This window comes from Triticum aestivum, chromosome 3B (assembly GCF_018294505.1).
Source record: "Triticum aestivum cultivar Chinese Spring chromosome 3B, IWGSC CS RefSeq v2.1, whole genome shotgun sequence".
NCBI classification, from domain to species: Eukaryota; Viridiplantae; Streptophyta; class Magnoliopsida; order Poales; family Poaceae; genus Triticum; species Triticum aestivum.
Window position 1 is genome coordinate 377,911,174 of NC_057801.1, and position 144,179 is coordinate 378,055,352.

Genomic DNA, 144,179 nt, shown 5'->3' on the forward strand with positions numbered 1-144,179 from the left:
GCCAACCCTCAGGTATGCTACCTCTTTTCGAACCATACCCTTGTTCTATTGCCCCATCTGGCACGTCGTTGCATGTGGATCTTTTTCCACTCCACCATCTTCCCAATTTGCTATCCTCTGCTCTGCTGGCCACGGAGACGAAAACCATAATTTGCACTATTAAAGGAAACCCTACTTCATGCAGACTAATCCATGTCTGGGTTGAATAAGGAAAGGAAGGAAGACTGTACTGTCCAAGAGAGTAGGCATCAAACCCGCATCTAGGTTGAAAAGGGGAAAATCAGTAGCTAAGGAACGAGTCTCATATCTCTTGGTTGAAGAAGGGTAGAAAGGCATGACAACGCAATAGAGAATGACCAGCTCGATCGGTTTGTTGTCCTCACATAGGAAAAAGGTGGCTAAAGAGAACAAAAATGGGACGTAATCCACATATGCTGCCTGGATATTTGTTGCTCTGGGCAACCATACCTCCCTCGCAACTCTGTGTCCGTGGAGGTACATCGTACTGGTGCGCCCACTGTCCGAGTGGGCCTCCCATGCTCTTATTGCCACTTTTTTTGCTGTTAGTATAACGCCAGCAGTCAAGTCAAGCAATGTTACTGCTAAACTGATGCCAAATTTAACTAATGCCGCTCTCAATCTAATGCCACCGATAAATTTAAGCAATGCCATTTAATGTCACTGAATTATTTCAGGGTTAGCTATTGATTGTGGATGTATTAAAGATTTTTCAGCTAAGGCATTCTAATGCTGTTGCACATCCAGTATACCAACGATGAAACTTGTTACTACCTTCAGATTTTTGCACTGTTAATGCTTATAGATTACATACCTCACTTTCATGAGATAAGTTAATTTTTTTGTACAGTGTCACCAAAATGCCAAGGCGCTAATGTCATTTTATTTTGGTTAAACTGCACAGACAATTATGAAGACAAGAGGAAAGGTCAAGAGTGGGCACCTCCTCCTCTGGCTGTTCTCTTGATTCGTTCGATCAAGTTTTTATGTTTGATCGATTATCAAGATTGGGATAACAATTTTTAAGGTCCCCCCGAGTTCGAAATGATATTTACCTTGGAGGTACATGGTTTGCAAATTTTTTATACTATCATTAGTTAATAATGCTAGTTACTTTCAGACTTATGTATTTGGTTTAATGCTCATGCACAGCTAGTATACCAATGCTGAAACTTGTTACCTTTACATTTTGTATTGTTAATTCTGATAGAAACCTTCCAGTGCTAGAGTTTATTGAAATATGTTCAGTAAAACCATTGTACTGTACCCTGTAATAAACTAACTACTCTACTGTTGCACTAGCCACTGGATTAGTGTATATTTGTAGTATTCGAATGGTGTTGCATTAGCGTATGGACATAAATAAAGTGTGCCAAGCTTTCCTAGATATGTGCTCAAGAAAACTACTACCTGTTTTTCTAAATACTAGATGTTTGGGTACTTTAAATTGAACCGCGAAAATGTCTTATATTAAGGAACAGAGGGTGTAGAGTTCACTCAAATTATCCCGGTAAAGCTAGTCACACCTTTGTTAAAATTAATGTTCATTTATGTAATCGTAGGAGGTCTGTATTTTTGTCTCTGATGCCTGTCGACTACATACCCAACATCATGATGTAATGTTAAGTCATTTCCTTTTGTACAGTGTCACTGAATTGTCAAGGCGGTGATGGCATTTTATTTTAGTAGAACTGCATAAAATTTGCTTAAAAGAAGAGGAAAGGTCAGGGATGGCTTAGTTTTTCAGAAAAAACTATGTATGCCTTCCTGACATCAGCCGTTGTTGCTTTATTTATTCCTTCAAACAAGTGGTTAGAAACAGTCTTGCTACCTTTTCCCATTAAGAAATTGGAATGCTTATATTTGTGAGTCTATGCTTCAACTAGTGCCACTTTTATAGTAATCACACTTTTAATATCTATGCAAACAGGGATGCTTGATTTTAGTGGAACTGCACAAAAAGTCCAACTGGTTCAACATTAGGAGCATGTTTTTTTCAAAACCTTTATATCCAATTGGTGGCACTATGAGCTATTCATTACGAAGGTACATGGTTTGCTACTATCTTGCTACTCTTTTTGTACTGTCATTAGATAGTAATACTAGTGGTTTGCATGTGAATTTATTGGCAGGGTGGACCTACATTGGAGGTGCAGGATAGGATTCAATGATTGGATGCTCAATTTCGGTTGTATCGATTTCACCTCTTCCATCACTGCGAACATGGTGTGGTATATGTTTACTAGCTGCTTGATATTTGTGCAGACAGAGATGTCTGCCCGTTGCTATTTGGCAAGCAAACAAAGTGTCTGCAATTTTGGTTGAACTGCACAAGAGAATAGTATAGTCACTGCATGCAGTGCCATTTGAAAATAGACACAAAGATTGGATAGTCACTTCATGGACTGCAGAAAAGTAGTACTGTACTATTTACTGGCCAACACTAGGTGCTTCATTGCTTTGGTATGATTATATAATGGGCATCATTTTCCCTAAGTTAAAGTTTGTATTCCGAAAATAGTCTCGCGGTGTGATCGAGAGAAGACCAAATCATATTGTAGTGGATGTTCCTCCATCATGTGTGGTTCATTCTCATGATTCCAGCTGTTGGTAAAACCACTTACGTTTGCAAGAGGAATTGTAGACTTCACAAACAAATTTGTATTTCAGTCTGTACTGAATGTTGGCCAAGAGAAGCATCCATGTTTGTAGGAAGAACACTTGTTTTTTCTAGATCTTTGCTTTTGGAGCTACATATTTGTATATGATCTATGAATCATTGAGATGCATTAACATCTTGATCTTATGTATGGGAATCGTACTAGTTAGTTTTAGTTGCGACGCAAGATCCGAAGTGGCTGATCTTTGCTTTTGGAGTTACATATTTGTATATGATCTGTGAATCATTGAGATGCATTAACAGTTACTTATTTCTGTTCGCCCAGTGTTTACAAGTTACTGATCGATCACTAGCTAGCCTATAAATGCGCTCCTGGCAATTTTATTTGCGACCCAAGATGCGAAGTGGTAGTTTTTTGAATAAAAATGCCTACCCCTGAAGAAACTGACAAGCTACACTATCGATCCTACATGGATAAAAATGCCTACCTCTGAAGAAACTAACAATCTACACTATCGATCCTACACGAATAAACAGCAGATCACGCACGTACTACCTCTTTTTCGGTTTGCAGGGCTCAATTCAAGAAATGACCTACTCGATCCTACACGAATAAATAGCGGATCACGCACGTACTAGTACCTCTTTCCTTTTTTTGCGAGGTAATACGTTTCTCATTCATAAAATAAAGATCCGGTTACAAGACGCGTAATCACCAACACTACAGTACTGAAAGGATAGGATAATCCTACACAAAAAACCGACATTACTAGTACCTCCTTTCCGGTTTGCAGGGCTTAATTCAAACCTCTCGCCAACCAAGGTACTCCCTTCGTCCGGGTTTATTAGTCCCATGAGCAAAGCAGCAAGACCAAGGCATGGCCATAATTAACGGCATGCAGAAGTTTAAGCCTAATTAATTCAAGCGATTTAAGTGGCTGCATGCGTGCCCTCGGCTGTGACTCGTTGCATGCTGCTTCACGTACTGCCTGCGAGCGATTCTGAGTGCCTGCATGCAGCCGGCCTTAATTAAGGTAGCTAACTGATGCGAAAAAAGATACGCTTTAATTTTTGCGGGCTTTTTAAATCCGTGGAATCATTATTGACAAGGGGGGAGATGATTCGAGTGCACTTGTTTGACCGCCATGTCGGCGTGCGACCCAGACGGGATAGGACGGCACAATCATAATTTCAGTTTCCCTAGTTTTCCATGGCAAGCTGGGGTGCTAAGCCATTATGCATTGAATTCCGATGACCGTCGCGCTACCTTCCCCCGATAAATACTGTTTCCCGGCGTTCTCCGGTGCCACCGTGACCCAACTCGCCATATCCTCATAAGCCCCCACCGGCCTGACGTCGCTCGCCACGTCCACCATGCCCCCGCCCATCCGCGGTAGGCGACGCCGGAGGCGGTCACCGCTGGAACTAGTGTTCGGTTTTTCACCGGAAGGCAGACGGAGGGAGGAGGCATTCTATCGGTCTTTAGATGGCAATGCGTAGATCGAGGTGTTGTTGGAGCGCGACCGCATGGCGGAGGAGCAGGAGTTGTTGGAGCGCGACCGCCTGGCGGAGGAGTAGCGTATCGCCGATTTGCGCCGCCAGCGGGACATGGAGCAGCAGCGCACCGACGCTCTGAGTCGCGAGCAGAGCGCCCGCAACTGGGCCGACTACGTGGAGGCCGGCGCCCGGCAAATAGCCCTGGAGACTGTCGGGCACGCACGCGTTTGCGACGCCCGATTTTTACTACCGGCTCGTCTAGTGGGTTTCCCGCTTGGAAGCCGAAGCTTCGGTGGACCACGCCGGCATGGAAAGGGCCAACACACGCGAGCAACCCGCCCTATCGCACCTCTGGCAAGTCCGAGGCGAGGCGCGGGACGCCAATGCCGGCGTTTAGCGTGTACCACAAATGGCGGCCGGCATCCTCTAGTTAGCTAAGAGTAAGTTAGTACTTGTACGCTACTAGAGTATTAGTGGGAGTAGATAGTTAACTTGGCTATGATGGTTGTCAACGTGGAAGTTCAGTACTCTATATGTGGATCAGACCTGTTACTTTGCTCTGAATGTTGAACTTTCCATTTGAACATATGGAATGGGCTGTTATTTTTTTAAATGGGTTGTATTTGTCCTCCACGGGTTTAGAGGCTGACTTGTGGGCCTGGCAAGTTGACGCGTACACAATCAGGAGATGATTGTACGTGGAGAAGATGACAACAGGGATCCACCAAGGTCATGGCAGTACGCAAGCAAGTGCCTCCTTATTTCAAGCCAATAAAAAAACGGCTCCTCCTAGTGGATTTCTGACATCTGGGTCCCATGCCATTGTCAACGTAGTCAATAAACAAGAGAATTGCACAACGAGCGGCTGACACCAGGGACCCGGCAGCTCACCCAGTTATTTTTGTTTTGGGTTAATTTGATAAATGCCACTCCAAATCTGGTGTATCCGAGAAATGCCACTGCAATTTCCAAACTTTGAAAATGCCATTTCATGCCATTTCTAGTGGCATTTTTCGAAGTCTGGAGTGGCATTTTTCAAAGTTTGCAAACTGCAGTGGCGTTTTTCAAATTTTGCAAAAATAGCAGTGGCATTTTTCAAAGTTTTGAAATTGCAGTGGCATTTTTATGAATTGCCATAATTGGAGTGGCATTTATCTAATTTGTTTTTGAGATGGGAGCAGGGTGTCAACTGGGCTATGCGGGACACTTTGGCCTGTCTAGACAGTCTTTTCTTTTATGTTTACCACAGACCAGCCTAGTAGTTTTTTTTTCTTTCTGAAAATGGCTAGCCCAATTTTTTTGTGATTTGTCAAGTAAGTCGCTTTATCAGGCCTGTTCGGCTGCAAATCTTTCAAGACGAGGAGAGCTTCCACTACTAGGGAAAAGCCTAGCAGCAGCGCGGGTTTTGGGCCTCTCAGTAGCGCGGGGACCGGTGCTACAGCTAACGTATAGCAGTAGCGCCTGTTGTCTCATGCTACTGCTATACATGAATAGCTGTAGCGCTCTTTAGAAAAGGGCGCTGCTGATATTATCTGCAGCGCTGTTTACAGGGAAGCGCTACTGGTAAGGCGGCGCTACTGCTAAATTTCCCCCACTCGCTACTACTAGTTTTATTAGTTTTTTCCCTACATATTTGTTTTGTATTTGTTTTGTATTTCAATAGGCTTTATACAATAATCTTTAGCATATCATACACATACAAATGTAATCATAGCATATACATACTATTAGTCTCATCAAATCATGTCATCATCATAATCATCATCCAACACAAAGTGGTCTCTCGTCATCAGCTCGAAAATAGCGATACAAGTCTCGATTACTTCAAATACATCGTCATCCATCTAAACAATGATATACATGAGAAGAGCTATCACTTTGAGTACATGAGTTCGTATCCCTCTCTCACATTAGCGAGAACCTAAACTAACTACCGCGTGTCGCTCGGAAACCGGTACACCTAGGCCTGACACTCCGGCCACTTCTCGTATATATACTCCTGGTGTAGCACTTCTTAGCCATCTATGATCTATGCACCTGCATTGTCACATGATTCGATGATATGCAACATATATAGTTGAGCAACAGAAAGAGACAGATTTGGCAAAAATAGAAACAACATATCATAAGCATAAATAACAAAGTTCATCGTACCCAAAATGCCCTAACTAGAGTGATTTTCGCTAGTCGAGGAGGAGGACAGTTTAATTACATCACAGATAAAGTTTCACCGTGCATAACTCAAAGTTTTGTCATACAGAAAGTATGAACTAAACAGACACATTGTCATATATCGATAATCACTCCACCATGTCGTGCCATCCATCCATGTTAGGGAGATAGTCCTCGAGCTTAGTGAAAGGCTTCATGTCGAGACGCTGAGAGGCTATCCATGTTCGGACGTCTTCCCGCGACATTTTTCCTCCGTTGAACATCCCTGTTTTTCTGACGACCTCCTTCATGATTATTTGGGCAAGTTCGCGCTGGATGTTATAGAACTCAGCTCGAAGTCGATGATCCTCGATATCTCCTATGTCCTTTGCCCATTGCAGAATATGGGCATCGCCGGATCTAGGTGACATGTAAAGGTTCTGGTGATCCCGTCTGTACTCCAGCATGTGGTTTAGGACATAGAATCCATCATTAAGAGAATCGTTCAGTTGCTGGATGTAGCAGAAGTCGGTCTTATGGCTGAAGGCGACCCTGCCGCCCCTTCTCTTCTTGTCCCTGACCTCTCCACCCCTTGCTTGGTAGTAAAACATAGCACTGTCGAGAACATCCTTGATGTGGGTGTAATCCTTTTTGTGAATGTTCTTCGACGAGTCCAAGTAAAGAGCGTGGGACAATCGGGGGTAGAGGATGATGAGGACGGTGCGCCCGCCACTGCACAAAATAAGTACACCTCAAATTAATTAGTCTCCACTGTGTAAATGAATGATTGAAATCGAAGGAAGGATAGCAGCGCAGATGACTTACACGGGATGATAAGGCACGAGAATCGCCTCCTTGTCCTTATTGGCGAGCATGAAATTGACGATGTAATCCCTCGCGTATTCACAGTGCTTTGTGCAGACTCCCAAGAAGCCCTCGTGCATGTAGTATGGGTCAGTGACACAGATATGAGATATCTGCTCAACCCCGATGATGTAGTTCATGTGCAAGGCATAAAGGCGGAAAAACGTAAAATCCAGCTTCTTCACGTGAAACATGTCGAATATGTAATCGAATCGGAGGAAGAACTTATCCGCGGGAAGCTGTCAACATACGACATTTGCCGTGGAACATTAACCACGTAGAGTGGGTATCCTGGATCTTTCGAGGCGATGAATCCTTTCTCTACCCGCAGCACATCATCATGAAGTCTCCTTAGATTGCCGAATCTGGCCCGTAGCGCTATTGCAGGTAGGATTGGTTGACCGGGGATATGCCATTTATCCACATCGGGGATATCTATACGGCCCTGAAGCCGAGGCTGCTGAGGCGGCTGGATCATAGAATCAGCTTTTTTGCCTTTCCTCGCTCTCTTCCTAGACTTCTTTACTACCAGAAGGTCGTCTATAATACGTTGAGATGGCAATTCAGGCACCGACTCATGATGCTCAAACCCTGAGGAGGCGCCAGTATAGACATACTATTCAGCACCATCGTCATCCTCATCCTTATCCATGGCTACGTCATCAGCGACTAGTGGAGCCTCCTCCTTACCCCGTCCGCTATCACCCAACCCGGCACCTGATGCTAATTGGGTAGGTGGGGTGTTGATGTTCATACCTTGCTGAGGCTGCGTGCTCGTGGGTGTGCTCCCGGACGCCTCTAGACGAAGCAGACTCTTTGGCCACAATAGGACCCACCCATTGCAACAATCACCAAGACACCGCGGGGTCTTGTCGTCATCCCCCACTAGTATTAGAGGAGGCAAATTCTCGTGGCCCGGTTTGACACTGGCCACGGAAACCTTGAAGATGTTCGGGGGGATCAGCCGGCTGTGGAACAATGGTTCCTTCGGCTCCATTATAATCGCCTTCCCCACATCCACCTTCTGGTCGCCGATGGTGTACAATATGGTGCACGAGGTTTCGTCGGCCTGCATAGAAAAGTCTACGATGTGAGACATCCAAAAGGCAACAAAAACGGGAGATTATACATTTATATTGAAGGGGGCCGGTGTGAGATACCGTGAGGGCGTCGAGCTCAGCCAAAGACGAAGCACCACCGAGCATGTCCGGTGCGGGAGCCGGTGCGGGAGCATGTGCGGGAGCCAGTGCGGGAGCCGGTGCAGGAGCAGGTGCGGGAGGCGGTGCGGGAGCAGGTGCTGGTGCAACGCTAGTCGAGCTGCTCCCCAAGAACTCAGCAAGGGGAAAGTCCTCTGCATTTTTTTCTGGATTTTGCCTTGTCCAAGTGAAAACTCCCGTCACCAAGGAAGTAGACAAATCTGCAACCACCTGTTTTGCAGCAGCTACCGCTGTTGTGACTGTCTGAGATGATTTCTTCTCAACCGCAATCTCAACCTTCTTGTCGATGTTTTCTTCACTTAACCTCCGTCTTTCCTTTCTTTCCTCCGTGGTCTCACGGTAGTACTTCTTCCACGTGGTGCCGTCTCCAACACCGTGCACGCGTCCATACGACAGTCGAGTATCCACCGGTTGTCGTTTCAATATGTTCAACGCTCGGTTGAATGGAGTGTCCCACTTGGGCCTCGCCAATGCCACAGACGGTGAGTCGCTTTCGGCCGCAATCCGGTGCTGCTCTCTCTGCAAAAGGCACAAGGATCGTTTACAAATATAACTAACGTGTGCAGTCGAATTGATCAGAAACTAAAATTACCAGCAGTCTCATGAACTCTGTAATGACCGGTTTTGTCTCGTAAACCTTCTTCACTGGGTCCCAACGGTGGAGGGCCCTGAGGACGTCACGCTCCTGCGGGACGGTGAACTCCACCATGGGGTCTGGGATTCCCAGTCTCGTGGCTTCCGCGTCCTCCTTGGCCCATTTAGACCTCTTTCCGCCGTAACCACGGCTTCCGAGGTGGTGGCTCCCAATGTTCCTTTCTTGAAGCCCGTTCATGTACTTAGACTTTTTTTGGCAGCTTCGGCATCACAAGCCTCCTTGAATATTTGAAACTGCTCTTCCGTGATTGTCGGATTATCCTTTACAATCTCGGAGTAGGGTTCCTTGTCGATGATCTTTGCTTTCACTCGATTTTTCCAGGCGGCCAACGCGTTGCTAAACTTGGTCATGGCGTGTTTGTTTATCTTCTTCATTGTCGGGTCCTCATCTGGATCTTCATAATCCTTCTCATTCCGGCCCGGGAACAAGAATATCTGGTGAAACTTCTTTAGGAGGGAGCTCCTCATATTTTCTATCTTCTGTAGTTTCTCATCGTTGATGGTGGCGGTTGTTCGTACGATGCAACCTATTTGATTGCCGTAGCACGCGCGCGCTTCCTCGGGCGCCTTTGGCTCAAAATTGCCGTCGTCCACCTCCGTGACCACCAGTCTAGTAGTCCTGAGTTTGTTAGGAAGCCGTTGCCTCTTTGCTTTCAGTTCTACACTGGCTCCACTCCCCGAGGCAGCGCCGGTCTCAGTCTCAGCGCCGGTCTCGATGCCGGTCTGAGACTCAGCGCCGGTCTCAGTCTCAGCACCGGTCTGCGTGTCGGTCTCAGTCCCCGATGCCACCGGTGGTCCCAGCAACAACATTGGTTGATCGTCAGCAAGGCTAAAAAATTCGTCTGCCGCCCGGTAGACGTCGTCGCAATCACCAGAACCCTGTCCTTCATCGTTGCTAGCCATGTTTCCTATGATTAAATCTAGTCAATTAATTCTAGACCTAATAAAATGAATAATGACATAAAAAAGGCCTATTTTGCAGGAATGTTGACTCCTTCCTGGTGCGGCAAATCCCGGGCACTCGATATGTCCTAGTTTGTAGCACAAGCCATGCCGAAATTCACGGAAAATTTCGGCATGACCTTTGCTAAAAAGTGGACAAATCGAGAACATGAAATTTGCCAGAACAGAAATGAATCAACATTCCGGCAAAACACAGGCAACTCAACATCATTCCCGAGAAACAACAAAGCCACTTGGGCACAATCGAACAACTTCAATGAAAGGATATAACATGACCACTTCAATGAAAAGATATAATCAACAATAAAAGTCTAGGAAGGGATCATCTTTAAAATAAAATTTGCCTAAATTCTTTTCCTTGAAAAATAGTGGTCTTTTCAAAAATCAAAAACCTTTGCAAAATGACCTCACTAAACACTTCTCTACCTAGGACAGAACCCAAATTATGTTGATCTAGCTATTCCTCTCTCACACACAAAAACACATTATTATCTCTAACCCTTCTCTGCCTAGGACAGAACCCAATTAAATTGCAAAGGAAATCCATTTCTCTAACCCTTCTAACCTAATGCTCTAAAATAAAATTTTCCTCTAACCTAGCCAACCTACTTAACATAGCTTGTTAATCCAACGAACCTAATTAACCTACCTATTTAACCTAGTTAGTTAATCTAGTTTACCTAGATAATTAACCTAATTAAACTAGTTAACGTAGCTAGTTCTCTGTCAAAGCCCTAAATAAATTTTTGCACTAATTAACCTAGATAATTAACCTAATTAAACTAGTTAACCTGACTAGTTCTCTGTCAAAACTCTAACTAAATTTTTGCACTAACCTAGATAATTAACCTAATTAAACTAGGTAACCTAACTACTTCTCTGTCAAAGCCCTAACTAAAATTTTGCCCTAACCTAGATAATTAACCTAATTAAACTAGCTAACCTATGCATGAGAGAGAGGAGGGGTGGGGGCTTACAGAGGATGGCTCCGGTGGTGGCGAGGGAGGCAGGGGCGTCTCCGGTGACGGCGAGGGAGGCAGTTGTGGCGAGGGAGGATCCGGTGGCGTAGACGGCGGCTCCGGTGGCGTTGATGAGGCCGCGCGGCTCCGTGGAATTGGGGGAGGCTCCGGTGGCGTCGACGGCGCATGGCTCTGGTGGCGTCGATGTCGGCAGGAGACGGCGGCGAAGTAGGGCGACGGCGAATCGGGGAGACGGCGGCGGGGTGGGTCGAGGGATTTGGGGGAGAAGTGGTGGCCGGGGGGAAACCGTTTTTGGGTTATGTCAAACTTAGCGGTAGCGCGTTTAGTAAAACGCGCTATAGCAAAGATAGCTATAGCGGTTTTTACAAAACGCGCTGCTGCTATAGCTATGTAATTTTCTTCCATTTTTTAATTTCCTTTTCTGTTTATATAGCGGGGGTCTAGGACACGCGCTGCAGCTACGTTAGCTATAGCGCCTCTTACGAACACACTCTACTGCTATGCCTTCTTCCTTTTTCCGCTTTTTCATTTATTTTGCTTTACATTTTATTTTTTCCTTTCTCCTTTTTCTATTTCTTTCATTTTCGTTTACTTTTCTATTTGTTTTTCATCTTATTTTATTTCCATTAGTAGTAGCGCTCTTCGTAGGAAACGCACTACTACTTTTGCCCTAGTGGTAGCGCGCTTCTTCCAATCCCGCCACTGCTATGCGTAGCCTATCATTCTAGCAATGGGAATATTAGTAGTAGCGCTTTTGCCGCTACACGCACTACTGCTAAGGTTGTATCTGTAGCGCAGTTTTTTTTTCTCAATCGCTACTGCTATCTAGCACGAGCACCCTTTTCTTCTGCGTATAAGGTTTTCCCTAGTAGTGCTCATTCGGCTGACCGAAAAAATGGCCTTTCAGTAATGAGAAATGGGTTGTACATTTTTAAAACACATCAAACCGCAATTAGTTTCAAATATCTTTTTTTTTCATTTCGAGATTTTAAATTGCATTGATTTTTATGCGTGGACAAATTATTGGATTTTATATTGATATACATTTATTTTTAAAATCAGTCTGAATGTGACTCAAAATTTCGGGATTAAAAATAGTTCAGACCGCACCGACATATGCAAAATTTCGTATAATTTTTTAACCGTGGCCCCAATATGGGCTGTAATGCTCACAAAAAGAATATGCGCTCCAAAAAAACCTGTAAGAATTAGCAAATGGGCTGTAAATTATTTGAAATAATGGCAGATGGGCTGTATGCTATTTTCCACAGTTTTGAGGCTTTCCATAGATGGCGTGTATACTGTTGGATGTCCATCCAACGGCCGTCGTGCTTCTTCAATCTCTGTTTTTCCTGCTCCAGCCGCTCAAACAAGCGCCGGCGGGACTGCCTGCTCCCTCCTCCCCGCGGCCGGCTGTGCTGTCGCGTAGGCCTCACCGCCCCACCGTACTCCCATCGCTGGCCTAGCCATCCCTCTACTCACCCACAGTCCCACACCTGCTGTTATTCTCCAGTGACGGCAGACGAACCAGTAAACCCTCATACAGTCGTACTCCCCTCCGCGTGGGAAACAACTGCCGAGTCTTCCCTGCCTCCGTGTCATTCCCTTCCTAGGCCTCGCCGTCGTCCACCACCCTGGTGCTCTCGGCGCGACCTGGTCAACGTGGTCAACGACCGACATGCATCTGAAGTGGACTGTACGTGGAGAGGCCGACAGCTGGGTCCACGGCCGCATGCAAGGAAATGCCTCCTTATTACGCGCAAAATAATGATTCCTCCACCTGACATCTGGGACCCACCGAAAGGGCCTCTGTATTTCGCAAAAAAATGTTACCGCCGCTGATAGCTCGGACCCACCAGCTATATCTTCGCACGCAAGGAAGTGCCTCCTTATTACGCACAAAAAAATGAATACCCCCCTGCTAGCTAGGACCCAGTATAGTGGGCCTACTAAGTTGACGGGGACGAAGGGCTTTGTCAACTTAGTCAATATGCACGATTCTAGCTCGACTGACCGTACGATATCCATCCAGCGGCCATAGTGCTTCTTCAACCTCTGGTCTTTTTGCTACAGCCGCCCAAAGCAGCGCTGGTCGTGCAGCCTGCTCCTGCCTTCCGTGGCCGGCTGTGCTGCCGTGGAGGCCTCACCGCCTCTATACTACTCCCACCGCTGGCCAGGCCATCCCTCCACTCCACTCATCCACACCCCCTGTTATTCTGCGGCGACGGCAGCGCAGCCAAACCAGTGAACCCTTGTACTCCTCTCCGCGTGGCATCCACTGCCGCGTCTTCCCAACTCCGCGTCGTCCCCTTCCTAGGCCTCGCCGTCGTCCACCACCGTGGTGCACTCGGCGTGGCGTGGTTAATGTGGTCAACGACCGAATTCCATCGAAAGAATACTGTACGTGGAGAGGCTGACAGCTGGGCTCACGGCAGCCGCAAGGAAGTGCCTCCTTATTATGCGGAAAAGAATTATTCCTCCACCTGACAGTAGGGACCCACCAAACGGGCCACTAGTATTTCGTTAAAAAAACGTTTGCCCCTGACTGCTGGGACCCACCTGACGGGCCACCGTATTTCACGAAAAAACGTTCCCCCTGCTGTGAGCTCGGACCCACTGGAAGTGCCTCCTTATTACGCACAAAAAATGAATACCCCCCTGCTAGCTGGGACCCACCTTGGTGGGAGGTTGACTTGTGGGCCTACTAAGTTGACGGGGACGGAGGGCTTTGTCAACTTAGTCAATATAAACGATTCTAGCTCCAGTGACCGTATGATGTCCATCCAATGGGCGTAGTGCTTCTTCAACCTCTGGTCTTCTTGCTCCAGCCGCCCAAAGCAGCACCGGTCGTGTCGCATGCTCCTGCCTCCCATGGCCGGATGTGCTGCCGCAGAGGCCTCACCGCCCCCTACTATTCCCACCGCTGGCCAGGCCCTGCGGCGACGGCAGTCTCACACCACAGCCGAACCAGTGAACCCTCGTACTCCTCTCCGCGCCGGCTTCCACTACCGTGCCTTCCCCGGCTCCACGTCGTCCCCTTCCTAGGCCTTGCCGTCGTCCACCGCCCTGGTGCTCTCAGCGCGGCGTGGTCAACATGGTCAAGGAACGACTTCCATCGGACATGGACTGTATGTGGAGAGGCTGACAGCTGGGTCCACGGCCGCAGCAAGGACGTGCCTCCTTATTACGCGGAAAATAATTATTCCTCCACTGACAGCGGGGACCCACCGGACGGGCCACCGTATTTCGCGAAAAAAAACGTTTCCCCCTGACTGCTGGGACCCACTAGCTACATCTTCGCACGCAAGGAAGTGCGTCCGGGCAAAAAAATGATTCGCCCCCCTGACTGCTGGGACCCACCAGCTACACCTTCACACGCTAGGAAGTGCATCCGGGCAAAAAAATGATTCGCCCCCTGACTGCTGGGACCCACCAGCTACATCTTCGCACTCAAGGAAGTGCATCCGGGCAAAAAAAACAAAACGATTCGCCCCCCTGACTGGTGGGACCCACCGCTACATCTTCGCAGTCAAGGAAGTGCCTGACAGTCGGGACCCACCTGGTCAAAGCGTACATAGGGTTGTCATTTTGGTCGCGAATGTGTACGTACATATATACTAGTCGATGTAGAGGCGCGCACGTGTCGTAGTAGAGCGCACACGTAGCATGTACACGTACGTACAGCGGCCAAGGTGCAAGAAAGAAAATACGGCCACATATGTGTACGTATGGCCAGGGCTCGTGTACATGGTTGGGTCGGAACGGAGAAACACCGTCGTTGTCGTGTTCATCGGGAGGCAACGGAATGCGTCGTGTTCATCGGGAGGCAACGGAACGCGTGGGAGCCAACCGACTGGGTCGGAATGGAATGTGTGGTCGTGTTCATCGGGAGGGCTTGGACGGAACAGGCGATGGAAACGAGGCCTGGCGTACCGCACAACGGAGGAAACGGACCTCCTATGTTCGGAACGGGGTCCTGTTGATCGGGAGGGGTGTGGCGTACCGCAAAACAGAGCAAACGGACCTCCTATGGTCGAAACGGGGGTCCTGTTGATCGGGAGAGGTGTGGCGTACCACAAAACGGATGAAACAGACCTCCTACAGTCAAAACGGGGGTCCTGTTCATCGGGAGGAGTGTGGCGTACCACAAAACGGACGAAACGGACCTCCTACGGTCGAACGGGGGTCCTGTTCATCGGGAGGGGTGTGGCGTACAACAAAACGAGACTCCACAGGATACTGTTCATCTCCACCGTCGACCTCCTCCAGCCTCCACGGGCTAGCGTCGACCACCTCCAGCCTCCACGGGCTCCTCTTCATCCAGCCTCCACCGTGCGCTACTCCACCGGCTACTGTTCAACCACCCCTCCACGGGCACCCCTCCACTGTCTACTGTTCATCCAGCCCTCCACACCACGGGGTCCTGTTCAACCACCCCTCCACGGGCACCCCTCCACCGTCTACTGTTCATCCATCCCTCCACACCACGGGGTCCTGTTCATCCAAAGGCAACGCCACCGCTCACTGTTCATCCAACCCCCCTCCCCCCGCAATGCTCACTGTTCATCCAATCGATCGACTTCAGTTAGTAGCAGTAGCGAAGGAATCGCTCGATCCGGTTCAGTTAATAGCCATCGATCGATCGCTCGAGTTCAGTAACGCGTAGCCTGCAGTGCAATCGCTCCCGATCAGTTAGAGCCCAACGCCACGCTCGGGTTCAGTTAGAGCCAACGCCTCGCACACACGCGCGTACATGTACAAGAGAAACGCGCATCGCTCGGCCCCCGACCTCCCACCGCAACTGGCAACTCCCCGAAATTTTCCTCCCCCTCGCTTCTACCATGGTTTTTTCCGTCATGGACAGCCCAAAGAATGTCATGCAGCTGCGTCTCCGGCCCGCCCAGGACGAAAATCCCATTTTCTATCATGATTTTTTGTCGTAGAAGTAGGAGCTCATCACATCTATGATGATAACGGGTTTTGTCATAATTATCATCATAGAAGTGTCATATATATGATAGGAAAAAAATTCATTCGGCCCAAAATGTCACGGATGTGTCTTTTTTTTGTAGTGCCTTGTGCTCCTTGCATCCCCCTCTGCATTTTTGACATGGGGAATGGTTGATCAAATAAGAGGAATCGACCTTGTTGTTGCACCAGAGGACAGATACTTACAAGGTTATACAGGTGTGCAGGATGTGTACCAGATCCCAAGCGCCGTCATGCTTCACTAAAAAATGGTTTTGGTTGCTTTAGATGATATCTCCAGAAGAAATAAGAGTCAAAGTCAGAGTTGCATAGGCTTGTAAGCTAAGAGAGCAGTGAAAGGATATCCAAACATCATCGGAACAGTACACAAGGGAGTGATGTGTGGATACCTAGTTCAGGCCAGCGTTTGGGCATGCTCGCCTAGATAGAGTGCGGGTCACTTTAGAGCCATTGAGGGTCATGCACTGACATTGGCTGGCCGCGCACAGATGCAGATCTTGAGTGGAAGCGGAGTGTTACGATGCGGTGGACGAGACCGTTGGTGAAGCCCCAACGGCCTCGGGGGGCGGAGGTGCGACGATGTGATCGGTGAAGTAGCCCCGGTGAGGTGGGAGACGACGTCGGTGAAGCGCACCTGATGTGGTGGAAGTTGGTGACTGTGAGGCATGTCGGTTGCGGCAGCCAACGTTGTTGGTGGACCACCCGGTGCGGTGGACGAGTGCGTAGATGAGGTAGCTCCGGTGCGGTGGTGAAGCGTGACCGTCGTCTACGTCATCGTCGTCTGGCATAGAGGTGGAGAAAGAGACGAGACGAGGGGCGATTCGAAATTTGCTTGGGTTGGCGGCGAATTAGGGATTTGAGCAATCTTGGCGCCGAAGGGGGCGGTGGAGAAGGGAGATTTTGCAGGGCTAGAATTGGGGCCGTCGGATATTTAAATGTGAAACATGGAAGGACGAACTTATTTTGTCATCATCCTTTTTTGGGGGGGAGGCGGGAGGGAGGGGGGTGGGTGGCTGGGTGCTAAGCGTCCATCCAACACACGCGACCACCACGACACGACCCTGGTCTGCTGGTGCGCCTACATTTGAGAATGCGAACAAATCTTCTTTCATTTGCAAATGAATTTGTATGTATTACCATGCCCGTGTTTCCCTTGAAAATAATTAGTCATTCGAAATGAGATACTATAAATTAATTAATCAGGAGTTATTTGAAAAAAAATCGAAATGGTATCCACGATATCCACGCTAACGTGGATTAGAGTGTGTGTCACATAATTAGTTATTTGAACTAGAGTGTTTGTCACATAGCGATCTCCAATTCTAACATGGATTTCGCATTTCACTATATCCATGCTACTTTTTTAATACAAATTCATATGTATATGATGAACACCATGGTAGTGAGAAAACTTTTGGATGGATTCAAACATATGACCTACAAAATAGCACAACAAATCGAGTCAATGCCAACTTTTTGAAACCTAGTATGGCACGAATTCGGAATAATTACCCATATACATGGTCCTCCGTTCAAATCTTACAATGTACACCGAATTGAAACATCGATATTAAGTCTCATACTATCTACATTCAAATGTTGTTTTTAGGCCCTCCCCCTCGCCACACACGCTACATACTTCCTGTATCGGTCAATCTTCCTCTCCTAACCACCTTAGGAAGCTATCAATTTCCAACACACGTTCATTCTTTCTCTCCATGTTTTGATATCTAACTCTCTCAACTACACAACCCCCTTTTCCACTCTGTTACCAAATGTATTTACCTCACACACCCGCCATTGCACCCCATGCCGAGCTCTCTCTCTCTCTCCCTCTCCCTCCCACCCTCTCGCGCTAGATACATGCATTACCTATCTAGCCCCCAACCTCTTGTGCGCATGCACGCACGTTGTCTATCTAGGTCACTCCCTCGAGACTGTCACACTCTTTCTTCCGCACGGCGGGCCACACTCGCTCAATCTGGCTCTCTTTATCTGAGTCTCGATTAACCTCGTTTTCTTTCACACACAAATGATATATCTCCCTTTGTGGGCTTCGATCGACACACTCTATACTCTCTCATGCAGATTGTCTATCTAGGTCAGTCCATCCAAGCCGCCCCTCCTCTTTCGACCTCATGGCAGGCCATGCTTGCTCAATCTCTCTCTCTCTCTGTGTGTGTGTGTGTGTGTGTGTGTGTGTGTGTGTGTGTGTGTGTGTGTGTTTGTATGTCTCGATTGACCTCGCTCTTTCTCGGACAAAAACGATATATCACCATGTTTGAGCCAATTCGACCTATTCACATTATATACTCTCACGCACATTGTCTATCTAGGTCACTCTCTCCAACCCATCTCAATCTTTCGATCACACGACGACCCACACTCGCTCAATCTCTCTCCCTTTATATATGTAATCGACTGACCTTGCTTCCTCCCATGCACAAAATATATCTACATGTCTGTGAGTGGATCATCTCTCAAGCTCTATATTACAGCCCTCACCCTTGCCAAAAGCTCAATCGGACAATATCTATATATATATATATATATATATATGTTCAATGAATGTCGTACCACACTCACTTTGTCTCTCTATCTATATGTCTCTCGATTGACCTCGCTTTCTCACACCGTATCTTCCACGAATTGAAGCTACCTCTCCATCCCTCACAACGCCGGAACTATTTACATTGCGAGGGGCACTCCAACCTTGGATTAATTTGTGTAGGCATTTATTCCGGTCGGTTTAGATTATATTTTCGTAGCATTCAGCCCACAACTACTCCAAACACCGTTGCAACCCCCGCACCTCCCCCAGTTGATTTCCCTCTAGCTCGGACATCGCTCTCTCGCACGTCCTTTCTCGCCTTCAACATCGCACCATGGTATTATTGCAAAAAACTCTATTCTTCTCTTTAATTATTATAAATAAGCTACAAAACTACACACCAATAGTCCACTTGGAATGGATCAAATTTTGACCCACAAATTAAAGTGCTACAAACTACACACCATGGGGCCCACCTGCCATGAAACAAATTTGGACCCATATACAAATTAAAAAATAAAGGACGAGGGTCGAACATGCGACTAGGGCCTTCAAGCCGCACGTCAATAGGCAACATACGTAGAATAGCAATGTTTGTTGTACCCCCCTTTGTTCATATAATTTTTTTATATTACCACAGCCTATCTAATGGATAATATATAATATTATTTTTAGTACATTAGTGGCACTAGCTCGTTAGCATGTACTATTCGCCTTCACTTACTGGTGGGTTCCATGTGTGCTCTCTCTCTCCTCCCCTTCTGCGTTTAGACGCACGGGCAAACACGAAGAACTCGTGGGCGATGTTGCCCTTGACCATATCTGGACGCGTTCACAAGTTACGATACCAGTTTCACGTACTAGTAGCACTAGTCAGTGTGTACGCGCAATGCATGTTAATTTGGAAGTATATTAAGTGCATGCAGATATTAAGTAGGATATTATTTGCATGTTATTATGTGATTAGCACTATTTTTGGCATGAAATTAACTGCACCCTAAATGTGTTGAGCGCTCGACATTGAAGCAGTCTAGGTCGTTGGATGACAAGGAATACATGTGGCTTGATGACATTTTATATTTAATTTGATATGGCTCTAGTAGAACATTCAATCGATCAAACCATATATTTTGTTCAGTCTGACTCCGACTTTAAATTATATGACGATCGATCTAAAATAAACAGAAATGATAAACGTTCGGATTTTAAGCATGGAAATCCAAACGTTTTCATGGCAAATTTAGATTAAGCGGCGGCGGCGGGGCGTCTTGCGGTGGGAGGCGCCTCCTCTGCCGTGCTCTGTGTGTCGTCGGGCCACTGACCGACGGAGACGGCGGCGTCTTGCGCCGTTGTTGGCGTACTCCTGGACGTTGGCCTAGCTTCAAGGAAGGCCAAAATGTTCTAGACTTCGGAGTGAGTCAACTGGCGGGAGGAGGCGACTGGCTTTGGTGCAAGGAAGAGGTCGACGACGGCCATCCATGCCGCTGAGGGGGGAACTAGCACCCGCATGGGGACATGCGATGGCAACGGCGCGGCAGAGACATTCGTGTGCACTGACACCGGCACGGGCGTGCACATCAGTGCACGCGCAGGCGCATGCGCTAGCAGGTGCACGGGCACCGGCACGGGCGTGTGCGTCAGTGAACACGCAGGCGCATGCGCTGGCAGGTGCACGGGCGCGTTAAAGTCAGTGGGGACCTCATGGAACCCTGTGGCATCAAGCTCGGCGACAATGTGCGGCTCCCAGCCCATCAATGCCACGGAGATGGGCGATGGCGCGGTCGGGGCGACGGGAGCCAGAACGGGGGCGGGGATAGGCGCGATGTCTTCCTGCAAGGACAGTTCAAGCTCGTCCCAAAGCTCCTTATGTTCTTGACTCTGGATGGGTGTCTTCCTCAGGAAACTGGAGGACTAACGGTAGACCATCGTGATGCGGCATGGCGTACGTTTAGGTCAGGCTAGATGGAGGTAGACGATAGGAGAATCAAAGAGGAAGAGAGAAGATTGTAAAGATACCGAGTAGTGCGGGGTTGATTTTAAGCTGTGGCGCCGACGACATTAAAAGTGGGAGCAGTTGGGACGAAGGTGGGCGGCAGAGCCTGGTCAAAGGGCTCGCCTCCCGGTGAGCCTGCACAGCTGTCTGATCGCACGCCTCACTGTCAGCCGGCGCATCAGTCTGCTCTCCCGCCTCCCATCGACTCACACGCTTGCTCGGACGGCACCTGCCGATGAGAAGAGGGACTCGTGGCGGCACGTAAATGCCCACGGTTTCAATAGTGAAAGTGTTCGCCTTAACGTGACAGGTCTTTGTTCCAAAATACCTTGGCTCTTCATTTGTGCAACTTGTCATAAGCAGCTTGTCTCAAATTAAAGAAAACAATTACAAAGGAATATTTGTGCCATATCACGTGACCATGCTCAGTTTCAAGAATTTCTGGTCACTTATGGATTTTCTGAAATTTAAAATCCAGGATTCGAAAAAATATCATAACCTGCATCATGCAATAAATTTTCAAGCCATACATCTGTCCTGTTGTATTTCTTAAGAAAGGATTTGGTCAAACAATTTGCTTAGTTAGACTTCAGACAAGTTATATATGGAGAGTAAAAGGATAATCCCTCCGTACTAGTGCACTGTCTGATATATTAACTCAAGTACTAGGCATGAAAAAACAGGCTCAATTCTATGCTCATCCTCATGTAGTAGTAGTAGTACCAGGCAATGTAGTTGACGGGTGACCTTGGCGAGTGGCGACCGAGGGAATTGAACCGTGCTCAGCATGGTAGGTAACATTGTCTAGTTACTAAAGCATCCCTCCATTGTTCATCGGTAGTCACTATGGACTGGGGACATGAGGGGAATTTCCTAGGGCTGGAATTCTGGCCGCCAGATATTTCGAGTCGAAACGCGGAGGCTCGACTGGTTGGGGTTGCCTAATGTGCGTACCACGCACGCCACCAGAAGGTCACGAGCCCGGTTTTTTTAGGATCAACACGAGCCAAGGTCTGGATGGTACGCCGTTGGTTCCTACCATTCGAGAATACGAAAGGAATGTTTTAAATTGCCGAACGAATCTATGTGTATTACAATGCCCGTACTTTCGTTGCAAATACTAATCTCAACGTGGTAATTGATTTATGATGAGTTCTTGAATTAGAGTGAGTTTGTGATATAGTGATCTCAATGTGGATTTCACATTTCATGGTATCCCTAGTAAGTTTTTCATTGCAAATCCAAATTTAAAAGATGAACAATATGGAGATGAGAAAACTTTGTATGTATCAAGCATATGACCACACACACACACACACGCACACACACACACACCCACGAACACAACAACAATCCAATAAGTATAATGCATCTATTTTTCCAAACCATGCATGTATGACACAAATTCAAAGGTACTCCTTCTATTCCTAAATATTAGTCTTTTAGAGATTTCAACAGGTGACTACATACGGAGCAAATTGAGTGAATCTACACTCTAAAATATGTCTATATACATCTGTATGTGCCAGTCCATTTGAAATCTCTAAAAAGACTAATATTTAGGAATGATTGGAGTAAAATGTAAGACATGCATGGTCCTCAATTCAATATTTAAAATGCAAATGTTGTTTTAGGCGGAGCTATGATTGTCGGGGGTCAACCCCTCGACCTTAGATAAAATTGTGAAGCTCTTTTTAGGGTTGTTTAGATTATATTTGTCCCCACCCTCCCAAACACCAATTGGTTGTGCACCCCCCACCCCTCCTCCCCGGGAGAATATCATGTGCCCCCATACCTTAGATGCTATATGCCGATACGAGTTGCTTGGAGCTTGTAGATCTGAGATATAGCACCTCACGTGATGTCTTAATATTTTTACAGGAAACCTTGATGAGTTTGAGAATTGCACACAATTTGTACAAAAACTACTCAGATGCCCTTGGATCCCATATCCAACGACCTCGAAGCTCGTATCACCGTAGCATCTAAGATGAAGGAGGACATCATATTCTCATGTATGTATGAATATCATGTGCTACCACACCTTAGATGCTTTGGTGATACAAGCTCTTCGGAGCCGTTGGATCTATGACCCAACAACTCCTCAGTGGTTCGAATGGTTTTTTGCAGAAAAGCCCCCAAAGAGTTCGGCCACTGCTTACAAGCACAAAGACCGCTCAGATGCCATTAGATCTCAGATCAAACAACCTCGAAGCTCGTATCATCGTAGCATCCAAGCTGCGAGAGCACCTTATGTTTTCTCGCACAGTAGAATATGGTGATATGAGTTCACGGAGATCTAACGGCCCACAGTAGGAGGTTTGAATGTTTTCGCAATATACGGCTGAGAGAGTTTGGGAATTGCGCAGAAAGTACAAGTATTACGCATGTGCCATCTGATCACTGATCATATGACCTAGATGCTCGTATCATCGTAGCGGGTAATTAAGCTACGGGGAGCACCTAATATCAGCAACGGGGAGCCGTTGGATCCAAGATGCAGCGGCACACACGAGGACTGAATGTTTTATCTGCAAAAAAACCTTTGGAGAGTTATGAAATTGCGCATAATTACAAAGACTACTCCCAAGCCATTGGATCTCACTTCCAGCGATGTAAAAACTCGTATCACAGTAGCATCTAAGCTGCGGGGTGGATGTGATATTCTATGCTGCTATCATTTTTGTTCGTAAACTTGCAAAATACGTGTAACTCATGTCGTTACTTGTCTAACCACGCAAAGTGTTTGTTCAAAAAAACCATCCTACACTGAAATATCGGAACAACACACGGGGGTCCCACTTGTCATTAATCAAATTTGGACCTAAAACTAACAAATCTGAAAGACGAGATTCGAACTGGCAACCTGGACTACAAAGCGTAAGTCGATAGCCTGAAACAACAACAGTTGTTGGCTGTGTCCCATAACTTGATTTTATACAGTATTACATTGAGCAGAGTAGAGGGAGTGCCTCGTCAAAACATGAATGACCGTTGACTCACTTACTGGTGGGTCCCTGGTTTGTGATCTCTCTCTATCTCTCTCCTCTCCATCGTCTAACCTTTGCATGGGCACACACGAAGAGCGGCACTAGCGTGCCGTGGTGTTATTATAACTAAAAAAGCTTGGAAAGTAGAAGAATCGCCTAGAACAACAGACTTTGTGGCTGGTCGAGACGGAGCTAACCACACCTATCCTCCGTGCCACGTTAGCATGATGAAGCTGTGTGGCTAGTGGGGTGTTTTCGACCGACTGGTTGGATCCCGAGGTCAAACCATAGGTACTACGTCTGATACAGTATATTTTTACACGCAAATTTTTCCTTCGTGCCGAGACGTGGCACACCCTACCGCGCGGTTTTGGGGTCCTCCCGGGTGGTGCACGCATATATTCTTCCTGATGTGGGACTCCCTACCGCGCGTTTTTTGGGTCCTCCTCGGTCATAGCGCCGAAGCAAGTAAATGAGTCGTCAAATCATGAAAGACCACCTTTCCCGCCGAGTACATCAGTGAAGCACGGTGGCTAGCTAGTTGGGCTAGTTCAACCGATTAGCTAGGCCGCCGCTAGATTTGTTTTTTCACCCCTTATTTTGTCTCCTTGCCGGCAGGTAAATTTAAATATCCATCGTGGCGTTGCTCTGGTGTTTGGGTGCGGCAGGATTTTTAATTTTTTGATTGACGGGAGCAGGTGCGGCGGGATTTTTAATTATTTGATTGACGGGAGCAAGCGCGGCAGCAATTAGTCACGATGACTCCGCCTATAAAACCCACTGCTCCCTGATGTGAGAAGTCGTCAACTGGTGTTTTACCATGGTGAAAACCAAAAGATACTATACTCCTCGGCTGGCTCCCTCCGCCTTCCCTAGATTGCATTGCCTTTCAGCGGTTTCGGCCCCTTTGCTTCCTCTCCCCATTTCTTCTACCTGGTGCCATGGCGGAGTAGCAGATCACGGAGTCCGAGGTGAGGCGCCTGACACAGGAGCTCTAGGCCAAGGATGCGGAGCTCACAACCAAGGACGTGGAGCTCCGTGAGCTCAAGGAGGAGAGGAGTGACATGCTCCTCCGTTACGTGCGGGAGTTCACAGAGCTTCAAAAGCGGCAGGCGTCCACCACAAAGATGCTCGAGGTGTCGGTGGCATTGCTGCAGAAAGTGGGAGATACGATAGGCCGTAAGGGGAGCCGGTTGGAGCATGAGCGGTCCGATCGTGACGAGGTCCAGGATTGCCTTAGCCACTTGGTGAACCAAGTTTCCACGCATGTGTTGCGGCTGCGCAATGCCTACCGTCCTACCAGCGCAACCATGCCGGTCGTCGGGCTAAACCCGTTCGACCACCCAGTCGACTTCAACGAGCTGCGGCTTCCTGACCTAGTCTCCTTCTTCACCTATATCTCCAAGGAGCTGAGCCGTCTCCACGTGATGTGGGGGCAGAGCTAGACAAGGAGGGGTTGCGGGCTGCCGTCACCGTTGTCGGGCGAATTCTTTCAAGGCTCCGTCACTGGAATCCATTCGTGTCGTTGGACACCGTCTTTGACGAGCTGGCTCCCGTCGACCGGGAGCGGGCTCTGCTGGCGGTTGCACCCTGCATCACCAACGTCGTGTGCCTCGAGAAGCAGAGGGACTTCGGTGGTGTTCAGGCGCCCTCAGCATGGGCATGTCCATGTCTTGGCACAACATGACTGTTGGATCAAACTCAGACGGTGCAGATCAGTCACTGTAGCACAAATCGTGTGGGTGTGTTTGGTTGCATTATCATCTCAATATAGTTGTTCCCTCTTTGTGTATTTGTGTTAACCTACTAGTGTGGACTCATGCACCCTTCATGTAGTCTGCCAAACACCCAAAAGTAGGTCGAGAAGGGAACTTTTGCTCCCATCCCGTGCACCCTTCATAGACCCTGCCTAACACTGATTCGTTCTTCATATGGTTCATGTTTCATGGAGTACTGTAGCACCATACTCTTCGTGCGCTGTAGACCTAGTTCTGTTAACATTGATCTCACCGTTCATTCTCGACCAGACAGTCGAAAAAGCGATACTATGCTACTACATTACTGTTCATATAGTTGACATGCGCACAACATCATTCGTTATCGTCATATCTTACTACACTAGCAACGAGATTATGTAGTACTGACGTATGAACCACTGCACATGCCTAGTAGTAGGAGCACTATGTATGTTCAAGTGGCTGCTGTGTTTTGCACTCCTCCGTCATAAGAGTGGAAACACCTTGCTGTAATCATTTTTTTTCTTCGGAAAAATAGTGGACACACTCTACCGTGCGGATCGTCCTCTAGCCATGCACTAAATTACTCACTTTCGCCGACGTGTGGGACAGCCAGCATCGGGGTCCATCAGCCATGCACTAAATTACTCCGTAGTAGAGTCATGGTGGACTACCCCGATCGAAGCGCCGCAGTAATGCCCAATGAGCCGTCAAATCACAAAACTCCCTCCTTTCCAGCAGTAAGTTGGACGGATGAAGCAACCATCATTTCACTCTTCTTTCTCAACTTCCTCTCTTGAAGAAAACCCCCCACTCGCTTCACTTCTCCCTCATCTCGTTCCTCATTTCACTCTTCTCTCTCAGCTTCCTCTCTTGAAGAAAACCCCCACTCGCTTCACTTCTCCCTCATCTCGTTCCTCATTTCACTCTTCTCTCTCAGCTTCCTCTCTTGGATGGACGTTGGAGCACCGGCCGACGTGATGTCTATGGCTCTGGCCTAAACCGTCGAGGCTCATGGTATGAAGAAGTGCAAGCACCCCGCTGAGACTACGGTAGACAAGCTCAAAGCCATCACCCTGTCCAAGCCCCCCTCTCCAGGATCCCTCATTAAGCAAGTCCAGGTAATATCTCTTCTTGACGATCTTTTTCTTGATCTTGATTGAAGTTTTTCATTTAACACGCAGTACTAGTACTAGTAGTACAACTTTTCTGGGTGATCTTGCATGTGATTTTTGTGTGCCAAATGATGGTTCTAAATTCCTCTTTTGACCAAAACATGTGAGAGGTTGACACTGATTTCTTATAGATTACTTTCAACTACTCCCTCTGTCCAAAAATTCTTGTCTTAGATTTGTCTAGATACGGATGTATCTAATGCTAAAATGTGACTTGATACATCCGTATATAGACAAATCTAAGACAAGAATTTTGGGACGGAGGGAGTACTTTATGAACATCAATGCTACCTTTGAAGAGGGTATATTTGCCTCAGTAACTTGTATTATGGATATTGCAAGTAATCCCTCTGCTCTCATGCCTTTGAATACATGTTCTAGTGTCTTTGTTCACTCATTTCTGTGCATATTTGTAGTCATATATGGAGTATAATATCGAAAATCATCTTATATTTCTGAACGGAGGTAGTAATAAAATATGGTTTCTGTTTGAATAAGAACTAGGTCCGCGGTGGAGATGAAGTTCTCAAAGTCATGTCGTGTGAACTGGAAGACCTGTGGATGAGTTCTACTGCTAAACTATCCAGCTGTTGTGTCCTTGTCGCCATGTGTCCTGAACTAGTGTTTTCCTGTAGCATTGTTGTCAGGCGTGTTCTCGAGGTTGTACTTGACCACAACAATTTCCTGGTTGTGCCTTAGATCAAGAAGGGTGTGGTTCTTGTAAAGCTTCCCAACAAATCTGATGCGGCATGTCTTCATCATCATGTTTACGAGTGGAAAGACCACTCTGTTAGGTTCTCCAAGGTTGACGAGATGGTGATGGTGCAGGTAGACATCTCTCATGAAGTCCATGGCCTAGTCAGTTATGCGGGGTTCATCTCGTAGGTCAGTGGCAAGAAATAGTCTGCAGAGTTTAATTAGTGCAACTTTGCTTGTCTGTAATAAGTACTATTGTTCAGTACTTGATTTGTGTTTGTGAACCCTGTGTTGTTTAGTACTGCCGCTTTTGGTGTGTGGTCAGTCCTGAGAACAGTCTATGTTAATGTCTGTCCACTCAATTCAGTCTGTATATTTTGAAGTATCCATATCATCTTTTTTGTGAGGACGGTTTATCAATTATGGTTACAATCCAATATCTGTATGCATTGCAGGGTTTATCGCACCCACCAGGATTTCCAGTCCCATTGATGTTCGGTCCATATGATTTGTCACGACCTTTGGACTGTCCTTCTTGTGGGAGTAGGTGGGGGCCCTGCATGCCACCCGTAGTTGGACGATCAATCTTCTGTTTAGTACTTCAACATAGTGATTTCCTGGTAAGGATTCACTCGTGTCACATCAAGTAAATCTTATTGATTTACTGTCTAAATCTTATTGATTTAATGTCATGTTTTCTTTATTTTCCTGCAATTTTACGATGCAGGTTTTGCCATGTGACATTCATCACAGAATTGGGCACCGACCGCGTCAGCGGATCAGGCTCATCTACTGGAGGATCGGGCATCGACACCGGCACCTGCTCCGATGCCGACACCAGCACTACAAGGAGCACCATCTCCGGTAGCAGAAGCGGCACTACCAGTCGCACCGGCACGGGCACCCGCAATGGCTTCGGCACCTGCACCAACACTTGCACTTGCATCTGCTCTGGCCCGTGCAGCGGAAACCGAATGAGCAGTTGCACCGGCAACAGACTAGGCTGCAGTTCGCACCTCATATACCAAAGTCCTTACAAAAACCGACATGTCCACCTTCATGGTAAGCATTGGCCGCCCAAGTGCTTCGTTTTTTTTCTTTCCATGTTGTTTCACATGATTCACTGTGTTGATCTAAATGTTTGGGTATGTCTTCTTGTCCGCAAACAGAGAATTCCTAGAGCAACGAGGGAGTCGTTCAACAATCCAGGCGACCGCGGCCAAGTTTCTCTTACCATGCGCAGCCTTGGTGTGAATGAAACCTGTTCAATATACCGTAGGTACAAAGGATGGTCGCATGATGATTGATGCTAAAGGATGGTCAAGGTTCAAATCTAAATCATATCTTGCGGTAGGGGGTGATGTCAAAATCGAACTTTCTCGGCAAGGAGAGTTGGTCCAAATCAACTTTGAAATTCTTCAGTAGTAGGACGCAACTGCCGAAATGATCTATCCTCTGAGAGATTTTGATGTAATAATCTGGCATGGTGAAACAAGTGTCATGTTTGTATAAGTAGTACGACAATATTATTTATCACATGGTATATCGTTGATAGAATTCCAACTCTCATTGCTGGTTAGGAACTGTCGTTGGATTTCATTCCAACAGCTACCGTGCTTTATTCAATTTTGTGTATTCGCCTTGCGACAGCATCTAAAACCAGCGCCGTACCGATCGTTTGCAATATGAAAATCTCTGAGGTAGAACACATGGGCCCCCAAACATGCAGGGTGGGCCTGCGGCCAAAAGTCTAGAATCGTGCGCCTGTCTGAGTATTATATTCTCAGCTAAACACCCATAATGCCCGTGCGTTGCACGTAACATCAAGATGCATTTGTATGAGTATTTTATCTTGTGAGAGAAAAGGATGAATGAGGGAAGGTCTTATTTGCAAATGTGGAGAGGTGTGTGGGTACCTTTTTGCAAAATTGCCGTAGTTTCCTTCCTATCCATCAGATATAAATCGGACGACCTATATTGCAGGATGGCAGGCACACCATCATCACCAACTCGTCTATACTGTGTTAAAAACAACTCTGTTTTTTATAATTATATATGTATATATATTCCCCTTGATTTTTCTTATGTGCTCCCTCCGTCCGATAATATAAGACATTTTTTGACACTACACTAGTGTAAAAAAGCGTCTTACATTATGGGACGGAGGGAGTATAAAGTTGTGATATAAAAGATTTGTATATTTCTTTACAGAGGGAGTATCTCTCTGTCAAAAATATATTTATGTGTAACTAGTTACTCATGTCTTTCTACTTCCTTTCGCTGATATGTGGGGCATCCGACAACGGGATCCACGTGCCATATGCACCAAATTAGAGTGCACAACTGCACGGTATACACACCCCGATCATAGCGCGGCAGTAATGCGTAATGAGCCGTCAAATCACAACCCCCCCTTTCCAGCTTTAGCAGTAAGATGGACGGACGAAGCAGCAATATTTCACCAGGCCTAAATCCCATTCTCCCTCGTCTGCTTGTTCAGAGAAAACCCCCTCTCGGCGATTGCATAGGTTTTCTCATGGAGAACCAGGTATGAATTCTTCATCCATCCCCGATAAATCCAATTCCCTTGGTCGCGGGTAATCCTAGGATGGTAGCCGCCGCCGTTGATGCATTTTTCTTCCTACTAAATCTAGTTTGTTTCATTTGCAGTGCCCAAAGTGCAAGGACCCTACATGTTTCTGCACCCTCGGCGAGACGTCACACTTGTTCCTTCTCATCCTAACACAGGATTTTAAAACATGCACAATATGTTCCTAGAATCCTCTTTTCTATCTGGGAGGGTGGGGTCTTTTGAACATGCTTTCGACTAATTTGTTAATTTGGATTGCTATATTTGGATAAAAGGTACTACTAGTACGATGGTCAACACTGACGTGAAGGAGGAAATTATTTATAGATTTGGATAGGGAATACATTGTGTTCTCATATTATTTTTCCTGCAGTGCATTATTTGCTCTGCCAGAACACATGTACTCAAGATGCTTGGCCTTGCCATCACTGAATACACCAGTTTAATGGTCACAGTGAAGACAACCCATGGATATAAGTTCTGAGTTGGGTTCATGAACCAAGAAGATTGTTGCTGTTTAATGGCCGAACTTGGATAAACTTTCTCAAGTGTTACGGACTGAAAGTTGGCGCACGAATGTTGATGGAAATAGCAGAACCTGGTCTCATCTTCAATGCGATCTTCCACCCCGACGTCGTTCCAATTGTTCATCCATGTTAGTTTTGTATCTGGTTCTTTCTTGTTGCCTCGATTACTTCTTAATCCACCTATTCTGTCTAACTAATCACAATTTAACTTTAGAAGTAGCAAAGAATCTCTCACAAAGATGCTACTTCTAACTAATATTTTCTTATAATTGGTGGCATGTGTAGGTTTTTTCAGAGTTAAGAAGGCTGCTCGTTTGTTATTCTGTAAGAACTCGGCTGTTACTGATGGCACTGAAGTTGACTGGGATGACATCCACAAGTTCCTACACTTGATTGATCGTCTTGAGGTCCTTGTGGGGCGTTTCAATGGTGGAAGGCCACGTGGGATATGTGTGCCACTACTGCACTCGTTGAACAGGTCCAACTGTGTCGAGAAACTTATGGTACGAGTTGTTTTCTGTTATATATGTTGTTCATAAACTAATGCTTATACAGAGTTTTACAGCTGGGATCTTCTTGAAACAGAAACTAGCAAGTTCTATTGTTCCTATACAGATGCCTGACAATGGTCGGGTCAGAATTGTGCTTGGTAACAACATGATGTTTATGTCGACCTACTCCATACCCCTTGGAGGTGAAAAGATACTTATTCATGGGTGGTCTCAAATAATGAAGGCCCGTCCATCTTGGAGAATAGGATAGAAGATTATGTTCTTGCTTTTCCATGGCTCTAAAGCCAATATCCTATTTATTGACCACATTGCGAGATGAAGCCGCTTTCAGAAGGTTGTGGATGCGCGAGGTGGCGCCTGGGCCTTGTCTTGGGGCTTGGCGGCCTCACCCTTGGTTAACTATAGGCAAAGTAGCACTGTTCAAGGCGTGCTTTGTATGGTTGAACCTGTATAAGTACTCATACTGCTTTCATCTATGGTTGTTAAGTGCCCCTGCTGGTTTCAGTTAAGGTTGTTAAGTACTCCTGCTGATTTTACAGTCTGTTGTGTTTCTTCAGTCATGTCTTCCTCCAGCCGCCAAAACCAAATCAGCGCTGACAGGGCCGCCTGCTTCCGCCTCCCACGGCTGGCTGTGCCTCAGCGCATGGATCGCCACCCCACCGTCTCCTAAATTGTTAACGCCGATGTCCGAGGCCTCGCCGTCGTCCTCCGCGCGCTTTGGTGCGCTCGCCGCGGCGCCGCCCTCTCGTGTTGTCAACATGGTCAACAAACAACAGGAATCGGCAGAAGTAGGTGGAGAGGATGACAGTAGGGGCCCACCATGTCAGCGTATGGAAAAAGAAAATGCTTCCTCCTATTGTTTTCCTGACATCTGGGACCCACGACATTGTGAGCGTATATAGTCAATAGACAAGAGAACAACACAAGATCAGCTGACACCTGGGACGTAGCTGCTCGAGCAGTACTTTTTTTGTTATTGTTAAGATGGAGCAGGGTTTGAACTGGGTTGTGGCCCGTCTAGCCCAGGCTTATATTTTATGTTCACCATGTGACCAGCCCAGCTATTTTTTCTTTGTGAAAATGAGCCCAGTTTATTTTTTTCTAAAGAATACCCAATCCAGGCCTACTTTTTTTTCTACGCCCTGATGGGCTGCAACTCTTTCAAGACGCCTGCAAATCTTGAAAGTAATATGAAATGGGTTGTAAATATAAAAACAGATGACAATCGACAATTACTTTATAATTTCTAATTTTTTTTCACATTTTCAGATTCCTATTTCATTGGGATTTAACCTAATTTAAATATATCTTCAGAGTACTTTAAATCTGGCTCGACATTTTGGTATTAAAAATAGTTTGGAACCCACAGAAATATGCGAAATTTTGTTTAAATTTTTAACCCTGGCCCTGGCCAACAAAAAAATGGACTGTAATAAATTGCATAAGAAGTTGCAATGAGCTATATATAAATTATTAAAAAAAGAGGGAATGGTCTGACTTGTGGGCCTATTAAGTTGACGCATATGCAAGATTTTTTTAGTTATTATACATGTCAACAAACGATTCTAGAAGACGTAACTATTGGATGTCAATCCAACGGCCGTCGTGTTTCTTCAATCTCTGATCTTCTTGCTCTAGCCGCCAAATCCAGCGCCGACGGAACTGCCTGCTCCCGCCTCCCATGGCCGGCTGTGCTACCGCGCATGCCTCACCGCCCCCTACTACTCCCACCGCTAGCCAGGGCATCCCTCTACTAACCCACACCCCCTTGTTATTCTGCGGCGACGGCAGCCTCAAACCGCAGCCGAACCAGTGAACCCTCGTACTCCTCTCCGTGCGGGCTTCCACTGTCGTGTCTTCGCTGGCTCCGCGTCGTCCCCTTCCTAGGCCTCGCCGTCGTCCACCGCCGTGGGGCTCTCGGCGTGGCCTGGTCAACGTGGTCAAGGAACGACTTCCATCGGAAGAGTACTATACGAGGAGAGGCTGACAGGTGGGTCCACGGCGGCCGCAAGGAAGTGCCTCCTTATTACGTGCAAAATAATTATTCCTCCACCTGACAGCAGGGACCCACCGGACGGGCCACCGTATTTCACAAAAAAACGTTTCCCCCTGATTGCTGGGACCCACCAGCTACATCTTTGCATGCGAGGAAGTACGTCTCGGCAAAAGAAACCGATTCGCCTCCCTGACTGCTGGGACCCACTAGCTACATCTTCGCACGCAAGGAAGTGCCTGACAGTTGGGACGCACCTGGTCGAAGCGTACGTAGCGTTGTCATTCTGGTCGCGAACGTTTATGTATGGAATGGTCGATGTAGAGGAGCGCACGTGTCGTAAGAGGCGCGCACGTAAGATGTACACGTACGTACATCGGCCAGGGTTCAAGAAAGTAAATACAGCCACGTACGTACATACAGGCAGGGTCTCGAATGCCTACTCGCGCATACGTACGGCCAGGGCTCATGTACATGGATGGGTCAGAACGGAGAAACTACATTGTCGTCGTGTTCATGGGGAGCCAACCGGCTGGGTCGGAACGGAATGCGTCCTCATGTTCATCGGGAGGGCTCAGACGAAACAGCCGATGGAAACGAGGCCTGGCGTACCGCAAAATGGAGGAAATGGCCTTGTGTTCGACCGACCACATTCAAAATGGGATCCTGTTCATCGGGAGGGGTCTGGCATACTGCAAAATAGAGGAAACAGACTTCTGTTAGACCTCCGACGGTCGAAATGGGGTCCTGTTGATCGGGAGGGGTGTGGTGTACCACAAAACGGAGGAAACAGACTTGCGTTGGAGCGCTACGGTCGAAACGGGGGTCCTGTTCATCAGGAGGGATGTGGCGTACCGCAAAACCGGACTCCACGAGATATTGTTCATCTCCACCGTCGACCTCCTCCAGCCTCCACGGGCTACTGTTCGTCCACCGTCGACCTCCTCCAGCCTCCACCTGCGACTGTTCATCCATGGGCTTCTGTTCATCCAGCCTCCACCGCGCGCTACTCCACCGGCTACTGTTCGACCAGCCCTCTCCACGGGCTACTGTTCGTCCAGCCCTCCACCGGCTACTGTTCAACCAGCCCTCCACGGGGTCGACCTGTTCATCCAGCCCTCCATGGGGTCCTGTTCATCTAGCCCCAACCGGCTCAATCGATCGAGGTCCTGTTCATCCAGAGGCAACACCCCCCATCAGGAACTGTTCATCCAACCCCCCCCCCCAGCAACGCTCACTGTTCATCCAAACCCCCCAGCAACGCTCACTATTCATCCAGAGGCAGCATCGATCGGCTTCAGTTAGCACTAGTAGAGAAGGAATCGCTCGGGTTCAGTAACTCGTAACCTGAAGTGCAATTGCTCGGGTTCAGTTAGGCGACGCCTCGCTCGGGTTCAGTTAGAGCACAATGCCTCGCCCCCAACCACCCACCGTAACCGGGAACTCGCCGATATTTTCCTCGCCCTCGCTTATACCATGGTTTTTTCCGCCGTGGACGACTCAAAGAATGTCATGCAGCTGCGTCTCCGGCCCGCCCAGGACGAAAAGCCCATTTTCTGTCATGATCTTTTGTCATAGAAGTAGGAGCCCACCACATCTATGATGATACCGGGTTTTGTCACAGTTATCATCATAGAAGTGTCATAAGTATGATAGAAAAAAATTCGTTCGGCCCAAAATGTCACGGATGTGTCTTTTTTTGTAGTGTCGGTGAGGACACCGTAAGATCGAACCCAAAACTACACACCTCTCCCATTGCAAGAAATGCCAATCTAGTTGGCCAAACCAAACCGATAATTCGAAGAGAAATACAAAGATATCAAATCATTCATATAAGAATTTAGAGGAGATTCAAATAATATTCATAGATAATCTGATCATAAATCCACAATTCATCAGATCTCGACAAATACACTGCAAAAAGAAGATTACATCGGATAGTCTCCAAGAACATCGAGGAGAACATGGTATTGAGAATCAAAGAGAGAGAAGAAGCCATCTAGCTATTAGCTATGGACCCGTAGGTCTGAGGTAAACTACTCACACTTCATCGGAAGGGCAATAGGGTTGATGTAGATGCCCTTCGTGATCGAATCCCCCTCCGGCAGATCGCTGCAAAAGTCCCCAAGATGGGATCTCTCGGGAACAGAAGGTTGCGACGGTGGAAAAGTATTTTTGTGGCTCTCCCTGATGGTTTTGGAATATTTGGGAATTTATAGGCCGAAGAATGGGGTTAGAGGAGCCTCGAGGGGCCCACAAGGCAGGGGGCGTGCCCTGCACCCGTTCCGCTGCCTTGAGACTCCTTAGCCTTGGTTCTCAAGTCCTACGTGTGTCTTCTGAACCAAGAAAAAACATCATAAAGTTTTATTCCGTTTTGACTCTGTTTGATATTCCTTTTCTGTGAAACTCAAAAAACAAGGAAAAAACAGAAACTGGCACTGGGCTCTGGGTTAATAAGTTCGTCCCAAAAATAATATAAAATAACATATTAATGCATATAAAACATCCAAAACAAATAATATAATAGCATAGAACAATCAAAAATTATTGATACGTTGGAGACGTATCAATCACCGAGTGACCAAGTCTATGAAGGTTTGGAAGTCACCTTGCAGACTTACCGCGAGTGATTGGGCAAAGTCTGTGTGACCTTAGCTCAAGGACAAAACGGTAAGGATTGTGTGTCTTGGGACTATGTGTCCTTTGGTTTAAATACCAAGCCGCTCCAACCAGACATACACCTGTCACAACAATTGGAACTGGTCTACCAAATCACTGTCTTCATCAAGCTACTGGTTCTATTTCCTCAACCCCCTCATTTCCTCGCTCATGTGTAGATGAAATTGATCATAACTGTTTGAAGACTTTGACTGAAGACTTTCTCAATTTCCTCAATCATATTTCTTCAGTCACCTTGTCTTCTGCCTGCTTATCATGTTTACCCGCTACATGGTCTCTGTTTATGTTTCATTTCATCATGATGACTATGCTACTGTCTTGTTATGCATGCACGTGAGTACTTTATCCACTGCTTGTATTTTAGCACTTAGCAAATTCCTCAAGTAGTATTTCCTCGGTGCGAATTTGTAAAAATTTCCTATTCACCCCCCCCCTAGTCAATATAACGCACTTTCCACATGCCAGCTTAAGCAATCCACAAATCTCATCCACATATATTAGGTGCATATCATGATGCAAGGTTCCATCTCCTGCATAAGGATTAGCTAGCAGTTTCTCTATCATACTCGAAGGAGCTTCATAATAAATATTTTCAGTATGTGTAGTAGGTTGAGGAGCAACTCTTTGTGCTTCCGGTCGAGGTGAACATACCCCTAACAAACCCCTCAAAGGATTCTTTTTGATAGTGACAAGTGATAGTAAATTTCATCACATAATATAAATGTTTCCTTGCCAAATTCCACTCACCAAAGGCGCTTCAATCCCCGGCAACAATGCCAGAAAAGAGTCTTGATGACCCACAAGTATAGGGGACTAATCATAGTCCTTTCGATAAGAGTGTCGAACCCAATGAGGAGCTAAAGGAAATGAACAGCGGTTTTCAACAACGTAATCTCTACAAGCACTGACATTATCGGTAACAGATAGTTTGGTAGCAAGATAATTCGTAACTAGTAACAAGTAACTAGTGTAGCAAAAGTGCAGCAAGGTGGCCCAATCCTTTTTATAGTGAAGGACAAGCCTGGACAAACTCATATATAAACCAAAGTGCTCCTGAGGATAGATGGGAATTGTCATCAAGTTAGTTTTCATCATTCTCATATGATTCACGGTCGCTACTTTGATAATTTGATATGTGGGTGGACTGGTGCTTGGTGCTATCCTTACTTGGACAAGCCTCCCACTTATGATTAACCCCTCTCGCAAGCATCCGCAACTACGTAAGAAGCATTAAGATAAATCTAACCATAGCATTAAACACATGGATCCAAATCAGCCCCTTACGAAGCAACACATAAACTAGGGTTCAAGCTTCTGTCACTCTAGCAACCCTCATCTACTTGCTACTTCCCAATGGATTCCCCTAGGCCCAAATCACGGTGAAGTGTCATGTAGTCGATGTTCACATAACACCACTAGAGGAAAGACAACATATATCTCATCAAAATATCGAACGAATACCAAATTCACATGATTACTTATAACAAGACTTCTCCCATGTCCTCAGGAACGGAAGTAACTACTCACAAAGCATGTTCATGTTCAAGATCAGAGGGGTATTGAATATCATTAATGATACGAACATATGATCTTCCACCAAATAAACCAACTAGCATCAACTACAAAGAGTAATCAACACTACTAGCAACCCACATGTACCAATCTGAGGTTTCGAGACAAAGATTTAATGCAAGAGATCAACTAGAGTTTGAGATGAGATGGTGCTGGTGAAGATGTTCATGAATATTGGTCCTCCCACGATGGGAGGATCGTTGGTGATGACGATGCCTTCGATTTCCCCCTCTGGGAGGGAAGTTCCCCCGGCAGAATCGCTCCGCTAGAACCCTAGATTGCTTCCACCCAGGTTCCGCTTTGAGATGGCGGTGCTTCGTCCCGAAAGCCTTCTTATGTTTTTTTCAAAGTCAAAACCCTTCATATAGTATAAGATCGCGTTCATCCTATGGTCCACTTCATTAGCAGTGTCATAAATATACATCTCAGCAAATTTAGGAGAATCATCATTCGATGGCAAAAGAGAACCAATACGATGATGAACCTGGCCACAAATTTTGAAAAGATTAGGTCCCCCTGTACCCTCTAACAAAGATGGATAGTCACCCCCATAGACGTAAATGAAAACTTGCAATTGTATTGGCGTATCTTTGTCAGAAATTGCCTGGAAACACAATCACCGTCATAAGACAACAAACACGTCAATAAAGCGGGAGGTTCTTTGACAGGTTTAACAACGACTTTTCCGCCTTTGCAACAAAGATTATAAATGATTTTGCGTTTCACCCACGAGGAAGACGACTTGACCCTATCATCAAACCAAAAACAGGTTTGCGATGAGGGCGTTGGTACTCAGGAGGACCATGGTAAGACATGTCCTTATAGGAAGCTACAGAAAACACAACGCTTAGATCGTCGCCATCACAGGAAAAAGATAAAGTAGAAACATCATCAACCTAATAGTTAGTACCTTTGAGGTTGTCAACAAGCTCAGCAAAAACCCCGTCCAATCAGTTGGTAACTCAGTTGGCAAACCATCTTTAAGCCCAAGATCTACACGCATGTTGCTGTGAGAAGCAACACCCGAAACAAACCAACCAAATGAAACAAAAAAGGAACCCCGACTAGGCAGACTAGCACCTGTAACACCATGGCGACAAAGAGTCCTAAGCAACTTGCGTCTTTTTCGATTTCTAGCCGACATGACTGGAGTGATCACATGGAACCAACCATCCCCTAGGGAACTGACAGACTCAATGCAAATGAACAAGCACATGCTAAACAAGACGCAAGTAAATGGCTGCACAAGACAACATACTCTTTCTCTTACGAACACCCGAGCGTCAACAGCAGGAGCATGCAAAACACGGCACCGACGAGCCATCATGAACAATAGGCACAAATGAATGCGAATACTGCATGTTCAGATAAAACAAAGGTAAAGCCAACAAAGATAAACACCCACCAGGAGTAGGGGGACAGGAAAACTAATTAAACAAACTATAATTCATGTATAGGAAGACGTGTTTATTACAAAGACATCCAAGCTAACAATACAACAACTTTGACACGGCCTAGATAACACACTCCTAGCTAGACCCTAGAACCCACATGCCTATTACCAACTGTGAATACAACAATTGCATTTGAACACTCACACTTACAAAAGCGGTGTTGTCTGTCCACCTGCATGCACTAAAGGCCAAGCAGACTAAGCAAGTGCCCCTGCAAGTACCACAACTGACTGTGCAAGACCTTTATATGCTAACATGCTCTCATAATTATAATCTACTATAACAAACCATACTTCCCTTGCAAAAATCGAACCGCCTTAAAAGCAGCCTGATCATACAAAGAGGAGCAGCAGTCGAATGAACTGCCCTAGAAAAATATGTTTGGCATCATACTACATCATCCCTAATAAGAACATCAACCTCAACCCCTCCAAGAAGAGAACCATCGGACGCCACCTCTCGAACATAGGAATGGAACAACAATAGGCAGTAGGTCGCAAAGGCCACAAACAGAGGTACACAAGAAGAATGAAGAATAAACATGCCTGTAAAAATTAGTCATTAAGGAACAACCAAGAAAACAGCAACGCACACCGTACAAAGGAAAAGTATGAGCATATGTAGTACAGAAAAACAAGGATAAGGGCATAACAAGCAACAGGAAAATAAGCAATGCATGACTCATCGTGTGAACCCAACGGCAGTGCAACCAGTCAGCAAGCACTAGTAGTACAACAGACTTGGAGAGCTCACCTGTAAACTGAAAGAACCGTAAGTGACAAGTGCACATAATCACAAAAACAAAGAAAGAACAGAATAAGCATATACGAGAGTGCCAAACAAAAACATGTAGACCAGACGGACACAACAAGCATGAAATCCATCCAGGAGCACATGCACATCATGTATAAACACATGACACAGCCCATAAGCACATCCAGGAGTAGCCCACTAAGGGAGTCCTGGATTCGGGGGTCCTCAGGTGTCCGGCCCAGGAGTATGGGTCGGGTTGGATGGGCCGTACAAGATCAAGCTGAAGACTATCCTCTGTGTCCGGGTGGGACTTCTCCATACGTAAACGACAAGATTAGAGTCCGGGTGTTTCCTTCCCTGATGAACTAACCTTGTACAAACCCTAGGCCCCTCTGGTGTGTATATAAACTGGAGAGATTAGTCCGTAGAGGCCATCCTCATTACCATCATCGAAATATTCGCAGGCTAGACATCTAGGGTTTAGCCATTATGATCTCGAGGTAGATCAACTCTTTTAATATCCATACTCTTCGAATATAATCAAGCAGGAGTAGGGTTTTACCTCCTTTAAGAGGGCCCGAACCTGGGTAAACATTGTGTCCCTGGTCCCCTATTACCATTGATCTTCAGACGCACAGCTTGGGCCCCTCTACCCGAGATCTACCGGTTTTGACATCGACATTGGTGCTTTCATTGAGAGCTCTGTCGTCCTGTCTACAAAAGCGATCTATGGCTCGCCTAGTCATAACGACAACATCACTTCTGGAAGGAGCCTTACTTTTGGGCAGACCCAACAGCTCAATGGTTTCACCATAGGACTTTTTACGGCCATCAAGCCCACAACACCCCCTACAACCGTCAAATACCATTGCATCGGCCTCGAGTACTCCGAAAAGATGGATCTGGGAGATGTCTCATCCTTGAACCAGCTGCTAGATCGCATTGCTGCACTAGGGGTCTACACAGAGTATGATCGAATCGGGCTCAAGCCTGACCAGACGGAAATTTATCGCCCGCTGATCACCCACCTCATAGCGGTTGTTGAGGAACAGGCCGAAGACACTTCCCTCCCTATGTTGAGGACCAAGTATGTTTGGGTCTCTAAATCCACCGAGCCGGATACTCTCCCTTCAGACAGAACTTCATGTCTCCCCGACTTTGGCTCGGATGTAGGATCACGGGAGCCCTTGGATCTCCCAGACCCAAACTGGTCGTCTCGGAGAATCTTCAAGCTCCAAACGCAGGTATGGGGCCGGGTTAAAATTTTAAACCACCCACCCACCACAATCAATATCCTCCAAGTAACTTTGGTCCCCTAGATATAGACAACCTGATGTATGTGCGACAGTGCTACATCTTGAGCTTGCGTTGGTTTTCCTCGAAGAGGAGAGAGTGATGCAGCGATACTAGTGTAAGTATTTCCCTCAGTTTTTGAGAACCAAGGTATCAATCCAATAGGAGGCTCCTCAAAAGTCCCACGCACCTACACAAACAAAGTGAGAACTCGCAACCAACACAATAAAGGGGTTGTCAATCCCTTCACGGCCACTTGCGAAAGTGAGATCTAATAAAGAGAGTAAGATAAGATAAATATATTTTTTGTATTTTATAATATAGATGCGAAAAGTAAAGATGCAAATAAAAGTAAATTGAAAGCAAATATGATAAGAGATAGACCCGGGCGCCATAGGTTTCACTAGTGGCTTCTCTCAAGATAGCATAAGTATTACGGTGGGTGAACAAATTACTGTCGAGCAATTGATAGAAAAGCACATAGTTATGAGATTATCTAGGCATGATCATGTATATAGGCATCACGTCCATAACAACTAGACCGCCTCCTGCCTGCATCTACTACTATTACTCCACACATCGACCGACTCATGCCTGCATCTAGAGTATTAAGTTCATAAGAATAGAGTAACGCACCAAGCAAGATGACATGATGTAGAGGGATAAACTCGAGCAATATGATATAAACCCCATCTTGTTATCCTCGATGGCAACAATACAATATGTGCCTTGCAACCCTTTCTGTCACTGGGTAAGGACACCGCAAGATTGAACCCAAAGCTAAGAACTTCTCCCATGGCAAGAAAGATCAATCTAGTAGGCCAAACCAAACTGATAATTCAAAGAGACTTATAAAGATAACTCAATCATACATAAAAGAATTCAGAGAAGATTCAAATATTATTCATAGATAAACTTGATCATAAACCCACAATTCATCGGATCTCGACAAACACACCGCAAAAAGAGTTTACATCGAATAGATCTCCACAAGAGAGGGGGAGAACATTGTATTGAGATCCAAAAAGAGAGAAGAAGCCATCTAGCTAATAACTATGGACCCGTAGGTCTGTGGTAAACTACTCACAACTCATCGGAGGGGCAAGGATGTTGATGTAGAAGCCCTCCATGGTCGATTCCCCCTCCAAGAGAGTACCGGCGGAGGCTCCAAGATGAGATCTCGCGGATAAAGAAGGTTATGGTGGTGGAAATTGTGTTTCATCCTTCTCCTGGATGTTTTTTCGGGGTACGTTGGTATATATAGGAGGAAAAAGTACGTCGATGGCCGCCCGAGGGGCCCACGAGACAAGGGGCGCGCCCTGCAGGGGGGGCGCCCTCCTATCTCGTGGGAGCCTCGGCAGCTTCTTGGCTTGCACTCCAAGTCCTCTGGATCACGTTCATTCCAAAAATCATGCTCCTGATGGTTTCATTCCGTTTGGACTCTGTTTGATGTTCCTTTTCTTCGAAATACTGAAATAGGCAAAAAAAACAGCAATATGGGCTGGGCCTCCGATTAGTAGGTTAGTCCCAAAAATGATATAAATGTGTAAAATAAAGCCCATAAACATCCAAAAGGGGTAATATAATAGCATGGAACAATCAAAAATTATAGATACGTTGGAGACGTATCAAGCATCCCCAAGCTTAATTCCTGCTCGTCCTCGAGTAGGTAAATGATAAAAAAGAAATTTTTGATGTGGAATGCTACCTAGCATAATTCTCAATGTAATTTTCTTTATTGTGGCATGAATGTTCAGATCCAAATGATTCAAAATAAAAGTTCATATTGATAAAAGAAATAGTAACACTTCAAGCATACTAATCAAAGTAATCATGTCTTCTCAAAGTAACATGGCAAAAGAAAGTTCATCCCTACAAAATCATATAGTTAGTCTATGCTTCATTTTCGTCACACAAAGATGTTCCCAACTTCTATACCCCCGATGACAAGCCAATCAATTGTTTCATACTTAAATAATCTCAAACTTTTTCAACCTTCACGCAATACATGAGCGTGAGCCATGGATATAGCACTATGGGTGGAATAGAATATGATGATGGGGATTGTGTGGAGAAGACAAAAAAGGAGAAAGTCTCACATTGACGAGGATAATCAACGGGCTATGGAGATGCCCATCAATTGATGTCAACATGAGGAGTAGGGATTGTCATGCAACGGATGCACTAGAGCTATAAATGAATGCTCAACAAAAGAAAACTAGTGGGTGTGCATCCAACTTGCTTGCTCACGAAGACCTAGGGCATTTGAGGAAGCCCATCGTAGGAATATACAAGCCAAGTTCTATAATGAAAAATTCCCACTAGTATGAAAAAGACAACTTATGAGACTCACTATATGAAAAACATGGTGCTACTTTGAAGCACAATATATGAGACTCACTACATGAAGAACAAGGTGCTACTTTGAAGCACAAGTGTGGAAAAAGAGATAGTAATATTGCCCTTTTAATTTTTTTTTATTTTTTTTCTTTTTTTCTTTTTTTCTTTTTTTGGGCCTTTCTTCTTTTTTTTTCTTTTTTTTCTTTGGGCAATGTTCTAATAATGATGATCATCACACTTCTATTGATTACAACATAAGAATTACAACCCGAAACTAGAACAAGATATGACTCTATATGAATGCCTCCTGCGGTGTACTGAGATGGTGCAATGAATCAAGAGTGACGTGTATGAAAAATAATGCATGGTGGCTTTGCCACAAATACGATGTCAACTACATGATCATGCAATGGCAATATGACAAACATGATGATGATGAACGGAACGGTGGAAAGTTGCATGGCAATATATCTTGGAATGGCTATGGAAATGCCATAATAGGTAGGTATGGTGGCTGTTTTGAGGAAGATATAGGGAGGTTTATGTGTGATAGAGCGTATCGTGTCACGGGATTTGGATGCACCGGCGAAGTTTGCACCAACTCTCAAGGTGAGAAAGGGCAATGCACGGTACCGAAGAGGCTAGCAAAGGCGGAAAGGTAAAAGTGCGTATAATCCACGGACTCAACATTAGTCAAAAGAACTCATATACTTATTGCAAAAATTTAGAAGTCATCAAAAATCAAGTACTACGCGCATGCTCCTAGGGGGATAGATTGGTAGGAAAAGACCATCACTCGTCCCCGACTACCACTCATAAGGATGCACAAGCCAGGTACACTTCATGTTTCAAATTTGTTACACAACTTTAACCATATGTGCATGCTACGGGACTTGCTAACTTCAACACAAGCATTCTTTAAATTCATAATCACCCAACTAGCATGATTTTAATATCACTACCTCCATATCTCAAAACAATTATCAAGTATCAAATTGATCATAGCGTCCAATTCACTTCCTATGATAGTTTTTATTATACCCACCTTGGATGCCTACCATTCTAGGACCAATTTTATAACCACAGCAAATACCATGCTGTTCTAAAAGACTCTCAAAATAATATAAGTGAAGCATGAGAGACTAGTAATTTCTACAAAAGTAAATCACCACCGTGCTCTAAAAGATATAAGTGAAGCACTAGAGCAAAAACTATCAAGCTCAAAAGATATAAGTGAAGCACATAAAGTATTCTAGCAAATTCTAATCAAATAGGATTCTCTCAAAAGGTGTGTACAGCAAGGACGATTGTGGTAAACTAAAAATAAAATACTAATATAATACACGACGCTTCAAGCAAAACACATATCATGTGGCGAATAAAAATATAGCTCCAAATAAAGTTACCAATGAACGAAGACGAAAGAAGGGATGCATTCCCGGGGCATCCCCAAGCTTAGGCTTTTGGCTATTATTGAATATCTTGGGGTGCCATGGGCATCCCCAAGATTAGGCTCTTGCCACCCTTTATTCCATAGTCCATAAAAGCTTTACCCAAAACTTGAAAACTTCACAACACAAAACTCAACAAGAAATCTTATAAGCTCCGTTAGTGAAAGAAAACAAAACCACCACATAAGGTACTGCAATGAAATAATTCTTTATTTATTTTGGTGTTAACCCTACTGTATTCCAACTTCTCTATGGTTTATAAACTATTTTACTAGCCATAGATGCATCGAAATAAGCAAACAACACACGGAAAAAACAGAATCTGTCAAAAACAGAAGAGTCTGTAGCAATCTGTAACTAACGCAAACTTATGGAACTCTAAAAATCCTACAAAAATAGGAAGTCCTGGACAATTTGTTTATTGAACATCAGCAAAAAGAATCAACGCAAAATCACATTCCTGTGATTTAAAAAAATTATATTCGTGCGCGCAAAGTTTCTGTTTTTCAGCAGAATCAAATCAACTATCATCGTAGGTTATCCTATACGTTCTACTTGGCACAAACACTAATTAAAATATAAAAACACATCTAAACAGAAGGTATATGCAATATTTATTACTAAACAGGAGCAAAAACAAAAAACATAAAGAAAATTGGGTTGCCTCCCAACTAGCGCTATCGTTTAATGCCCCTAGCTAGGCATAAAAGCGAAGATAGATCTAACGAGTGCCATCTTTGGCACTAAATTCATAAGTAGCCCGCATGATAGATTCATAAGGTAATTTGACTTTCTTTCTTGGAAAGTGCTCCATGCCTTTCTTTAATGGAAATTGGAATCTAATATTCCCTTCCTTCATATCAATAATCGCGCAAATTGTTCTAAGGAAAGGTCTTTCAAGAATAATAGGGCAAGAAAGATTGCAATCTATATCAAGAACGATAAAATCTACGGGCACCAAATTTATATTTGCAACAATAAGAACATCATTGATCCTTCCCATTGGCTTTTTAATGGTGGAATCCTCAAGGTGCAAATTTAAAGAGCAATCATCAAGATCATGGAAACCTAGAATATCACATAAAGTTTTTGGAATCGTGGAAACACTAGCACCCAAATCACACAAAGCAAAACACTCATAATCTTCAATTCTAATCTTTATAGTAGGTTCCCACTCATCATTAAGTTTCTAGGTATAGAAACTTCCAAATTAAGTTTTTCATCATAAGATTGCATCAAAGCATCAACAATATGCTTGGTAAAAGCTTTATTTTGACTATAAGCATGAGGAGAATTAACAACGGATTGCAACAAGGAAATACAACCTTTTAAAGACCAATTATCATAATCAAATTCCTTGAAATCCAAGATAGTAGGTTCAATGTTATTAGAAGTTGAGGACTCTCCAATCTCACTTTTACCAAATTTAGCATCAAGATCTAAAGACTCCGCATTCTTGGGACGCCTTCTAGGCAAAGTTGATTCATCATCAGTCCCATAATCATCAAAATTCATATTACAAAACATAGATCTAATAGGAGACACATCAATAACTTTAAGATCCTCATCATTATTTTCATGGAAACTAGAAGAACACGCTTTTATAAAGCTATCTTTTTTAGCACGCAATCTAGTGGTTCTTTCCTTACACTCATCAATGGAAATTCTCATTACTTTGAGAGACTCATTGATATCATGCTTAGGAGGAGAAGATCTAGGTTTAAGAGAATCAACATCAAGCGAAAGTCTATCAACGTTCCTAGCCAAATCATCAACTTTGAGCAATTTTCTTCAAGCAAAGCATTAAAATTCATTTGAGAAATCATAAATTCTTTCACACTATTCTCAAAATCAGAGGGCATCTTATTACCATAAGAATTATTGTAGGAATTTCCATAATTATCAGAGGAATTACTAGGGAACGGTCTAGCATTAAAGTTTCGTCTATAAGCATTGTTTCCAAAACTATTCCTTCCAACAAAATTCACATCCATAGATTCATTATTATTCTCAATCAAAGAAGACAAAGGCTTATCATTGGGATCAAGAGGAGTATTTTTAGTAGCAAATAATTTCATAAGTTCATCCATCTTTCCACTCAAAACATTGATTTCTTCTATAGCATGCACTTTTTTACTAGAAGATCTTTCGGTGTGCCATTGAGAATAATTAGCCATAATATTATGAAGAAGTTTTCTAGCATCTCCTAACGTGATTTCCATAAACGTGCCTCCCGCGGTCGAATCTAAGAGATTTCTAGAAGCAAAGTTCAAAACGGCATAAAAAATTTGTATGATCATCCATAAATTCAAACCATGAGTAGGGCAATTGCGAAGCATCAATTTCATTCTTTCCCAAGATTGGGCAACATGCTCATGATCAATTTGTTTAAAATTCATAATATCGTTCCTAAGAGTAATAATCTTAGCGGGAGGAAAATACTTAGAGATAAAAGCATCTTTGCACTTGTTCCAAGAATCAATACTATTTTTAGGCAAAGATGAAAACAAAACTTTAGCACAATCTCTAAGTGAAAACAGAAGTAACTTCAATTTGACAATATTGTTATCCGTATCTTTCTTCATTTGCATATCACACAAATCAACAAAATTGTTTAGATGAGTAGCGGCATCTTCACTAGGAAGGCCGGCGAATTGATCTTTCATAACAAGATTCAGCAAAGCGGTATTGATTTCACAAGACTCAACATCATTAAGAGGAGCAATCGGAGTACTAAGGAAATAATTATTATTGGTATTCGAGAAATCACACAATTTGGTATTATCTTGTGCCATGGCAACAAGTAATCCAACACACAAGCAAACAGAAAATGGCAAGCGAAAAAGAGAGGAGGAGATTGGGAAAGAGAGGGCGAATAAAACGACAAGGGTGAAGTGGGGGAGAGGAAAACGAGAGGCAAATGGCAAATAATGTAAATGCGAGGGAGATGGGTTTGTGATGGGTACTTGGTATGTCTTGACTTGAGCGAAGACCTCCCCGGCAACGGCGCCAGAAATCCTTCTTGCTACGTCTTGAGCTTACGTTGGTTTTTCTCGAAGAGGAGAGGGTGATGCAGCGATAGTAGCATAAGTATTTCCCTCAGTTTTTGAGAACCAAGGTATCAATCCAGTAGGAGGCTCCTCAAAAGTCCCACGCACCTACACAAACAAACTGAGAACTCACAAACAACGCAACAAAGGGGTTGTCAATTTCTTCACGGCCACTTGCGAAAGTGAGATCTAATAAAGATAGTAAGATAAGATAAATATATTTTTGGTATTTTATAATATAGATGCAAAAAGTAAAGATGCAAATAAAAGTAAATTGAAAGCAAATATGATAAGAGATAGACTCGGGGGCCATAGTCACTAGTGGCTTCTCTCAAGATAGCATAAGTATGACGGTGGCTGAACAAATTACTGTCGAGCAATTGATAGAAAAGCGCATAGTTATGAGATTACCTAGGCATGATCATGTATATAAGCATCACGTCCATAACAAGTAGACCGACTCCTGCCTGCATCTACTACTATTACTCCACACATCGACCGACTCCTGCCTGCATCTAGAGTATTAAGTTCATAAGAACAGAGTAATGCATTAAGCAAGATGACATGATGTAGAGGGATAAACTCAAGCAATACGATATAAACCCCATCTTGTTATCCTCGATGGCAACAATACAATACGTGCCTTGCAACCCTTTCTATCACTGGGTAAGGACACTGCAAGATTGAACCCAAAGCTAAGCACTTTTCCCATGGCAAGAAAGATCAATATAGTAGGCCAAACCAAACTGATAATTCGAAGTGACTTGCAAAGATAACGCAATCATACATAAAAGAATTCAGAGAAGATTCAAATATTATTCATAGATAAACTTGATCATAAACCCACAATTCATCGGATCTCGACAAACACACCACAAAAAGAGTTTACATCGAATAGATCTCCACAAGAGAGGGGGAGAACATTGTATTGAGACCCAAAAAGAGAGAGGATGCCATCTAGCTAATAACTATGGACCCGTAGGTCTTTGGTAAACTACTCACAACTCATCGGAGGGGCAAGGATGTTGATGTAGAAGCCCTCCGTGGTTAATTCCCCCTCCGGCAGAGTGCCGGCGAAGGCTCCAAGATGAGATCTCGCGGATACAGAAGGTTACGGTGGTGGAAATTGTGTTTCGTCCTTCTCCTTGATGTTTTCGGGGTACGTAGGTATAAATAGGAGGAAGAAGTACGTCGGTGGCCGCCCGAGGGGCTCATGAGATAGGGGGGCACGCCCTATAGGGGGGCGCGCCCTCCTATCTAATGGGAGCCTCGGCAGCTTCTTGGCTTGCACTCCAAGTCCTCTGGATCACGTTCTTTCCAAAACTCACGCTCCCAAAGGTTTCATTCCGTTTGGACTACGTTTGATATTCCTTTTCTTCGAAATACTGAAATAGGCAAAAAAACAGCAATATGGACTGGGCCTCCGGTTAGTAGGTTAGTCCCAAAAATGATATAAATGTGTAAAATAAAGCCCATAAACATCCAAAAGGGGTAATATAATAGCATGGAACAATCAAAAATTATAGATACGTTGGAGACGTATCAGACATCAACCTCAGGAAATGGTCCACCACTTTTGGGCCAGATTCCTACTTGTTAAAAACAAGATCAAAGATTGCCCAGACAACGACATAGTTTCAGTCTTTCATCGTAATTGCACCGACGAGGGAATATTGAATGCCCTCACAGTCGTCACATACAGAGCTTCACGGAGCTATCACATGTAGTGCAAAAGTAGTGTGCGGTGGAAAGCACGTGGAGGCCCCAGAAAACTCAATTGGAACCCGCTGCCTTTAAGCAGTGTGCGGCCCGGACTAAATGGATACACCGTGGCGGGTTACCCGACCACCAGTCGACGGGCAGGAAAAATAAAACCTTCACAGGACATAGGTCCGTTCGGGACGGACTCCGCGCACATACCCAACACATAGCCTCTGAGCATGTTGGGTACTCTGACAAGTAGCAAAAAGTGGAGTGCCATCCTCACCACCACTTTGGAGAAATACTCTCCTGAGAGGCATGACTTTAACATCCTCATGGTCTTCGAGACCTTTTCTTTGAATAATCAGCACAAATGGGCGCTCCGCAACCTCGCCGAAGTCCACCAAGTTACCGCACTGAGCCCATGGAGCGACACGGCAATGACCTTTATGGCCGAAGACGAACCAAAGGCTTGGTCAGTCCGAGCACCCGCTGCCCTAGTACTAAACCACATCGTGGACGATTTTCAGCTTATCAAAGTGCTCATGGACGGAGGCAGTGGGCTTAACCTTATCTATGAAGACACGCTCGACAAAATGCAGATGGATAGGTTACGTATCGAGCAAAGAAATACCACCTTTCGATGCATTATCCCCAGTCGAGAAGCACGATGCTCTGGGAGAATTAAACTGGATGTGGTATTCGGCACGCCTTTCCCCTTCAACAGTGGGTACCACGCTATACTGGGATGGGACGCCTTCTCACGCTTCCAAGCCATACCCCATTATGGGTATATGAAGCTTAAAATGACCGGACCCAACGGAATAATCACAATTTCGAGCGACCCAGACAAAGCCCTTCGTGCCGAAAACAAAACTGCATCCTTGGCCCTCGAGGCGCTATCCGAAGCCCTAGCGGCGGAAGAATTAACCACCCTACGGTCCACGGTGGATAGGGACGATGTGATTCTCGATAAGAGATCTAAATCCACCTCTTTCAAGCCAGTTGAGGAAATAGTTAAATTTTAAGTGCATCCGACAGACCCTAACAAGACAACATCTATTGGAGCACAGCCGGATCCAGCATGGACGCTGCTCTACGCACATTCTTGCGAGAGAATTGGTATATTTTTGCCTGGCACCCTTCAGACATGCACGGCATCCCACGCAGACTGGCCGAACACAGTCTCAATATAATCAACGGTTTTAAACCCGTGAAGCAGACACTGCGGCGATTCTCCGTACCCAAGCGTGAAGCCATGGGAGAAGAGCTAGCCAAGTTCACGGAAATTAAACATCCGGATTGGTTAGCCAACTTGGTGATGGTACCAAAGAAGGACAAATCCTGGCGCATGTGCGTCGATTTCAAAGACCTCAACAAGGCTTGCCCTAAAGACCCCTTCCCATTGCCTCGCATTGACCAAATCATTAATGCAACTATAGGACACGATTCTCTGTGTTTCCTCGACGCCTATTCCGGATATCATCATATTAAGATGAAGGAATCGGACCAGTCCGCAACCGCGTTCATCACCCCTTATGGTCCTTTCTGCTTCAACACAATTCCATTCGGGCTTAAAAACACCGGGGCTACCTACCAGCGTATGATTCAAACTTGCTTGGAAAAATAAATCGGCAAAACAGTCGAAGCATACGTGGACGACGTGGTCATCAAGATGAAGCACGTCGAAACACTGGTGGACGATCTTTGCCTCACCTTCGACAACCTCCGAACATACGACATACGGCTTAATCCAGAAAAATGTGTCTTCGGAGTACCGACCGGAAAATTGCTAGGGTTTATTCTTTCCCATTGAGGAATTGAAGCAAACCCAGCCAAAATCTGAGCTCTGTCACAATTGGCTATACCAACAAACCTAAAGCAAGTCCAAAAACTAGCAGGGTGCGTTGCGGCCTAATCCGTTTTATCTCCAAGTTGGGAGAAAAAGCATTACCACTCTACAAGCTATTATGACGCACCGATAAGGTTGAATGGACGAACGCTGCAACAGCCGGATTGGAAGAAATGAAGGCCCTACTTGCAAGCAATCAAATCCTAGCTGCCCCAGGTGTTGGTGAGTGTCGGTGTCAAAATCGGCGGATCTCGGGTAGGGGGTCCCGCTCTGTGCGTCAAGGCTGATGGTAACAGGAAGCAAGGGACACAGATGTTTACCCAGGTTCGGGCCCTCTCGATGGAGGTAAAACCCTACTTCCTGCTTGATTAATATTGATGATATGGGTAGTACAAGAGTAGATCTACCACGAGATCGTAGAGGCTAAACCCTAGGAGCTAGCCTATGATGGTATGATTGTAATTGTGATCGGCCTTCTAAGGACCAACCTCTCCGGTTTATATAGACATCGGAGAGGGCTAGGGTTTACATGGAGTCGGTTACAAGGAAGGAAATATAATATCCGGATCGCCAAGCTTGCCTCCCACGCAAAGGAGAGTCCCATCCGGACACGGGCCGAAGTCTTGAGTCTGGTATCTTCACGCTTCAATAGTCCGGACGTTGTACACAGTCCGGCTGTCCGGATACCCCCTAATACATGACTCCCTCAGTAGCCCCTGAACCAGGCTTCAATGATGATGAGTCCGGCGCGCAGTATTGTCTTCGGCATTGCAAGGAGGGTTCCTCCTCCGAATACACCAAAGTGATCATCGAACACTCAAATTGTGTCCGGATCTGAAAAATGATCTTCGCATACCACCGTAGAGAGAATGATATTTCACATATGCAATCTGCTGACAACTTTTTCTGATGACGTGACATGTTATTATGGCCGGATCATTATTTGATCCGTTTTCCCATAACCAGCTACAACGCACATTGCGAGGCGGTTTCTTTGACACGTCTTGTCAAAACACAGATCGTGTCCCATTATCACGGGATTCTCATCAATACGGGTCTGGGTAATCTAACCGTGCCGCTAATCGCGGCGAGTGGGAGGCAGACGGGTTCCACCAGGCAAGTGGGGAAGCACAAAAAGCCTTTATCGCCTTTATAAGGAGGTCAGGTTCCTTCCTCTTTTACCCACGCCTTCTTCTCCCGCTAGCTTATTCTCCTCTGAGCGAGCCCTAATGCCCAAGCACTCTTCTTCCCCATCGAAGGGAAGTTTTCCGAAGATGTCCGGATCCGGACTAGGAGGCAGATGGATGGCCTCAATTGTCCAGGAGAAGGACATCAAGAAGCTCGGGGGAGCCGGGTATCTGGCCCAGAAGACCGGCCACCGTCTTCCTCCAGCGGGACAGGTCATCCCCACTCCGGAATCTCATGAGGGAGTCGTGTTCCTTCCCCATTTCGTCCGTGGGCTCGGGTTTCCCCTTCACCCTTTCATTCGGGGAGTCATGTACTACTACGGGATCGATTTTCATGATCTTTCCCCCAACTCCTTCCTCAATATCTCGACGTTCATCGTCGTGTGCGAGGATTTTCTCCGGATCCCACCTCACTTCGGCCTATGGCTGAAGATCTTCAATGTGAAACCCAAGGTGGTGAGTGGCGAACACGCCGAGTGCGGCGGCGCCATGGTAAGCAAGATGCCCAAGGCTGTTTGGCCGAAAGGCGCTTTCAACGACTCTGTCAAGGAGTGGCAACAGCAGTGGTTCTATATCACCGAACCACGCGGCAAGAAGTGGGCGGCAGCTCCAGAGTTTAGATCCGGAGCTCCACTACGGCTCACGTCCTGGCCTGAGAAGGGCCCGAACTGGTGCTCATCCGACGAGCTGTTACTGCTCCAGACGCGCATTCAGGGTGTGGTCGATAGGGATGTCAAACTCGTTGACGTAGTCCAGGTGATGCTAGTTCGCCTAGTTCTCCCTTGTCAACGCCGAGCTTGTACCCTGTGGGAGTTTGATCCGGCCGAGCACCCTTCGGGAGCTTTATGATTCCTCCCACAACGATATCAGGAAGGTGCTCTTTAAGTCCGGCAAATCATGGTCGGGCCTCGCCGAGGACTGCGGGTATCAATCATCCCATTCTCCGAGCTCGGTAAGTCACAGCCACACTCTGTCTATTCATGCTTTAATTGGCATGTCATGTGGGAGACACCTTAATCGTGTTTCACTGCAACCTCAGGGATGGGTAAAGAAGGTGGAGTGGCTACATTGTCCAGCCCCCCTGCTGGAAGAACCGGCCGGACCTCTTCTAACAAAGATGCTGGTCCCCGCGCCTTACAAGGCGCCAAAGAAAGAGGCCTCCAAGAAGGTCAAGAAGACCCGGGGTGGCCTTCGCCGTCGCGAGGCTTCGTACGCCAAATCCGGAGACTCCAGCGATGATCCTTCGTCCGAGGACAAAGAGGAGGAAGCAGAGGAGGATGAGCCTCACTCTGATGGTGGGAGGAAGAGGACGGCTGAGGGAGTCCCGGACTAGGGGGTGTCCGGATAGCCGAACTATCATCATCAGCCGGACTCCAAGACTATGAAGATACAAGATTGAAGACTTCGTCCCGTGTCCGGATGGGACTTTCCTTGGCGTGGAAGGCAAGCTTGGCGATACGGATATGTAGATCTCCTACCATTGTAACCGATTTTGTGTAACCCTAGCCCTCTCCGGTGTCTATATAAATCGGATGGCTTTAGTCCATAGGGCGAACAACAATCATACCATAGGCTAGCTTCTAGTGTTTAGCCTCCTTGATCTCGTGGTAGATCCACTCTTGTAACACACATCATCAATATTAATCAAGCAGGACATAGGGTTTTACCTCCATCAAGAGGGCCCGAACCTGGGTAAAACATCGTGTCCCTTGTCTCCTGTTACCATCTGCCTAGACGCACAGTTCGGGACCCCCTACCCGAGATCTGACGGTTTTGACACCGACATTGGTGCTTTCATTGAGAGTTCCTCTGTGCTGTCACCATCAGGAAGGATGCCTTTTCCCGTCTTTAAAGACGGCACCGTCGTCAAGGGAGCTTTGGCCACTGGCCAGACTATCCGGCTAGGCGGTTTTCTTATGACCGCCTGTTCGGCCACCGCTCCGACAATGACCTCTCAAGTCATTAAAAGCGATCTTCACGTCAGCTCGGAATTCGCCGAGCATCTAGATCTGATTGAGCTCTCCTCCGTAAACGAGCTCTTGGATCGCATCGCCGCCCTGGGAGTCGCTACCGACTACGATCAGATTGGGCTTAAAACCGATCTGAGAGAAATCAACTCTCCCCAGGTTACCCACCACGTTGTCGTGGTAGAGGAACAATGCAGCGACTCTTCTTCTATGATAAAAACCAACTATGTCCGGATTCCCGATCCCTCCATGCCGGATTCCCGTGGAGGGACGGACGCTAATCAAATACTGAACCTAAAGTCAGGCATCAGACCAGATTTGTGGGAAAGCGTCCAGCAAATCAAGCTTCCGAATCCGGAGGCTTCGTGGCCTTTGAGCCTCAGATTGGACGGGGTTCCGAACTTGATTCCGCCCGCCCACCCAAACATAAGCGATCTATCTCAAATAAGGCAAGAGCCCGATGAAACAGTACATCATTGCTGGGCCAGATTCCTCCTGGTTATGGACAGGATAAAGGACTGCCGTGAAGAAAGTGTGATTTCAATCTTCTGCAACAATTGCATAGACAAGGGAATCATAAAGGCCATCAGTCATCGCGAAGTTACACGCTTCACCGACCTAGCGACCATTGTACAAAAATACTTCACGATGGAAAGTGCCTGGAAAACCGAAACTAGGTTTTGGGACAATCCGGCCCTGAATACAACCCCAGTCCAAAATAAAAGGGTGCGTCATACTCAAGCACCTGGGTTAAAAACCAAAAAGCAAAAACCCCATAAAGGGTACGGAACCGTACTGGAGGGATGGCTCAACGGACCCTGCAAAATCCACAGTACGGAGGGCGCCACTCCAACACATAACCTTCGAGCATGTTGGATATTACGGCAGGTGGCCAAAAGTGGCGAAGGCTTTTTAGCCCCGGGCAACAAGCCCAGCAGCACCAGTATGGTATTAACAGTCTTCGAGACTTTCGCATCAAATAACATGCGGAAACGAATAATCCGCAGTCTTGCCGAAGTCTACCAAGTAGCAACAACAAATACATGTAGCGACACGGCTATCACCTTGAATGCCAGCGACGAACCTAAATTCCGTACAGCTAGAGCACCAGCCGCATTGGTCCTCAGTCCGATAGTGGACGGCTTTCGTCTTACCAAGGTACTCATGGATGGCGGCAGCGGATTAAACCTCATCTACGAGGAAACCCTTCAAAAAATGGAAATTGACTGGAGCCGCATTGAGCGAAGCAACACAACCTTCAGGGGAATAATCCATAGTCGAGAAGTACGCTGCACAGGAAAAATCACACTAGATGTAGTGTTCGGCTCGCCGGACAATTATAGTCTGAAGAGGTCACGTTCCAAGTGGCCCCATTCGGCAGCGGATATCACGCTTTGTTAGGGCGAGAGGCATTCACAATCTTCCAAGCTATACCCCATTACGGGTACATGAAGCTCAAAATGCCCGGACCCAATGGAATAATCACTCTCGCCAGTGATCCAGATACAACACTCCGCGCTGAAAATAAGACAGCCGCACCGGCCCTAGAGGCATTATCCAAAGCCCTAGCAGCAGAGGAATTAACTGCGCTGCGCTCCACGGTGGATAGGGACGATGTGATACTCGATAAGAGGTCTAAGTCCACCTCTTTTAAACCAGCAGACGAAATAGTCAAATTTCAGGTCCATCCAACGGACCCCACAAAGATGGCATCCATTGGAGCACAATTAAATCCTGATGTAGAAGCCGCACTATGAGAATTCCTTCGGGAAAATTGGGACATTTTTGCATGGCACCCTTCAAACATGCCAGGAATCCCACGCAGGCTGGCAGAGCACAGCCTAAATATCCTAAAAGGATTCAAGCCAGTCAAACAAGCTCTTTGGCGAATTTCCGAACCCAAAAGACAGGCGATGGGAGAGGAGCTAGCCAAACTCTTAGAAGCCAGATTCATCAGAGATATCAAACATCCGGACTGGCTAGCCAACCTGGTAATGGTACCCAAAAAGGACAAATCCTGGCGCCTCTGCATCGATTTTAAAGACCTTAACAAGGCATGTCCAAAGGACCCTTTCCCTCTCCCTCGCATCGACCAAATCATCGATGCTACCGCAGGGCATGATTCATTGTGCTTCCTCGATGCATACTATGGATACCATCAAATCAAGATGGCAGAAAAAGACCAGGCCGCAACGGCATTCATTACTCCATATGGGCCATTCTGCTTCAACACAATGCCCTTCGGACTCAAAAACGCCGGCGCAACATATCAGCGCATGATTCAGACATGTCTGGCTACCCAAATAGGCAAAACAGTAGAGGCATACGTAGACGATGTGGTCGTCAAGACCAAACACGTCGAAACTCTAGTAGACGACTTGAGGGTGACATTTGACAACCTCCGAGCATATGACATTAAGCTCAACCCGAAAAAGTGTGTCTTCGGAGTACCAGCCGGAAAGCTTTTGGGCTTCATTGTATCCGGTAGAGGAATTGAAGCAAACCCAGCCAAGATCCGAGCTCTGTCACAATTGGATATCCCAAAAGACCTCAAGCAAATACAAAAACTAACTGGGTGCGTAGCGGCTCTAAGCCGCTTCATCTCCCGTTTGGGAGAAAAGGCTCTGCCCCTCTATCGCCTCCTCCGGCGCACCGAACACTTCGAATGGACGGATGCCGCCACGGCCTGACTCGAAGAAATCAAGGCCATACTGGCAACAAATCCGGTCCTGGCCGCGCCCAACCTGGGCAAACCTATGTTATTATATATCATAGCAACACATCAAATTGTCAGCGCGGTACTCGTCGTCGAACGAGAAACTGAAGGGCACAGATTCCCTCTTCAAAAACCAGTGTACTATGTATCCACTGTCTTAACTCCATGCAAGTCCCGGTACCCAAATTATCAAAAGATAGCGTATGCGGTGTTCATGGCATCCGGGAAGTTGCGACACTACTTTCAAGAGTGTTCCATAACGGTGGCCTCCGAAGTACCTCTCAACGATATTATAAACAATCGCGATGCAACGGGCAGGATTGCAAAATGGGCCATTGAGCTCTTACCATTTGACATAACCTACAAACCTCGGCGAGCTATAAAGTCGCAAGTCCTGGCTGACTTTGTCGCCGAATGGACCGAAGCTAAACTCCCTAAAGAGTACGGCACATACTCCAATTGGATCATGCATTTCGACGGATCCAAAATGTTGGCTGGCTTGGGGGCTGGCGTCGTCTTGACATCCCCAACTGGAGACACAGTCCAATACGTACTTCAAATAATGTACATGGACTCCAACAACGCAGCCGAATACGAGGCCCTTCTACACGGCCTTCGGATGGCAATCTCCATGGGCATTCAACGCCTAGAGGTGCGCGGGGATTCAAACCTTGGAATGTCCCAAGTAAATGGAGACTTTGACGCCAAAGATCCAAAAACGGCAGCTTACCGCAACGCCGTCCTGAAAATGTCAGCTCGGTTCGAAGGACTCGAATTCCATCATGTAGCCCGAGATAATAACCAGGCAGCAGATGTGTTAGCACGCAACGGCGCAAAACGTGACGCCGTCCCTCCAAACATCTTCCTGGAACGGCTCTTTAAGCCATCCGTATTATGGGAAGAGGAGTCCGGAAATAACAATCCGGAGCCGGCTACATCACCTTATACAGACAATTCTGACACGATCGGCGGCTCAGCCAATGAAATAACACCTTCAGCCCGTGAAATAATGGCAGTAATTGCCCCGTGGACGGAACCATTCCTAGCCTACTTAATTAGGCAGGAACTTCCCGAAGACCAAAATGAGGCCCGCTGCATAGTTCGGCGATCTAAAGCCTACAAGGTCCATGAGGGAGAACTTTATAAGAAAAGCACAACCGGAGTCCTTCAAAGGTGTATCTCCGAGGAGGAGGGGCGAAATATCCTGGCTGAAATTCACGCCGGACTCAGCGGGCACCATGCCGCAGCCCGGGCCCTTGTAGGCAAGGCCTTCCGTACAGGATTTTATTGGCCAACAGCCCGGGCAGATGCTCAGGACTTAGTCCGATGATGTGTCGGTTGCCAGCACTTTGCTAATCAGAGCCACATGCCACCCACCGCCCTCAAAACTATACCCATCACCTGGCCGTTCGCGGTCTGGGGGCTTGACATGGTTGGCCCCCTTAAAGGGTGAAAACACAAGCGCAAATACTTATTGGTCATGGTGGACAAATTCACCAAATGGATTGAAGTCAAGCCGGTTAAAACGGTAGAATCCGGACCTGTGATAGACTTCATATCCGGGGTAGTACACCATTTCGCTGTCCCCCACAGCATCATCACTGATAATGGCACGAATTTCACGGCCGACGAGGTTAAACTCTGGTGCAAAAACATGGGCATCAAGCTCGACTACGCTTCAGTCTATCACCCTCAAACTAACGGTCAAGTCGAGCGAGCAAATGGTCTAATCATGAGCGGCATCAAACCCAGACTAGTGCGGTCCCTCAAGGAATCTAACACGCACTGGGTAGAGGAGCTCGAGTCCGTACTCTGGGGGCTGCGGACCACGCCAAACCGAACTACCGGATTCACACCATTTTTTATGGTGTACGGCGCAGAGGCAGTTCTGCCCTGCGATATAATTCATGACTCACCTCGCGTGCGCATGTACGAAGAAAGAGAAGCCGAGCTGGATCAGCAGGACAGTTTGGACGCCTTAGAGGAGGAGCGGGACGTGGCAAAAGCTCGTTCCGCATTTTATCAACAGCAGGCTCGAAGATATCAAAGCAGAGAAGTACGTGCCAAGCTTACAATGTTGGCGAACTTGTTCTACGCCTGCCGGACAAGAAAAAGGACAAACTTAAGCCCAAGTGGGAAGGTCCCTTCATAATCGACCAAGTCCTGACCGGCGGAGCATACCGTCTATGTAACGCATCTGACAACCGACTCGAGCCGAACCCATGGAACGCAGCCTGTCTCCGAAGATTCTACGCCTAACGCTGGACTCAGAGTTCGTCTCACTCCCCCGTCCACCTTTTTACATTTTCACTATCTCTTGTCCTCCTCCTTCTTCCCACTTTTTTTATCAATACCTTTGATAGGCTGATTTGCGCATTGTTCGCACACACACGATGTGCTCCTAGCACTCGTTATACCTGGGGGCTTCTTTAACAGAAGCTTATTTATACGGTCTTCATGCCCAACACATGTGTCATACTTCCGCATGTACCTTTTATTCACCATTATATGCATCGATATGACATAAGTTTTGGCCAAGCTGGGTTACCTGGCTCTTGTGCTTACCCCTACGTTCCCGATTGTTCGTCTAGGAGGTAAAGGGAGCACCTCTGTGATTGTTACTGCCGGTTCAGCCGGATGTGTACCTCAGACTGGGTGAAGCCGAAAGCTAGCGTTCTTAAGAGAATATTCGGTCGGTGACTTGAAAGATGATTTATTACTTACTTATTTTATTTGCCCCCAGATGCTTTTTCTGCTATTTTCGCAGTCCGGACATGCACTTTAGGGCATGCCTCCCAGGGAAAGGAACCCTTAACGGAACTATTCTCCCTGGAAGATGTTTCTTACTAACCATGTAATATAACATAGCTAGTTGGGCACTTGTCTAATAAAGAAATTATGACCCCGACGCCTTGTCTCCATGCATGCCCCGGTTCTTCTATAACCGTAAGGGTATTCAGACACACTCCGGACTATTGGGTCCGGAGGTTGAAGCGAAAAGGTCCGCAAAGACAAACGATCTACAATCCGGCTAGAAGGCATTTTACATGTCATTTCAAATTACATCGTCAAACTGACAGATTGTACTCCTCTTCAATTCCATCTAACAGGCTGTCTAATTTACAGTCCTGTTGGGAATATTTCGCGGCCAGTTCTACTTGGCCGTACATTAAGCTCACAGTGATCTCCTTCCCATCAGGCCCTGCAGGTCCGACCTCGGCCATGTGGTTTGGGTCAGCCTTCGGGTACCGCGTCTTCACCATGGCCCAGGCCTTCCTGGCGCCTTGATGGCAGGCCGATATTTTCCACGGACGGAGGCGTCGCCGTGCTCCCTGAAGCTTCTCAACAAGCTCTCCAAGGCCCTCGGGTAGGGAGACGGAAGGCCATAAAGCCTGAACGACGCCACTCATCGCCTGCCGAACACGTTCGAGCAGTTGAACCAGCTCAGGAAGTTGGTCACCAATTGAACTAGGCATTTCCTCCGCAGGGCGACCTGTGAGCACACCTAAAAGACACATTTCTGTCAATCGACTTCCTCGCCGAATTCTTCTTTTCAAAGGAATTTGCTCAAGCACTTACTATAAATGCCGCGACGAAGCCGCTGATTCTCCTTCACGGAGCCCGACAGCTGGGCCCGAACACCTTTCAGCGCTTCTCCTAGCTGGGTGTGGGCATCTTGGAGCTTGTTTCTCTCCTGCTGCACCTTCAGAAGCACCCTCTCGCCGGCCTTTAGCTGACGCAGTAGCTATTGCTTGTCCGAATCTAGTCCGGCGCCCTCTGCAATATTATTGTCAGATTTACGCACACGCTGCACTTTGTTAACTACTTCTATTTTCGAAGCACGTATTACCGGCGGGGGTTTCGGTGGCTCCCCCGGTAGTGGCTAGTGCGGCCTCAAGTTGGGCCTTGCACTCTTGGAGCTCCTGCGACAGGTGGGTATTTTTCTCCGTAAGATCCTGCATAACAAATGATCCTTAAATCAGTTGTTTTAACTATTTTAAGTCTCGGGGGCTACTAGCATATATAACTATTAAAATTACTTACCCGTATGTCCTTCACATACTGCTCCGTGGCTCTAGTTAAACCATCTTGAGCAGCACGGAGGTGCGCGTTTCCCGCATCAAAGGCATTCAACGCTTCCGGGGAGAAACACGTGTCACGAAGAACTGTCCGACAACGCCTGTGATTCATGGCGCTCTCCACCTCAGACCGGGTGGCGGACAGCCTGTCGGCATCCTCTGTCGGAGGAGCATCCGGCTCTTGCCTTGTGTTCGCCTCCACTTCCGGACCACACGATGGAGCATGGCTGGCGGAGGCTTGATTGGCAACCTCTCCGGACACTGTCCGGCGAGCGCTCTTCCTCCTGGAAAGAGTTATGAGCGTTAATATACCTCATAGGGTTCCTTCCCTTAAAAACAATGGTGCGCCGTACTGTTGCGGCGATGTTTCGATTTGTGTTGCACTCCTCTTCCGCCTGCTGGGCCGAACTGACCCTTGCTGGTCAGCCGCCGCAGGTTCGGCTTCCCGCCTTAAAGGCACCCCCTGCGATGCACCATCAGTATAGGATGGTCAGAATTGAGCACGGATCAAATGATGGTGTCAAGACCTCGGTCGTAGTCACCTGGGAGGCCGGAATCAAGTCGGGGTAGTCAGCCGTAATGATAACTAGAGCATTGTCCATGCTAAGTTGGTGGAACACCCCGTCAATCAGCTCCACCTTTATGTCCGGATCCTCTTCGGAGGTCAGATCAAGGGATCGTTTCAGATCCTCAGGCTGTGGAGTTAGGCTTCGTATTCCCTCCACATCCTGGCGCAGCTCCTGCGTCGAAATCACAAAGTAAAATACTTAACTTTGGAAGTATGGATCGGGTAGATAAACGTCCGCTTACCTAGCTCCGAGGGTTATTCATGGAGAATCCGTTCAATGGATTCGTGCGGAGAAAGTCCTCCTCCTCCCCCTTGTACAAGCCGGACAGGACCTTTGCCAGATCGGCTACCGAGCTCGGCCCTCTACGGCCGTGACGGGTGGCGTCGTCTTCCTCGTTGAAATCCCACATAGGGTGGCCCCTATGTTGGAGTGGCTGCACCCCTCGCATAATGCACGTGGCCATGATTCCAATCATGGTCAATCCGGAGTGGGCCAGTAACCTAATCCGGCCCATCAAATAATGGACGCTCCCATCCTCCTCCCGTTGAGGGCTCCGCGGGCGCCAACTCAGGCGTTTCTTCAAGGGAGCATTGCTGAACTCCGGGAGGCCAATCCGAACTGGATCCGGTAGAGGGGTGTCCTCCATGTAGAACCATTCCGAAGGCCAGCCTTCGGATGCCCTCTTCGAGGTGCCGGATAGATATCCGGTCCCGGCGATGCGCCATATTTCGGCTCCGCCCACTTGATATATCGACCCCTCATAAGAACGGGGTACAAGGCAAAACAATCTCTTCCACAGCGCGAAATGGGGCTCGATGCCCAGGAACAGCTCGCAAAGAGCTACAAAGCCCGCGATGTGCAAAATGGAGGCAGGTGTGAGGTGGTGAAGCTGGAGTCCGTAGAACTCCAGGAGCCCCCGAAGAAACGGATGTATGGGGAATCCGAGCCCCCTTATTAGATAAGGGACGAAGCATGCCCGCTCTCCTTTGGAAGGGTTGGGGACGCTCTCCGCCTACTTGCCACCCTTGAAGGTGGCTAGTCCGGCTCGAACCGGAACCATGAAAGCTGGGGGAAGATATCCCTCGGTTTGGAGCGCCACTAGCTCGCTATGTGGAACTGAGCATCTCCCCCAATCCCCTGGCTTAGGGCTGGGAGCGTGAGAGGAGGAGCCGCGTCGACTATCCATGATGGAATGGATTTTTGTCAGAAGCGCTTCGATGAGAACTTGCGAATGGAGGATGGTGTGAGCTGGATCTAGATCCTCGCCTCTCTTATAGGCGGCTCGTTCGCGCGGCTAGGGGGTAAAATGTAAAAATGCCCTAGCTTTTCGCATTCATACGACATGTGGAAGAAGGCCATTATTGGGCGTAGAAGCCAAGGAGCGCAACATTTATAAGGAAGCCGGACACTATTCGACAGGAACATGAAGTTTGAAGGAGAACCCGCCTTGCAACGCCGAAGTCAATATATGCGCCGGACTCGTCGTCGCTGAAGCCCGGTTCGGGGGCTACTGAGGGAGTCCCGGACTAGGGGGTGTCCGGACAGCCGAACTATCATCATCAGCCGGACTCCAAGACTATGAAGATACAAGATTGAAGACTTCGTCCCGTGTCCGGATGGGACTTTCCTTGGCGTGGAAAGCAAGCTTGGCAATACGGATATGTAGATCTCCTACCATTGTAACCGACTTTGTGTAACCCTAGCCCTCTCCATTGTCTATATAAACCGGAGGGCTTTAGTCCATAGGGCGAACAACAATCATACCATAGGCTAGCTTCTAGGGTTTAGCCTCCTTGATCTCGTGGTAGATCCACTCTTGTAACACACATCATCAATATTAATCAAGCAGGATGTAGGGTTTTACCTCCATCAAGAGGGCCCGAACCTGGGTAAAACATCGTGTCCCTTGTCTCCTGTTACCATCCGCCTAGACGCACAGTTTGGGACCCCCTACCCGAGATCCGCCGGTTTTGACACCGACAACGGCCTCCACATCTCTAGAGGCCGGATCACCCAAGAGGGGGAAACGTTCCCTCCCAGGGGCATCCCCCACGGCTGCCGATAGCAGCCCGGAGTGGGATCCCAGGGCCCAGCCCCTGGAGAAGTCGTAAGTATCCGAACACACATATGCATCCAGGATCGTTTTTGGGTATAGTGATTTTGACTATTGCCTACATATTGCACAGTCCGCCAAGGTCCTGCGTCGGCCAGTCCTCGTCGGAGGATTCACTGTACTCGGACGCTTTGGCGAGCGAGACGCTGCCGTGCGCCCCTTCCCCCAAGTCTAGGCGCAACACTGAGGTGTCATCTCGACAAGACCCGGACCAGGGAGGACATATCCCTGGTGCCGAACATGCGGGGATGGATGCGGCCCCGAGACCTCTAGGGTTTCGGGATCGAGCGAGCAGCCACCCCTGATGGCGGGGGGCCTGCCTATGCCGCTGGCATCCTCTGTTCAAGCAGAGCTACCTGGCGGTCTACGACAGCGTTGAAGAACGGGTCTATTGTCGATGAGCATCTGGCCCTTATGGGTGAGGTGGTTGAAAGGATTCAGTCTGCCGAGAGCGGGCTGAACGCGTCCTGCCTTAGCCTTATAAAGGCTTGTCATAATATGAGTTGTAGCCCCTGATGCACTGTCCAGCGAAGGAGACAGAGCCGGGCAGGGGATCAAACCCCCTGCCTTCGCGGGAGCCTATGTAAATAACGTATACCCTTTGGTGTGAAAACAGGCATCCGCAGAGTGGACGTCTGCTTTCAATGCGGAAGTGTCCGAACTGAAGCAGAGCCTTGCAGGGGCCGAGGAAGAACTTGGCCGTGTGAGAAAGCAACTGGAAGACAAGCAAGGTATGTTAAAAAACATTTGTCTTGGAGTTGGTACGAATGAATGGTTGTGCAGAATAAAAAATTATGGTATTGTGTGCTCTAGGAGCGGGTGCCGAATACGAGGCACTAAAGAAAGCTTTGGCTGATGCCAACAAGAAGGCCAAAGCCGAACAGGCGCTTCGTGAAAAACATGAGCCAGGGTTATCACGGTTGAGCGAGAGCTTTAGGAAGCTGTGAAGAAAAGCGAGGGCTTGGAGCAGAGTCTAAAAGGGAAAGAATCCGAGCTCGCCCAAGCTCTCGAGGATGCAGAAGGTGCTCGGGAAGAAGCCCGAGGTGCTACGCGGGACATTGAGGAGGCCCGGAAAGTGCCGGCTGGTAAGGCCTTTTGTATTCTTAGCCTTGTATATGTTAGAATGTGAAGAATCCAAGCGGCAAGCTGAATTCTTATTTTTCCAGGGGCTTTTGCGGATCTTCCTTGTATCATATCAGATGCCGCTCAATTCTACTGCACCGAGGAGAAGAAGACTGTGGAGAGGGATTTCTGGTCACAGTATCTGGCACCAAACTATCCGGTGTCATTTATCCATTAGATGAAACAGCTGGTCGAACTGCACCAGGCGACCGAACTAGCCATGAAGGACTTAGTTGTCCGACTGTGGCCTGCGGAGCCGATCCCAACAGCTACTTTGCACCCGTCAAGCGGATTGTGGACGCCTGTCCTCGGCTTGATGCTATCAAGCGATCAGCCTGCATAGAAGGCGCGCGTATGGCGTTTGCCCATGTGAAAGTACATTGGGGGAGGCTTGACGCGGAGAAGCTGATAACTGAGGGGCCGCCGAAGGGTAAGGAGCACCGCAAGCCTGAGCTGTATTATGAAGGTGTGATGAAAGGGGCCCGCCTTGTGGCGGACAAGTGTGCTAAGGACATCATCTTTCCCTGAGGGCATTTGTGCCGCTTGTTGTAAAATGGGATAATGGCGTGTTTATTATATATTGCTTGTTTTATTTGAACATAAGTTCTTCCTGTGCGGCTGTTTTATTGTATGCAAATTCTGGGAGTTGGCCAGTCGTCGGCTTGTGCCCCCTAGTAAAAAGGATACGGGGGTGTTCGGGATATATCTGAACGCTCTTTATCGCATAGTTGGGTCCTTTTAAGGAGGTGTATCTTTCCGGGAACCAGGCAATCGGACTATAAGGCTTTATTACTCTCACTTAGCCATAGGAATTCGAGTATGGTCGACGCAGCCCATAGTGTTCGGAAGGCCGAACTAGGGGATCTATTGGCGCCTGATCAGAAGACCGATCCGTCGCACTTAGCATTTATAATGGCGTTGTGCGGAATAAACCTTTAAGGATTTTATAACCTCTCGAACAGCGGACCGGCTGTCGCTTCATCATGACAGTCGGTTTTCGGCTTTCTCTACTGAGGTGCTCGTCCGGCTGAACCGGGACACAATCGCAGTAGTTCTCCCAGTGCTACCTTAGCCGATAGAACGGAACGTAAGGTACAAAAACATGGGAGCCGGGCAAACCCAACCAATGACACAAGACATGATTCGGAGCAGATGCATATAGTGCTATAAGTTTGTGTCAGGACCCCGACTCAATGCCACATCGATCTAGCATGTAACACCTCATATCACTTTGTGGCCTCACGCACGGTATTCCCACGGGTGTCGCCTTACCTTTGCCCGGGACCGTTTGCTCCTTTTGGCACACATATGATAGTGTCGCTAGCATCCATATGATAAGGAGCCCGGGCTGACATGGCTAGTCGTAAACCCAAAGTGGCACAAGCTTACAGGGACAGGCATCCATGACCCAGCATCGAACGTGTCGGTCATCAGCGAGTGAATCCAGGCTGTAGCACTGGGCTAGCAGGACTCCGGTGAACCGGGCTGTAGCGGGCTAACAGGACTCCGGTATTCATCGCGTGACATTTCCCCGAAGGGACAGACACAGGAACAAAGAAGGACACATGCCGGCCAGCCTAAGAGTTCCGGAGCAGTAGCAAGCTACCATTGGAAACACTAGGAGACATTTCCTGGTAAGAGAAGCTACTAAGGATAAACAACTAGATAGTCAGATCCCACACATACCAAGCATTTCAATAACATACACACAATATGCTCGATATGTGCAAATACAACATGGCATCACAACATGGCTCTACGACTCAAGTATTTATTCATTAGGCTCCGAGGAGCGAGATATTACAAACAGGAAACTGAGAGCACTATGCAATTGATGCTGACAACAAAACCTAGAGCTTGTGCTTGCTCCCAAGAACTTGAGCATTTCCATATTCATCAAGGTTTTACCAACATCCGTGTCAAGGACCCTGGCAACATAGCATACTACCATGAGGAATAGTGATGGATGATGCAGATACAAAGTAAGATAACACTTTCTCAGATTTCACCTTAGCGAGACCAAGGGAACAGAATCTGGATGATCGACCGAGAGACATTTAGCACTCCGCTACTAATGTTCTCCTTGATGTTCTAGTGCAACCCATTAATTAAAATGCTTTGGTTCCCAGAACATCAAGTAAAAGGTCGGACTTTGGGAGCACAAAAGAAAATCCATAAGGAACATCTAAGGAATAAATCCTACGAAGTCCTTATGGGGAGGTGGCCAACTTCCTCAATCAATATACTACAATAATAGGTCTTCCATCTGGGTGTGTTGGCCACGACATCCACTTTACCGGTTATCGAGAGACCAATATTTTAGTTCTCGGGAAATGTTCCAACCATCATATCTGCCTGAGATTGAGATCTGGCTGGTGTCAGGATATTCCAGACTCATCGAGTCTAGAAAGAAAAAGAAAGTTCGCAACACAAATCGACGAGATGACGTTGCGAGATTCTCGGGAAATGAACTACGATAAAACATGAGCTGGTTCTGCTACACACATGTGAAGACATTGTCCCAGACAAACATTATCACATGGTAGTCTTACAATAAAACACTACTGAGTTCAGGTGGGGAACCATCATTAATGACATCGAAGTCTCCACACGTGGAAGTCCAAAGAGTTCACCTTGGACAGACTCCTTTATCATTGAACAACTCAATCAGTGGCTTGGTGTGCTAGGATATACATATGGAATGAGGATGATCAGTCTAACAGACCACAGAATTCTTCGCACGTGCATGACTGACTTCGGATGATTCCAAAGGAGGTAAAACAAGCCTTCTCAAATTCATGGCGGCAACTTGCATCAAGTGCACATGAATTAGAGGGACTCACTTCTTTTGTCCAAACATATGCTTCACGAACGAGTCATGAAGATAATGATTATAAAAGTTTCCAATACTAGCTCGATGTTTAACAAAATTAAGGAAAAGGTAAGGATGTTGTCGATGGGCTCAACAACAATTTATCCAAGTTTCCATGAAGATGGAATTCCATAATTATGTGAACACGGTGATAGCATTAGTCAGACCAAAAGATATAATGGTGTATGCTCGAGGGATCAACCACGAGTAAGACAACATTAAGAACATCGTTGGTTCTGATTTGATTTGACGATAGCCCATAATCAAATCAAGGATTGGATAAGACAATAGCACCGACAACTGATCACGAGGATCAATCGATGAAGATATCATCTTTCTTCAACAACACACAAACGCAAGGATATCCCTTTGGAAATGAACTAAGGGGGACAAGCTTTCATCTTCCAACTCTCCAAGTTGTTGTTCAGTTTACCAACTAGCTCAGGGTATCCAACACAGATTTTTGGAGAAGGGGGTGGTTTATGAAAAACCAACTTGATCACGAACCCAACATAGCGGTCAGGTGACAACCTAGTAATACTTCCGAGAAGATATTCGGAAAATTACGAACCACCAATATGTTATTAAGCTCGAAAACAATCTTGTTTCCGAGGCAAGATGATATGATCAATTAAGCAAGGGATTGAAACCCTAACTCATTGATCGAAGAGTGCACCAGAAATAAGGACTAGGTAGCACGAACAGTCTTAGAATGATGATTCAAGAACCAACACGCTAAGAATGAAATTATTGTCCTTTAACTACCAAGCAACAAGGTTGCTAGGAGTATTGATTTCACACATCACGATTCACTTGTCGACATTCCGGTTGCAACAACACGGGAACTGAGAAATGAATAATGATGGAGAGAAGTATCACTGTGTCAAGAGTTCATAGGATGGTGTGCAATTCCCATGACATTCTTGATATAAAGATGGTAATACTCCAAGGTAGAACAGAGCAAAAGCAAGATTAGCAATTTGATCTGTGGAGTACGACTGCTTTGACCCAATCCTGGAAATGGACAAGGTACTGGAGTTTGTTTCTCCTAGTCATTCCGGAATAGAATGGCTTGACGGACCACAAGAGTAATAGGAATGCACGCATACTCTTGACTATCAAATGATAGACGAGGGTCAGAAGACAACTAAGAGGGACAACTCAAAGAACATATAATTTTCTGAGTTGTGGATGCATAGATTAGTATGTCGAACCAAGTTCAACATGTTTCTTCCGGATAACCCATGCAGAGAGGTAGGACTGGCAGAGTCACGATTTATGAATGGAGAACTCCTCAAGAGTACTCTAATTGTGATCTTTTGATCCAATAAACATCTGCCATAAGCGGTTCATAGTATTTGGAACAAGGAAATACCACGGACCTCGAGGACTATCGCAAAGTTACTAATATCCTAAAGGAACTAGCAAACACTATCAACATGAAGTAATTAGAGTGAATCTCGGGTTCAAGAACCCAGGAATAGAATACCTACTACTAAGTAGCATCACGGGATGCTTTCGAGAATAAAGGCCAGAATCATCACACTGGGACACAAATCATGGCTAGATTACTAGATGATCCCCTAAGACACCTAGGGTCATAATAAGAACTCCAACATATATGTCAAGGCAACAGAGTACCTCAACTCACCGATTAGTGTGGTTAACCTGGCCCAAAGGAACATCAAAACGGAAGGAAGGGATTTTGCAAATGCTTCAGACTATTTTAGAAACCTGGGATGACTCGGACAGCATAACGGCTGTAAATGCTCAGAAAATATTTAAGACATTCACAAAAATGGTGGCATAACCACTCAGAAGCATAATATCAAGGTTTCGAGATCAATAGTTAACATACGGAAGTAGTAAAAGCTGAACTGAGATTTGAAACTAACAATTCTATAAGTATATGGATTAGTAACACGTCATCCAGATAGATAGATGAGAAGGCCTAGTTCTTAATCCCCGTAGAAGAGAAGAGGATGACTCAGATCAGAAGGCCATGAGGTATAAGGAGTAAAAAGAGCCTTACATTCCATCCCACAATCAATTCCCTTACATAACTAAAGCATTTCTAGACACAACTTCGACCAGTTTGGCTTGGTAATCCTACAGGCAGTCAGGCTCTGATACCAAAGCTGTCAGGACCCCGACTCAATGCCACATCGATCTAGCATGTAACACCTCATATCACTTTGCGGCCTCACGCACGGTATTCCCACAGGTGTCGCCTTACCTTTGCCCGGGACCGTTTGCGCCTTTTGGCACACGTATGATAGAGTCGCTAGCATCCATATGATAAGGAGCCCGGGCTGACATGGCTAGTCGTAAACCCAAAGTGGCACAAGCTTATAGGGACAGGCATCCATGACCCAGCATCGAACGTGTCGGTCAGCAGCAAGTGAATCCAGGCTGTAGCACTGGGCTAGCAGGACTCCGGTGAACCGGGCTGTAGCGGGCTAACAGGACTCCGGTATTCATCGCGTGACATTTCCCCGAAGGGACAGACACATGAACGAAGAAGGACACATGCCGGCCAGCCTAAGTGTTCCGGAGCAGTAGCAAGCTACCATTGGAAACACTAGGAGACATTTCCCGGTAAGAGAGGCTACTAAGGATAAACAACCAGATAGTCAGATCCCACACATACCAAGCATTTCAATAACATACACACAATATGCTCGATATGTGCAAATACAACATGGCATCACAACATGGCTCTACGACTCAAGTATTTATTCATTAGGCTCCGAGGAGCGAGATATTACAAACAGGGGTCTCATGACCCAACATTCAGAGCATACAAGTCAAAGCATAAGCGGAAGCTATCATGTCTGAGTACAGACATCTATAAATGAAAAAGGCTGAGAAGCCTCACTATCTACCAGATCCTGCCGAGGGCACAAGATCGTAGCTGAGGTAACAAGCTAAACGTCGAAGTCCACGCGGAACTACTAGCGAGACCGAAGTCTCTCTGCAAAAACATAAAATAGGCAAACGTGAGTACAAATGTACCCAGCAAGACTTACATCAGAACTAACTACATATGCATCATTATCAACAAAGGGATGGTGGGGTTTAACTGCAGCAAGCCAGCTTTGACTCGGTGGCTATCCTGAACTACGACTGCAAGTAACTCTTTTGAGGTGGCGCACACGAGTCCACATATTCACCATATCAATACACCACTATGGATCCGCTCCCGTCTCCCTACGAGAACGCCATCCATAGCACTCACGCTTATCTTGCGTATTTTAGGGTATCCACTTTCACTTGTCTATGAACTGATATAAGCAACCCAGAAGTCCTTTACCGCGGACACGGCTATTTGAATAGATGATGTTAACCCTGCAGGGGTGTACTTCTTCATACACGTTTCCACCACTTCGCGTCTGCACACGACATGTGCTCGGCAGACTTCAAGCGAAAGCCGACGTGGGTGTAGACCACGACCTACCTAAACACTCAAGTCTCTAGTCCAGGTTTATCGCCTATTCGGGTTCCATCCATGAGGAGATCCGGCCGGGGTTTCGCTCACAGCCCCAAACGATGTGAACAGGGTTCCCGAGACACCTAACGGGCATCCGGTACACCGTGCCACGTACCTACCGCATCACAGCCCACCCCTACGGTCAGCGCTGTGCACGGCCTCCAGTAAGCTACAAACACCAGAAACTACTTGCAACTCCTGGACAGAGGACAAGGGTGAATAAGAAGTCGAGCGGGGTCATATTTCAGGGCCCAATGCATGGTAGTAGCTGAATCATGGATCACAAACACAGAACTCAGTTCCTAAGGACGGCTTCAATGAGACAACCCACCATGTACTCCTACATGGCCTCTCACCGCTACCTTTACCAAATCGTGTTCACACACTTAGCTCACACACAGCAGGACATGTTCACACACCTCTGACTCATTCCCGATGAATCAGACCTGACTCAACTCTAAGCAGTAGCAGGCATGACAAACAAACATGAATGAGTAGGCACAACAGGGCTCAAACAACTCCTACTCATACTAGTGGGTTTCATCTATTTACTGTGGCAATGATAGGTCATGCAGAGGATAAAGGGGTTCAGCTACCGCAGCAAGTAACAAATGACTTGTTGTTGTCCTAATGCAGTAAAAGAGAGTAGGGCGAGAGAGTAGGATTGTATCGGAATGAACAAGGGGTTTGCTTGCCTGGCACTTCTGAAGATAGCATTGAGTCTTCATCAGTGTCAACGATCACAACGTCGGAACATCATCTACCGAGAGGGGACAAACACCGACAAACAAAGAAGAAACACAATCAATGCAATGCACAATATGATGCATGATCATGACTTGGCAATATGCTGTGGTTTGAGCTAATGCAACTAGCAACAGATGGATTTGGGTCATATTGAGCCAAAGGTTCAACCCCAAATTCAAATTATGAATTCAAATAGTGCCTTATCATGTTTTTCACTAAACAGCAAGGTTAAGTTGTTTAAACATGCATGAAACCAGTGCAGATGGATAGATTGGATTTTTTTGATCATTTTCATATATAATTTGTTTGATTTGGAGTTACGGTTGATTTTCTATGAATTTTAGAAGTTTAGATCATTTTCTGAAGTTTATAAATCATTTCCGATTTATTTTAATTCTAGAAAATGTTTACTGCGTCAGCATTAGGTCATGCTGACCTCAGCAGGTCAACAGGCGCCGCCAGGTCAAACCTGACCAGTGGGGCCCAGTGGTCAGTGACTGGGGCTGGTTAGTGTCACTGACATGTGGGCCCAGTCAACAGCCACGTCAGCTTGGTCAAAGCTGACGCGTGGGCCCACTGAGATTAATTAAAACTAAACAGAAACTAATCTACATTTAATTAGACAGCGGGGCCCAGCTGTCAGTGTCACTGAACTTGATTAATGGGTTGTTAGTGGCTAATGAAGTCGCCACGTCGTCACGCCGGAGATCTGCCGGCGGCGACCACGGAACACGGCGGAGGCACGCCGGAGTTGCTCGGGCTCGCACTACAGGCGGCGGTTTGCGGCGGGGTTTGGCTCTACGGCGAGCTGGCGTTCGCGCGCATCTGCTAGGGCAGGCGAGAGGGGCTGGGACGGCCCAAGCTTGCCGGAATCATGCTCGCGGCGGCGGACGGATTTTGGGTGTGCACGGGGTTGCGGCTACGGTGCAGGGAAGGCCTAACGGGCGAGTGATTCGAGTTCTTGGAGACTCTCTGAGTGTGTTGACGTGCTCGGAGGCGAGCTTGCGCGGCCGTAGCCGCGGTGGCGGCATGGCCGGCGGCGAGGAGCTATCGGCTCCGTTGAAACTAGGGCTACGCGGCGCAAAAGAGGCGGGGAAGAGAGGGGTTCGGCAGAGGAGCTCACGGCGAGGTTGATGAGTAGCTCAGCGTGCTCGGGGAAGGCCGGACAGCGTCGGAGCATCTCCGGCGATCTCGGAGCCAAAGGTTGAAGACAACGGCGTCGGCGTCACTGCAGGGCTCCGGCGTCGCTTGGCGCGGTGAGGAGGAAGAGGGGGTCGAGGCGAAGCTTTTGGGCACGTCGGAGAAGCGAGGGGGAGGCGGTGGCGGCGGCAGCAGCAAGCGGCGGCGACGAGCTCCGCTCGGTGGGAGAGAGAGGGAGCCAGAGGAGGGGATGGAGCGAAGAAGAGTGAGGGAGAGAGGCAGGGAGGTGCGTGGCATCCTCAGGGCAACGGGGAGACAGGCAGAGAGGCAGGAGGTGGCCTGGGCGTGTGCCCGCGCGCTCCGGCCACGCGCCTGCGTCCTACTGTCCGAGGAGGAAGACGACAGGGATGGCTGCGGTGGTGGGCTGGGCTGCTACAGTAGAAGGCCAGGTAAGTGGGCTGCCAGGTGAGCGTCAGGTAGTCCTTCTCTCTCTCTCTCTCTTTTATTTTCTGTTTTCTATTTTTCTGCAGATGTTTGGCTTTATTAAAAATACTTAGACTCTCTCAAAAATCATGAAACTACTCATGATCACTGTTGGGAATATATCCTACAGTAAACATTTTAGGTTATGATTATTTGAGCATTTAAAATATTTAATAGCATTTAAATGCCCAAATGCAAATAGAGTATGATTTAGTTCAGAGCCCAATATGTCCTGCAAAAATATAAACCATTTTTGGTAGATGCTTTCACCTCAAACCAGAAATGTTGAACATTTTTAGAGGGCATTTTGAGTTCAAAGAAAAAGATTTTATTTTGACCCTAGTTGAATTCATTTGGTGCTAGGGTTTAAGCATCCCCATTTCAAGTTTCCAATAAATTTAGACATGATGCATGGATGATTATGCAACTACTTGCAAACAAACTCTAGGGCTGTGACAACTCACCCCCACTAAACAAGAATCTCGCCCCGAGATTCAAGGCGTGAGGTAAGAAGACAAAGGGGACACAAACTAATAACATGAGCTCCAAGATCCAACTGTCTTCTCGAGGTGTTGATCTGTTGACTCAAAACAATCTTGACGTCTTTGCTTGCAAGGTCTTCATCCAACACGATGACGACAGAAAGAGACTCTACAGAAGATGATCTCCTTGAAGATCGAGTATTCAAGATCAACTCATGGAGTGAGAGGTAAAAACATCTCTCGAGCTGAGATACGAAGCATTCATCCAAAGGGATGGAGTGGAACGGATGGCGAAGGTCCACTAGGTAGACAACAATTCCACACTTAAGAGGGTGGTGAACGGTTGTCAACATAGCGAGCAGTTGAGTTGCCATGATACCATAACGATGCACTTAAGGGAAGGTGACTCGTAGAAATATCCCCTGAAGTGGAAAAAAGAATTACCTTTGATTCAAAGGTCATTGAAACTCTTTATACCTGCCTAAGGCAATTTTCGAGCGATCATTTAGAGGGTTCGGTAGAATGGCATACCCGGATTAGAATGGATGATGTGGATTACCTTGTTGAAAACAACACAAGGGATGATTTTAGTAACTGGGGAAAAGCTCAACAGTAGAGAGTGAGTCCACTATTGAAAGGGTTATAGCATAACCGAGGAAACTGAGAGCACTATGCAATTGATGCTGACAACAAAACCTAGAGCTTGTGCTTGCTCCCAAGAACTTGAGCATTTCCATATTCATCAAGGTTTTACCAACATCCGTGTCAAGGACCCTGGCAACACAGCATACTACCATGAGGAATAGTGATGGATGATGCAGATACAAGGAAGATAACACTTTCTCAGATTTCACCTTAGCGAGACCAAGGGAACAGAATCTGGATGATCGACCGAGAGACATTTAGCACTCCGCTACTAATGTTCTCCTTGATGTTCTAGTGCAACCCATTAATTAAAATGTTTGGTTCCCAGAACATCAAGTAAAAGGTCGGACTTCGGGAGCACAAAAGAAAATCCATAAGGAACATCTAAGGAGTAAATCCTACGAAGTCCTTATGGGGAGGTGGCCAACTTCCTCAATCAAGATACTACAATAATAGGTCTTCCAGCTGGGTGTGTTGGCCACGACATCCACTTTACCGGTTATCGAGAGACCAATATTATAGTTCTTGGGAAATGTTCCAACCATCATATCTGCCTGAGATTGAGATCTGGCTGGTGTCAGGATATTCCAGACTCATCGAGTCTAGAAAGAAAAAGAAAGTTCGCAACACAAATCGACGAGATGACGTTGCGAGATTCTCGGGAAATGAACTACGATAGAAGCTCCAAAACATGAGCTGGTTCTGCTACACACATGTGAACACGTTGTCCCAGACAAACATTATCACATGGTAGTCTTACAATAAAACACTACCGAGTTCAGGTGGGGAACCATCATTAATGACATCGAAGTCTCCACGCGTGGAAGTCCAAAGAGTTCACCTTGGACAAACTCCTTTATCTTTGAACAACTCAATCAGTGGCTTGGTGTGCTAGGATATACATATGGAATGAGGATGATCAGTCTAACAGACCACAGAATTCTTCGCACGTGCATGACTGACTTGGGATGATTCCAAAGGAGGTAAAACAAGCCTTCTCAAATTCATGGCGGCAACCTGCATCAAGTGCACATGAATTAGAGGGACTCACTTCTTTTGTCCAAACATATGCTTCACGAACGAGTCATGAAGATAATGATTATAAAAGTTTCCAATACTAGCTCGATGTTCAACAAAATTAAGGAAAAGGTAAGGATGTTGTCGATGGGCTCAACAACAATTTATCCAGGTTTCCATGAAGATGGAATTCCATAATTATGTGAACACGGTGATAGCATTAGTCAGACCAAAAGATATAATGGTGTATGCTCGAGGGATCAACCACGAGTAAGACAACATTAAGAACATCGTTGGTTCTGATTTGATTTGACGATAGCCCATAATCAAATCAAGGATTGGATAAGACATAGCACCGACAACTGATCACGAGGATCAATCGATGAAGATATCATCTTTCTTCAACAAACACACAAACGCAAGGATATCCCTTTGGAAATGAACTAAGGGGGGACAAGCTTTCATCTTCCAACTCTCCAAGTTGTTGTTCAGTTTACCAACTAGCTCAGGGTATCCAACACAGATTTTTGGAGAAGGGGGTGGTTTATGAAAAACCAACTTGATCACGAACCCAACATAGCGGTCAGGTGACAACCTGGTAATACTTCCGAGAAGATATTCGGAAAATTACGAACCACCAATATGTTATTAAGCTCGAAAACAATCTTGTTTCCGAGGCAAGATGATATGATCAATTAAGCAAGGGATTGAAACCCTAACTCATTGATCGAAGAGTGCACCAGAAATAAGGACTAGGTAGCACGAACAGTCTTAGAATGATGATTCAAGAACCAACACGCTAAGAATGAAATTATTGTCCTTTAACTACCAAGCAACAAGGTTGCTAGGAGTATTGATTTCACACATCACGATTCACTTGTCGACATTCCGGTTGCAACAACACGGGAACCGAGAAATGAATAATGATGGAGAGAAGTATCACTGTGTCAAGAGTTCATAGGATGGTGTGCAATTCCCATGACATTCTTGATATAAAGATGGTAATACTCCAAGGTAGAACAGAGCAAAAGCAAGATTAGCAATTTGATCTGTGGAGTACGACTGCTTTGACCCAATCCTGGAAATGGACAAGGTACTGGAGTTTGTTTCTCCTAGTCATTCCGGAATAGAATGGCTTGACGGACCACAAGAGTAATAGGAATGCACGCATACTCTTGACTATCAAATGATAGACGAGGGTCAGAAGACAACTAAGAGGGACAACTCAAAGAACATATAATTTTCTGAGTTGTGGATGCATAGATTAGTATGTCGAACCAAGTTCAACATGTTTCTTCCGGATAACCCATGCAGAGAGGTAGGACTGGCAGAGTCACGATTTATGAATGGAGAACTCCTCAAGAGTACTCTAATTGTGATCTTTTGATCCAATAAACATCTGCCATAAGCGGTTCATAGTATTTGGAAGAAGGAAATACCACGGACCTCGAGGACTATCGCAAAGTTACTAATATCCTAAAGGAACTAGCAAACACTATCAACATGAAGTAAGTAGAGTGAATCTCGGGTTCAAGAACCCAGGAATAGAATACCTACTACTAAGTAGCATCACGGGATGCTTTCGAGAATAAAGGCCAGAATCATCACACTGGGACACAAATCATGGCTAGATTACTAGATGATCCCCTAAGACACCTAGGGTCATAATAAGAACTCCAACATATATGTCAAGGCAACAGAGTACCTCAACTCACCGATTAGTGTGGTTAACCTGGCCCAAAGGAACATCGAAACGGAAGGAAGGATTTTGCAAATGCTTCAGACTATTTTAGAAACCTGGGATGACTCGGACAGCATAACGGCTGTAAATGCTCAGAAAAGATTTAAGACATTCACAAAAATGGTGGCATAACCACTCAGAAGCACAATATCAAGGTTTCGAGATCAATAGTTAACATACGGAAGTAGTAAAAGCTGAACTGAGATTTGAAACTAACAATTCTATAAGTCTATGGATTAGTAACACGTCATCCTGATAGATAGATGAGAAGGCCTAGTTCTTAATCCCCGTAGAAGAGAAGAGGATGACTCAGATCAGAAGGCCATGAGGTATAAGGAGTAAAAAGAGCCTTACGTTCCATCCCACAATCAATTCCCTTACATAACTAAAGCATTTCTAGACACAACTTCGACCAGTTTGGCTTGGTAATCCTACAGGCAGTCAGGCTCTGATACCAAAGCTGTCAGGACCCCGACTCAATGCCACATCGATCTAGCATGTAACACCTCATATCACTTTGCGGCCTCACGCACGGTATTCCCACGGGTGTCGCCTTACCTTTGCCCGGGACCGTTTGCGCCTTTTGGCACACGTATATGATAGTGTCGCTAGCATCCATATGATAAGGAGCCCGGGCTGACATGGCTAGTCGTAAACCCAAAGTGGCACAAGCTTACAGGGACAGGCATCCATGACCCAGCATCGAACGTGTCGGTCATCAGCGAGTGAATCCAGGCTGTAGCACTGGGCTAGCAGGACTCCGGTGAACCGGGCTGTAGCGGGCTAACAGGACTCCGGTATTCATCGCGTGACATTTCCCCGAAGGGACAGACACAGGAACGAAGAAGGACACATGCCGGCCAGCCTAAGTGTTCCGGAGCAGTAGCAAGCTACCATTGGAAACACTAGGAGACATTTCCCGGTAAGAGAGGCTACTAAGGATAAACAACTAGATAGTCAGATCCCACACATACCAAGCATTTCAATAACATACACACAATATGCTCGATATGTGCAAATACAACATGGCATCACAACATGGCTCTACGACTCAAGTATTTATTCATTAGGCTCCGAGGAGCGAGATATTACAAACAGGGGTCTCATGACCCAACATTCAGAGCATACAAGTCAAAGCACAAGCGGAAGCTATCATGTCTGAGTACAGACATCTATAAATGAAAAAGGCTGAGAAGCCTGACTATCTACCAGATCCTGCCGAGGGCACAAGATCGTAGCTGAGGTAACAAGCTAAACGTCGAAGTCCACGCGGAACTACTAGCGAGACCGAAGTCTCTCTGCAAAAACATAAAATAGGCAAACGTGAGTACAAATGTACCCAGCAAGACTTACATCAGAACTAACTACATATGCATCATTATCAACAAAGGGATGGTGGGGTTAACTGCAGCAAGCCAGCTTTGACTCGGTGGCTATCCTGAACTACGACTGCAAGTAACTCTTTTGAGGTGGCGCACACGAGTCCACATATTCACCATATCAATACACCACTATGGATCCGCTCCCGTCTCCCTACGAGAACGCCATCCATAGCACTCACGCTTATCTTGCGTATTTTAGGGTATCCACTTTCACTTGTCTATGAACTGATATAAGCAACCCATAAGTCCTTTACCGCGGACACGGCTATTCGAATAGATGATGTTAACCCTGCAGGGGTGTACTTCTTCATACATGTTTCCACCACTTAGCGTCTGCACACGACATGTGCTCGGCAGACTTCAAGCGAAAGCCGACGTGGGTGTAGACCACGACCTACCTAAACACTCAAGTCTCTAGTCCAGGTTTATCGCCTATTCCGGTTCCATCCATGAGGAGATCCGGCCGGGGTTTCGCTCACAGCCCCAAACAATGTGAACAGGGTTCCTGAGACACCTAACGGGCATCCGGTACACCGTGCCACGTACCTACCGCATCACAGCCCACCCCTACGGTCAGCGCTGTGCACGGCCTCCAGTAAGCTACAAACACCAGAAACTACTTGCAACTCCTAGACAGAGGACAAGGGTGAATAAGAAGTCGAGCGGGGTCATATTTCAGGGCCCAATGCATGGTAGTAGCTGAATCATGGATCACAAACACAGAACTCAGTTCCTAAGGACGGCTTCAATGAGACAACCCACCATGTACTCCTACATGGCCTCTCACCGCTACCTTTACCAAATCGTGTTCACACACTTAGCTCACACACAGCAGGACATGTTCACACACCTCTTACTCATTCCCGATGAATCAGACCTGACTCAACTCTAAGCAGTAGCAGGCATGACAAACAAACATGAATGAGTAGGCACAACAGGGCTCAAACAACTCCTACTCATACTAGTGGGTTTCATCTATTTACTGTGGCAATGACAGGCCATGCAGAGGATAAAGGGGTTCCGCTACCGCAGCAAGTAACAAATGACTCGTTGTTGTCCTAATGCAGTAAAAGAGAGCAGGGCGAGAGAGTAGGATTGTATCGGAATGAACAAGGGGGTTTTGCTTGCCTGGAACTTCTGAAGATAGCATTGAGTCTTCATCAGTGTCAACGATCACAACGTCGGAACATCGTCTACCGAGAGGGGAGAAACACCAACAAACAAAGAAGAAACACAATCAATGAAATGCACAATATGATGCATGATCATGACTTGGCAATATGCTGTGGTTTGAGCTAATGCAACTAGCAACAGATGGATTTGGGTCATATTGAGCCAAAGGTTCAACCCCAAATTCAAATTATGAATTCAAATAGTGCCTTATCATGTTTTTCACTAAACAGCAAGGATAAGTTGTTTAAACATGCATGAAACCAGTGCAGATGGATAGATTGGATTTTTTGATCATTTTTCATATATAATTTGTTTGATTTGGAGTTACGGTTGATTTTCTATGAATTTTCGAAGTTTAGATCATTTTCTGAAGTTTATAAATCATTTCCGATTTATTTTAATTCCAGAAAATGTTTACTACATCAGCATTAGGTCATGCTGACCTCAGCAGGTCAACAGGCGCCGCCAGGTCAAACCTGACCAGTGGGGCCCAGTGGTCAGTGACTGGGGCTGGTTAGTGTCACTAACATGTGGGCCTAGTCAACAGCCACGTCAGCTTGGTCAAAGCTGACGCGAGGGCCCACTGAGATTAATTAAAACTAAACAGAAACTAATCTACATTTAATTAGACAGCGGGGCCCAGCTGTCAGTGTCACTGAACTTGATTAATGGGTTGTTAGTGGCTAATGAAGTCGCCACGTCGTCACGCCGGAGATCTGCCGGCGGCGACCACGGAACACGGCGGAGGCACGCCGGAGTTGCTCGGGCTCGCACTACACGCGGCGGTTTGCGGCGGGGTTTGGCTCTACGGCGAGCTGGCGTTCGCGCGCATCTGCTAGGGCAGGCGAGAGGGGCTGGGACGGCCCAAGCTTGCCGGAATCATGCTCGCGGCGGTGGACGGATTTCGGGTGTGCACGGGGTTGCGGCTACGGTGCAGGGAAGGCCTAACGGGCGAGTGATTCGAGTTCCTGGAGACTCTCTGAGTGCGTTGACGTGCTCGAAGGCGAGCTTGCGCGGCCGTAGCCGCAGTGGCGGCATGTCCGGCAGCGAGGAGCTATCGGCTCCGGTGAAACTAGGGCTACGCGGCGCAAAAGAGGCGGGGAAGAGAGGGGTTCGGCAGAGGAGCTCACGGCGAGGTTGATGAGTAGCTCAGCGTGCTCGGGAGAGGCCGGACGGCGTTGGAGCATCTCCGGCGATCTCGGAGCCGAAGGTTGAAGACAACGGCGTCGGCATCACTGCAAGGCTCCCGACGTTGCTTGGCGCGGTGAGGAGGAAGAGGGGGTCGAGGCGAAGCTTTTGGGCACGTCGGAGAAGCGAGGGGGAGGCGGTGGTGGTGGCAGCAGCAAGCGGCGGCGACGAGCTCTGCTCGGTGCGAGAGAGAGGGAGCTAGAGGAGGGGATGGAGTGAAGAAGAGTGAGGGAGAGAGGCAGGGAGGTGCGTGGCATCCTCAGGGCGACGGGGAGACAGGCAGAGAGGCAGGAGGTGGCCTGGGCGTGTGCCCGCGTGCTCCAGCCACGCGCCTGCGTCCTACTGTCCGAGGAGGAAGACGACTGGGATGGCTGCGGTGGTGGGCTGGGCTGCTACAGTAGAAGGCCAGGTAAGTGGGCTGCCAGGTGAGCGTCAGGTAGTCCTTCTCTCTCTCTCTCTTTTATTTCCTGTTTTCTATTTTTCTGCAGATGTTTGGCTTTATTAAAAATACTTAGACTCTCTCAAAAATCATGAAACTACTCATGATCACTGTTGGGAATATATCCTACAGTAAACATTTTAGGTTATGATTATTTGAGCATTTAAAATATTTAATAGCATTTAAATGCCCAAATGCAAATAGAGTATGATTTAGTTCAGAGCCCAATATGTCCTGCAAAAATATAAACCATTTTTGGTAGATGCTTTCACCTCAAACCAGAAATGTTGAACATTTTTAGAGGGCATTTTGAGTTCAAAGAAAAAGATTTTATTTTGACCCTAGTTGAATTCATTTGGTGCTAGGGTTTAAGCATCCCCATTTCAAGTTTCCAATAAATTTAGACATGATGCATGGATGATTATGCAACTACTTGCAAACAAACTCTAGGGCTGTGACAGTTTGGGGTGCAGAACGACCGAAAAGGTGGTCTGAGTTTATTGCCGTATTGTGGAGCCCCTGGTACAACCAGGCGAACGCGAAGCGTGGCTGTCATTGTCAGCAAAGAGGCATCGGCGATAAACGACAACCGGTATTGCTATTTGAGTCTACGCATTGTAGTAGAGTGATATGTCTATGCATATTAGTATGATGTATGGAAAGAGGTGTTATTTGGCGGAACCTGTTATGGCCGGACTGGAGGGAGTTGTGAGTGGATCGAGAATGAATCCGAACTACCTTCTACCTACATGTTCCTTCCTTTGAGTGTCCGAGATAATTCCATGCTGCTAGTTCTGTTCTGCGTCAATCGTTAGTTTACAAATGTGAAATGCTTGAAGGCAGCTAGGTGTCCTCTTGTTGTTGCTACCAAGGTCCCTAATCGGGTCCTGGTGTGCCCAGACGTTGGACCATGAGGTAGTGTGTAGTTTGCAATGGATGTCCAGATGGTTGGCCTGGGTAATTTACCATGTGGAATCTAGTCGACGTGGTTTTTCCCGTTAGCATACAGTAAACTATCGTATGGTGGGAAGGTGTCGGGGATTTATTCTTTGGCGTAGCATTTTTTGGGTGATCCGAAGACAACCGTTTAGAGTGGTGGGCCAATAGAGCTTGGCCTTTGTGCCTTACATCTTTTAGGAGATGTTTTCAGTGGCGTCATACCCTTGTGGTCTTTGTGTGTTATGTAGCCCCCGGACTACTAGGTCTAGAGGCACTGCAATTGACTTGTCGTGGTTTATGTGGTCCTAGGTGGTCGGCCGTACTGTTACGCTCTGGGGGTGGGGTGGGGTCTTTGATGAGGCATCTCCCCTTATTGTTTCCGACGTGCGACCAGCCGCTTTGTTTTGCGGATCCTGCATTCTCTATTGGTATGCTTTGCCATCCTTCTCGGGGTACCGTGAATTTGGCACGGCTTATCCAGCGTGTGGCTTCGGTCGAGTAGGCTTGTGCTGCTCTTTATCCATTTAGCGGACTGAGCGTTGCCGGACTTGGCACCAGCTTCCTTGTCTTGATGTTTTTGACCTTTGTGTTGAGGCCTGAGGGTGCCTCTTCGTGTCTGTTTCTTGCCGCCTTGGACCATAATGATGCATGGACGTCCGTGTGCGTGCCCGTGGTTTTCTTGCTCGAGTTGAGGTAGCCAGTTGTGCCATGTGTGCCCTATATTGGGGCTATCGAGTTCGTACTTTTCGGCGGCCAGTATCTTGATCCACCTATCCTCTAGCACATCTTGGTCAGCTGTAAGCTGCTCTTGTTTCCTTTGCAGGCTCCTTGCGGTAGCCATGAGCCGTCGCTTGAAGCGAACTTGTTCCACTGGGTTTTCCGGTACGCCGAATTCGTCATTGCCGAGGCTTGCCTCGTCGTCAGAGGGGGGTGTGTGATTGTCCCTCTCCCAGCATCCCATCGTCATTGGTCCGGCCTGCTTAAGTGTAGGCTGACTAGGGTTGTATTCCTCTTTGGCACCGTCCGGACTTCTCTCGTTTCCGGGGCCGCTTTTGGTGTGGCGGGTCTTGGAGTGGTGCCGATAATGCACATGTTTTGCTTTTCTCCCTGAGGGGTTATCCTCCGTTGCCTCGCTGCCACTGGTTTCCTTTGGGGTGTCCACTGTATATATATTGTATGAGGAGGTGGCCGCCCACTGCCCTGTACGCGGTGGTTCCTGTAGTTCTCCTACATCGTCGTCCATACTGTCGATGTCATCGGAGTCGAAGTCAAGCACATCGGTTAGATCATCGATCATGGCAATGAAGTGGGTGGTGGGTGGGCAATGAATTCCGTTGTTGTCTACTTCCCACTCGAGTCGAATGTAGTCCGGCCCGGAGTCTCCTGATAAGGAGAGAGACTTCAATAAGTCCAGCATGTCGCCGAAGGGTGAGTGGTGAAAGACGTCCGCCGCGGTGAACTCCATCACCGGAGCCCAACCAGGATCGGCGGGCTCGGGGGCGCACGGACTGGAACCTGCATCCGGATATGAATCCGGGGGTCCGGAGTCAGAGGCTCCCTCAGAGATGAGACCTGTGTTCGGCTCCATCGCCGATGAGGGCACGGCCTGCGGGGCGAAGTCCAGCCATCCGTCTTTAGGCGAAGCGACCTGCCCCAGATTTAGATCCGAGGCCTCTGCCGGGGTGATATCCCGAACAGCGTCCGACAACAGGTCTAAGCCGTGCTCATCGTGATTGTTTGAAGCTTCTGGCGCTGGCCTGAACCTGTCGAAGATCAAGTCTCCGTGGATATCCGCCATGTAGTTTAGGTTTCCGAACCTAATTTGATGGCCGGGGGCATAGCTGTCAATCTGCTCTAGATGGCCAAGTGAATTGGCCCGAAGTGCGAAGCCGCCGAACGCGAAGATCTGTCCGGGGAGGAAAGTCTCGCCCTGGACAGCGTTGTTGGTGATGATCAAAGGAGCCATCAAGCCTGACAGCGACGACACAGAGGAACTCTCAATGAAAGCACCAATGTCGGTGTCAAAACCGGCGGATCTCGGGTAGGGGGTCCCGATCTGTGCGTCAAGGCTGATGGTAATAGGAAGCATGGGACACAGATGTTTACCTAGGTTCGGGCCCTCTCGATGGAGGTAAAACCCTACTTCCTGCTTGATTAATATTGATGATATGGGTAGTACAAGAGTAGATCTACCACGAGATCCTAGAGGCTAAACCCTAGCGGCTAGCCTATGATGGTATAATTGTAATTGTGATCGGCCTTCTAAGGACCAACATCTCCGGTTTATATAGACACTGGAGAGGGCTAGGGTTTACATGGAGTCGGTTAGAAGGAAGGAAATGTAATATTTGGATTGCCAAGCTTGCCTCCCACGCAAAGGAGAGTCCCATCCGGACACGGGCCGAAGTCTTGAGTCTTGTATCTTCACGCTTCAATAGTCCGGACGTTGTACACAGTCCGGCTGTCCGGATACCCGCCAATCCAGGACTCCCTCAGCGAGCCTCTGCTATTATACATTTCGGCCACTAACCAAGTAGATAGTGTCGTACTCATCGCCGAATGAGGGGAAGAGGGACATAAATTCCCCACCCAAAAACCAGTCTAATATGTATCTGAGGTCCTCACACCTTGTAAATCCCGGTACCCCCACTACCATAAGATAGCCTACACGGTCTTCATGGAATCCTATAAATTGCGACACTATTTTCAAGAGTGTTCGATCCTAGTGGCATACAAAGTACCACTTAACGACATTATCAATAATAGGGACACCACCGGCCGTATAGCTAAATGGGCGATCAAGCTTTTACCGTTTGAAATAATATACAAGCCACGCCGGGCTATTAAATCCCAAGTGTTGGCCGATTTCGTCGCTGAGTGGACGGAAGTTGAACTCCCTAAAGAATATAGTTCATACTCCAATTGGATTATGTACTTCGACGGCTCCAAAATGCTGGCCGGACTGGGGGTTGGCGTCATCCTAACATCTCCTACTGGGGATACAGTCTGCTATGTATTACAAATTATGTATACAGACTCCAATAATGCAGCCGAATATGAGGCGCTTCTACATGGTCTCCGCATGGCTGTCTCCATGGGTATACAACGCCTGCAGGTGCGCAGTGATTCAAATCTTGCAATATCCCAGGTTAATGGAGAATTCGATGCAAAGGAGCCAAAAATGGCGGCATACCGAAACACCATATTAAAAATATCAGCTCGGTTCGACGAACTTGAGTTTCATCATGTCGCTCGAGACAGTAATCAGGCAGCCGACATCCTTGCTCGCATGGGCGCTAAGCGCGACACTGTGCCACCTAACACTTTCATGGAAAGGCTCTTCAAGCCATCCGTAGTGTGGCAGGGTGAGAGTAGAGAAGATAATGCGGACCTGGTCACACCCCCAACTGCCAAACACAATGCAGATACCGTCGGAGGTCTAGATATCGAGATAACACCCTCTGCCCATGAAATCATGGGTGTTATCGCTCCATTGACCGAACCATTCTTGGCCTACCTTAATAGGCAGGATCTCCTGACAATAAGTATGAAGCTCGATGCATAGTGCAGCGCTCTAAAGCTTTCAAAGTGAGGGTGAACTGTACAAAAAGAGCACTACCGGACTCCTCCAAAGGTGTATCTCTGAAGAGGAGGGAAGGCAACTCTTGGCAAAAATACATGCTAGTCTGGGCGGTCATTACGCCGCAGCACGAGCCCTAGTAAGCAAGGCTTTTAGGACAGGCTTTTTCTGGCCCATGGCTCAAGCAGACGCTCAAGCCCCTGTCCAACGTTGTGTGGACTGTCATATTTTCGCCAACCAAAGTCACATGCCTCCCACCGCATTAAGAACAATCCCCATCACTTGGCCCTTCGTTGTCTGGGGACTTGATATGGTTGGTCCCCTTAAAGGGGGAAGCCACAAAAAGAAATACTTGCTGGTAATGGTAGATAAATATACTAAGTGGATAGAGGCCAAAAATGTAAAAACAGTTGAGGTAGGGCCAGTGATTGACTTTATATTCGGCGTAGTCCACCGTTATGGTGTCCCGCACAGTATCATCACTGATAATGGATCCATTTTTACAGCTAATGAGGTGAAATCCTGGTGCGCTAAGTTGGGCATTAAACTCGACTATGCATCCGTATACCACCCTCAAACAAATGGCCATGTCGAAAAGGACAATGGTCTGATCATGAGTGGCATTAAGCCCAGACTAGTGTGCTCTTTACGAGAATCAGACAAGCACTGGGTTGACGTACTCGATTTCGTACTTTGGGGACTCCGGACCACGCCCAATCGAACGACCGGATACACACCCTTCTTTATGGTGTACGGTGCAGAGGCCGTATTGCCCTGCGTCATTATTCATGACTCACCTAGAGTGTGCATGTATGAAGAGAGAGAGAGAGAAGCCGAATTAGATCGGCAGGATGACCTAGACGGACTCAAAGAAGAGCGTGATGTTGCTAAAGCTCGTTCTGCATTCTATCAACAACAGGCCAGGTGTTACCAAAGCAGAGAAGTGCCGGATAAGACATACAATGTCGGAGAACTTGTTTTGCGCCTCCCAGAAAAGAAAAAGGATAAGCTTAAACCTAAATGGTAGGGGGCCTTCATTGTAGATGAAGTGCTTACTAGAGGAGCCTATCGCCTTCGCAATGCAGCGGATAATCGCCTTGAGCCGATCCCATGGAATGTTGCCCGGCTCCGAAGATTCTACGTGTAGTTCGGCCTCCTCAGGTTTCACTTTGACTAGGTTTTTTTCCTTTTTTTCCTTTTTTCTCTCCTTTTTTGATTTTTTCCTTTTCCTTCTCAGTGTATGTTTGGATCAACCGCATTATTAGGGGTACACATCTTTAAATGTATACACCCCACCATACATGGGGGCTTCTTTAATGAAGCACATTATTAAAAGCTTATAAGCTTCCTTTACCATGTCGGTTGTTGCTTTTGCCATTTTATGCACCTCTATGACTTAAGTTTTTGCCAAGGTGGGTTGCCTTGCTCCTGTGTTTATACCCTATGTTCCCGATTGTTTGGCTAGGGGAGTACCTCTGCGATTGTTACAACCGGGTTATTCAGATCTGTACCTCAGACAGGTGAAGCTGAAAGCTAGCATTCTTAAGGGAATAATTGGTCGAAAATAAATGACAAGCTGTTTTTTGGAACAACTACGGAATCAGTTGTCTGTAATTCGGATACGAGCCTAGGCATGCATCATTTAGCATGTCAACTCAAGGAAAGGAACCCCTAACGGAACTATTTTCCTTGGAAGATGTTTCTTACGTTAAATAGTAATATAACATAACTCCCCGGACATATTTTGTCTGTTCGAGCAATATGATCGGATTGCCTGGTTTCCGAAGATACAAAACGTTTCTTAGTTAAACATAATATACGGAAACACTCCAACTTCCTGGTTCGGAGGTGGAAGTCGAAGGTCTGCGATGACAAATATTTTACAAGTTCGGCAGGAGATAAGTTCGGTCATAAAGTATATTGATACATAGAATCGAACGCCTACTCTTTCTCTATGCCATCTATAAGGCTATCTAGCTTACAATCTTCTTGCGAATATTTCGCCGCTATCATTACTTGGTCATATACCAAGCTTACAGGAATTTCCTTCCCATCTGGTCCCTGAGGTCCAATTCGGGCCATATGATTCGGATCGACTCTGGTGTAGCGTGTCTTCGCCATGGCCCATGCCTCCCGCGCACCTTCATGGCATGCGGACGTCTTCCATAGCTCGAAGCGACGCCGAGCACCCTTGAATAAGTCTACTAACCCCTCCATACTTTCTGGAGGGACATCATACGGCCATAAAGCCTTGGCCATATTCTTCATGGCTTTTCGGGCACCACCACAAAAAAATACACTTCCGTGATGATACGTGTTTGTCACAGTAGGTCGCGTTTTCTGTCATGCATGTACATCCATGACGATTTTATGACAGAATCAAGATAGTCATACTTGTGCTGTCGTAGAAGTGTTCCATCACATTACCAAAATTATCATCATGGAAGTGTCCAATTCCATGACGATAAATCGCGCGTCACAGAAGTGCTTTCATCAAGGGTGACCGACACGTGGCATCCACCGTAACGGAACGCCGTTAAGCTATCGGGTCGGGTTTTGGATCCGATAACCCGTTAACAGCCCCGACCACTGGGGATTTTCCACGTGTAAAATCATCATTGGCTGGAGGAAACATGTGTCGGCTCATCACTGGGACAGATGTCATCCACTCATTGAACAGAAGGCACCTATGATACATCGACACGTGGCACGGGCCAACAGAGGCCCATTCCTGTGAAAAGGCTGGCCCGTTTGACTTGGTCAAAAGGTGGCGGGCACTACAAGAAATATGTCAACTTGTGACCTTGACTATTGGTCACTGAATGGTCATTATTTTCCATTTGTGACCTTTTTGTGACCAAAAACAGATGGTCAAAAGCTGGCGGTCGTAAACTGAAATGAACGACCTTCTCTGTGAGAAGGTCATAGACGTTTATGACCAAAATATGCCTACTGTCTTCTTTTGGTCACTAGCAGCCTCCCCAGGCCACGTAGGCATCCGACCTGGCAATCTGATGCGGCACAAGAATCAGCCCGGTCCAATTCGGTGTTTATATGGGCCAAGCCCATTAATTCAGCCCATTTATATTTTTTTCCTATGATTTTTTTGTCAACTTCATGGACCAAGCCCAACATTGCAGCCTTTTTATTTTTCGCCCATTGCCTTCATTGCAGCCTTTTTATTTTTGGCCCATGGCCTTTTTGTCTCAACAGTTTCATTTTTTCTTTTTTTTTGTCAGGGTCACATTCTTCATTTTCCAATTTAACGTAAATAAATACACAATATTCAAATTGGCACAGAAAACACACAAAATACTTCAAATATTACCAGCCAGTGTTGCTGATGTACAAATATTACCAGTCAATACAGAGTTGCTACTGTACAGATAACTCTAACATACACTTTGCAAGCTCTACAAGTGTTATGTTCTTCAGCAAGTGTAGCAAGTTGTACAAATAACTCTAACATACAATAGTGGAAGTCGCAGTTACATACTCCACAAGTTCAATAACATGGTACTTTACAAGCTCTACAAGTGTTATGTTCTTCAACATGGAGCTCCTTCGACAGTGATTACAAACTAGGCACCTGCTCTTCTTGCCACTATGAGGAGGTGGATGCTCGCCATGGTGTGCTTGATGATGCACACGACCATGATCTTCTTGCCACTATTGCATCCATGCGCTCGATGATGGGGGTACCAATGCATACAAGTAGAACAAAATTACCAGCATTAACCCACAACTTCAAGTACAATCTAAGTATGTATCAAGTGACAACAAAAACAAGTTTATATGCTAGTACAAAATCACCATCATTAACAAATTTATATGAGAATGAAAACAATCATCAGTACTGGATTAAACACAATGCTATCTTCATATTAGCAAACAGAATATCTTGTTTTCATATTCTCAGTAGGCAAGTACAGTTTGCTTCAACCCATGTTATAAAAAGATGTTTATCCCTCCCAGGAGTACATTTGATGGTTTATTATGGGACGGAGGTAATATGTATCAAGTAACTACAAAAACAAGTTGAGTAAAACAGTAAAAATGCTGCATGGAACATACTTCTTTTATATGGGTATGTTTCAATTGCATACAACAAGACAAGTCATTAATTCAATGTGAATATCAATTCAAATTGCTGCATTGCTGTAGCATATCCTCCAATGACAGATTATTAGTAGTCTTCCCAGGATTCAAGATGCATTATTTTGTCACCAAACTTTCAGAGTGGGCATCAGCGCAGATTACAAACAGAAACCCATACATCATCGATGGACTACCTAACAAAACCAGCTTCCCACAAACACGGCACAGTGTGCATGCGTGAGCAGGTGCAGGACCGAATGAACCATGGTGGCAGCAGCAGTGATTATGGGTGTTGAAGGGAAGGCATAGTGGGCAGCAGTAGCAGTGATTACCAGGAAGTTGTGGTAGACGAACGCCCTGGGCTCCCACGAGATGACCTCCATCCACTACACACCACGCTTGCCCAGCCCCTCGCTGCACCCACCCACGAGAATATGGTATGCAAGATGCCTGCAACACATTCATACATGACAATCATTAGGAACACAGTAAAGAGAACTACACTAAAAGGAATAGCAGACACGTTTGTTATAACGGGTCCGTTTGAAGACTAATTGTAGAAAGGAACGCAAGCAATTGCTTCAGTTTTTTTCGCACAAGTGCAAATGTCAACATGAAACAAGGAGCTCAAGGTAGCAATCCCCAACACATCAGTACAGCAGTTGCAACTAATCAGACCATGGCATAAATAACGGGCCACGATATACCAGTAAATTGAACTACTACTACTACTGCTCGGTACATCAGTATCAAAGAGTGGATTTCAGCTACCATATATACATGTACTAATAAACTACTATACTAGTAAAAGAGGGAACACAAAAGGCAAAAATTGGAATAGCAGAGCAGAAGCATGGAAGAGGGGATCAAAGGGGAAAAACTAGAACTTACATCGCAGCACATCTTTGATCTCCAGCGGCTCCAGCTCCTACAAACAAGAAGGCCCGAATCGTCAGAAACGCAACGAGAAATCATGGGGAGATCAAGGGACAGTAGGATCGATCACTAGTTCAGTACTAAAATCCTCTAGGCTATGAACTTCAACCGGGACAGTTGATCTCTTGGCTAACAGCAAACAACAAAGAAGTGCCCATACAGCCAATTTACTGCCCTATATCATCCAACCCTAAGCAGCCTGATTCCATAGAGAAACATTTTAGCGAGGCCGGTCGTTGCATGACTGCAAGCAAACAGGGCACAGAAACAAAGTAAAAACGGGAGCCGACGAGGGAGGCGGGTCAGTCACCTTCTCCGCATGGCGACTTTCTGGTGGCCATCTTGGTGGGCATCCTTGACCCAGAGCAGCTTGTCCTTGGCGCCCCTCACCAGATCGGAGCACACTGTGGTCGGCACACACGAAACACACACACGTCAGTCAGATCGACGAGATCAACGAGACCAGAAGAGGAGGAAGAAGAAGACGAGGGCACAGAACCTTGAGGCCCTGTTATGGGGTTGTGTCTGATGAAGGTTGCCCTTTGGGGCCGCAGCGGCAGCTCCGTCCGATGCAGTAGCAGTGTTATCAGCATAGTTCACGGTGGCTGCCACAGGCAGACCCAGAGACATCCTGAACTTGTTTCCAGCAGAACCTCCGCGACCTGCAGTTCAAGAACAAGCACATACAAGCTAGTTAGATAAAAAGATTACATATCTACAGTACACTAAACTAATAACCCAGAGATGCATGGCAGCCACACACCAGTGCTATGATTCATGAAAGTTCCTTCATAGCTAAGTAAGTATTATATCGATTTACTGAGCCAAGATACATACAAGCATCTGGGAAACACTCGACCCAAGAGATTCAACTACCCAAATGCTTCATTCAAGATTTAACACAGTAACTCTACAAGCAGAAAGTAAATTGAAGGAGATCACCATGCACAACACCTATTTGCACATCACTTATTTATGAACAGAGGGAGTGATATTCAGCTTCCGCAGTCAAAGCAGACCCGGCTACGGATGTCGTGTTCTCCATAGGGACTAGACGATCAGCGATGATGCTCGGCTAAAGCTAGGCTAGACAATTTAAGTGAAGATTACAGGGAAAATAATCCTAACACATGCATACATAGACTACAAAAGGAAATCTACAATAAAAGGAGACATCTATTATTAGAAAGTATGTAAGCAGAAGGGCAGAAGTGATTCAGATCACAAGCACATATATATCACAAGCACGTATAATGATTATAAGAACTAGAAATAAAAGATATATCATAATACTGAACATGCAGAAGTAGTTTGGTACTGAGACATATAGATTCCGCACCACATACATATATGTCACGGCTACTTGAGCAACACAGGAACTACAAATTAAACAAACACAAATATGCAGCAAGAGCAGTACACAAGTGACAAATTTAACTAATTATCACACACAGGAAGTCTGAACTGGACAAATTTTTAGTTTGTGTTGAGGAGAATTAACAATGCGCCATTTACACTCAGCCAGACACTTAATAAATGGTGGTGCTGGTGGTGGTGGTGGTGGTGGTGTAGTAGCTAGAAGTTTCTGGATGGAGAAACTTCTGAAGTTGGGAGGATTTGGCAAGTTCATGGAGATGGTTCCTTTCTGATTGAAGGAGGGGGGGATATACCGTCGTTGACAGACTAACCAAACCCGTGGGGAGCATCGTGCGTGCTAGATTACAAAATTATAAGGGCACACCAACATATATAGTCTAGGCATGCATGATAGGGTTAGCACAAATTGGATTGTGTTGAGGAGAATTAACTAACAATGCGCCACTTACAGGCAGCCACAAATTCAGATGCGTACCATTTCCAAAGATAATATATTAAATGGTTCTATATATATATATATATATATATATATATATATATATATATATATATATATATTAAGATTTCTGATCCTCTATATGGTTTCATTAATGAAATAAAAAAGAGCTTGTACTAGAAGAACAGAAATTTGAAGGAAAGAATGGTGGAGCTGCACTCAGAACACAACACATAACTAGTGTTCAAAGTGCTGAGAAGCCTCTCTCAGAATAAACAGAGCCCAGTCCACATGCTGATCGATCATTATCCTAAACAAGAAAATTCCACATGTTGTCCTTCTAAACTAAACCAGTCTTTTTGACACCATGCGCAGATCTGGAAATAATCTAGCACTCACGAAACCAAAACGATTCTGAGCCACTTTTTTCTCTGCATGTCTTTGAAGCAGGAAATATTATGGTGAAGTACTAATTATCAAACTGGCATATCCACTTGTCTGCTACTCCCTATGTAATCAAATGCAAGACATTTTAGGTCACTTCACACATTTAGTAGTTTGTAAGTAGAAGAATAGAAATTTGAAGGAAAAAATGGTGGGGCCGCACTGAGATCACGACACATTACAGTTGTTCAAATCAATGGAAAGCAAATGTATTTTGGAGATGGTACCATCCCTCTCTCAGAATAATCAGAGCCCAAAATTCCACATGCTGATCGATTGATGTGCCAAAGAGGGGGATCGGCTGAGGGGCTCACCGCGATGCGGATGACTATCTCGGGGAGGCCAGAGACGTCGGAGCAGCGAGGGCGACGCAGATCGACGGGGGAAGGCGCGCGGCGGCCGACGGGGAAGAAGCTCAGATCCGGCGATGTGGGGGCGCCCAGCTTGAACTGGTGGTCGTAGTCGATGCAGAGGGGAGTTGCGGAGCTCGTGGACACCTTACCATGTCGCGGATATGGTGATGTGGTGGGTGAGGAGGTGCGGATCGACGAGATCCACCCATCATCATCACCCTTCTCGAGGTTCTTGACGCTCTTGGAGGAGAGGGTGATGCGGATGCGGTGCTGCGCCTCCTGCGGGCCCTCGAAGCCGGCCTTGCCGGACTTCATCAGCGGCGGGCCCTTGGAGGGGAAGGGACCTCTAGCCAGGGAGGGGAGGGGAGGGGAGGGGAGGTGGCGCCGGTAGCGGAGTGGATGCGGTCGCCAGCGGGAGGAGGTGGCCGTGGGCACGGTGGCCGTGGAGGAGGTGGTCGCCGCGGTCGAATGGATCTGGGATGTAGGGAGAGGGGAGAAGGAGAGGGTAGGGGCGCCGGCTGTGGAGTAGAGGGTGGCGGGGGCGGTGGGGGCGGAGGGTCGTCGATGGTGGTGGTGGGGGCGGCGGCAGATCGAGATCGGGGAGGGGGCGGTGGCGAGGAGACGGGGACGAGGAAGGAAGTGGGCGACGGGGGGAGCGGTCGATCTGAGCTAGGGTTTGGGTTGCGGTTTGGGTATCTCCTTTTCTTTTCTTTTTTTCTTTTTTCTGTAGATAGATGGATGGATGGATGGATGTGGGATGGAGAGATGGATGGATGGATGGATGGATGGATGGACGCCATGTCATTGATCCGTGGACAGAGTGATGATTGGTTCAGAAAATCAGGGATGTCAAATAGTTTTCAAATACTAAAAATAGAGGGATTTTATGAAGTAGCTATCAAAAATATTTTGCAAAAGGGCACCACACAAACTTTCACTAGAGTTAGACCACATTTTACGGATTAGGATCAATTTTTAGTCATATTTCTAGCTATTTTTAATCATTTTTGAAGTGGCAAAAATATTTTTTTTGTGAAGAACCAACCAAATAATTGTTGCAAAATTGCACCAAACCAATTTTCTAAAATATTAGGCCATATTTAATGCACAATTGACCAAATGGTTGGATGTCAAAAAAATCATCCACCTCTCGTGAAAAAGACAAATTTCTGCCGGTTCAATTGGAAGCTGGTCAAATTTGAACTACAGCTGCCTCATAGTTTGCTCTTTATTTTTTCCAAAAATCATTTCTAGGTACATAAGTACCTAATTAATCAAATAAATATCAAAAGTTTTCCAAGATTTAACCACTAGCTAGAACGGTCAAGCCTGCCGTTTTGACCGCATTTTGAAATGGGCATAAAAATTCAAAAAAAAATTCACAAAATTGGAAAACCTTCGCGTTGTGTCATTATATGTGACCAAGTTTCCAGGAAAAATAATAAACTTGTAATACGAAAACTATTTTTAAAAAGTGTTCTCAGAAATGAGCTAACATGCGTGAAGATTCGTGGCTTTCAAGCCAAATGATCAATCTTATGGCCACATTCATGGCATAGTTTGTTCAAATGATCTCATATTGTGCACAAGGGTGCATCTTGGAATTCTAAACAATGTTGCCTAAGGGAGTTTTCACTTTCATTGCACAAAAGAGCCATTTTCCATTTTTCGAGTGCCTCAAATGAGGTTTTTTTGTGAAGGACCTACCAAATAATTATTACAAAATTGGACCAAATAATTTTTCTAAAATACTAGGCCATATTTAATGCACAATTGACCAAATGTTTTGGTATAAAAAGTTTTGATCCACCTCTGGTGAAAAAGACAAATTCCCGCTGATTCAGATGGAAGCGGGTCAAATTTGAACTGCAGCTGCCTCATAGTTTGCTCTTTATTTTTTCCAAAAATCATTTCTAGGTACATAAGTACCTATTTAATCAGAGAAACATCAAAATTTTTCCAAGATTCAACCACTAGCTAGGAACGGTCAAGCCTGCCGTTTTGACCTCATTTTGAAACGGGCATAAAAAATTCAAAAAAATCAAAAAATTGGAAAACCTTCGCATTGTGTCATTATATGTGACCAAGTTTCCAGGAAAAATAATAAACTTGTAATATGGATTTTTTTTTTAAAAAAGTGTTCTCCGAAATGAGCTATCATGCGTGAAGATTCATGGCTTTCAAGCCAAATGATCAATCTTATGGCCACATTCATGGCATAGTTTGTTCAAATGATCTCATATTGTGCACAGGGTGCATCTTGGAATTCCAAACAATGTTGCCTAAGGGAGTTTTCACTTCCATTGCACAAAAGAGCCATTTTCCATTTTTCGAGTGCCCCAAATGAGGTTTTTTTGTGAAGGACCTACCAAATAATTATTTCAAAATTGGACCAAATCATTTTTCTAAAATACTAGGCCATATTTAATGCACAATTGACCAAATGGTTGGGTGTAAAAAGTTTTGATCCACCTCTGGTGAAAAAGACAAATTCCCACCAATTCAGTTGGAAGTGGGTCAAATTTGAACTGTAGCTGCCTCATAGTTTGCACTTTATTTTTTCCAAAAATCATTTCTAGGTACATAAGTACCTATTTAATCAGAGAAACATCAAAAAATTTCAAAGATTCAACCACTAGCTAGGAACGGTCAAGCCCGCCGTTTTGACCACATTTTGAAACGGGCTTAAAAAATTCAAAAAAATCAAAAAAATTAGAAAACCTTCGCATTTGTGTCATTATATGTGACCAAGTTTCCAGGAAAAATAATAAACTTGTAATACAGAAATTATTTTTAAAAAGTGTTCTCAGAAATGAGCTATGATGCGTGAAGATTCATGGCTTTCAAGCCAAATGATCAATCTTATGGCCACATTCATGGCATAGTTTGTTCAAATGATCTCATATTGTGCACAAGGGTGCATCTGGGAATTCCAAACAATGTTGCCTAAGGGAGTTTTCACTTTCATTGCACAAAAGAGCCATTTTCCATTTTTCGATTGCCCCAAATGAGGTTTTTTGTGAAGGACCTACCAAATAATTATTGCAAAATTGGACCAAATCATTTTTCTAAAATACTAGGACATATTTAGTGCACAATTGACAAAATTGTTGGGTGTAAAAAATTTTGATCTACCTCTGGTGAAAAAGACAAATTCCCGCCAATTCAGGTGGAAGCGGGTCAAATTTGAACTGCAGCTGCCTCATAGTTTGCTATTTATTTTTTCCAAAAATCATTTCTAGTTACATAAGTACCTATTTAATCATAAAAACATGATTTGGTGGTGATACGTCGAGGTTTAGACGGTGGCCTAGGGCCCCAACTCTAGAGCGTGTAAACTCGCATGCCCGTCGTGTGGTCACAGCGTGACCGTGGCATTGCCATGTGTTCTGGGCTGCCTAGGCATGTCTAGTGGGTTGGGCACTCCCCAGGTAGGTGCTAGGAAGAAAATCACAACATAAGATTCTCACGAGACCGATCGATGCTCAAACATGAATAAGCAGCCAAGTGTTTGATTAGTGGTACGGGAAATGCACATGGCTAATGGGTGTGAGTTTTGGCTGAGGATGATCAATTACTAAGAAGACCGTCTTCACAAATTTTTAGCTCAAAAGGAGGAGCCTAGGTGGTACTTGCTTTGCAAAGTACCACACTAGACATAAATATGAATGTTGAAGCTGGGCTCAAAATAATGAATGGATTGAGCTGGCATTCGGTGGAGGATGGTTATTTGGGTAGAGGAAATCACTGTAGAAAATGGATACCATTTGGACATGCCAAAGTGGTACTTCCTTCACAAAGTGTTTTTCTGAACAGAATAGGAAAATGAATATTTTTGAATTATTTTTGAACTATGCAAGGAAGGGTTTTTACATATTTGACGAAGATATGACCCAAAGAATTTATGAGATTTTTTTGGGAATTTTGGGAATGACAGAAATATAGGTTGCTTCACAACCTAGGGCAAAAACTGCCACATGGACATGACACATAGGCAAAACTGATGAGGTGGCGCCTAGTCATAGCAACCCACCACAATTTACAAGGTTATGACCATCTATATTGGTCATGATCAGCTAGAAATAAGGCAGTGGACCTGTGCTATCTGCTTTATGACCATTTCGTGTAAGGAAATTACGACCTTTCTGACCAAAATGGTCGTTATTGTTTAGGGTTTGGAGCCCCCCGAACAGCTTTTGACCAATTGGTCTGAAATGGTCATAGATCTATGACCAATTCTTCCAGGGTCACTGACAGAAGGTCACTAGTTGACATATTTCTTGTAGTGGGGCCGGCCCATGGAAAGCCTGTTAACGGCCTGTTCGCATATAGCCCATTTACAGCCCGCTAACCCAAGGCCCATTACGCCCTATTTGAATTATGCCCAGTAGCATCATCTGGGCCATCCAATATGATTCCAGCCCATTTTCACTTCTGGCCCATGTATGGCCCATGACGTCTTTTGGCCCATATGAGGCCCTATGTAACTCTTGGCCTATTAACAGCCTGTGGTGAAACTGGCCCGTAATGAACAGTGTATCAATTTACACCCATTAGCGGCCCGTGGTGAAACTGGCCCGTAAAGAACAGTGTATCACTTTATACCCATTAACGGCCCGTTATTCCATTGGGCCGTTTCCAGCCCATGTTATCTTTCGGCCCTCTCAGAGCCCATTTATTCTTGGGCTCATTTCCAGCATTCGTTTACTTACGACCCGTTACTGTCATTTTCTGCTTGTGGCCCAAATTCAGCCTGTGGTTACAGTCGGTCCATTTGTGGTCCGTTAATACGTTGGGCCATTTTCATAGCGTCATCAAATATGGCCTATTAACGATGGCCAGTTATGGTCGGCCCATGAATGGACGATTCCAACCCTAGCCCGTTTACGGCCAGAATGCGGTCTGTTTGGCCCATGTTTGGCCAATCGATCATACGGCCCGTATAAGGCCCATTGATGATACGGCCCGTAGAAGGCCCATTGTTTCTAAGGCCCGTAGATGGTCCATTGTTTCTACGGCCCATAGAATGCCCACTATTTCTACGGCCCGTAGAAGGCCCACTATTTATATGGCCCGTAGAAGGCCCACTATTTCTACGGCCCGTAGGAGGCCCAGTGTCACTACAGTAAATATTAGCCTATGGTTATTGTGGCCTAGTTTTAAAAAATAGCTTATTGCGGCCACTAGCAAACCGCAGAAAAAGAACTGCACTGACTACAAGCAAACAAATAAACAAGAAAACAAGGAAATAAATAAGCAAGCAACTTACACTAGGCTATCACGGCTATTACACATATTACATCCACTGGGCATCAAAGTTCGCCACCGGTGCAAATATAGGGAACACAACAGCATATAAACGCCGCAGCAAAACAAGTCCAGAACTGAAACCACTTCAGAAGAGCTCAAGAAACAATATCCTGGGTAACCATAATGCTGGTAAGATGCTTAGCAAGCTTATTAACTTTCTCTTGTTTGGCGCTTAAGTCCTCCAGCGCTTCCTGTTGCACCAGAAAGTATGCATCTGAATTCTGCAGGGACTTCCTCAGTCCTTCGGCTTCCTGTCGCATAACATCTGATCGATGTCTTTCAACTTGAAGTTGAGACTCAAGAAGCCGAACTGATTCAGGCAACGAGTTCGAAGAGCTGGTGCCAGCAGTGGTAGCCAGTAACTCGAACACTACATCAAGACATGACTTCGGGGTTGTCTCAGTGTCTTCAATATAGTTTTTATCAGCTTTCTTGGAGACCAACAGGGATGTCTCACTATCTTGAACCTTATCTGCATTACTTCCTTTACCATTGCATAACAGGGTACTCTTCTCCAATATTTTATCCGCGTTCTAAAAGAGAAACAAACAAACACATCTCAGGTTTACAATGTAGTATATGAAACTCATTTTGGTAAACCAGTTTAGTAGTAAGGTGGACAGGATAACAGCATGAAACAAACATATATCTATGTAGTATGGTCACTGTATGGTCTATATCATTCTAGTTTATGTTGCCAAATCAAGATAGATACAGTTCGAATCATATCTATTTAAGACAAAGCAGCATAGACAGAATATAAGTGTGGGAAACTACACAGCAATAACAACGCTTGTAATGTGCATGGCATGAGAACATAACTGTTTATTCAATTGAAACTGAAATCAACAGAGAGCAAGTTACAACAGCAAACAGCCAAACACGTTGAAGAAATAGGTTTAAAACATACCTGTTGCGCCATTGGAGTTTCAATTGCATCCTTGAAATTTGAAATTGGTTGGTATCAGTAAATACAGTGATGCAAGAGCAAAGTAATATGAACCATAGCTACGGAACCTGACCTGAGAACAATTCTTCTTCTGCTTTAAGCGTTGACTTCGGGTCTGGAGTGGTGGTCCTCGTGATTTGGGCACTGCAGTTGCCTTACTAACTGCTCGTGTTTGGGTGCTCTGTGGTGGAGACGGTGTTGTGTCAACGGGAACTGGGCGTCTATCTGCTGGGGTTGGGGTTAGAAGGGGTATAGCTGGTTCTCTGTCCAACTGGGTAGGGGTACAATCTGCATGAGTGTGGGTTATGTGTGGTAGGGCTGGTTCTTGGGCAAGTACAACCGTGGTTCTATCTGCATCGACAGGTAGCACGATCTTTTCTGAAGACTGTGTTTTTACTCCCATAGATACTGCCATCACTCCCTCCAATTGAAATGGCTGATAAACAAGAAAAGTAATTGAATGTACAAACATTGTAAGATAGACAGGTGCAATGGATAGTAGGGAAGAAAATAGGGCATGAGATAATTCACATTTATGTTATCTAAGCAAACAGAATAGCAGGACATAATTTCACATATATGATGGCTAATTAAACAGGATAGCATGACACAATTTCACATGTATGATGGCTAACTAAACAGGATAGAATGACATACTTCAAAATATGATGACTATGTAAACAGGATGACATGATATAACTATATGATGTGTCTATTAAAGTGGTTGGCATGCTATAAATCAAAAATGTGCCGTCGATGGAAACATGATGGCATGATATAATTCACGGATAGAATGACATAATTTAAAATATGATGATTATGTAAACAGGATGAGATGATATAACTATATTATGTCTTTAGAAAATGGGTTGGCATGCCATAATTCAGATACATGCTGTCTATGTAAACATCATGGCATGACATAATTCAAATATATGATTTATATACTAAGGAAGTGAGCAGAGGGCAATCACATATATGATGTGTCAACTAAGGAGATGGCATTCAATATTGTGTATATGATGTAAAAACTAAGCATTGCAATACAACATATGCATTATATGAGTAATATAACCCTGCCAAGTTTGAGCATACACCTCAGGGGGATAATAGGACTGGTCATCTGCCTCTGAATCCTCCTCTGAAGAGCTTCAGCAGGTAGCATTTTCTGCTCTGAAGACCGTGTTTTCACTCCAAATTTCTCCGTCACCAATTCAAATGGCTGATGCACAGGAAGAGCAGTTGAATATACAAACATTATCGACAAAAGCAATGAGAAATACAAAAAAAGGACAGCATGATATAATTCACATATATGACGCTTGCCTAAACAACATGGCATTGCATAATTCACATACATAATGCCTTGCAACAAGATAACATTGCATAATGCACATATATAATGTCTTGCAACAAGATGGCATTGCATAATTCACATATATGGTAATTAGACACTAAACAGGTGGCATTCACACAAAGCATGTCTAACCTAAGCAAATGACATAGCAATGCAAGATATCATACGCACGATATGAGCAACATAACCCTGCCAAGTTAGGGCATGCACCTCGGGGGAGAAATATGACTGTTCATCTGTCTCTGAATCTTCCTCTGAGGAGCTATCGGTAACCAGCAAGACATGCGCTTCGTCAGATAGCATTGTCTGCTCTCAAGACCTTGTTTCCACTCGAGATTTTTCCATCACCGTGCTGAATGGCTGATGCACAGGAAGAGTAATTGAATGTACTAAAATTGTTGACAAATGTAACACGTAATAAAAAATGATGGCATGATATAATTCACATATAAGATGAATGGATAACCAGGGTGGCATTGCAAAATTCACATATATGATGCCTGGATAGACAAGATGGCATTGCATGATTCACATATACGATAAAGAAATTAAACAGATGGCATTGACACAAAGCATGTCTAAACTAAGAAGATGACATCTTTAATGTATACAGTAAGCAATGCAAGGCACCATATGCATGATATTACCAACATCAGCATGCCAAGTTAGAGCGAAGACCTCATGGGGTAAATAGGAGTGGTCTTCTCCTTCTGAATCCCCCTCAGAACAGTAATCTTCCTCTTGATTACGATCCGAAATGGGTGGAGGGGGCTGCCTTTGTGCCCACCATGGAACGACGTCTGCTTGAAATTTTATTGCCACGCAAGGCTTGTCTCGTTTGCTCTACATGATCAGTTCCATTGTGTACAATAACTAGCATGCATAGGAATAAAACATAGTGAGATTATGTAAGGAGTGCATGCACAAATCCAGAGTGATGGTAGCAAACTGTGGATAGACCCAAAACCAATGATAGCAAGCAGATAATAGCTTTAGTTAAAAAATGCAGATAATGGCTCCTTTAATGTTTGTTTGCACCCAACATGAAACTCATAGTAGACACCGGAGATTAACCAGATAGTAGACAGATAGTACTGATTGCTGCCCCAATATGTACCCCACAACCATTTAAAAACTCAAGTTTCAGCATTAGTTTGGACCTGACTCGGAGTCTAATAGGTGAACACGATGATAATGTAGCATGTCATCATATTAAGCGACGCATAACGTAAGCAGACACGGAAGAGTGTGACCTCTCTTGCGGACCCATGTAGTCCTCAAGGTCATATGCTCAGTTGATGATGGTAATGCAGTTGTCGTGGCTGCCGGCGGCGGGGAAGAAGATCTGAGGCGGCGAAAGACAATCTGGAGAGTGGATCCCTGCTATGGTGAACCCTTCCATCATTGGAGCAGCTGAGCTGGGGTGGAACATAGCGCCGCAGGAGCAGGACAAATCACACAAGGTTTTCTTTGACACATATCTGTAACAGAAGTAATTGAGTAAGGTCTTGTTTGAATTTGAGGATTCTAACAATGCAGGGATAGGAAATAGACAGGAATAGGATAGGAATGCACGTGCAAAATAGAGAATTTAAAAACACAGGATTTCTGCCAATCTGGGTGTTTGATTCACAACAATTGGAAGATCACAAGATGCAAAAAAGCATGGTGAGATTAAGTCAAACCACAAGAAAATGTACGGTTATAATGCTATTATGCTAGTATCTCTTAGTCTTGTGCTTGATGAATAGGAATATGAAAAGGAGGAGAAGTGGAAATTAGAATCCCTACGGTTTTTCTTTCAAGGAGACACTAAAGGAACAAATCCTACAGTTTTCCTTTGCTCCATTCCTTTGCACCAAATTCATGAAAAGTAGTACCATAGGAAACTTTCCAATTCCTATGTTTTTCATTCACTTTTCCTTTCAAGCACTGGCGATTCTAGTAGGCAGGCTTGAGCAAGGAAAATCCTACACTAAAAAAATGTTTTTGTGCTACTTCTATTACTTTGGACCCAGGCCACTGCCATACTAGCTCAACTCCCAGGCCCATCGGCAAATGCACAGCTCAAACACACAGAGATAAATAATGATGGCGTTCAAGAGAGTCCATCACGGATAGCTAAGTTGCCTGGTACCTCACTGCTTGTCATATAGTAGGATAAAATAATCGTATTTCCCGTTACTACGAGTGCTCAGTGGAAAATATATATAACATGTAGAGTAAAAAAGAGATGCAACAAGTGTACAACCTCTTTGGCGAAGCCATGTCGATCTCAGCGTGATTGGGTTGGCCGGTGAGGATGCTCCAGCTGACTTGGCTGTCGGAGGAGGGGAAGAAGATCTTAGGCGTCTGGAGATGGAGCCCGAGGTACTGCTCCGCTGCGATGGAGGGTTTCGTCGTTGGAGCAGCTCCGGTGAGTTGTACGATGCCGAGGCTGAAGCAGGACAAGAGAGACAATGAACAACGTTAACCTGAGTGGAACTCTAATAGCATCTCCAATACATGACGTAAAATACATAACCACAAAGTGCTAGATGTAAAATACATCAGCTGCTCATCTCTGAACTTAACTGTCGAAACTGAACTTAACTGTCGAAACTGAACTTAACTGTCAAAACTGAACTTAGCTGTCGAAACTGAATTTTGCTGTCGAAACTGAATTTTGCTGTCGAAACTGAATGCACTAGCAAGGTGAGGCTACACGTCGGTCGACTGACTTTTTCATCTCTAGTCAGTCGATTTTGCAGCCGTTGGATACGAAATCAAGGGCCTGCGGTTCATCTTCAACCTCCACCCCCAGAGCCGCTAGCCACCACCGGCCAAACAGCAGCCCCCCGCCGCCCGCGGCCGGTGGTGCGCCGCCCCGCCTGCCCCGAAAACACTCCCCACCGCTGGTCCACCGCCGCCCCGGCCATCCCTCTAGGCCCCCTCCCCCTCCCCCCGTGCTGAGCTTTTTCTCCGGCGATCCCCACGCCACCGCCCCGCCAACGCCTCGACACCGCCGGCGACCACCGCCCCCATCCTAAACCCTAAGATAGATAGTAGGGTGCCTCTCCGGCGAGCCCCCCTCCCCGCTGCGGTTGGTTCTTCCTTCACCCCGGCGAGCCCCCCCTCCCCACCCCCTGAAAATCGACTGACCCAAAAGTCGATTCAGTCGACTGAAGTGTAGCTAAATCAGAGAAGCATCGCAAGCAAGAGCAAGAGCGAGAGCAATAGCGCGAGCAAGAGCAATAGCAAGGTAGACTAGGCGGTGGACCGAGAGCAAGAGCAAAGCAGCAGCGCGAGTGAGAGCTAAAGCAGCAGCAACTCCTACTAATGTGGACGTCGCCGCCGAGGGAGCGACGCCGTGGAGGAAGTGATCGGTGACGCCGCCATGGATGGAGCCGCGCCATGTCGGCTCAGGACCGAGCACCGGCAGCACCATGAGATTGAATCAAGAAGAAAATGCATCGATTAGTGTACAACCTCTTTGGTGGCGCCGATTAGGCCGCAGCTTCATCCGCGGAAACGGTGATGATGATGCTCTTCCGGTGGTGTAGGTGAATACGGTGGTATGGGAATGGAGGTGGCGCCAAAGACGAGGGGAACATCGGGGCAGCTCCTTGGAGGTGGAGGATGGGGTGGTTGAACCGGCGGGACGATGAGATCGACGACGGATCCTCATCCGGTACGATGGATGAGGGACGTCGAGGTGTTGTTGTGGACGACATCGTCGGGGAAGAGGCTCCAGCTGGGTGGCGGACGGAGTAGGGTGTGGGGTTTCGTCGCAGGTTTTTGCGGCCTCGGTGTATGAATGGGTGGGTGGATGGGATGGCAGTGGGGAACCATGGCTTAGAGACGCGCTTGTCCAAAATGTGGGGTAAGTTATGAAAGTACCCCCACCGATTTGAGGCGGTTCTTTCGGTTCAGGGGTACCACGGGCATTTCACGTGTCGGGATTTCACAGGAGGTGGGAGTTTTCGCACGCGTTGTAATTTCGGAATAGCAAAGCACGGGTTGAGATGGAGGGAGTTGTCGGAGCACAACGAGACAAAGATATATCTTAAATATTTCGGGCTAACAAGGCGCGAGTTGAAGAGGCGGGAGTTTCGCAGCATGATAGACAGAGACGCTAGCTTGAATTTTTGGCATAACAAGGTGCGGCTTGAAATTTCGGAAGAACAAGCTTAATGTGTACCCCAAAAAAGACAATTTGCACCTCAACACGCACAACACACACACAAACACCATTTAGACTAGAGTAAGGTACACGTGCATTGCACGCATGAGACTTGGCAACCAAATTATGAATAAATACCACATTATAGCACGCAAGCTTTGAGTCATATATGCATGATGTAGATGTTCGTTTAATTCTTATAGTTCATTTCATTCAAAATCATCTAGTTTTTATAAGAAACCTAATCTATTTTAAGATTCATGGAATTGTGCGTTGTAAGACATAAAGTAAAAACAAATAATGGCAAATCATGTAGAAAAACATTTGGGCAATTCTAATACAGAAGATTCTAGAACAAAGAAGAAGTGCTTGTGTTTTGATGTTTGTGCATTATGCTTAAGTTCAACCATGGAGTCTTCTAGATTATACATGTGGCGAAATCTGGTGGAATCTAGATGATATCCAATGGCCAGTAGTGCTCAAATTTGCCATCTTTGGACCATCGGATTCGCCTCATCCAATGACCATCTTTCCAAGTTAAAGTTACCCGCACACAATATAAAAAAATATAAAATATAATATATATATAGGGGTATAGATATAGATATGTGATGCGAAAGCCGCCCATCATCTCCAATTAGAATAGTGTGTCCATGCACGGATGCGACGTGGCCAAATGATGTCTGCCATTGGTATCTCAAATTCAAATCAGTATGACCTTTTTCAATGTGTATACATTACAACATGCTCGTTTCCAAACTACACCGCGCAGATCTCCATTATATTCATGCATGCATGGGTTTCAAACATCAGGATCTCTTATTCAAATATTTGAATTCAACTTTACATTTATTATGACCTCACCTATTCTTTTACACCCACATAGTAGTCTTCTCTTTATAATTGTACCACTAACTCTCTCTCGTGCATGCGTGCACACACACTACCAGTCGGCATTATCCATCGCACGCATGCAATATTTTTCTTCAGGTCGGTCTCCCATGAAGGCACACACCCACACACATCCCCCTCTCCATAATATCAAGCATTCTTTATCTCTCATGCGTGCATGCGCAACGATCGATGTTCCTCAATGTATGTGTGTATATAGCTAGGTCTTTCGTAGTTTTCCACACAAACCGATCAATCGATATATCCAGTGAGGTCTCACCCTCTTTCCCATGTGCACATCGATCAATCTATACCTCTCTATATAGTATTAACATATATAGCTAATACACCCACACTAATTATATATCCAACGTCCCCCTATCATCATCCATGCCTTCCGCTTCATCTCTCAGACGCGTGCACAATGGCGAAGACAGGGGCAGTAAAGGCCCTGCCCCCCCTAACATCACTATATATCGAGGCCAATATGAATGTGATCATTAGACAATTGCTGCTAAAAATGGTTTAAGTTCATGAATTGACCCTCCTCGTAAAGGATTAGCAATGCTTGGCCCCCTAGCTCATTTATTTTTCATGGCTCCGCCACTGCGTGCAATAGCGCATGTGTTTGCCCCCTCTCTCTAAATATCGAGCTCGCACTTGTGCATTCCTTCATAGTCTCCCTCCACTCAGCCCCTAGCACTATCTTCTAGCCCCCCACCGAACTTTGCCACATGTACAATCTAGCAGACTCCATGGTTGAACTTAAGCATAATGCACAAACCTCAAAACAACAGTGGTTCTCTTTTGTTCTAGAATCTTCCGTATCATAACTGCCCAAACTTTTTTTCTAGTTGAATTGCCATTATTTGTTTTTACTTTATGCTTTACAACGCACAATTCCATGAATCATAAAATAGATTAAGGGCTTCTTTGATTCAAAGGTTCTCAAAGGAATTTTGGAGGATTCTAAACATTAGGAATTTTTCCTATCTTGGTTGTTTGATTCGTAGGATTGAAACCATAGGAATTTTTCCATATGATTCATTTGCATTAGATTTCATAGGAAACATCCCATCCACTCAAACCTCTTTGAAAGAATTCTGCGTTTTTTCTATGCACAATCAAACACTCGTACAATCCTGTAGGATTCAAGACGACATTCCACTATAATCCCATGTTTTTCCTATTCCCGTGTTCTTAGCTTTTTTATAAAAACTAATTGATTTTCAATGAGATGAACTATAAGAATTAAACGAAGGGCTACATCAGGCATATTTGACTCAGAGCTTACATGCTATAGTGTGGTATTTATTCATAATTTGGTTGCAAAATCTAATGCCTGCAATGCACGTGTACCTTACTAGTACTTCGAGTATGTGCAAAACACGTAAATTAGAATACCAATGGCACGCTACACAGTGTCTCTCTTACAGTTCATGAAGCCACATGGCACATGTGGAGGCGTTGTCGCAACCTCCTTGCGTGGATTGATCACAGTGATGTGCTGCTGGTTCCAGAAGAATGTACTCGTCCTCCCTGAGCCATACTGGCGGTACATGCACGAAGCGAAGATGTGCACGCACGCCACGCACGCACTCATTCCCTCGCACGCACACGCGGGTACACGGGCGGATGCAATTTTGTACCAAGATCCACCCCATGTGATAATTTGACGCGTGTAAAGTCATTCACTTCATTGATGGTCAATTAATACAGTGCATGCAAATTGAGTAGACATGACACTACTAGGGAAAACCCTAGCAGTAGCGCTGGTTTTGTGCTCACTAGTAGCGCGGGTAGGCGCGCTGCTAATAAGGCGCTACAGCTATTGCTTAGCAGTAACGCGTGCCCGCACGCGCTACTGCTAGGACAAATAGCTGCATCGTTTGTTCAGTACCACGCTACTGCTAAGGTAACTACTTGCAGCATGTTTTCTGTCCATCGCTAGTAGTATTTTTTTTTATTTTTTTAGTGTATTTATGCGCCATCATACAAATATTGGTACAATACCAGTTATGAGGTTTACATCATTATGTCCATAACAGTGTGTCAAATGAAGGTGGATTAGGTTCAGGTGGAGGCAATATGTGGTGCATGTCAAAAGTATACTACTAATCCAAACTAGATCTAGTTTGGACTAGTAGTACTTTCAATGTGCACCACATGTTGCCTCCACTTGAATCTAATCTGCCAGCACAAGCTATTTAATCATCATCATAGTCATTACCACCAACAGTATTTATTTAATCACCACTGACACTAGCTAATAATAATCATCATAGTCATTACCACCAACACTAGCTATTTTATCATCATAGTAATAGTGTAGCACATCATCATCCTCAAACTCATTTCTAGCTAGTTAATCCCTCCTGCTGCTCTCTCTTAGGTAAAATAACATAAAACATGTATAGCTCTCCTCCTTGATCAAGCTGGAGCATGCAGATGAACTTGTCTCCTAATCGTGGGTAGCACATCTGTTTGCTGCCCCCTAGTACTTCTCTGCGCTCCCCCATCACATATTTGGTCCAGTCTTGCACTATTAAGCATCTGTCGCTAATCTTGAATGCACTAAAGTAATCTGTAGGATATCTTGGCCGTAAGCTGATAATAATCATGGTACCTTTAGTCTCGATCCCATAAGGCACAACATTCATCAGAAGTCCCTGTTGAAGAACATCGTATGGTAACATACTTAGCAATGAAGTTTATCTTCAAAAATAATGTATGGAAAAGATGCACTGATGACAAATAGTAAAAATCTTACCGTAGTTCATTACGAACACTATTGGTCGCACATTTTCAGTACTAACATATCTAAATGCAGGAAGAAAATTTGTCTTGACAGTATCAAGATCCTCAAGCCATGAAACATAATGACTGAGCTCCTCGCAGTTGAGTTCAGCCCCGGGATAGTATACGGTCCTGTCTACCAAGCGTTGGACATGTTTGCTTGCACCGAAATAAGCTGACAATACAAATTAGTTGTCAACTATTTTTGAATAAACAATATCAAAGACATAAATATGGTTGAGAAACTTACATAATTGTATAACTGGAGGCGTCTGCACATCGACCCAGATGTCGGTATTACCTTCAATATCATCTTTCGGACGAATATCAAAGGTGATAACCATATCAGGCTCAAATGCATAAGTCTTGCATAGTGCTCGCCATGTTTTGCATCCAAAATAGGTGTAGTCGTCTGAATTGTACAATTTTGCATGGAAAATATAACCATGCTCGGTCTTCAAGTAAACTTTCTTTTCCTCCATACCATGACTGAAACCTATCTTATCAAATACAAAAACTCTTGCATGGCAGGGGATACGCTAGTAGAATAGTAAAAAAATATAAGTTGAAGCAAATGAAGCAGATGTCATGCTTAATTACGAAAAAAGACTTGTCGTTGTGACTTACTGTATCCACTTCGAAGTTCTCATCCAGCTTGATGCTGAAGCGCCTATCATCATCTAGGAAGATTCCGTCGCACAGGCCGCGCTCGTCTTCGTAGTATTTGCAAATACCGAAATCCTTTTCGTCGTCAGACATTTCCTATGTTCATAGTTAAAACATTAATTGAAAATCGATCGAAGACAACTACCAAGATACTCAACACACAAATCCGGGGCACTCAATATTTCCTACATATTCTGGCACAAGTCATGCCAAAATTCACGGAAAAATATGGCATGACCTTTGCTAAAATAGGACATATCGAGCGCCTGAAATTTGCCGGAACGGAAATGAATCAACACTCTGGCAAAACATAGGCCACTCGGAGGTGTAACCTGCAAACATGACCGGCCACTCGGATATTGAGCAACACAAGATATACATTTCAAAATATCTTATAGGACTCAAATTAGCATGCATTCAATAAGCAAAAGTAAATCATCTCATGCGTCCGTACATCGTCGAATATTATCACTAATACATCACCAATAGTGTCATACATATAACATCACTAATACAACTAAAACCCTAGCACACGACGGGTATCGGCGTGGGCGGTGGACACCCACAGAGAAGGAACCATCACGGGATCATAGCTCCAGTGAGATCCCCGGAGAACCTGCCAGGTATTGGAGAACGGCCTGTGCTCCAACGCAAACAAGTAGCGACGGACGTGTGCGTCCTCCTCACTGACACGGTGACGCACCACCTCCGCCGAGTCCTCGAGCCTCTGGATCATCACTGGCCCACGTGACCGCCACCAAAGAAGGTTCGGGTCAACGACAGGCTGGCTCCTCACCAACCTGCACCCCCCGGTAGGTAGCGCCTCCCAGTACCACCCCGGTGGAGCCCAGTCCCGGACATGGCCGATCTGGTCAAGCAGGTGTCATCCTCCGCCGACTCGACGACGAGGATGCGGGATAGGCATCGTCCACGTCGAGGCGGGAAAAATTGCTTTAACTAAAAAATAGAAACAAGTTCTTACTAACTAGTTCTATTAATTCAACTAGTTCTTACTAAAAATAAACTTACTATAAATAAAAATATTCTAGTACCTAATTAGTACCTAGTTCTTACTAACTAATTAGTACCTAGGAACTACTGCCCTAATTACCATCTAATTTGATGAACCTATAGGGGTGGAAAGTGGTAGCGGACATTTCAATTATCCAACTATAAAGTGAAATAAGTGGTAAAATTTTACTCGTTTTATGATTCATCTTAGAAATTTGATTCGTTTTCACCCTTACATGAACCCTAACTCATTTCAGCCGCATTCGCATCCGATTTGTTTCCGCTCTTACATGAACCCTAACTAATTTGATGCAACTAAAATATAAAGAAACCCTAGGTAGAGGTAGGGAGAGGGAGGAGCGGGCGTGCTCACCTCGGGTGCCTGCGACGAGGGAGGGGCAGGGCGGCGTCGAGGTCCAGGTCGGGGCTCGGGCGCGCGGCGGATGGCGGCCGGCGTCGAGGTCAGGGTCGGAGCGGCGTCCGGGGCGGCGTTGAGGTCGGGGGCGGGGGCAGCGTTGAATCTGGGGTCGGGGCGGCGTAGAGGGTGCGAAGAGCGCGCGGCGGCCGACGGGCGATGGCGGCGGCCGACGGGCGACGGCGGCGGCGAGAGTGGAGAGAGATGGATTTGGGGGAAGTGGCCGCGTGGGGAAGGACGAACCCCGTAGTTAAGTCAGAAGTAGCAGTAGCGCGTTCCAGGAAAAGCGCTGCTGCTATCTTAGCTATAGCGCGTTCTATGATACATGCTACTACTACTCCTTTCTCTTTTTTTCCCTTTTTCATTTAGTTTTCTTCACATTTTATTTGTTTCCTTTCACCTTATTCTATTTCTTTCATTTTCAATTACCTTTCCATTTAATTTTATAACCTTCAGCGAGTTTATATTAAAACGCGCTGCTACAAACAAAGTAGTGGCAGCGCGGTTCGTCATAGATCGCTACTACTATGTGTAGCCTATCGGCTAAGCCGTGGGAATTTTAGTAGTAACGTGTGTACAACAAGACGCGCTACTGCTAGATCTTTATCTGCAGCGCGGTTTCCTCAGGCGCGCTACTGCTAATTAGCACCATCGTGCTTTTTTGACCCACGCTACTGCTAAAGTTCTGTGTATAAGGTTTTCCCTAGTAGTGTGAGGGCGGAAGAAAGACATTATTACTCCACTGTGCACATGCGAGTAGTTAAATCGTGGGTTGCTAGTAGTAATTCCATTGGTCTCCTTCGTATTTTGTGCCAATTTTTGACAGTAACATAATATTTACACATTTGAGCAGTGTAGTACTTGAAATTTATGTTTCGCTAAACTCATCGGGAGCCGTTTTGGGCCTCAAAACCAAAACCATCAATTAATCTTTACCTTGTTCCCATCATATTCGAAAGCCTGCTCACACCTACTAGTACGTACCAAACCTGAACGTGTTCCCACTATGCAGGTATTATTACTAGTGCTAGTACTTAGGTTATAAAAAGGAGAACTACCTAATCAAAAATTACTCTACCTTTTCTCCTCATAAGTGCTTCTTCTTTGTCTGTCGTTGCCATGGCCGGTGAGCAGAGCTCTAGGTCGAGAACTACTTGTAACAACGGAGCGGCAACCAAGGCTGCGGAAAAAAAAGAGGGCTCACCGCCACGCAGAGACCTCGAAAGATCTCTCACGGGCAGGCGATGGCTCCCAGGAGCGCCCTAGCCACGGAGGCGAACATGCCGAGCCAACGGAGCTGGATTCATTATCCCTCAACGGCATGCCAGATCAGCTCAATAAGCATCTCAATAAGCAGAAGGAGTTCATCCAAGGCTTGATGAAATCGCTGAAGGAGAGCCTCGATGACATGCCCGCTGAGCTCAATCAGCAGGGGGAGTTGATCACCGGCTTGGTGATGCTGCTGAAGAAGAGCATTGCCTCAGAGAAGAAGGCGACTGGCGAAATCCTGTGACTTCAGGAGGACAAGGCGAAGCTCTGCCACAAGATCGACCTGTTGAAGGAGAAGAATGTCGGCTGGAAGAAGCTGCATGGGAATAGTAGTTCCTCGATGAAGATTCTGCAGGCTCTCATCATGGAACAGAAGGAGGAGTTGGCGAAGCTCCGCATCAAGCACCCGACTGCTGTCAAGGTACATAATGCGATCGTGGAACAGATGATGAAGGCTCGCGTTGAGAAATCCCACGTCATGGACAGAATGAAGAAGATGGCGGAGGAGACGCGCAAGGAGATGGAGGTCGTGGAGGCGATGAAGAAGCAGTTACGACTCCGCGACGAATTAGATCATTTGGGGTGATAATCTTCCTTCTACTTTTGTTGTTGTGTTTCATCTTTTGCTTCGGGTGTTTCGCCGCACGTGTCACGTTCTCTGCGAGGCATGAATAGAACAATGGTTTTTTTGAGGGAATGAATAGAACAATGCTAACAATGAGATGACTAGCAAATTAGATCATTTTTATCGCCATATGGCGCTGGGCTGCCGTGTTTCGTGCTCCTCCGTCACAGTACTACTCCAGTGGAAAACTATAGTATACCGCACTGTTCTTTGCTCCTCCTCGATCAGGTCGTCGGCGCATTTATACGAGCAGTCAAATCACAAGGCCCTGCCTTCCAGTAGTAATGAGCTGTCAAATCACAAAGGCCCTCGCCTCTCGTGAAACCGACCAAGCTAGACTGCCCCGCCCTCTAGCCTTTTAAAAAATGTATACTTTTGTACAGCAGTAGTATCGATGGACTGCGCCATGGAGCAAAACTTGAAATTAAAAAAAAAGTGGTACATATAGAGAGCGCTCGTCGCCAAATTATGCATATAGTACTATTAAAAAGGCTAGTCACAATAATGGTGTCCAGCACAACCCACCCCTCAAATAAAACTAAGCATCCTGGAATTCTTTGACAAAACTAAGCACCCTGAAATTCTTTGACAACTAAACTGTTGGCTATATGATGTTGGCCATATATATTGTAAGTATATAATGTGAAGAAACGAGTGGTAGTACTATACCAACTAAAAGATGAAATGTAAGAAATACTAGTATGTACGTACTGAAGAGTTAAAGTAACGAGAAGAAACATAACATAGTTCTGCTGGGGGCTCAGCACAACACACCCCTCAAATTAAATTAAGCACACCTGAAATTAAACTTTGCAACTATTCCGGTAGACACTGCATTAGAACCACCATGAGCAATGACATTGCCACGTTACTCGGAGTCCTCGTCCACATCCTCGACTTCCTCCTTGTCCCTCTTCCTCTTGGCCGATACTTCTTTGCTTGAACCGCACACTTGGTTGTTGCTCTTCATCCAACCCTTGTATATATTGAAGCAAAGGTAGCCATCCATTGCAGCGTAGTGGATGTGGTCTATATCTAGTACATTCCGCTGCCATGCATGATGATGAAACGTGTATGGAGGTTTCTCCACTCTGTCATACGAAGGATGAACCATGGCTCCTGCCAGGGTCAGCATTGAAGGCTGACGAGAGGACACCAGCCGATTCTTTTGGAGGTCGAAGGTGTTGCCTACAACGAGGCCTATCCGGCACAGGACTTCTTTGTCGTTACCAAAGTCTACAGTAACGAATTTCACTAGGTTGCTCTCGAGAAAGTCCTTAAAATCCTGGCACTCAATGTCAGCATGGCATATGTGGTAGACCAAGCATAAGTCATGCACGCAAACCTGGATCAGGGCGGGCTTCTTCCTCTCTTCGTCCTTTAGATCCTTCTCTTGTCCCAGGACTGTGGTGTACTCAACATCTTGCCCAGCGACCCACTCATCATCTGAGTCTTCGAACATGCGTCTAAAGAGAGAAAGGCATCCTTTCACCGTCGCGGAAGAACGGGTGTAGATGACGTCTAACTCATCGCCGGTGATGGTTCTAACCTTGTACTCACCGCCGATCGGGGAGATTTGTGACGCCATGGATTTGGGAGGAGGGTTAGGATTAGTGGAACTGCCATCATGTGAATAGACGGTACGACTAGGAGCGAACCGCCATAGTATTAAAGGACGTGCGGGGACGAGTAGGAGCGAACTACTAGCGCGCGAACGGCGGGGTAGTGTGTAGCGACCCGACCTCAGACGGTCAAGTCTTTGTGCATCAGTGTCATCCCTGGATCAGTAATGCTGACACGCACAATACTCGAAGGATTTATAACAGAGTAGAAATCACACACTTATTACATCGAATGTCTCAAAAGAGAACTTATTACAATAACATGGCTTAAGGCCATCTAATGCGAAAACAACGGAAGGCTTGGAAGATAAAGTGAGTCCATCAACTCCAACGGCATAGCTAAGCTGCACGGCAACGACCTAATGAACCTTACTCCTCGTCTAAAAAGTCTGCAACATAATACGTTGCAGCCCGAGAAACGAGTCAGCACATGGAATATGCTGGCAATATAACACAGTAGAGTAAAACAGAATAATGCTAACACTACATGCATATTTGGCTGGTGGAAAGCTCTACGGTTATAGTTTTGCATAAAGCCAATTTTCCCTACTGCAAAGGAATAAATTTTATTTAACTATCATGGTAGTTGAACAACATTGAGAAGGTAACCCCAACTCAATCCCAATTAAAGTGATTAACAACCCAACAATATTAATTAAGAGTGATGAGATACATAAGATACTTCAAGTACTAGACACTCAGAATTGTCCATAACCGGGGACACGGCTAACCATGATTAGATTGTACACTCTGCAGAGGTTTGCGCACTTTTCCCCACAAGACTCGATCGCCTCCGTTGATTTCTCGCACTGCATGGTGTTTGAGAAACGGATGACCGAGACACAGTCTTTCAGAAACATTAACTCTCTACTCCGGGTAGACCATACCAAACCTACAAAACCCACTACCTGCTGATCTACCTGTTCAAGAGCTTCACGTAACTTACTCAACTATGCTAGAGCCCATAATAGCTTGTGGCTGCACACGGAAGTTTCTAGCATGAATCATCTCAGTTCCCTTTGAGCCTGGGTGGCGGTCCATAGGAAAATCACATGGTAACCCCGGGATTTCCAAAAAAACACAGGCAATCACTAGTATCCCCAGTTTCCTCAATCCACCCAGATGTGTATTAAAGTTGCCACCTTAGATTGAACCATTAATTAACAATCTCACATCTGTCATGGAAACACTCAAACCCAACCACGTCTACGAGCATAGCATAGCAATATAAGCATAACGTAGAAGTAACTCCCAAGGGTTTGATAATAAACAGGACAATAGGTTCTACCTCATCAGCTACTTCCCAAAACCCACATGTTAAAGACATCCTAATCATGCAATGTTTGAGGATTGAACTAATGCAATGAAAACTGGGTATGAAAAGAGTATGATCAATGTGTTACTTGCCTTGCTGACGATCCGCGAAACCTAGTGACTCGTAGTAACACGCTTCGCACTCCGGGAATTCTATCGCAAACAAACAATAACATACATAAGCAACTAGCAAAGATGCACGAGAAAAACTTCAACTGAAAGAAAAGAACCAGCAAGTTCAACTTAAGAACTCTGGTTAGCAAAAACAATCGAATCAACTGGAGTAACGAAACTCAAACAGCGAAAGAAACAAAATCCGTTTACTAATCTGGACTAAGGTCAAATTTTTACAGTACCAAAACTTAGTTTAAGTTGGTTAAGCAGAAAGAGGGTCTCGAGACAAAACTCCAGGCTTTTGAATCACCAGATTCCGACTAACGAGCGAAAAGATAAACATAAACTAAGATTGGATCAGAAATTACGATCAGAAAAGTCGCGGAATAAATCTGACAAAAGAAAAAGTGACGACCATATTAATGAACGAACGTTCGTTAACTGAAACTAAACGAAGAACATGTTCGTTAAAACGAACGGATGAGCGAACGCTCGCTAAATAAATAAACCGGAGAAATAAACCGATCTATAAAAAACGCAACTGGGGTTTCCAAAAAAACCGAACGGTTTTAAAAAAAATCGGCGGTCTCGGATTCCGGCAGATACCTCCGGCGAGGGGTGGGTCCGGCGAGGCGGGGCTCCGGCGGGCGGTGGCGTGGGGCGTCGGGGCTCCGGCGGCGGGCAGTGGCGGCGGAAAGCGGCGGCGGCGGCTGCGGAAGCGGCGGCGGCGGCGGCTCGGCTGCGGCGACGGGCGGCGGCGGCAGCTCGAGCTTCGGCCGGGCGGCGGTGGTGGTGGTGGCTAGGGGGGGCGGTATTTATAGGAGGGGGGTCGGTGCCTTGGGGGAGGGGGCAGGCGGCGGCGGAGTCCGAGCCGGACTCCGGCTGCGGCGACGCGCGGGAGGAAGGCGGCGGCGCGGGGTTGGCCGGCCTGGCTCGGCTGGGCCTCGGCCCAGTCGGGCGCGGGAAGTTTTTAATAAAAAACAAATACGCCGGCAAAAATAAAATCCTAGAAAATAAAATAAAACCCTAAAAATGCCAAAACAAATTTTCACCGTCTAAATAAAATATTTAGAATGAGATGAACATTTTTCTTGGCCCTAAAATGCAATTTTTGGAAAACGTGCAAATTTTTCTAATGCAAATAAAATCCGAATAAAATCAACTAAGGTCAAATAAATGATTTTAACATATTTCCTCCGATATTTCAATTATTTTGGAGAAGTCATATTATCTCCTCTCATTTATTTTTGGTACGAAATATTTTTCGGAGAAAGAAATAATTAAAACCAAAAATCCTCGTTTCATTATTTGGTACGAAAATCCAAATATGAGACCGGAAAATCCCCAACTCTCTCTGAGGGTCCTCGAGTTGCTTAGGATTTCGAGGATTGCAGAGCGGAAAAGAAATAAAATATGATATGCATGAATGACCTATGTATAACATTCCAAATTAAAAATTTGGGATGTTACAAACCTACCCCCCTTAAGATGAATCTCGCCCTCGAGATTTGGGTTGGTCAGAAAATAGGTGCGGGTGGTCCTTGCGAAGATCATCCTCTCTTTCCCAGGTGGCTTCATCCTCCGTATGGTGGCTCCACTGAACTTTACAGAACTTGATGACCTTACTGCGAGTTACTCGGCTGGCAAACTCAAGAATCTTCACTGGCTTCTCCTCATAGGTCAAATCATTGTCTAGCTGAATTGCCTCCAAGGGTACGATATCTCTTAACGGTATATCAGCCATCTCCGCATGGCATTTCTTCAGTTGTGAGACGTGGAACACGTCGTGAACTCCCAATAGTCCTTCGGGTAATTCCAACTTGTAGGCAACTTCTCCCATCCGTTCCAAAACACGATACGGTCCTACAAATTCGGGGTTAATTTTCCTTTAACTCCAAAACGTTTCACACCTCGCAAGGGTGATACTCGCAGATATGCTCTGTCTCCAATTTCATAAGTTACCTCCTTGCGTTTTGAGTCTGCGTAGCTTTTCTGCATCGACTGAGCTACCTTTAGTCTATCGCGAATCAATTTAACTTTCTCCTCAGACTCTTTGATCAAGTCTGGTCCGAACAACTGACGGTCTCCTACCTCATCCCACATTAACGGGGTCCTGTATCTGCGTCAATACAAAGCTTCGAACGGTGCCATCTTCAAACTGGCTTGGTAGCTATTGTTGTATGAAAATTCTGCGTAAGGCCAATTGTCATCCCAGCTAGATCCATAATCTAGCGCGCATGCTCCTAACATATCTTCCAGTATCTGGTTGACTCTCTCAGTCTGACCATCAGTTTGTGGGTGGAAGGTTGTACTGAACTCCAATCTTGTACCCAAGGTCTGGTGTAACTGATGGCAAAACTTTGAAGTGAACCGAGTCCCTCTATCTGATACGATGCTCCTCGGAACTCCATGCAAACATACAATTCTGGTCATATATATCTTGGCCAACTTAGAACTTGTATAGGTAGTTTTCACCGGAATAAAGTGAGCCACTTTAGTCAAACGATCCACTACTACCCATATTGAGTCATATCCTGACTTGGTCCTGGGTAGTCCGGTGATAAAGTCCATACCAAGTTTATCCCACTTCCATTCGGGTATCGGCATCGGCTGTAACAGTCCGGCTGGTTTCTGATGCTCTGCCTTCACTCTCTGACATACATCACACACGGCTACGTACTCGGCAATATCCTTTTTCATACCAGTCCACCAGAAACGTTCCTTCAAATCCAAATACATCTTGGTGTTTCCGGGGTGTATCGAGTATGGTGAGTCATGTGCCTCCTGAAGTATTAACTTCCTGATCTCAGCGTTATTGGGTACATAAACCCGGTCCTCAAACCACAAGGTATCGTGCTCATCCTCGCGAAAACCTTTGGCCTTTCCTTCGCTCATCTTCTCCTTTATTTCGGCAATCTCTTGGTCTTCCTTCTGAGCTTCTCGAATTTTGTTCAACAAGGTCGACTGAACCTCCAATGTTGCAACAAAACCTCTTGGAACAATCTCCAATCGAAGTTCCATGATATCCTCAGCTAACTTCTTTGGCAAACCCTTGCTCTCAAGCATATTGGCATAACTTTTCCGGCTCAAAGCGTCTGCTACAACATTGGCTTTTCCCGGGTGATAGTGTAGCTTCATGTCATAATCCTTTATAAGTTCCAACCATCTCCTCTGTCTAAGGTTCAGCTCCTTTTGCGTGAAAATGTACTTCAAACTCTTATGATCCGTGTACACATCACAACGATTTCCAATAAGGTAATGTCTCCAAGTCTTCAATGCATGCACTACGGCTGCTAATTCCAAATCATGCGTGGCATAGTTCAACTCATGAGGCTTCAGTTGTCGTGAGGCATACGAAACAACCTTACCATCCTGCATAAGCACACATCCCAGTCCCAAACGAGAGGCATCACAATACACTTGAAACTCCTTATGTATATCTGGCAATGTTAGCACTGGGGCTGTAGTCAAACGTTTCTTCAACTCCTGGAAACTTGCCTCGCAATCCTCTGTCCATATAAACTTATTGTCCTTCTTCAATAGTTCAGTCATTGGTTTTGCCAGCTTGGAAAAATTCTCAATGAATCTCCGATAATATCCCGCGAGTCCAAGGAAACTGCGGATCTTTCCAACTAAAGTGGTTGCCAACCATTCAGTGACTGACTGAACCTTGCTAGGGTCCACTGCTATACCTTCTCCTGATATAACATGCCCAAGAAATCCAACCTCCTTCAACCAAAATTCACACTTGCTGAATTTGGCGTATAACTGGTGTTCTCTGAGTTTCTCGAGAACTAACCGCAAATGCTCCTTGTGCTCCTCTTCATTTTTCGAGTATACCATAATATCATCGATAAACACTACTACAAACTTGTCCAAATACTCCATGAACACTTTGTTCATCATACTCATAAAATAGGCAGGGGCGTTTGTCAGTCCAAACGACATGACCGTATACTCGTATAATCCATACCGCGTAGTGAATGTTGTCTTTGGTATGTCCTTCTCTCGGATCTTTAACTGATGGTATCCTAACCATAGATCAATCTTTGAAAACACCTTAGCTCCTTGCAGCTGATCAAACAGATCATTGATCATCGGTAATGGATATTTGTTCTTAATTGTTACTTCATTCAAGGCTCGATAATCCACAACCATCCTCAGGGATTTATCCTTCTTCTCGACCAGAAGTACTGGGGCTCCCCAAGGTGATGAACTCCTCCGAATATAACCTTTCTCCAACAACTCCTTGATCTGTTTCTTAATTTCCTCCAGATCATTTGCGGGCATCCGATAGGGTCTCTTGGATATAGGCCCTGTACCTGGCAACAGTTCTATCAAAAACTCAATGTCCCGATCCGGAGGCATCCCTGGTAACTCTTCTGGAAAAACATCCGGGTAATCCTTTACTACAGGCACTTCCTCCTGCACAACTCCCGTGAGGGCATTCACTTGGGTCCTCCTAGGCACATGCCTAGATACGTACTTAATCCTTTTACCCTCCGGGGTGGTGAGATGAATTGACTTGCTAGCACAGTCAATATTTCCTCCATACCCTGACATCCAGTCCATACCTAATATCACATCCAATCCTTGTGACTCCAAGATAATTAGGTCGGATGGAAAAACATGAGTTCCAATGGTTAAAGGTATCTGGTTGCACCACCGGCTAGCCATATACTCAGCTCCAGGGGAGCTTACTAAAAGAGGGGTCCTTAGGGTTTGGGTTGGTAGCTTAAACTTGTCCACAAATCCCCTTGATATGTATGAATATGATGCACCAGTATCGAAAAGAATAAGAGCGGTAAATGACTTAACCAAAAATTTACATATCACCGCGTCTGGCTGATCTTTAACCTCCTCCACGTTAATGTGGTTCACCTGTCCTTTGTTGAATGGATTAGGCTTCTTTCCGGCACTCCCGTTTCCATTTCCATTCCTTTTTCAGGGCAATCATTCACATAATGCCCAGTCTTTCCGCACTTATAGCAAGTAACTTGACTCAGGTCTCTCTTGGAGGGTGTGGCTGGATTGGAGCGATTCTGATTGTTGTTAGCTCTGTTCCCATTTCCATTCTTACCACCATTGTGATTATGCAATCCTCCTCCAGTGTGGTTGTGACCTCCATGATTATGAACAAGCCCTCTCGTATTCGGGGTTAAGCGAGGCTTATGCTGAGCTCCTGAGTTATACTTCCCTTGACCATACTTCCTCTTACGGCTCTCAATCTGCTGATGCTTCCCTTCGATCATAAGGGCCTTATCTACCAACTCCTGGTAGTTGTTGAAAGTTGCCACAATCAACTGCATACTCATCTCATCATTCAACCCTTCCATAAACTTCTCCTGCTTCGCGGCATCCGTGGCCACATCATTAGGGGCATAGCGTGATAGTTTGCTAAAATCATCCACGTACTGACCTATAGTACGGTTCCCCTGACGTAAATTGCGGAACTCCCGCTTCTTCATCTGCATAGCTCCAGTGGAAACATGGGCAGTACGAAAAGCCTGCTGAAACTGTGCCCATGTGACCGTGTCGATAGGATAGGTGGCTGTGAAATTCTCCCACCATGATGCTGCCGGTCCATCCAATTGGTGTGCAACAAGACACACCTTCTCCGCATCTGTGCATCCAGGTGTGGTCAACTCCCTTCCGATATGGCGTAGCCAATCATCAGCAACTATTGGCTTGGTGCTACTGGAAAACACCGGCGGTTGTAACCTTAGAAAGCGGGCTAGGTTGTCTGCTGGTGGTGGGTTATTGTTGTTATTGTTGTTGCCCTGGTTCTTAACTAGCAATTGCATCAAAGCATTCTGCTGCTGGATCAACTGGGTGAGCTCCGGTGGGAAAGCAAAACCGGTGTCACGTCTCGGAGGCATCTGATGGGTTTTAGAGAGAAGAGATTAGAATAGAAAAAGGTCTAGTGAGAAAGCACTACCCATATGCACATGAGACAAGCACAATCATAACACTCAATCAATCAAGCAAGGGCTTACAACGATCTATAACTATCACAAAAGTGCTCAATTACATGGGAAAAAATACTACTAGTATATGGTGGTCATCTAGAAATTTTGATCGGTGGAAGATTCCATAATGTCAGCTCCAGCTTCATCTTCATAATCATCATCACTAGGGTCCGAATCAGTGTCGTCGATGATGATGTAGTTATCCGGGCAAGTGGGGTCGTCATCTTCATCTTCTGGTGCTGGTTCTCCCATGAATACTCCGGTCTTCTTAAGCAGGTCGTCGTTCTTTTCCAGTAGCGTCTTGATTTCCTCCTCATATCCGTCGCGGGTCAACTTGAGTTCTTCCTCCAGCTCGATGATCCTAGTCTTTGCCTTCTTCAACTCCATCATGTCTGTGCACATCTGGTTCTCCTGTCGGCGAATGTGCTGGTTTTGCTCCTGGATAAAAGTTGCAATGGATCTATCCTTCTTGGTGTTGATCATCTCCCATTGCTCGTCTCGGCGCCCACATATTTGATAGATGGTGTCCTTGAGTTCCTTGTTGTAGACTTCTCCAACGCGTCCCATGGTAATGTGGGCTACCATGCTCTTGCCTAGGCTCCAGGTTGGTGCATCGAAAGAAAATTATATGGGTATAGAAGTTGGCGAAAACGTCCTTCCTGGTACTTGTACTTGAATCATCCAGCGCTCCTCTTATGGTAGGGTGGCGTTGTACGTCCCGGTGAAACTTGGTATTCCAATGTTCAGGTATCTTGTGACTTCCTTCAAGTGGCGTCCAAAAGGTGTACGTCTGGTTGCGCAAACTTGTTCTTCATCTCCGGCATCCTAAAGAATGGAAAAGAGAAGAGAAATCAGAAATAAGTAGAGAAGAGTGACCTATGGTTTGTCTTAGTGGTCGTGTCCTACAGTCAGCGTGTGCTCTGATAACATCTTGTAGCGACCCGACCTCAGACGGTCAAGTCTCTGTGCATTAGTGTCATCCCTGGATCAGTAATGCTAACACGCACAGTACTCGAAGGATTTATAACAGAGTAGCAATCACACACTTATTACATCGAATGTCTCAAAAGAGAACTTATTACAATAATATGGCTTAAGGCCATCTAATGAGAAAATAGCGGAAGGCTTGGAAGATAAAGTGAGTCCATCAACTCCAACGGCATAGCTGAGCTGCACGGCAAAGACCTAATGAACCTTACTCCTCGTCTGAAAAGTCTACAACATAATACGTTGCAGCCCGAGAAACGGGTCAGCACATGGAATATGCTGGCAATATAACACAGTAGAGTAAAAACAGAATAATGCTAACACTACATGCATATTTGGCTGGTGGAAAGCTCTACAGTTATAGTTTTGCATAAAGCCAATTTTCCCTACTGCAAAGGAATAAATTTTATTTAACTATAATGGTAGTTGAAGAACATTGAGAAGGTAACCCCAACTCAATCCCAATTAAAGTGATTAACAATCCCAACAATATTAATTAAGAGTGATGAGACACATAAGATACTTCAAGTACTAGACACTCAGAATTGTCCATAACCGGGGACACGGCTAACCATGATTAGATTGTACACTCTGCAGAGGTTTGCGCACTGTTCCCCACAAGACTCGATCGCCTCCGTTGATTTCTCGCACTGCATGGTGTTTGAGAAATGGATGACCAAGACACAGTCTTTCAGAAACATTAACTCTCTACTCCGGGTAGACCATACCAAACCTACAAAACCCACTACCTGTTGATCTACCTGTTCAAGAGCTTCACGTAACTTACTCAACTATGCTAGAGCCCATAATAGCTTGTGGCTGCACACGGAAGTTTCTAGCATGAATCATCTCAGTTCCCTTTGAGCCTGGGTGGCGGTCCATAGAAAATCACACGGTAACCCCGGGATTTCCAAAAAAACAGGCAATCACTGGTATCCCCAGGTGCCTCAATCCACCCAGATGTATATTAAAGTGGCCACCTTAGATTGAACCATTAATTAACAATCTCACATCTGTCATGGAACACTCGAACCCAACCATGTCTATGAGCATAGCATAGCAATATAAGCATAACGTAGAAGTAACTCCCAAAGGTTTGATAATAAAGAGGACAATAGGTTCTACCTCATCAGCTACTTCCCAAAACCCACATGTTAAAGACATCCTAGTCATGCAATGTTTGAGGATTGAACTAATGCAATGAAAACTGGGTATGAAAAGAGTATGATCAATGTGTTACTTGACTTGCTGACGATCCGCGAAACCTAGTGACTTGTAGTAACTGTGACGCCCCCGATTCAATCGTACACTAATCATGCACGCAAACGTGTACGATCAAGATCAGGGACTCACGGGAAGATATCACAACACAACTCTAAAACATAAATAAGTCATACAAGCATCATAATACAAGCCAGGGGCCTCGAGGGCTCGAATACAAGTGCTCGATCATAGACGAGTCAGCGGAAGCAACAATATCTGAGTACAGACATAAGTTAAACAAGTTTGCCTTAAGAAGGCTAGCACAAACTGGGATACAGATCGAAAGAGGCGCAGGCCTCCTGCCTGGGATCCTCCTAACTACTCCTGGTCGTCATCAGCGGCCTGCACGTAGTAGTAGGCACCTCCAGTGTAGTAGGAGTCGTCGTCGAACGGTGGCGTCTGGCTCCTGGGCTCCAGCATCTGGTTGCGACAACCAGAAGAAAGGAAAGGGGGAAAAGAGGGGAGAAAGCAACCGTGAGTACTCATCCAAAGTACTCGCAAGCAAGGAGCTACACTACATATGCATGGGTATATGTGTAAAGGGCCATATCGGTGGACTGAACTGCAGAATGCCAGAATAAGAGGGGGATAGCTAATCCTGTCGAAGACTACGCTTCTGGCAGCCTCCGTCTTGCAGCATGTAGAAGAGAGTAGATTGAAGTCCTCCAAGTAGCATCTCCAAGTAGCATCTCCAAGTAGCATCGCATAGCATAATCCTACCCGGCGATCCTCTCCTCGTCGCCCTGTAGAAAAGCGATCACCGGGTTGTATCTGGCACTTGGAAGGGTGTGTTTTATTAAGTATCCGGTTCTAGTTGTCATAAGGTCAAGGTACAACTCCAAGTCGTCCTGTTACCGAAGATCACGGCTATTCGAATAGATTAACTTCCCTGTAGGGGTGCACCACATAGCCCAACACGCTCGATCCCATTTGGCCGGACACACTTTCCTGGGTCATGCCCGGCCTCGGAAGATCAACACGTCGCAGCCCCACCTAGGCACAACAGAGAGGCCAGCACGCCGGTCTAAACCTAAGCGCACAGGGGTCTGGGCCCATCGCCCATAGCACACCTGCACGTTGCGAGGGCGGCCGGAAGCAGAACTAGCCCCTTAATACAAGAGCAGGCTTACGTTCCAATCCGGCGCGCGCCGCTCCGTCGCTGACGTCTGAAGTGCTTCGGCTGATACCACGACGTCGGGATACCCATAACTACTCCCGCGTAGATGGTTAGTGCGTATAGGCCAGTAGCCAGACTCAGATCAAATACCAAGATCTCGTTAAGCGTGTTAAGTATCCGCGAATGCCGAACAAGGCCAGGCCCACCTGTCTCCTAGGTGGTCTCAACCTGCCCTGTCGCTCCGCCACAAAGTAACAGTCGGGGGCCGTCGGGAACTCAGGCCCACCACTACCTGGATGGAGCCACCTGCCCCTTCAGCCCCCATCTCCAAACAGTATCACCAGGTAATGTAACAGTGTAAAGTATATAGCCTATGCCCGTGATCACCTCCCGAGGTGATCACGGCCCAGTAGTATAGCATGGCAGACGGACAAGAGTGTAGGGCCACTGATGGAACACTAGCATCCTATACTAAGCAGTAGGATAGTAGGTAATGGTAACAACAGTAGTAGCAAGGACAGGCTATGCATCAGGATAGGATTAACGGAAAGCAGTAACAAGCTACACTACTCTAATGCAAGCAGTATAGAGAAGAGTAGGCGATATCTGGTGATCAAGGGGGGGCTTGCCTGGTTGCTCTGGCAAGAGAGAGGGGTCGTCAACTCCATAGTCAAACTGGGGCATCAGCATCGGTCTCGGAGTCTACCGGAAAGGAGTAACGGAGGGGGAACACAATAAATAACGGAGCAATCAAATGTAACACAAAGCAAGACGCGGCAATACGTTGTGCTAGGGGTGACCTAACGTAGGGATGGGCGATACCGGTGAAGGGGGAAACATCCGGGAAAATATCCCCGGTGTTTCGTGTTTTCGGGCAGAGGAGCCGGAGGGGGAAAGTTGCGAGTTCGATAGGTTAGGGGTGTGTGGCGGACAAACGGACTGCATATCCGGATTTGTCTCGTCGTTCTGAGCAACTTTCATGTTGAAAATATTTTAATCTGAGTTACGGATTAAAAGATATGATTTTCTAAAGATTTTATTAATTTCTAGAATTTAATTAATTATTTAATTAATTCGAAAAATGGATTTCTGACATCAGCATGATGTCATGCTGACGTCAGCAGTCAACGTTGACCGTTGACCTGGTCAACCTGACATGTGGGTCCAGGGGGACCCACCTGTCAACCTCTAATTAGGTTAATTAGGGTTTAGGTTAATTTAATTATAGTTTAATTAAACTTAACTAGTTAATTAAATTAATTAAACCGGATTAATTAACTTAATTAATTGCTTAATTAATTAATAATTTTATTAAATCATTTTTATTTTATTAATTTTTTTAATTCCTTTTTTTAAGGGGGGGTGGGGCCCGTTTGTCTGTGGCACAGAGGCCTAGCGGGCGGGGCGCTAGCGGGTGGAGTCGGCGCGGGCGTCGGGCGCCAGCCCGAATGGGCGCACGGGCGTTATCGGGTGCGGGCGCCGCGCACCCGCACGGAGGCGACGGAGGGCGCCAGCGGGTTCGTGCCCACAATGCATCCAGAGGAGGGCGTGTGGGCGTGCGGGGAGGGGAACCACGGCAGCGGCTCGCCGGAGTTGCGTTCCGGTGACCACTTGGTCACCCACGAGCATCAGAAGGACGAACGCGTTGGCGCGCATCGAGTTGGGCTAGTGGTTGGTGCTGGAGGTGGCCGAAAACAAGGCGGTGACGAGGTTCGGCGGCGGCGGGCGTGCAGCAGCAAGGGGGAGCGGGGACCGTCCATGGCCGGCTTGGTCAGAGGGGCGTGGGCGCGAGCGCGCGCTGTCGGCCACGGTCGGGCGCGGCCAAGCGCGGTCCAGGGCGTGCGGGAGCTCGACGGTGGTCCCGTGCGGAGGCAGGTGGCCGCGGGCGGCTCGGGGTGGGGTCGGGCGCATCCACGATGCGGTGAGCGCAACGGTCGATGGCAGCGGGCGGGAGTCGCGGTGCGCGGCAGCGTGCGCGTGCGGAACGGCGCGGCGAGCGCAGGACGAGGACGCGAGGCGTGCGCGTCGAAGACAGGGGAGGAGAGGGGGAAGCTCACGGGGCGGAGTAGGGACGGGGCAACGTGCTCGGCGGAGGTCGGGGAGGTCGACGGGGACGAGCGGCGGAGAGGAGCAGTCCGGTGGGGAAGGGGAAGCAGGCCGGCGAGGGAGCTCCGGTCGCCGGCGCGTCTAGGCGGCAACGGGCGTGCGAGGGAGAAGGGCGAGGTCGTCGCGGCGACGGGCGACGGGGTCGGGGGGTTTGCCCCAGTCCAGATCCAACCGAGAGAGGGAGGAGGAGGCCGAGAGGTGCTGGGCCGGCGAGGTGGCGTCGCGGAGGAGGATGGAGGCGCGGTGGGTGTGGCGATGGGAGGCGTCGGGAGCGCGGGATCGATCCCGATCCAGATCGGATTGGGAGGGGGGGAGTGGCGACGTGGGGGGAGTGGGGGCGAGTGGGTTAGGGTTTCGGTCGGGGTTGACCAGGTATAGGCCAAGGAGGGGGCCGGTTGGGCCAAGTAGGCCGATTGGATGGGAGGGGCCGAGGCCCATGGGGAGGGGGGTTCATTTGTTTTGTTTTGTTTTCACTTTTGTTTTTCTTATTTATTTTACCTTTTCTGTTTTAGTTTTGTCTTCAATAATTTTACTTTTGATAAAATATACACTTAGTATCTAAATTAGTATTTCAGCTCAGTCCATAGCCACAAAAGGTCTAGTCCTCAGATAAATTAGTTTGAAATTTTATTAATTACAAAAGTCATTTAAATAATTGTTTTTGCTACTGTTTTATTCATCTTGTAGTATTTAAACATTTTATATAGGTGTGGTTTCTCCACCATAACCATCTATGTTTTATTTGCTACAATTTGAACATTTTAGATTTGATAATTAAAAACTTTTATTGTTTGTCTTCAATTCAATTTTGAATTTGGATGGGTTCTGAACTAACACAAGATTAGCAACGGTAATCGTGGTGACGTGGCATCATTACCAGAGGGTTACTGTAGCTTGATTACCCGGACGTCACAATTCTCCTCCACTACAAGAAATCTCGTCCCGAGATTTAGGAGGGGAGTAAGGGGGAAGGGATTGGGTTACGAAAAATCTAACGGATCTTCTCGGTCTTGGTTGCTCTTCTCGAAGAGGTCGATCCATTACATTGTTGTCTTCATTCCGCTGTTTCGGGTCATCATGATGAAGTTGTCGTCCTTTCTTCGAGGACTCCATCGTACTTACGAATAGGTAAGGGGCAGCTCAGCTAAGACAGAATGTTTATGAGGGAAACCATCGGGGGTTAACATAAGAATGAGCATAAGATTATCTCTCGAGTTGAACATATAAAATACATCGAGAGTAAGGTACGAAGGTACCATAAGAGGTTCCAAGCGGATAGGTAGTTGCTCGAAGTCTGAACCAGAGTGAGACAGAGGTTCAGAGCAGCGAGAGTAAGTATTGTGTCTGATACCCGAATAGATCACTTGGCAGGTGGCCCGTGAGTTACATACGAAGCCAAGTGTGAGGAATAACTTTGACACTAGGGTGTAAAGGAGAGTTAGGTTTCGATCCTGTGAAACTGTGGGTTATGGGCCCACCATGTGGGTTAAACGTTGAAAGAGCGGTGACATCTTGCACGGTTATGATAGCAAGGCATGCCAGAGAATAACCTGTCAGTTATGTCGGTAACAACGTCGGTACCAAGGGCGAGGAACGAAGAGAACCATTTTCCTGCTCGTTGAACGAGGTGGACCATTAGGCAAAGTTCTCGTCCATCGGTGGTTACCGGAATGTCATCAACAAAAGTAACAGGGTCTTACTGACAGAATTGTACACCGAGGTGTTTACAAAAGTAGGAGAATATTACTGCTTAGACCTCATAGATCACAAGAAAGGTTAAACCAAACAATGGAAAGGAAGATATGATTATCGGATTTAACCAGATCAATGGAAAGGAAAAATGTGTTTAAACACATTTTCCAGGGGTATATCCTTCCCAAGGACAAGCAGATGATATCCATGACAGGATAGTAGGTAGAAAACCATTTTAGGTAAGGGGAGAAAAATTTCATGACATTACCCATACAACGGTGTTTGGATAATTGATAAAGAGAAATTTAGCATTGTGCTTCAAATGTTCTTGGTGATGAACGGAGTACCACAGACATGCTTCAGGTAGCAATGATATGGTGTTTCAATCAAGGGCCCGACTTCGGATACACCAATGATCCATCAGGAGTAACTTATAAAATAAGTCCTACCACTTCCTCCAGGAGGAATGGTTATCCTTGCAAAAGAAATCATAATGATAGGTCCTCCAGCCAGGGGGGGGTGCTAGGCATGACATCATGTTACCGGGTCATCAAAGGACAAACAACATAACTCCTGGAAAGTTGTCCCAACCATCATATCTGACCGAGATTCAGATCCAATTGGTGTCATGATGCCTCAGACTCAGGATGTCCGAGAAGAAAAGGCGCAACACAAATCATTGAAATGGCATTGCAAGATTCTCGGGAAATGAACTATGGGAGCGGGTTCCTGAAACAATAGTTCATCATTAAACCAAGGAGAGGTGAGGAGGTGGCTGGTTGACTCAGCGACAATTCACTGAGATTTTCAAAAGATGGATTTCCACAATAATGTGAACAAGAAGATGACATTTGTCAGATCAAATGGTATAGTGATGTATGCTCGAGGAAAACATACACAATTAAACATTGGTTGAAAGGTGCACCCGAAATATGGGTTGGGTTGCACGACCAATGTCAGAATGGTGATTCAATAGTCAATAGCCTAAGAATGAACTTTCGACCATTAACTTCAAAAAATAGGGTTGCTAGAAGGAAAGAATCCAAACAACACCGTTCACTTGTTGGAATTAACACGGGGACCAAGAAAAATGGTGATGGTGAGAAGTATTTCTATGTCAAGAATTCTCAAGAGGTGGAACAATTCTCAGAACATTCTTGACATAAAGGATGGTAATACTCCAAGGTAAAGAAGAACAATTGCTGGATAGCAAGGAACTCAAGGTATAACACCAAACATGAACAAGCTTGTGTTGGTGGGAGGGCAATAAAGTGGTCGACGATAATACAATTCATCGAGGGCAAGGATGGCATTTCTCATCATGAATTCAATTGATATCCTGGAGGAGCTCAGAATGTTGATGATCACGACACCTTTGTCGCGAGAGTTCATGAAGATGTAATCGATCGGTAACGACATCAAGTCAACTAATGATGAAGTGAAAGGTTATTGGAACCAAGGGTACAACACAAACTCAAAACCAAGCTTGTTGTTCAAGGCGAAATGATATGACGATGAGGATCGACGTAAGGTTAGTTCATCGTCGAAAGTTGGTGCTCCGAGAATAAGGACCAGGTAGCACAGTTAGAATCGTCACGACAATGATATAGCCAAACAGGCTAGGAATGGCGTGATCGGGTACAAACTCGTACTTATAGAAGCTTACTGAAGAGTTGTTGAACCGAAGAGCGGACTCGGTTCAGTTATCGGTGTCTTTGAGTGTTCAATAACTCAGAGCCCGCGAAAAATTGGAATCAGTGGGAAGGTAGCACTTGATGAAGAACTCATAAAAAGTTATGCAGTTCCATGATAATCTCGAGATACCAGGGGGGTAATACTCGACACAAGATCAAAGTAAAGATTGGACTGGTGTATTGATCCATAGAAGACAATTGTTTTAACTTGTCTGAGAAATGAGATCAAAGAAGAACAATCATGGTCGGAACCACGGTTGCAAAAGGCCAGATCCTAGATATAAGGTGAACTTATACCAAAGGAATAATTTATTTAAGAGAAGCTTTAATGATAAGATCTACATCGTGTCCATGGGCATGAACACAAGTTCAAGGTCGACTCCCACTTCTCCAATGCATAACCTTTCATTCACTTCTCACGTTCGAGGAAGTTGCAGTGTTGAAATTTTATCTGGTGAAGCACCAGAAGAGTATGACTCGTGAAAACTTTCGGGTTCACACGGTTTAGAGAAGGCATATGTTCAACCCATAGGGGCTTCTTAGAAACATATACCACAAGTTTCAAGAGTAAATAACACAAGCCCGAAAGCAGAGCATGGTTGGCCAAGCAGAGGATACAACTTAACAAAGGCATTATGTATCAGGGGAAGAACTCACAAGGTGATCAAATGTGAAGGACACTGTCGGATAACAATCCAACAAAGGACTTGATGGCCCACAAAGGATCTGATACGAGTATCGGTACTCAACTAGAGGAAGAAGAATGCAAGGAGATCAGATTATAGAAACAACTGACTAACTCAATTGCCAAATGCAAAGGAATTATGATTTCCAAATCAAGGGATCAGAAGCAATGCTCTGATTAGGGATGGATAAGTTGAATAGCCTTAGGGTACAATCAACGACAATTGGATTGGTCGAGAACCAATTCCAGTTAAAAGAATGGAAGCTCAGCCGGAAAGGTAATTTATAAGGATCAATGATGATTGCGTGTATTCGCAACATATTGAGTCATCAGACTCAAAATGATAATGACAAGAAATGTCAATAAGATTTCTATACTAATGGGATTAATCATAATGAAAGCAAACAAGAAATTCCAGAGCAATAGGTTGCTGAGGATTTTCGGAATATCGGGTGGTATTTCGAAGACTTTTGTGTAACACATGAACAACTGGGGGATGAGCGGATACTCGATAAGTGCGAGAATTTATTTGAAGGGGGTATTCATGTGGCAAAGAACTGCTAGGCAGTAGGCACAAAGTATTCTCGGAATAATAGAGAAAACTTCGGGGTATCTTGTAATAACAAGATCAATGGGGGATGATCGCAAGAATGGCAAGTGTAAGTAGTTATCCATACGGATTTATCGGTGGTCAGGAATAGCCAAGTGATGGGCACAAGTCTCGAGAGAACATCAGAGAGTATCTTAGGAATCTTCTGATGTAGCAGGCAATCCTCTGCAATAAGGGGCTCTTCGGGTGGATGCGATCACGAGATCCTAATCTTAGAGTTAGCAAATTCATTTAACCCGAATAGTAGAGAGATCAGAGTCCCAGAGTATAGATCGAGGAGTAAAAGATCCTAATACCACCCGATGGCGACGTGGGCCCGTAAGGCACACAGCCAAGTTAGTAAAAGTTTTTGCAATGTCTAGACTCGACTTCGGCCAAGGAGTGTGGAAGGGGGATTCCTACAGGCAGTTGGCTCTGATACCAACTTGTGACGCCCCCGATTCAATCGTACACTAATCATGCACGCAAACGTGTACGATCAAGATCAGGGACTCACGGGAAGATATCACAACACAACTCTAAAACATAAATAAGTCATACAAGCATCATAATACAAGCCAGGGGCCTCGAGGGCTCGAATACAAGTGCTCGATCATAGACGAGTCAGCGGAAGCAACAAATCTGAGTACAGACATAAGTTAAACAAGTTTGCCATAAGATGGCTAACACAAACTGGGATACAGATCGAAAGAGGCGCAGGCCTCCTGCCTGGGATCCTCCTAACTACTCCTGGACGTCGTCAGCGGGCTGCACGTAGTAGTAGGCACCTCCGGTGTAGTAGGAGTCATCGTCGACGGTGGCGTCTGGCCCCAGGGCTCCAGCATCTGGTTGCGACAACCAGTAGAAGGGAAAGGGGGAAAAGAGGGAGAAAGCAACCGTGAGTACTCATCCAAAGTACTCGCAAGCAAGGAGCTACACTACATATGCATGGGTATATGTGTAAAGGGCCATATCAGTGGACTGAACTGCAGAATGCCAGAATAAGAGGGGGATAGCTAATCCTGTCGAAGACTACGCTTCTGGCAGCCTCCGTCTTGCAGCATGTAGAAGAGAGTAGATTGAAGTCCTCCAAGTAGCATCTCCAAGTAGCATCTCCAAGTAGCATCGCATAGCATAATCCTACCCGGCGATCCTCTCCTCGTCGCCCTGTAGAAAAGCGATCACCGGGTTGTATCTGGCACTTGGAAGGGTGTGTTTTATTAAGTATCCGGTTCTAGTTGTCATAAGGTCAAGGTACAACTCCAAGTCGTCCTGTTACCGAAGATCACGGCTATTCGAATAGATTAACTTCCCTGCAGGGGTGCACCACATAGCCCAACACGCTCGATCCCATTTGGCCGGACACACTTTCCTGGGTCATGCCCGGCCTCGGAAGATCAACACGTCGCAGCCCCACCTAGGCACAACAGAGAGGTCAGCACGCCGGTCTAAACCTAAGCGCACAGGGGTCTGGGCCCATCGCCCATAGCACACCTGCACGTTGTGAGGGCGGCCGGAAGCAGAACTAGCCCCCTTAATACAAGAGCAGGCTTACGTTCCAATCCGGCGCGCGCCGCTCCGTCGCTGACGTCTGAAGTGCTTCGGCTGATACCACGACGTCGGGATACCCATAACTACTCCCGCGTAGATGGTTAGTGCGTATAGGCCAGTAGCCAGACTCAGATCAAATACCAAGATCTCGTTAAGCGTGTTAAGTATCCGCGAATGCCGAACAAGGCCAGGCCCACCTGTCTCCTAGGTGGTCTCAACCTGCCCTGTCGCTCCGCCACAAAGTAACAGTCGGGGGCCGTCGGGAACTCAGGCCCACCACTACCTGGATGGAGCCATCTGCCCCTTCAGCCCCCATCTCCAAACAGTATCACCAGTAATGTAACAGTGTAAAGTATATAGCCTATGCCCGTGATCACCTCCCGAGGTGATCACGGCCCAGTAGTATAGCATGGCAGACGGACAAGAGTGTAGGGCCACTGATGGAACACTAGCATCCTATACTAAGCAGTAGGATAGTAGGTAATGGTAACAACAGTAGTAGCAAGGACAGGCTATGCATCAGGATAGGATTAACGGAAAGCAGTAACAAGCTACACTACTCTAATGCAAGCAGTATAGAGAAGAGTAGGCGATATCTGGTGATCAAGGGGGGGCTTGCCTGGTTGCTCTGGCAAGAGAGAGGGGTCGTCAACTCCGTAGTCGAACTGGGGCATCAGCATCGGTCTCGGAGTCTACCGGAAAGGAGTAACGGAGGGGGAACACAATAAATAACGGAGCAATCAAATGTAACACAAAGCAAGACGCAGGCAATACGTTGTGCTAGGGGTGACCTAACGTAGGGATGGGCGATACCGGTGAAGGGGGAAACATCCGGGAAAATATCCCCGGTGTTTCGTGTTTTCGGGCAGAGGAGCCAGAGGGGGAAAGTTGCGAGTTTAATAGGTTAGGGGTGTGTGGCGGACAAACGGACTGCGTATCCGGATTTGTCTCGTCGTTCTGAGCAACTTTCATGTTGAAAATATTTTAATCCGAGTTACGGATTAAAAGATATGATTTTCTAAACATTTTATTAATTTCTGGAATTTAATTAATTATTTAATTAATTCGAAAAATGGATTTATGACATCAGCATGATGTCATGCTGACGTCAGCAGTCAACGTTGACCGTTGACCTGGTCAACCTGACATGTGGGTCCAGGGGGACCCACCTGTCAACCTCTAATTAGGTTAATTAGGGTTTAGGTTAATTTAATTATAGTTTAATTAAACTTAACTAGTTAATTAAATTAATTAAACCGGATTAATTAACTTAATTAATTGCTTAATTAATTAATAATTTCATTAAATCATTTTTATTCTTATTAATTTTTTTTAATTCCTTTTTTTAAGGGGGGGTGGGGCCCGTTTGTCTGTGGCACAGAGGCCTAGCGGGCGGGGCGCTAGCGGGTGGAGTCGGCGCGGGCGTCGGGCGCCAGCCCGAATGGGCGCACGGGCGTTATCGGGTGCGGGCGCCGCGCACCCGCACGGAGGCGACGGAGGGCGCCAGCGGGTTCGTGCCCACGATGCATCCAGGGGAGGGCGTGTGGGCGTCCGGGGAGGGGAACCACGGCAGCGGCTCGCCGGAGTTGCGTTCCGGTGACCACTTGGTCACCCACGAGCATCAGAAGGACGAACGCGTTGGCGCGCATCGAGTTGGGCTAGTGGTTGGTGCTGGAGGTGGCCGAAAACAAGGCCGGTGACGAGGTTCGGCGGCGGCGGGCGTGCAGCAGCAAGGGGGAGCGGGGACCGTCCATGGCCGGGCTTGGTCAGAGGGGCGTGGGCGCGAGCGCGCGCTGTCGGCCACGGTCGGGCGCGGCCAAGCGCGGTCCAGGGCGTGCGGGAGATCGACGGTGGTCCCGTGCGGAGGCAGGTGGCCACGGGCGGCTCCGGGGTGGGGTCGGGCGCATCCACGATGCGGTGAGCGCAACGGTCGATGGCAGCGGGCGGGAGTCGCGGTGCGCGGCAGCGTGCGCGTGCGGAACGGCGCGGCGAGCGCAGGACGAGGACGCGAGGCGTGCGCGTCGAAGACAGGGGAGGAGAGGAGGAAGCTCACGGGGCGGAGTAGGGACGGGGCAACGTGCTCGGCGGAGGTCGGGGAGGTCGACGGGGACGAGCGGCGGAGAGGAGCAGTCCGGTGGGGAAGGGGAAGCAGGCCGGCGAGGGAGCTCCGGTCGCCGGCGCGTCTAGGCGGCAATGGGCGCGCGAGGGAGAAGGGCGAGGTCGTCGCGGCGACGGGCGACGGGGTCGGGGGGTTTGCCCCGGTCCAGATCCAACCGAGAGAGGGAGGAGGAGGCCGGGAGGTGCTGGGCCGGCGAGGTGGCATCGCGGAGGAGGATGGAGGCGCGGTGGGTGTGGCGATGGGAGGCGTCGGGAGCGCGGGATCGATCCCGATCCAGATCGGATCGGGAGGGGGGGAGTGGCGACGTGGGGGGAGTGGGGGCGAGGGGGTTAGGGTTTCGGTCGGGGTTGACCAGGTATAGGCCAAGGAGGGGGCCGGTTGGGCCAAGTAGGCCGATTGGATGGGAGGGGCCGAGGCCCATGGGGAGGGGGGTTCATTTGTTTTGTTTTGTTTTCACTTTTGTTTTCTTATTTATTTTACCTTTTCTGTTTTAGTTTTGTCTTCAATTATTTTACTTTTGATAAAATATACACTTAGTATCTAAATTAGTATTTCAGCTCAGTCCATAGCCACAAAAGGTCTAGTCCTCAGATAAATTAGTTTGAAATTCTATTAATTACAAAAGTCATTTAAATAATTGTTTTTGCTACTGTTTTATTCATCTTGTAGTATTTAAACATTTTATATAGATGTGGTTTCTCCACCATAACCATCTATGTTTTATTTGCTACAATTTGAACATTTTAGATTTGATAATTAAAAACTTTTATTGTTTGTCTTCAATTCAATTTTGAATTTGGATGGGTTCTGAACTAACACAAGATTAGCAACGGTAATCGTGGTGACGTGGCATCATTACCAGAGGGTTACTGTAGCTTGATTACCCGGACGTCACAGTAACACGCTTCGCACTCCGGGAATTCTATCGCAAACGAACAATAACATACATAAGCAACTAGCAAAGATGCACGAGCAAAACTTCAACTGAAAGCAAAGAACCAGCAAGTTCAACTTAAGAACTCTGGTTAGCAAAAAGAATCGAATCAACCGGAGCAACGAAACTCAAACGACGAAAGAAACATAATCCGTTTACTAATCTGGACTAAGGTCAAATTTTTACAGTACCAAAACTTAGTTTAAGTTGGTTAAGCAGAAAGAGGGTCTCAAGACGAAACTCCAAGCTTTTGAATCACCTGATTCCGACTAATGAGCGAAAAGCTAAACAGAAACTAAGATTGGATCAGAAATCGTGATCAGAAAAGTCGCGGAATAAATCTGACAAAAGAAAAAGCGACGAACAGATTAACGAACGAACGTTCGTTAACTGAAACTAAACGAAGAACACGTTCATTAAAACAAACGGACGAGCGAACGCTCGCTAAATAAATAAACCGGAGAAATAAACCGATCTATAAAAAAATGCAACTAGGGTTTCAAAAAAAACGGCGGTCTTGGATTCCGGCGGATACCTCCGGCGAGGGGGGGGGGTCCGGCGAGGCGGGGCTCCGGCGGGCGGTGGCGTGGGGCGGTGGGGCTCCGGCGGCAGGCGGCGGCGGCGGAAAGCGGCAGCGGCGGCTGCGGAAAGCGGCGGCTCGGCTGCGGCGACCGGCGGCAGCGGGGGCTCGGGCTTCGGCTCCGGGCGGCGGTGGTGGTGGTGGCTAGGGGGGGGCGGTATTTATAGGAGGGGGGTCGGTGCCTTGGGGAAGGGGGCAGGTGGCGGCGGAGTCCGAGCCGGACTCCGGCTGCGGCGACGCGCGGGAGGAAGGCGGCGTCGCGGGGTTGGTCCGGCCTGGCTCGGCTGGGCCTCGGCCCAGTCGGGCGCGGGAAGTTTTTTTTTTAAACAAATACGCCGACAGAAATAAAATCCTAGAAAATAAAATAAAACCTTAAAAATGCCAAAACAAATTCTCACCGTCTAAATAAAATATTTAGAACGAGATGAACATTTTTCTTGGCCCTAAAATGCAACTTTTGGAAAACATGCAAATTTTTCTAATGCAAATAAAATCCGAATAAAATCAACTAAGGTCAAATAAATGATTTTCACATTTTTCCTATGATATTTCAATTATTTTGGAGAAGTCATATTATCTCCTCTCATTTATTTTTGGTACGAAATATTTTTCGGAGAAAGAAATAATTAAAATCAAAAATCCTCGTTTCATTATTTGGTACGAAAATCCAAATATGAGACCGGAAAATCCCCAACTCTCTCCGAGGGTCCTTGAGTTGCTTAGGATTTCGAGGATTGCAGAGCGGAAAAGAAATAAAATATGATATGCATGAATGGCCTATGTATAACATTCCAAATTAAAAATTTGGGATGTTATATAGTGGCTTTCCATTCTCCCATGATACGGGCTTCCGAGAGCCCTTGGATCTGAGATCGAACGATTGCATGGCGTGATTCTAGACCTATGGGTGAATATCCTATCCTAGAGGGTTATTATGCAAATTTTTAGCAACTTAGCATGCGACTGTTTGATCTCAGATCCAAAGGTTGCCAGCAGCCCGTATCATGGTCACGCCTACCACGACCGTCGCGTCGCTCGCACGGTTGCGCCCTTGGAGATTTAACATGGTGCGTTAGGCTATCTGATGTTGGCATGTCATATATAGTCATCACTTAGTCACTCATACTACAACAAGGATTTGGCTATAAGTGTATTTTTTTTACTTCTCTCTATCTCTTTCTTCGTACTCCCTCCGTCCCATAATATAAGAACGTTTTTGAAACTAGTGTAGTGCCAAAAACGTTCTTATATTATGGGACACAGGAAGTACTAGTATTTATTGCATTTTCCAAGGAGTGACCTCTTCCAATGACATGGTGTTGCTAAGTTTGCTTCATTTAATTAGCTATAGACTCAAAATTGTCTTTTCACCTAGGTACATGCGCTTAGCACCGTTTCTTCCTTGGTTCACCAAACTAGTCTCTCTCTTCTTGATTAACTTGCCACATCAAACTTTATGCCTATGTGGCAAGCTTAAGCACCTGTAGTAGCAAGTAAGTACAATAGTGCGCTTTACTTGGCATTTTTGCATATGTGGAGGAAAGAGAGGCAAGGAAAAAGTGGAGAAGTGGGCTCTCATGCAAGAGCCAGCCTCTACTACATGGTGGAGCATTAGGAGAGGCACCTGTATGGAGGTGGTCAGGAATCGGGAGACTCACGTCGGTCGTAGCACCGCAGTTAAAATGATAATGGCAAGTCAAGTCACGGGGCCCCACCTGTCCAGCAGTAACTCATTGTCAAATCACACAGCCCTACGTTTGCAGCAGCCTACACCCTCGTCTTCTCGCGTCTCTGTCGAACCGACTAGGCGAAACTGCCCCGCCGCCTACCGCGCAGGAAAAGCCCCGCCCTCGACTTTTAAATAGTATACAGTATACTAATTTTGTATCCATGGATTGCGCCCGCGCCATGGAGCAAAGTGTCTAGAAAACGGCGGTACACATGTATGGAGTATATAGCACGCCCGTCGCGTTCGCGTCGCACCCCAGACGGTCGGTCGGTCTGGCACACTGCTCTCCGAATGGAACGCGCGTCATATTGCGTTCGCACACACATGTGGGATGGCAATTGAGAACCGACCATAGGCACACTCACGGGCCCCGCAAGTCCGGTGACTTAATAGAAGAGGGAGACGAGCGATAGTACTAGAGAAGTGTTGTACTACTTTGGTGCCTGGACGATCCCTGCAAGACACGGAAGATCGGTTCGTCCATGCATGTGACCAGACTCCAGCAGACACGCCTGGATTGGCTATCGTCTACATATCGTGCAGGCTGTGTTGTACATGGCTGTAGTTGTGGCACTACAAAAAAAATACACTTCCGTGATGATACGTGTTTGTCACAGTAGGTCGCGTTTTTTGTCATGCATGTACATCCATGACAAATTTATGACAGAATCAAGATAGTCATACATGTGCTATCGTAGAAGTGTTCCATGACATTACCAAAATTATCATCACGGAAGTGTCCACTTCCATGACGATAAATCGCGCGTCACAGAAGTGCTTTCGTCAAGGGTGACCACACGTGGCATCCACCGTAACGGAACGTTGTTAAGCTATCGGGTTGGGTTTTGGATCCGATAACCTGTTAACAGCCCCGACCAATGGGGATTTTCCACGTGTAAAGTTGTCATTGGCTGGAGGAAACACGTGTCGGCTCATTGTTGGGACACATGTCATCCACTCATTGGACAGAAGGCGCCTATGGTACGTCAACACGTGGCCCGACCCAACAGAGGCCCATTCCTATGAAAAGGCCGGCCCGTTTGACTTGGTCAAAAGGTGACGGGATGGCCCATGGAAAGCCTGTTAACGGCATGTTCGCGTATAGCCCATTTACAGCCCGCTGACCCATGGCCCGTTACGCCCTACCCGAATTAGGCCCAGTAGCGTCATCTGGGCCATCCAATATGATTCCAGCCTGTTTTCACTTCTGGCCCATGTATGGCCCATGACGTCTTTCGGCCCATATGAGGCCCTATGTAACACTTGGCCTATTAACGGCCCGTGGTGAAACTGGCCCGCAATGAACAGTGTATCACTTTAGACCCATTAACGGCCCGTGGTGAAATTGGCCCGTAATGAACAATGTATCCCTTTATACCCATTAATGGCCCATTATTCAGTTGGGCCGTTTCCAGCCCATGTTATTTTCGGCCTTCTCAGAGCCCATTTATTCTTGGGCTCATTTCGAGCATTCGTTTACTTACGGCCTGTTACTGTAATTTTCTGCTTGTGGGCCAAATTCAGCATGTGGTTACAGTCGGCCCGTTTGTGGTCCGTTAATACATTGGGCCGTTTTCATAGCATCATCAAATACAGCCTATTAACAAGGGCCCGTTATGGTCGGCCCATGAACGGACGGTTCCAACTCTAGCCCGTTTACGGCCATAATGCGGCCTGTTATTGGCCCATGTTTGCCAATCGATCATACGGCCCGTATAAGGCCCATTGATGATAGGGCCAGTAGAAGGCCCATTGTTTCTACGGCCCGTAGAAGGCCCAATGTTTCTACGGTCCATAGAAGGCCTACTGTTTCTACGGCCCGTAGAAGGCCCACTGTTTCTACGGCCTGTAGGAGGCCCAGTGTCACTACAGTAAATATTAGCCCATGGTTATTGTGGCCTAGTTTTAAAAAATAGGTTATTGCAGCCACTAGCAAACCGCGGAAAAAGAACTGCAGTGACTACAAGCAAACAAATAAACAAGACAACAAGGAAATAAATAAGCAAGCAACTTATGCTAGGCTATCACGACTATTACACATATTACATCCACTGGGCATCAAAGTTCACCACCAGTGCAAATATAGGGAACACAGCAGCATATAAATGCCGCAGCAAAACAAGTCCAGAACTGAAATCACTTCAGAAGAGTTCAAGAAACAATATCCTAGGTACCCATAATGCTGGCAAGATGCTTAGCAAGCTTATTAACTTTCTCTTGTTTGGCGCTTAAATCCTCCAGCGCTTGCTGTTGCACAAGAAAGTACGCATCTGAATTCTGCAGGGACTTCCTTAGTCCTTCGGCTTCTTGCCGCAGCACAGATGACTGATGCCTTTCAGCTTGTAGCTGAGACTGAAGAAGCCGAAGTGATTCAGGCAGCGAGTTCGAAGAGCTTGTGCCAACAGTACTGGCCAGTAACTCAAACACTACATCAACGCAGGACTGTGGGGTTTTCTCACTTTCTACAAGATCATTTTTATCACCTTTCTTGGAGACCAACAGGGTTGTCTCACTATCTTGAACCTTATCTGCATTACTTTCTCTACCATTGCATAGTGGGGTGCTCTTCTCCAATATTCTGTTTGCATACTACAAGAGAAACAAGCAGACACATCACAGGTTTAGCTTGTAGAATACCAAACTCATTTTGGTAAACCAGTTCAGTAGTAAGGTGGACAGGATAACAGCATGAAACAAACATATATCTATGTACTATGGTCACTGTATTGTCCATATCATTCTAGTTTATGTTCCCTAATCAAGATAGAGACACAGTTCAACTCATATATTTTTAAGACACAGCAACATAGACAGAATATAAGTGTGAGAAACTACACAACATTGGCAGCACTTGTAATGTGCATCACATGAGAACATAACTGTTTATACAACTTAAACTAAAATCAACATAGAGCAAGAAGTTAGAACAGCAATCCAGTTAAAGAAATAGGTTTAAAACATACCTGTTGCACCATTGGAGTTTCAATTGGATCCTTCAAATCCGAAAGTAGTTGGTATGAGTAAATACAGTGATGCAACAGCAAAGGAGTATGGACCATAGCTACGGAATCTGACCTGAGAACAGTTGCTCTTCTACTTTAAACGTGGAGTTTGGGTTAGCTGTGGTGGTCTTCGTGCTTTGGGCACTGCAGTAGCTTTACAAACTGCTCGTGTGGGGGCACTTTGTGGTGGACATTGTGCTTTGTCAACTATAAGTGGGTTACTATCTGCTGGGGTTGCGGTTAGATGGGTTGTAGCTGGTTCTCTGCCCAACGGTGTAAGTGCGCAATCTGGAAGAGTCTCGATTATGTGTGGTGGGGCTAGTTTGTGGGCCAGTACAACCATGGTTCTATCTGCATCGACGGGTAGCACTGTCTTTTGTGAAGAATGGGTTTTTGCTCCCTTAGATACTACCATCACCCCCTCCAATCCAAATGGCTGATAAACAAGAAAAGAAATTGAACGTACAGACATTGTATGATAGACACATGTGGTAATTCACATATATGTTGTCTAACCAAACAGGACAGCATGACACAATTTCACATATATGATGCCTAACTAAACAGGATAGCATGACACAGTTTCAGATATATGATGGATAAATTAACAGGATATAATGGCATAATTCAACATATGATGAGTACCTAAACATGATGACATGACAAAACTATATGATGTCTTTCTAAAATAGGTTGGGATGAAATAACTCACATACATGTTGTCTAAGTATACAAGATGGCATGATATAATTGACATAATTGATTCATATACTAAGCAGCTGGCACTCGCATGTATGATCTCTAAACTAAGCAGATAGAATTCAATATTGTGCATATGATGTCTAAACTAAGCAATGCAAGACACCATATGCATCATATGAGAAATATAAACATTGCAACTTAGAGCATACACCTCAGGTGGGATATACGACTGGTCATCTATCTCTGAATCCTCCTCTGAGGAGCTCCCTGTAACCATCGAGATATATGCTTCAACAGGTACCATTGCCTGCTCTGAAGACCTTGTTTTCACTCAAGATTTTTCCATAACCGGCTCAAATGGCTGATACACATGAAGAGTAGTTTAATATACACAGATTGTCGACAAATGGAATACGTAATGAAAAAAAAATGTCATGAGATAATTCACATATATGATGCCTGTCTCCATGGCGGTGCATAATTCACATATATGATAACTGGCTGAAAAACATGGCATTGCATAATTCACATATCTGATATAGAAAGCAAACAGGAGGCATTCACACAAAGCATGTCTAATCTAAGCAGATGGCATGGCAATGCAAGACACCATATGCATGATATGAGCAATATAACCCAGCCAAGTTAGAGCATGCACCTCGGGGGGGGGGGGAATACGACTGGTCATCTCTCTATGAATCCTCCTCTGAGGAGCTATCTATAACCAGCAAGAAATCTGCATCGACAGGTAGCACTGACTACTCAGAAGACCTTGTTTTCACTCCAGATTTTCCCATGACCGACTCAAATGGCTGATGCACAGGAAGAGTAGATGAATGTATAAACATTGCTGACAAATGGAACACATTATGGAAAAAATATGGCATGATACAGTTCACATATACGATGACTGGCTAAACATGATGGCATTGCATGATTCACGTATATGATGCCTGGCTAAAGAAGATGGCATTGCATAATTCCCATATACTCCCTCCGTTCCTAAATATTTATCTTTTTAGAGATTTCAAATGGACTACCACATACGGATGTATATAGACATATTTTAGAGTGTAGATTCACTCATTTTGTTCCATATGTAGTCACTTGTTGAAATCTCTAAAAAGACAAATATTTAGGAATGGTGAGATTATGATATAGAAACCAAACAGGTGGCATTCACGCAAAGCAAATCTAAACTAAGCTGATGACATATAAGATGTATAATGTAAGCAATGCAAGGCGCCATATGCATGATATGACCAACATCAGCATGCCAGGTTAGAGCAAACACCTCAGGTGGTAAACAGGCATGGTCGGCTCCTTCTGAATCTCCATCTGAACAGTTATCTTCCTCTGGAATACAATCTGGAAATGCAGGAG